Source organism: Epinephelus lanceolatus, chromosome 14 (genome assembly GCF_041903045.1).
Source record: "Epinephelus lanceolatus isolate andai-2023 chromosome 14, ASM4190304v1, whole genome shotgun sequence".
Lineage (NCBI taxonomy): Eukaryota > Metazoa > Chordata > Actinopteri > Perciformes > Serranidae > Epinephelus > Epinephelus lanceolatus.
Genome location: NC_135747.1, coordinates 23,171,731 through 23,312,228, shown reverse-complemented (window position 1 = coordinate 23,312,228; position 140,498 = coordinate 23,171,731). Strand labels below are relative to the sequence as shown.

General features: G+C 40.1%; 3 protein-coding genes across 5 annotated transcripts; all 3 read right to left on the bottom strand.

Annotated features, from left to right (window-relative positions):
- Positions 1 to 9,308: 9,308 nt before the first annotated feature.
- Positions 9,309 to 28,877, bottom strand: LOC117251457 (glutamate decarboxylase 1). 3 transcript variants are annotated; one of them, XM_078174500.1, is made up of 17 exons: positions 28,334 to 28,877; positions 27,310 to 27,398; positions 25,380 to 25,442; positions 24,169 to 24,324; positions 23,224 to 23,466; positions 22,960 to 23,050; positions 19,075 to 19,187; positions 17,135 to 17,250; positions 16,960 to 17,039; positions 16,815 to 16,869; positions 16,279 to 16,395; positions 16,109 to 16,173; positions 13,752 to 13,830; positions 13,478 to 13,627; positions 13,260 to 13,367; positions 12,809 to 12,898; positions 9,309 to 11,052 (listed from the first exon to the last, which is right to left on the bottom strand). In XM_078174500.1, the coding sequence occupies exons 2-17, from the start codon at positions 27,383 to 27,385 to the stop codon at positions 10,879 to 10,881; spliced, it is 1,776 nt and encodes a 591-aa protein (XP_078030626.1). In that variant the 5' UTR covers positions 27,386 to 27,398; positions 28,334 to 28,877; the 3' UTR covers positions 9,309 to 10,878. The 3 variants fall into 3 exon arrangements, with proteins under 3 accessions (XP_078030626.1, XP_033473642.1, XP_033473643.1); XM_033617751.2 differs by having other exon boundaries at positions 27,310 to 27,504; positions 28,334 to 28,875; XM_033617752.2 differs by lacking the exon at positions 27,310 to 27,398 and having other exon boundaries at positions 28,334 to 28,873.
- Positions 28,878 to 48,962: 20,085 nt separating this feature from the next.
- sp5a (Sp5 transcription factor a) lies at positions 48,963 to 51,216 on the bottom strand. Its single transcript, XM_033617078.2, has 2 exons — positions 50,834 to 51,216; positions 48,963 to 50,513 (listed from the first exon to the last, which is right to left on the bottom strand). Exons 1-2 carry the CDS (start codon positions 50,882 to 50,884, stop codon positions 49,437 to 49,439), a joined length of 1,128 nt encoding a protein of 375 aa, XP_033472969.1. The 5' UTR covers positions 50,885 to 51,216; the 3' UTR covers positions 48,963 to 49,436.
- Positions 51,217 to 63,892: 12,676 nt separating this feature from the next.
- Positions 63,893 to 136,261, bottom strand: myo3b (myosin IIIB). Its single transcript, XM_033617997.2, is given in 36 exon segments — positions 63,893 to 63,937; positions 63,939 to 64,026; positions 64,413 to 64,459; positions 64,837 to 64,937; positions 78,601 to 78,724; positions 79,628 to 79,682; positions 81,062 to 81,158; positions 83,579 to 83,659; positions 84,062 to 84,224; positions 84,346 to 84,457; positions 87,964 to 88,169; positions 90,348 to 90,425; positions 91,593 to 91,613; positions 93,133 to 93,212; positions 102,981 to 103,110; positions 103,684 to 103,772; positions 104,518 to 104,671; positions 107,856 to 108,003; positions 108,809 to 109,019; positions 109,594 to 109,720; positions 110,977 to 111,091; positions 111,172 to 111,270; positions 111,347 to 111,549; positions 111,674 to 111,757; positions 111,982 to 112,086; positions 113,636 to 113,752; positions 113,846 to 113,930; positions 117,621 to 117,776; positions 121,029 to 121,094; positions 127,477 to 127,622; positions 128,860 to 128,936; positions 129,585 to 129,684; positions 129,958 to 130,062; positions 132,258 to 132,392; positions 135,486 to 135,669; positions 136,140 to 136,261. Coding segments are annotated over 36 exon segments (3,963 nt in total). The 5' UTR covers positions 136,169 to 136,261.
- Positions 136,262 to 140,498: the final 4,237 nt, after the last annotated feature.

The following is a 140,498-nucleotide window of genomic DNA, read 5'->3' as shown; positions in this document are numbered from 1 at the left end:
CAAGCCCTTCAGGTCTCTGAATGCTGTAACGTTCGTTCTGTTTTGTTTTTTGCTTTCTGTCTTGGTATTTCTCGAGGTCAGAAGCTGAGATCTAAATGTTTTTGCTTTTGATCAGGTCAAGCCAACTCTTGGAGGAGTTTTGTACATTTTTATGAAGGAAATCTGACTCAAGTTTAGGTCTGAAGCCCAAAGCTCTACTGGAAGGTTGAGTGCACTTAATTGTGTATAGTTCTTCTTTACAATTACAAGTTAACACCTGAGTATCTCCACTTAGGCTACCACTGATAAAACTTACCCCACAGTATTTCAGTAGAATATATCGTACTTTTTGCCAAAATCTGATTGCTGCTGCTAGTTAACACTATGTTCCAAATAAAGTTTTATTCAGAATATAATATGTAATGAAATACAATGATGTATATCACCAGTGCCTAGCCTGGTAAGACCATCCTGATGATGTGAACATTCTCTCAACTGGCTCTGTTGGTGATGAAGGTGATGAACCTACCTTAGATTTTCTGAAAGATGAGTAATGAGCCTTTTAGCCAGTAACTTCCTGTCACCATCTATAACCATTAACATAACTGACCAATATCAGTGAAACCTCAGCTTTATTTATTTATTTATTTATTTTTCTTTAGATCCCAGCTGCTTCTGACTTGATTGTATAATCATGTCAGAGCAGACACAAGAGACGGAGAAGATGTAAGAGAATAAAATTGTCTCTTTGATCAAACAGTGATAATAATGGGTATCATCAGTGCTATAAAGAACATGAGCTGGAGGAGTAGATTAATGCATATGTAGTTGAATATCTCTGTAGTGCAGCAGCTCTTATCAAATAATTTGAAATAAACTTGCACAGCGTTGTGATTCTCCGCATCAATCACCAGTTATCCTGTCAGTCTCTGCGTCCGCTGGAGCTCACCTTGATTTCGTCTCTCTGCAGGCTGCGCTGGAAGATATGTTAAGCTGAAAGTGCATCCTCATTCAAGAGAGGAGATCAAGCAGCGGCGTGATACATTCTGACAAGAAGGTTTTACTCGTGACACTGTGCTTTGAACCAACATTATGGGTCATATAATCACTTTAGAATCACAGTTTGTCTCCTTAATAAGATGTGCAAATACCAACAAAGAAAAAGAAAGGCATTTCTTATTATTTGCTGGCAATTATATATATAAAAAAATATCTTAAAACCAAATCAACAAATTATCAAAATGACAAAATTACCAAAACAAACACAAAGTGAGTACTTTAACGGCAAGACTATCTCTGTTACAACAAAGGGCTCAGTCTAAAAACATGACATATGCAGAACATGAACATCTCAGTAAACAGGTTGGTTCAGTTGGTCACTGCATTAACACTACAGCCTCAAAATTCACCACCAGCATCTTTAGGGACACTGGTACAACACATTTATATTTAAGCCTCACAAGACAATAAAAGGAAATTGTAAGGTGCTCAGTGCCAGGGATATTTTACCCTTTCCCTATGTTACAACAGGTTTAACCTTGGAAGAAAACCAAATGTTGTTCCCTCGTCCTCTCAGCTCTAGTGGAGCATAGATAATCAACAATGGCACAAATCTGGTTAGGTTACCTGCTCTGCTCCCTCATAGGTGTTTCCATATTCATGGGTAATTCAAGCATGGTTTTATAACCAGTCAGGAAGTCAAAATTTGCATGGTACTAGATCGTCATCATTTCACATTTATGGCAAGATATGAGGTGTAGAACTGAAGTCAGTTTCTCAACATATACCTGAGAACATACAAGTATTAGAATTGATAAATTGCTTAGTGCTTCAAAATCAAAAATTTGGTATGGACAATGTGGTAAAACATTTTCACTCTTACCTGTAGTGCTATTTATCAGTCTAGATTGTTTTGGTTAGTGTTGCAGACTGTTGGAGATATTGGCCGTAGAGATGTCTGCCAAATGCTCAAATATAATGGTACTAGATGGCACTCAGCTTGTGGTTGTAAAAGCGTCCAAAACAATACATTTAAAAAATTTCAACAGTAATGTTTCCTTCTAGAAATCATAACCTGGTTACTCAAGATAATCCACAGACCTTGTTCTGAGCAGTTTCATGTAGGAGCTATTTTCTTTCTACCAAACTACATCTACCAACTGTATCATCGTGCAGAAGGAAGCATGCATCTACTCATGGACAAGAGTGTGAACATCAATAGCGTCCTCCTTGGCAGAGCTGCAACATTAGCTAACTCAGTGGTGCCAGGTGAGCTAACAGTAGATGCTACTTCTCTTACTCTTCTTACTAAAGCTAAGAGGAAAATATGGATTTTTATTTGGGGGTGAATTGTCCTTTTAAGGCTGAGTACATCTGTATGTATTTCTATCATTTTCAATTACTGAATCTCTTCCATTTTTGTGCCTAAGTAAATGTAAGATATAGGATTTTCTAGCCTGCTTCAGCTTTAATTTTTCTTTATGATAGTTGGAAATTGTCAAGTATTTTGATGATAAATTAATCATTTGAGCTAGTTTTTTTTTAAGCGAAGCTAAACATCTGGTGGTTCCAGCATCTCATATGTGAGGATTTGCTGCTTTTCTTTTGTCATTCATTATGGTAAATTAAATATCTTCAGACAAAAGGACAATTTGAAGACATCGTTTTAGGCTCTGGGAAGTTACAAAGGACCTTTCTCACTGTTTTCTGATGTTTTATAGATCAAATGACTAATAAAATACTAGTGAAAAATAATGAGCAGACTAATAATTTAGTCATTTGTTATAGTCCCATTATCAGTACCACACTAATCTGAAACTTACATCTTTCATTGTCCCTTAACAGATCTATCTATTATCTACTACCGGTGAGAAATAAACTTCACATGGTGACACTTGCTCCTTCAAGAAGCAGATAAATAAACTCTGTATTTCAGCAGAAGCTTGCTGACGCCTTAAAACTCTGCGATCACTGCTCTGGATAGCTCTCTCAGATTTATACTTCTTCAGTCCTCCAAGGAATTTACAGCTAAAGCTGCAGAGCACTTTACTTTTGTTCAGGCATTTATACCACAAGCCCGAGGAGGACAGGAAGGCATTAACAAAGAAGTGGCCAGAAATTAAAATGTCTGTAATGTGGTAAATATCTATAGGTCCCCTTGCTCACTGTGCCCCACCCTCACACAGTGCATTTCTACACAGTAAGCACTACAAACATTATCAGCTGTTATTGTCAGGGTTGGTTACTTAATGTCTGCGAGAGGTCATTTTTTGCAGGATGAAAGGGTCGTCTAATAAACACAGACATAATGTACTCTGCTGTGCAGGGAGGCAGAGATAAAATGCAAAGTGAATTAGAAAAGCCTGTGTTGAGATGGCCGAGCAGCGGAGCCAAACACCAGTACAAGTAGTTATCACGTCATTATTGTTGTTGTTTATCATTTTAATTTCAGCAGCATCACACACATGTTTCCTGTCCTGGGCTGCCCCGTGGTCCCCATTCGGGAGAGAAAAAAATGACAGCAGACCTCACTTGAAAGAGGACGAGATTACTGTCATGTGCTTAGAGGTTGTTTTGCTCATTTAGCATGCATGATAGCAATCACCACACATAGACTTGGTTAGCTGCAGTGTAATTGCTCCTGGGCTCATGCTTATTCCTTTAGAAAAAAATGTCCAACGGAGACATTTACTAGCAGCCTATCAACTTTAACAAGCGCCACATTAGGTTTACACTCCCCAGCCATGGAGACAGGCAAGTTAAAGTCTCTGGACTATTAATCTCCTGCTTAAAATGTACTTTCTGCCAGGATTAATCAAGCCGTGGACACACAGTCAATAAGAGGAGGCTATTTAGATAAGTGTAACCCATTATAATTACTTTACAAGTCAGAGGCCTTAAGGTGTTACAATTGATGCCGTTCTTTAATGTCAAGCAGGATTTGAATTTAATACCAAAATAAGCAGATTGCAGTGGCACATGAGCACCTTTTAGGAGCACACTGACCTTTAAATTGAAGTTTAAGGACAAAATGGTGGCCATGCTGAGCTGTGAACTTAAGTAAATAAGGTTGGAAAGGTTAAAAAAAGAAATTGTTTTCAGGCTAAATTGTGGCCATAGCTGCATGTGTGTATTAATGGTGTGTGGAGAGGGGGAGGGGGGAAGGGCTGGCAAGCAGCCTGCAGTCAATATCATCATCATCATCATTTCATTAGACTTGCCTTACACAATGGGAACGTCAGTATCTATCAGGAAGCTAATGTGGCAGTGATTCCCAGGGGCGGGAGATATATTTGGCACTTCAGGAAACCACTGACGAGATTCATGGATATATAAGAGAGAGGAGTAACACAGCTGAAAAAGGATAGATGGGTGAGCGACCTATTGTGTGTGAGTGAGAGAGAGAGAAAGGAAACTTTGCTCCAACCTCAGAATATTCACAAAATGTGTCCGTAGTGGAAAGACAATTAACACACAAGGAGAAAAGGCAATGCAGCGAGCCCAGTGAATGTGATGGTCTTTGTTTCATTTGCAGTATTTGAACAAGTGTGTGTGTGTGTGTGTGTGTGTGTGTGTGTGTGTGTGCCAGGTGTGAAATGGAGGGTGAACAGACTTGTGCAGAGACAGACATTAAGTGTTTCACAGTCTGGTGTTCAGAGCCAGCCCACCCACCCTCCAGAGACAGATGCCACTGCAAAAACAGAACTGCTCCAGCTCGGTATTATTTTACTGGCCTGATCTCTTCTCGATCAAAGTTTAATTATGCTTATAATTAGAATTGATGGAGATACTGATTGCTGATTAAAGTGATGAACCCCTTAAAATACCACTATATATCAATTTGATGGTCTAAATCAGCAACAAACCTTTTCTTTTCATACTTTATTTATAATCATACGTCAATATAAATGATTTTCTGAAACATTTTGTATTCTACAGACTGATATTTGTTACTTACTTTGAGAGGCCATTCATCATTCATTCACGTCTCGTGAGTTACCAGACTGTGACAAACTATACACTCTTAGAAATAAAGCTTCTACAATGGTGCTTCCTGAGGAGCTGAGGTTCTACCCACAACCATTTGCCTCTGAAGAACACTTTTTGAAGCAGAGAGGGTTCTTCAAGATTTATTTGTAAGACTAAGGCCTCATTTATGCTCAGTTTTAGATACATATACGAACACAGATGGAGCCTTTTGTCTGTACTCTGCGCTCATTTTGTTCTTATTTGTGCATGTTTTCTTGACACTTTTGGATATTGGCGAAAAGGAGCAGTACCACCGGATATCATGAAGGCAGTGTAGTTCAATCAGGTTACAAACGTAGGACACAGTGAAGACCTTTAAAAATATGGTGAAATGAAGTGAATCAGTAAAACAGTAAAAAAGAATTATCCATCTACATGTTGCTAAGTATTTAATGGCCTCACAGACCACTGGCATCAACAATGCTGCCTCCGTGAAAAGGTACATTATTAGGAGCTCCTCAACCATCACCTTGTTTGTCATGTGTGAAACCCTTGACTCTCCTCTCTAGTGCCATCTATTGGCTGTATTTATGCCATCATAAAGGACGTATGAGTGTGAGGGCAGTGACATTAAAATGGCTGTTATCTGTTTAAGTATATGTATGTATGTGTACATGAGCCATAAGAGTTCTATTAAAACCCCCTTTGGAAGAAAGAGTTGTTCAAGGATTATTGAAAGCATAGATGTTGGAAGATCCTCACTGGCAAATCAAATGTTTACCCATGATTCAAATGATATTTTTAAATGTAAATGTATCTGGATTTCCCGTAATCAGTTCATTTTACTTGTGTTTTGCCATAGTTACCATCATGCCATCCAGTGCCACATGGTCTGGTCATGGTCTGGTTTGTTACTCGACATTTTGTATTCAGTTCTAATTTCGAATTTTTCTTATCTATAATTTTCCAATTTCGGTTCCCAAACCTACTGCACAATTGAAATAGTAAAGGCTGTAGTAGCAGTGATTTCACAAAATATCCACCCCCTAAAAACATGATTGTGATCCATGAGTATTGTGAGTTGTGCTGGACCACATCAGCCCCGTCCCTTTAGGAACCATGATGTCCAAGGCTGTGGAATGTGGTTCTCTTGGCCCCAAGCTAACCTATTATACTTACACCATTATTAGCGGGAGAGAGATCTATGTAGCCAATTCCTATTACTAGAACCCCACGTTTGGGTTGTAGATGAAACCACTGGAATATAAATTGTTTCTCCACTAGGGATGGGCATGAGTAGTCAGGTACGTTGAACTGACCTACTGAAGTGTTATGTCTAACCTAGGTAATACTGAAGTTAACAGCAGCAACAAAATGTCTGCTGATTTTTCTCATGTTAATGTTAAATTGATGTCATAATAGGCTAATTGAAGCCTAATTGTTTAATTAATTAATTTCAAATTGCACTTGTTTCCACTGTTAGCCAAGTTACATTCCTATTCTAACGTTAGACTTCTTTTTGCAAGTAGATGAATACCTTATGGTAATGTACTGTGTGTATTCAAATATGGAAGTTAGCCTACTGAAAATGCCCATCCTTATTCTCTATCACATTGGTGGGATTCTGTTAGCATCCTCAGAAGGTGAAAAGGTTCTGGACTGAACCCCCAGAGCAGGTTCTGGAAATAAACATTACACCACAAAGGAATTATGGTGACAGATAGTTCTAGGTATACCCCTTTATGATGTGTTCTAGGAAAACGTTCCACCAGGAACCAAAAATGGTTCTTCTGTGGGGACAGCACGCCGAACCCTATATAGTTCTAGTTAGCACCTTTATTACTTAGAGTGTAGTAGCTGAAAGCCTGGTTTCATTTGCATTCAATCATTACAAGGTTCTCTAACACCTGCTTCCAAATTAGCCATGTCATTACGCTTTGGCACGTGTAACCTTCAATGATACTGCAGAGGAACAAACAAAAAAAGAATCACTCTCTCTTTAGATGTGGCAAGAATCAGGGGTTATTATTTCTATTACCCCATTATATGAGTAGTTATCCCTTTAATCCTCTGTTCCCTGTAACTTTACACAGCAGTCAGCCGGTGACACCGGGTCCGTAATGATCGCTGCACTGAAGCATGAAACAAAGAAGCAGCGTCTGCCCTGGTGGAGGATGGGAGGAGAGCCAGTGAAACAGTCAGTCCCTCTACGGCTGTGTCGAAATAAAAGGCAGCCAGGCACAGCCTTGAAATAGGAGCCTGAGAAGAAAAAATGTTAAGAGAGCACAGTCTAATGCATTTTATGATAAATATCTTAAAAGTGTGAGTAATGAGAGGAGTGAGGGAATTGGCAGGGGGGTGCTCATGAAATCTCAGCTGTGAGATGATCAGCCAATAAAAAGTCCCTCCAGGGTGATTAATCTGACCAGTGGCTGGTGACAGCCAGGTGGATTGAAAAGATGTACGAGAGAAAAGAAACAAAAAATGTAAAATATGCACATTTACCCAAACTTGTCTTCTACTGTAGTAGAGTAGAGAATATCAAGCCGAGATTGATTTATCACTCTACCACATTGTGCATTTTTCTCCATATATTCAACTTATTTTGCATATGTTTGTCTGGAGGTTGAATACCAGAACAAAGACAGTTAGCTTGCACTCAACATGTCTTTGACAATGACTGATGAACAGCCAGGACCAGAGACTGAGTGTCTTTTACCTCTAACAATGTGTTTGGAGTCCTGGAGACCTCGGGCCCTCAGCTCAAAAACATATATAGCAATGTTTTATCACCTTGGTGCTTCATAACTTATCCTAATGAGGATTGCTTATGATTGTAGTGTATTGTCATTTACTCTGAAGTTTTTGAACAGATGACCAGTAAGGGGCCCAGGGTCAGAAGCATATATGGTCAGGGTCAAGAAGATATTTATGGCCCAGGGTCAAGGTTTGGTGAAGTCCAACTAGGGTGACTCTCTGTTGTCTGTTTGACTTTGTCTCACATTTCACAGAAACAGCGAGTCTATATAATGGGGGTAATTTGGGGCTGTTTTTCAGAGCAGTTCACATTGGCTTCGAACCTCTCCAAGCATTCTAGATGCTTGATACATGCTGTACTTCTTGTAATAAACCTTTTCTTTATGCAAGCAAGATGGTGTCATCGGAGTCTCCTTCATCACCTTCACATCATTGCTATTTAAGAAACGACATGATAATGATTTTGAACTAACAAAAATTACACATTACTTGTGTTTGAAAGACAAAAAATGTTGAAGACCCTGATGAAGACTAATCAAAACGCATTGGTTTATTTATTTATTAATAAAGGATTTTTAACTACAGTCAGAGTGCCTTGAATGCATTTTGGACTGCCTGCCTGTACTATAGTATGGACTTTTATACTGAGTGAGCTGGCCAGGCTTTTTGCTCCATCCTTGAGGAGCACCTTTTTATTTCTACACCTCTAGCAGCGTAAGTAAGTCAAGGGACAATTTACCCCAAATAAAAATATATGAATAAATAAAAAAAAAAAATTTTCCTCTTGCCTGTAGTGCTCTTTATCAGTCTAGATACTGAGTTGCTGAGTGTTGGAGATATCAGCCGTAGACATGTCTGCCTTCTCTCCAATATAATGAAACTAGAAGGTGCTAAGCTTGTGGTGCTCAAAGCACCAAAAATACATTTGAAAAACTCAACAGTAATGTCTCTTTCCAGAAACCATGACCCGGTTACTCAAGATAAGCCACAGACCTTGTTGTGAGCAGTTTCATGTAGGAATTATTTTCTTTCTACCAAACTACACCAGCCAACCACATCTCTGTGCAGAAGGAGGTGTGCATCTACTCATGGACGAGAGGTTTGTTGCCATGATGTAAACATTTAGCTGAGCTGTAACGTTAGCTAGTGGTGCTAGGTGAGCTAGCAGTAGATGCACTAAAACAATCTAGATTGCTAAATAGCACTACAGGTAGGAGGGAAATATGTGTTTGATGAACTGTCCCTTTAACATAATGAGTCCTTTAGTGAATTTACAGTAGAAACATTGATAATTGATCACAAAATAGAAGCATCAAGCAATAGAGTGTGTCATAAACAATCAGGGCAGAAAAGCTTCACAAGTTCTTGCATGTTCTCGTGTATATGTTGAAAGACTGACATTAGTTCTACACTTCATATCTTCCCATTAATGTTAATGATGATGATGCATGCAAAGTTTGACTTCCTGATTGGTTATGAAAACACACTTGAATTACCCATGAATATAGAAACATCTGTAAGTCTTCTCCACTGTTGTTTGCCATTCATAGGCAGTGCATTGTCCTTTAAAAAACTACATAAATTTAAAAAATAGTCAGAGATGTTCTACAGCTCATGTCTTTATTAGTGCTGTGGATACAACAATAATACTCTGCAAATGATGGTGTTAAGTTAAAGTGCCCACATTGAATTTAACAAGGGATATTCCACCCCACTAATTCAGGAATGTACAATTGTTCAATAAATCTTATTACAGTAGCAAACACTGTGCATTTCATTGTTCAAGCAAAATTCTTCATGATAAATAATCCCAGTTTCTCACTTTGTTTTTCTCAACATAAAAGTGTGCCTATAGTGAGATACAGTGTTAAGACAAACAAAATTTTGCATATTATAGTTTTACTCCACTCAACACATTATAATACAGACAGTCACGTGTCTGCAGGATAAAAGCTGCCCCATGATCATGGTTTAGCATTGTGCTTTTTATCATGAACAAAGCACCGGCAGTCGCAGCCACACTGCCAGTCATGCCTCCCACATAGAGCCAACATTCAGTCAGTGAATCACAATGACATTGCACAGTTACACAACATAGATTGCACTAAAGTTAAGAGCGGTACGTTAAGTATTCTTATATAAACATCTGAATCCATCCATAAGGGAGAATAAGGGCATGTTCATAAATGTAACGTAACCCTTCTTTGGTTCACAAATACACTAAAAGAATTCAATGTTATCCAAAACATTGTGATATTGTACAGCAGAGTTTCCAAATAGGAAGGAGGATACATTACAAATGGAACAGAACAGCGTATTCACAATTAGAATCTCTGGATATAAATAAAGTGATTCATCTATTACATACTATACTGTGTGGTCCATTTACATATAGGATTTTTTTTTGTTCACTGTAAAACTAGGACACATTTTACACAAAGGCAATGTAACAATACTATACACAATCTACACAAAAATCTCTAAAAACACAGCGATCAAGTACAACGACTGTGTTATATATTTCCACCTATGTAATATCAAAGGGAAATAACAGCTAGGGTACAATGTGGCGGTGCATCTGGCTCGATAAATACACAGACGACATGGAGCACCAACAGTCAGTACATCGTATACATTAATTTTGTCTATGCTATAAGGTTCCCTACATTGTGCTCTGTTACTTGTGAAAAAATATTTTGATTTCAGTCTGTTTTTAATACTGACCTTCGTATTGTACAACAGTAAAATGTCGTTTTTTTTATAGCTGCTATAGAAAGAATCATTTGTGTGCTCAGATATTCTTGCTAATTCATATTTACATGAACGCTAAACTTTTAATCTCATTTAATCAACATTATTATGGGATAAATTCCACTAAACATATGGTTTAGCAAGAATACGAGTGTGCTTCTATGATTCTCCCACCGTTTTGACTTAAGTCCTTTTTTCTCTGATAACCTGGTGTGCAAATGTTTTGAATACATGTCATCGCTGCTAAAGACAGAGACAGAGAGGAGACACACAGGGCGTATTATTTCTTGTGCATTGCCAGAGAAGATCTGTAAGCAAAAAATTTCAACGTCTTTATGAGACAAAAGAGACAAGAAGCCAAGCTCGAGGCTCTCCAGAGTCGCAACTGTTTTTGGGGAAAAAAGGGGGGTTTAGGTGAGGCTCTTACAAGTCGCTCCCAAGTCGCTCGATCTCCTCGATCAGGAAGTCGATGTCTGACCTGGTGGCGGCTGGGTTGGAAATGACCATGCGGAAGAAGTTGACCTTGTCTCCCTGTGGCTGGTAACCCACCATCGTAGTGCCGGACTCCATCATCATTGCCTTGATCTTTGGGGCCACCTGTTGTGGGAAAACATACAGTTACCATCCAAATTCTGTAAAACACAAGCACGCACAATGTGCTCATGACTTTACTGTGGGAATCTCTGAATCTACAACCCTGATTCCCAAAAAGTTAGGATGCCATGTAAACCATAAATCAAAACAGAATGCAATGATTTGCAAATGTTTCTCAACTTATATTCAGGTAAATACTTTTTTTTCCCCATGACCTCTTATCCTGTTGGGGGTCACGGTGGGCTGGAGCCTATCCTAGCTGACATTGGGTGATAGGCAGGATACACCCTGGACAGGTCACCAGACTATCACAGGGCTGACACATAGAGACAGACAACAGTTCACTCACATTCACACCTACAGTAAAGGCAATTTGCCGTGCCGCCCAGAATACAGTACAAAGACAAGATATTTAATGTTTAAACTGATACATTTTATCATTTTTGTATAAATATACTGTCATTTTGAATTTGATGCCTGCAACAAGTTTGGTTGGGGCATGTTGACCACTGTGTTACATCACCATTTCATTTACACTCAGTAGGCATTTTGAAAGTTTTGAAAGCCTCAAGTCAATTCAGCCGTCGCCATCTTGGTTTTTGGAGCCATATTTACCATATTTACAATGAGAGGCTGGAGCTGTGGAGGAGTGAGGGGTGAATCTGAGGGAAAGCCCTAAGGACACCGCAATGGTAGCGACTTGTCCATCACTGGTCGCTATGCCCTAAAGCATACCCTGCTCTATTGTCTATTGGCATCAGCAGACAGCCTGTCACTCAAAGATGCTTTCCCTTAATTATTTGTAACTTTAAGCCTTACTAAAATGTAATGTGTGTCGTGAATGTTAAAATTAGCTATAGAGACCAAAACTGTTTTTTTCTATCAAGCTATAAATTTGGACATTTTAACATGGGTCTCTACGGGAATTACTCACTTCTGGAGCCGGCCTCATGTGGTCATTCCAAGAACTGCAGTATTTGGCATTTCTGTGTTGCTTCATTTAAAGACTGTCTGTGTGGAAGAATGGGCTAAAATCCCATGTGAACACTGTGAGAGATTAGTTTCTTCATACAGGAAGCATCTTCAAGTTGACCTTAGCATGTACTTTTTTTCCATGTCATTCCACTTTATTGCACTTTTTTTTAATAGACCGAAACACTGCAATTTCTTCATCTGTGTAGTTTTATTGAGTTAATACCAATGTTAGGTCTAAATTCCATGTGAATAATTGCACTGAAAATAAGGTGATGTTTTTTGGATCCATCAAATGTTTGCTTTATAGTATCCTGGTCTCAATGAGTATATAGACTTTACATGTTTTTTTGTGATTTGTCATTATTCTCTACATGCTTCACCATCTTTCTCACAGCCTATGTGTTAAGATAGGTGTGCATACATTTATGTTTATTATTTCTTGGTATCTTATCTCATGTCACTCTGTGTTTTTTATTAACTTGTCATTTTTAAAAAAAAATATTTTAGCCACTACAATAAAGGCTTTTTAATATTTCCTTCCTTGTTTTTCTACGTTTTCTGAGTGCCTAGATTGCCTTCCTGTTGATGAAAATGTGTTTAATGGAAAAAAAGACCCTGACATTGAATACTTGTTTCCCCCATTGTAAGAATTGTTTTCTGTATGTTTTACAAAGCATCCCAACTTTTTTGGAATCTGGGTTTGTAAGTATAGATTATATAAACCAGTCTAAGACGGCAGGTGAGCTAGAAATGTGGCTTTAAAAGCAGATTGATGAGTCATTACCTTGTGCAACCTCTCCCGCTTCTCGTCACCATCAGGCAAGCTGCGCAGGCTCGGTGGAATGTACCAGAAACACACATTAGTGTGCTGCGGCTGATAAGAGAAAATGGGAACAACAGTTGTAATGAGCGCAGATAAAAACAACCTTCTGTAATTTCAGCTTTTCTTGTCAACGTGTCAGCAATGCAAAATGATCCAATCAATCCTGAAACCAAGTTAAGATATGAAATATATTGTTGCAGTTGTTTATGCTATTACCTGGGCTTCTCTGCTTTACACAACACCTGCTTTTCTCTTGTGATAAACAGAATAGTACAGACAGTTTTCCTTTGTTGCTGCAGCTGATCATCTTGAGTATCCAATGAATTCTGATCTATCTTCATCTGATAACTCCGTGCAGTGAATACTTTGGTGTTCCTTAAAAAAAAAAAAAGAAGCTGTCTAATGTTCTCACCTCTCCGTCGAACACCATCTCGAAGCCTTCTCTGTTTTTTATTTTATTGTAGAGGTATGCTGACAGATCCAGGCACTTGTCGATATGCTGTTCAAATCCCACTGTTCCCTTTTGGGTAAATTGAAAAAGAAAGAATAAGGAGTCGTTACCATCACAATCTAAATATGGCAGCAGGCTTCATAGAAGCTTTAGAAGAAAACATCTGATTAAATGCACACCTTTGCCTTCCACATGAGCCAGAACTTGAAGATATCGACATGTCGCCCACACTGAATGGCCTTGTCGCCTGTGTCATATGTAACATCATACTGTTTATCAGGCTGGAAGAGGTAACCAGCACACATGGAGTTGCAGCCTTGTAATAATCCCTGCAACGGACACAGTGGTGATGAAAAAGATATTTAGGTTACCAAACACCAGTGGTAAACAGTTATCTTATCCTGCTAGTGCAGGAGGGGTATTGTGTGCAGCAGTGGAAAAACACAGTCTCACCCTCTCTCTGACCAGAACGGCAGAGCACTGCAGCGGCACTCCCATCATTTTATGGGGGTTCCAGGTGACTGAGTTGGCCCTGCACAGATATTGAAACAGAATACAGAGCTCTGTGAATGTGTGTGTGTCAAGTCTAGGAACAGGAGCTGTAATGTAAGAACACACTGATCCTTTCAATTTTATTGAAATAACTCTGCACATGAGTCTTTTCAAAGATAGTATGAGACATCTGTGGTTTTGTTCAAGCTGACTACAGATCTGAGATGGACACCAGATTCTTTGGCTCAGATCTTAAAGGGGCGCTCAAGCTATTTAGTATTGTACTTCCATGAGGGAGAGGAAATTGGGGTGCCCTTGTGGCTCAGGGGTTAGGGTGCTAACCACTCAAACTGCATAAAGGAAGTGGACGTAGCCATCGTGATGTCACCCACTGGTTTATAGACTACCTTTAAAACCCTTGAGTTTGGCATTTTGGCTGTCGACACCCCTTTTTTAAGGAGCCAGACGTGACCATCCTTCCATTCTGAATCACATTCTGAATCACATACTTTTTCACTTAACTGTCTGTACGTACAGCAGCTGCCCTTAAAAAGTATGTACTGTTGCATAGAGTATGTGCATGCTTTGAACTCTGACTCTCTTGCTCATATATCCATTGTAGTCCGCAATGTAAAATTTGAAGTTAAAAGAAAAGACATGCAACTTGGAGAGCAGCAGATCTTAACATCCTCATTTCTCATTACCTCAAAGATATGGCATGACACTAGCAGCAGAGCTCACTGAGGTCAACTTAGCAAGCTGCTGTTGTTATTTTACAATGTATTGTGACAACTTTTGCTTGTCTGTGGACAGGGAGTGACTTTGAACAGTGTCAATGTCTTACTGACATGTGACAAATGAGAACCAACCTCAAGAACTCTGTGGGGAAATACAGCTGGGGTCATGAAATGTAATAGCAAACTCACTAAATGACAATAACTAGCATAAATCACCATGCTCTGAACATACACGCTATAGACAGTAACAATAAAAGTTACATTTGCGTTATAGAACTTAACACTGCAAACTCAACTGCAAACTACAAACTACTCCATCCAGCAAGATGGGAAATGTGGGCGTCACTACAGTATGTAATTTTAACTTTAAAGTTATAACTGCATACATCGCACATTGTTTGTGATTGATTGATTATAGTCATTGCGGCTTCTGTCAGCTGTCAATGGGCTGCCATCTGTCTATGTGCCAAATATTTGGCTGAGCAGAGGATTGTTGGTCAGAATAGCCAGAAAAGCATGCTGGCTTGCAGACTGCGAAATGTGACTGGAAGCAATATTTTTAGCATATTGCATTTGACATACGATGTCTTGTGACACAATAAATCTTTTTCTAGCATACTAAATAGTATGATGGAGTGAGTACTGGAACCCATATTTGGACAAGAAGGTGGAGTTGTGGAGGAGTGAGAGGTAGATCAGACTGAGAACTAGAGGACAGCGCCTAGTAGCAACTTTGTCAATCATAAGGTGGCTGTGCCCAAAGCATACCCTGCTTTGTTTCCTTAAATGAGACCATAATTTACAAAATCAATATCATAATGTGTTGAAGAAGACTTGAAATTAGGGACTGAGATCATGAAGTCATTAGGAAAATCTTTACAGAGGTAATAAATCAAGCAAGAAATAGGGTCATTTTCTCATAAGCTTCTAATCAATCAAACTTCTTTTTACAACCAGTGGAGTCGCCCCCTGCTGGCCATTAGTAAACCTGGAGGCCAAATCCACCTCTCCAGTAAGGTCTATGTCCCATCCCATACTGTCTACTATCTAAAAAAAATGCTAGAATATAAAACAAAAAATAGGAAATTAAAAAAAGATTTAGCCCAAAATGTCCTAAATTTCTTTCTCAAAGTGTCACCAACACCAGATCCTACATTTCCCATAATGCAACTCATTATTGTCTGTGGTAAACCTTCTCCGTCATGTCTGCTCATGTCTTTCAAACTCAGCGCCCCCTGTTTAACACATTTTCTTCCCTAACTTTCCGGAGGTGTTTTCACATATCAAGCAGGGGGTCTATGCACTAATATGTGCCTCTTCTACATCTATTTATGATGGAAATGTCATGGTTCTTCATGCTTCAACAGTGCATAGTTCTTCTTCTTTCTGTTTAATGGTAGACTGCAACCACTTAGTTTATCATTGTTGTTGTCTAGGAGTCACGTTCCAGCAGTTTGTCCATAAAAGTCCTCGGCTACTTTCGTGTTTTCATTGCACGTGTTCTAAATAATGTGTCCCCTGCATCCCCCACAAAATCTGTACCTATGCTGTGATGAGTAAACATGTACTACACTCTTTTACCTTTCCACTCCATTGAGCTTGTGTCTGTGTTTTCTGGACATCAGCAAACCTCCACCCCATGCACCCTGCAAAGGTCACAACACAGTATATTATAGCAGTCTACTACAGTGGCTGATATATGCATCTGATGTTTTTGTTTAAGGTATTGAACATTATTGATATTCTCTTACGTCCACATGAAGCCACATGTTGTACTTTTCACAGATGTCTGCGATTTCATTGATGGGATCAAAGGCTCCATAGACGGTGGTGCCAGCAGTGGCATTCACAAACATCGGAACATACCCCTGCAAACCGAAAACATTGGAGGAAAAAAAAGACTGGTTACAATTCTGGGCTGAATTCAAGCTGTTATGCTCATTCTCTTCCTGTGATTGCCAACATCAAAGAGATGGACTAAAACACATTTCTCAAATAATGCACTCTGCCCGTCTGCACCTACTGCCTTCCCATTTCCTCTAGTCTGCACATTACTTTGCTTTTGAAGGATTACTTCCAGGAGAGGTACTTTAGACCAGGGCAGCATCACATGTGAGCAGACAGAAGCATTAACCTTACTGAAATAACCTCGCTGTTCTGGCACACATAAGTGTTTCCTTGCTACAAGTAAACTCCACGGCTCAGGGGAGTGTTTCTCATTGTACTGATAGAAGCAAATAAATAAGTTAGAGAGGCCGATGTCTGAGTCACTGCTGCTGGCATTCACCTTTTGCTTGGCCTCTATTACTTTGGCTTCCAAATCAGCGGGGATGACTCTCCCCCTGGAAAAGAAGAAGACATACGGTAGGAAGTCATCCAGATATTTGATCTTTTACCAGACTGTCTGCATGTGCGTTCAGTATAAAGCAAACCTCTTATCTGTGTTCAAAAGGATCAGGTTCTCCGTCCCGAAGCCCAGTGCTGCACTGGCTTTCTTGATGGAATAGTGGCTCTGCAAGAAACAGATGTTTGATCAGTCATGTTTCAGGCTGGATTTATGAGATATTAATTGTTAAACTTTCTGATGAATGTAATGCAGAGACTAACATGCTCTGAGGTGAAGAGGACCAGTCTGGGTGCAGCTGCCATGCCTTTGGTCTTGACTTCAGGGAAGAACTTGTATCTGGCAATCATCACACTGTACATGTTGGAGATTGCTCCTCCTGTAGAAACCAACATTGGTAGAAAGTAATACAGTTATAGTGTACACATCTGTGGTACCTGTACTGGAGTAATTAAATTTTAAAGGTATTTTACAGTACACATATTTGGAGGCAACATATTTACTTTTTACCAACTACAATTATTTGACAGCCTTAGTTACTAGTTACTTTGCAGAATCAGATTATCAAAATGAAACATAATCAGCAAATAAATTATTATGCATAATTAAGTTGGTTAAAATTAGCCTCACCTGTACAGCCTACAACATTAAAGTAATGTTATAATGTTGCAGGTTGCATCAATAATTAAGTCTGTTTAGTTAGAAGGTGTTAACTTGGATGTACTGTAAGTCCTCAAGGGGATACCACATGGCTCAGTTACAGGCCCTCTATTATTAACTATACATGTAAATTGCCTTAGGCAGAATCTATTAAACGCAGCCTTTTATTTCTATGCTGATGACACTGTCATTTACTGCTTTGCACCAACCCCTACTAAGGCTCTTGAGTATCTTTTTGCAATGGACAAAAGACTCTGTAACACCTGTTAACATCTGACTTTTTTATTTAATGAGAAAAGTTACATTGTGCATCCTTTCCTGGGACAGATGACTTTGCAGTGTTTACGTGTGTTTATCAGCTCCAGCTCCAATCATCTTCACTCAGCAATTAAAACCCTGTGTGGGCACATCAATCTTAGCCCCTTTGCCAGTGCAACGATAAAAGGCTGCCATAAAACCTTTGCACAGAATTTGAAAGAGAGACTGAATACATACAGATTTAAGACATATAGATATAAAAAATAAGTAACCACCGTAGCATTTTAGCTGGCCTGCACGCTGCTTTCTACTCTTTATTTAGATGTTGTTTGGCCTGTCCGTGTGTCAAACTTGCTGCACCAGAAAAATTAAACAAAAAGGCACACTCTTCTACTGGCAATGGGAAACTTTTATTTGGATTTTTCTTTTAAAGAAAGTCTTACTTTGCTTTTTTGTGAAAAGAGGTCATTTGTGGAATCTACTTCTTTCCTATTTTACCTGCTCTGAGATTCATTACAAACTTATTCACCATTGTGTTTTACACTCAAAGTAAGCTGACCTGCTCTGTGTACACGCTACCTCAGACCCTGTTACAAAGCTATTTTTGGTAAAATTTGACCCTGAACCTAATTATTGTTTCCTTTAAATTTGAATTATTGAAATTACAATCTTCATCCCAGGACTTCTTGTGTTTTGTTGTTCCTGAAGTCAGAACTTTCAAGCTTTTAAATTCTTTGCACCTACTGCACGAAGCAATCACAGACTGATGTTGAGCTTCATAGTAACCATAGTAACCCCAAATATGTTTAAACTATGGTGAAATCTGTTGAGTCTAGGCTGTCTGTTTGTAAATGGTTTATGTGATCATTTCAATCTTATCAAATCTATGTGCTTTTATGTTAATTGTTAAAACTCTGTGTTGCTGCTATTCTAGGCCAGGCCTATTGTAAAAGATATCTTTGATCTCAAAAGGACAAACCTGGTTAAATAACGGCTAAATAAAAATAATTATGATTCAAAATTATTATATATATTATTCTGAAATGTGCCACTCTTTTGACGCCAACACTTGCAAAATACTCTTTTACCTGTAAAAGAGTATTTCTACACTTTTAAGTAGTCTCAAAACAGCATTTTTTTCACCACTGGAAACCAGACGATATCTTTTAGGAGTGAAGACTACATCGAACATCATGTGGTATCAGATAAAGTATGACATTATTACAAGAGTCTGACATGTTTGCATGAGGGCTCAGAGTTACTGAGCTATTAGTTTGTCTCTCACCTGGAGAAAATATGCCATCACCCTCTCCATCAGGCCAGCCGACTATCTCTCTCATCTTTTTCAGTGTCAGCTGCTCCATGAGCACAAAGACAGGGGCAATCTCATAGGTAAACCTGGAACAAACCAAAAAAACCCATTTGAATGTGTGATGAAAGTGTCATTGAACATAATCTCAGTGTTACATTTGTGAGATTTGTGTTTTGTTGTGTGTTAATTGAGCAACAGTATATTCAAGTAAAACGCCATTTCACCTACAGGCTGCAGGAGAGACTGATGGGATCGATATGAAATACACTGATATTTAACAACATGCATTTGTATAGTCTAATTGTACAGCATGGTTACTGAGCATGCTGCTCTCTCAACAGAAATGGAACAGATACAGTGCTGTGTACACAGTCACACTTCAGTGACAACACCATCTTGTTGTTTTAGAAATGGCCTCTTGCTGCAGTGAAATGTCACACAGTCTTGCGCTCACTGATGCAGCATGAGGAGCCTGGTTTTGCAGAAAATTAGCAACAAATGTGACGTTGGTCCGGTGAGGATAGTCAAGATATGAACACCTTTAATGGGACAGCATGGTTAAAAACACTTGGAAATTAATATGAATGGTCTGCTGTTGCAATCACAAAACAAAGATGTTTCAGGTGCCTTTAATTCTCTCATTGCAGGAACGTTTCCCATGTTTTATCCTCTCAAGTATATAATTTTTTCCCCGTCTTATCAAAGTACATTAAAAACCCCTCGGCTTCAGAGAAGAGCACAGTCGATTTGGAATTACAGTGCAGGCAGGCTCATCCATCTTCTCCTGACCAATATTCTTCTAATTACATAAGTATCTATCTGTTCATGCAAAGAAAGTAAATGAATCAGAGGAACATTGCAGAATGTCGCATTGTGCCCCACAGCATCTTTAACACACACACACACACACACACACACACACAGCAATATGGAGAGAGGGGAAAAAAATAAACAAGTCAGATGCCACTCCGCAGATGTCGCACATTAATTTCACCGCATTCATTCATGCAGACGACGCTCACTCATTCTGATTATGTAAGACCTGGATGTGATTGTCAGTCTATTAGTGTCAGTCAATATCTGCCAGGGGTAATTAGGGTTGATGGGGTAATTAATAAAGGTAAATTACAAGTATGTAAGCAACCTCCACCCTCTGGTTCGAGTCATCCTCGGTGATGTCGCCAATAACACACAAGCTGACTACAGCGCTTCTTTGAGGTAGGCTGTGGGAGACAGACTTGTTGCTGAACCAGCGAGGACAAACAAGGCTATTAAAACATGCCTGATGACTGTTTATATAAGATTTTTAACCAAGTTTTGAAATAAAGGTTTAAGATCCACCTCTGTTACACTCTCAAGATCCTAATTTGATCTTCAGAGGCATCACCACAAATCATAAATTATGGTACCACTTTCTAACTAGGCTCGTTTTATAAAAGACAGCTTTATACATAAATGATACACCTTTAATAAGAAAGAAATATGTCTGGTGTTTGATGTTTTTATTTGGAAAATTGCAGTTATAAATGCTAGTAATCCGGCTGTTAATAAATGTCTTTTTCAGATGGTAAGTGGCCATACAGTCTGATTGGTGAAATGGACTTTTCACAGCCTGGTAATTGATATTTTGTTCTCACTGATGGCTTATAACTGATCTATAAAGCATTAGTAAATGATTTGTTAACCAAGAAAACCCTTTATATGTAAAGTATTTTAAGAGAGTGCTACTAAAATAGTTTGACAACGTTTTCTATCAATTTACAGCTAGATTTTTTAATTTATTTTAGTGTTATTTTAGTCTGAATAGTCATCTACACCAAGTGATTTAATTATGATACTGCTATTGTTTTTACAAAAAGTTGTAGAGCTGTAATAATAACAAAAAAATCTCTGAGGCTGCAGGTTACCCCAGCTTACAACAGTAATAGGAATGGGAAATAGGGGGGCGTCGGTAGCGTAGTGGATAGTGCCGGCGCCCCATGCATAGAGGCGATGCCTCGCTGCAGCGGTTGCGAGTTCGACTCCAGCTTGCAGCCCTTTGCTGCATGTCATCTCCCCACTCTCTCTCTCTCCCCCATTTCTCACATTGTCCTGTCCATTAAAGGCAAAACGGCCAAAAAATAATCTTTAAAAAAAAAAAAAAGGAATGGGAAATAGGGACCCTGAATTCAAATCTCAGTCCTTAAAGAAGCTCTTTATGATATTCAGATCGTATCTATGATTCAGAGGTTGTCTGCACACAGTTCTCAACATGGAGGTGGCTGAGCAGGTGGCTAGCAGTCCCCTAGGAAATGCTCTAGGCTTTGAAGCCAACTTTTGTAGTGGCCAAACATTAGAATTACGTCCATCACCTGATGCCACTGAGCCCAAAAATACTTTTTTTCCATTGTTTTTCCATTGACTTACATGGCAAAAAAGACATTTATAGATCGCTGGATACATTTTTGGAGCGTCACAGCCCCCATAAAATGACTTGTTTCACTATCAGAATTTGATCCATTCAGTCCGATAACATTTGGAAAGTCTAGAAGAGAGTACAATTGACTCATTTTATCCCCATTTAAGTTAGCAGAGTGCTAAACTGTATGTAGCTGGCTCAGTCCACGGAAGTCTCTAGTGTCGGTGTGCCTGTTCTATTGGCCACACAGTGCCAAAGCAGTGCCGATCTGGACAATTCTATACACCACAGTTTGCACATAGTAACTTATTTTGGCTTCATGCGCTACTGAGCAACTTTCATAGAAATGAGCGGGGCCCTGCCTCCAATGTTGTATCCAGTTCTCTGTATAGATCCATGGCAGCTAGCAGCTAACAGCGCTAACAACAAGAACAGTGCTAACAACAGAGGGTGTGCGTTAAGCCTCCACAAAGACCCCGTCCAGATGTCAGCGGGTACTGCTGTATGAGCGCAATGCAAGCGATTAGCTACCCAGGGGATACACAAACCGGGACTCACATTTGCTAACAAGCACACGCAGTCAGACCATCTACTTCAACAAAGAACAGAGAAGCTCTGACTGCAGCCCACACAGAGAGGTAGCATGACTTTATTTTCTGCTCAGGACACCATTGCTTTACTATATGTTTATATAGCAAGCAGTGGTTTGCTGCTGTATTAATGCTCTGAATATCATACGCAGCTCCTCTAAGTTGATCATCATACACTAAGATACCAGTTTATAAAGCACACTAATACCTTAAATAAATTATAGTACAAGACAGAGAATAATGAATAATGAATCAACACCCCGCTGACACAGTCATGAAAAACTAAACATAAGTTTCTTATAGTTGAGGCCAAACTCATGGCTTAGTCCCTCTGATGGCTGTCCATATTGTGTACAGATGGTCTGAGGCCAAGATGCTCTTTTCCCCTCCTGGCATTGTTATGTCACAGGAACTAGCACTAAATGAAACAAAGACACCATGTAAACTGTGAATGCGAATCAATATGCAATTTAGTTTGCCTGCAGGGCTAAATTATGTGACCACAGCCTGAGCACAGGCCAACATTGACAATATTGTGGGGGAGTAGCAGTACAAATGTCTTCTTTTGTGCTTTTTATTTTCCTGCTTGATTGACAATCTATTAGAGCATGCAGGGTGCTCTTCAGCCAGCGACAGTAATTACTGTATGTCACTAAAAGTATTCCTCTAACAGAAAGCCTCTCTTCTGCACGGGCCATTTAGAAAACAATGAGTACAAAAAAGCTTTAAAAAGAAAAGTAAAATAAAATGAACCTAATGACTTTCAGACTCAGTTTTATTCTTAATGCTTATATCTCAAATATTATCTGCATGACTGTGTTTAAAGAGTGCAAATATTACTTAACAACTGATAAATGACACTGTACTCACATGTTAGTGTTGGCTGTGGAGGTGAGCCACTCTCCTGCCAACCCGACGATGTCTAATCCAGTGGAGAGCTGGTTAAAGAACCTGGGGTGACCTGTGATTGAAAGAGAGACAACAAAGCAACATAATCCCCAGAAAACAATTCATCATTCGAGACTGTAAGGGAGAAAATGGCTTATCTGTAATCATTACGCTGGCATGTAAGTTAATGAGAGTTATTGATTGCAGCAGGCCACGCTGAATGCCTTCGGGCCTCTTTGTTCTCACCTGTCCTCACTCCATACTTCAGGGTGTCCCTGCAGTCCACCAGGATCTGCTCCAGAGACTCGGGCTGGTCAGAGAGCTCCAGGTTGAAGCCCTCCATGCCCTCCAGCAGCTGGTGCGGGTGGTGGAAGTCCAGGACCTTGGTGGATCTATCAAAGGTCTTCCGGACGTAGTTAGTGAGGATTTCCACAACCTCGAGCAAGAACTGCATGGTCGGCTCCTCTCCATTTTTGGCAGGCAACAGATCTACAAAATAAAATATTAAACTGACAATTGTTGGTGTCTCTTCTGGTTAATCTTAATCTAAAGATCGCTCTCATACTGAGACTTCTCCATTTACTTTTGAGTTTACTGCATAGGTGTAGATTTCAAGGGGTTGAGGGGGAAATAATATCAATATTTAGAACATATGTACCCCCCAAAATACAGAAATAAAAGTAGCAGAGGGCTTTTATTTTGGCAAAATTAAAGTAGACATTAGCACAATAAAATTATGCAAACAAATGCACAAATAGGTGCATAAAAATAAAAATAAAAAATGCAGGAAATTAAGTATTTGACACTTAAATTCCTGGCCGAGGACCCTCGTACCCTCTGATTCATATTTTGCTTCAAGTGTTGAAACAAAACCTTCACACTTGGTTTCCTGTAACCTCTGGTTTTATCAGCAAGTTAGAAAATGACTTTTAACATATTTATTTTGTGCAGATCCTCCAACAGTTGGTTTAAAAATACAGCACTTGATTCCACCAACACATGCAATATATGGGTAGTTCCATTATGACTGTCTAGATAATCATTTATCTAGATTATCTATATGATTTACTTGTATTTATTTCCAAGCATTTTCAGTATATTTGGTTATTAAAATCCAGATAAAAAATCCATGCAACGTCTCTCAAAGTATATTTTACATTAAGTGCATGATGATAAATTTCATTAACCTACCTCTGGCGAACAGGTTGGAGAAGTCGGTCTCGGTGCGTCTGAAATGCGCATCTCCACCGGTGTTATCGCAGGACAGCAGGTTCTTGGCTGCGCGCTCCTTGAAGGAACTCACAATCCTGCTCCTCTCCTCCAGACTGTTGTTCTTCTGCAAAAACCCTAAACGATTACAAGAAGCAGAGGAGCCCGCGGGGTGGTTACACTCCCCATACATGTTGAGAGCTGCAGCTGTTTGGGCCCACTAATAAATCTCCTCTTCCATTTCTGACTTTTTATCTCATCTGTCTATCTCCGGGGATCTCCACTCTTCTTTCCCTGTCTCTCTTTCTTTTAACGTGGAAAAAGTCCCATCCTGCCCAGGGTGTCCTATTTATGGGCGCGAGGCTCTGTGGGAGGTTGGAGCCCGGTGACATCAGCATCAAACTCCAGCCAAGCAAAAACAAATGGCTGTTATGTAGCGGCTGTAAATTGTTGTTGAAGCTCCTGCGACATGTGAGGAGCAGATAGAACAATAGACAACAACAATACAGGCCAAAGGCACATTTGATTTGATTTTTTTAAGAAAGCCTGCTGGTTCACAGGTAAAATTTGACAAAATCTCATGTAAAAATTGCGCAAAACGCCACTTTTGCGACATCAAACCTGTTTCCCTGCAATATTAATCCAACCAGACTACACCTTTGTTGTATTTTTGTGTCCCCTTTGTATTTGTAGCTTTATAGGTTCTGGGTAATTAAATGGCCTTAATGAAACCAGCAGAACGTGTCGGTCAAAAATGCCAGAAAATAGTGCGCACTGGTGCATGACATTCACCATTATGGTAGATGTCACTCCGCCCTTGTTTAGTGTAGTGTGAGAGTGAAAAGGGAAAATCTCTCCTGCATAATTCCCCCTTTTCAATTTCATTATCTTCAACTCAGAGATAAATGTGTGATATTTGGCTCCTCGAATTTAAAAAAAAATAATTTTGTTAAAATTACCCAGATCACGTAAAGTGGTTATTTGATAAGATAAAAAAATGTTGGTCAATCTAATCATTGTTTGGATGATATTTCAAAATCCTGCTGGTTCAGTAATCCAATGAGCCGCGAGTAAAATGATGCAGGCCACAAATAGCCTACAGTCATGCTTATGGACACATTAAAAAAAATATTTTTATCTCTCCCTGACAATTCAATTTTTTTCATAATTCTATTAAAAATAGAGCAACTTACCACATATCTTCATTCCCAATTTTCTAGTACATCCATGAGCAACTCCACACCAAGCATCATAGCCTAAAAATGATTTTTAAAAAAAAAACAATTAGAGGGCCTCCACACTAGCCTGCAAAAAAAGTGCAATTTTTTTCTTGGACAATTTGGTGCTGAAAATAAATGGAGGAACGTATGAGGTCGAGAGCTGGAACAAAAATAGCAAGCATGGATGTCTTGGGATTATTTAAACATTAAACCGGCGCTCCCCGGGCCCCTGGATCTGGATTAGCCTATTTCCACTATATGTCACTGTTCATGACCTCAGCAAGGACTTCAAATTAATTAGCTCTTTGGATCCACGCCAGGCTAAAGATCTAATTGAGTGAATGGATGCTGGTTAGAATGCGAGCATCAGTAGACATGAGCCGGCTGGCCAGTGACAGATAGAGAATTACAGCGTTATCAAGGGCTTCCAGCCAGAGAGGGGATGGGGCACCTTGGATGGGGAGCATAGACGAAATCCTCAAAAGCAGCAATTTAGGAGGAGGAGGAGGAGGAGGGGTGGGAGGGGAGGTGGAGAAGGGTTGGAGGGGTGGGGGGGGCAGTCCCATTCCCACATCCCAATTTAACCCCTTGCTTTGGATCATTAGATAAATCATTGCCCTGCTCAGCTCATTGGACGCACTTTAACACGGTCCCCACAATGATTTTCTCCAAGCCAGAGGAAATGAGATGGGCAACAAAGGAGACAAGTGACACACAAAAAGAAGGAAGAAAAGGAACAAGAGCAGATGTGCTGACAAACAGCATTCAGAGCAGCCTATATCACATTTGCAGACACAGGTGTAGATTTCATGGAGGGATGCAGAGGACACCAAAACATGTGCCAAAAAAGCATGAAAGTAGAAGGGGACTTTTTTTTGACAAATTAAAGACATTTGCACCATTAATTAGTGCAGAAAATCCCCAAAAAATGTGCATAAAAATCTCAGGAAATTCATGTGTCCCCTATTTCATATGTGTCCCCCTCAATGTTGAATCAATCTACACCCTTGTTTGCAGAGGTGCAGCTTGAAGGCTTTAGCTACAGGCAATTTCTGCATGGGCCTAACATGATGCAATCTCTGCTTTTCATCAGACACTCATCACTTGACAATGCAAAGCTAAGCAGATATTAAAATCAAACACTGGTGAAAATAAAAAGCTCATATTTGCATTGCACAGAGAATAGTGCATGGTGTTTTTAAAAGGTAAATATCTGTATATTTCTTACGTTAGGGGCACATATACACCTGTACGTGATTTCAGACCTCTATTCACAGGGAGGATGAGGCTTATTTTTTCTACCAGCTGACAATGAAAGGACTGTCGTGGCTGTATGGTTTCTACAGTGCCCTTTCTTGAAGGCTACAATGCTTAAGTGTGCCATTAGGGGCAATTTAATATGGCTGAATTAACAGCCACTTCAGGGGCAATTTTCATTTTTCCATGCAGGCACTTTATTCAGCCAGGGCACATTTAGCCAAAACAATGAAGAAAAAAAACACGAATGCATTAACACACACCATCCCTAATAATAATAATAATAATAATAATAATAATTCTTTTATTTATTTTTTTGCTGATAAATATTCATTTCCAGCCTCTGTGATAGGATGTTCCGGTGGTGCAGCCTCGGGCTTGTTTTCCAGGCTAATTGCCTCCAGTGTAATGTTAGTGGAGGACATCAGGTTTTGACAGCAGCATTCGTCTGTCACGCAGATGCCGGGAGGTCGGTATGGTGAATGAAATGCAGCGGTGATTTGTGGCGAAGGAAGCCTTCTCAAATGGCAGCGGATTCTTTTTCTCCCCTCCCCTCGCTCTCTCCCCCTCGATGGAAATGATTAATGGCATTGCCCACAAAGTAAATAGCACACGTGAAATAGCATTTTATCTGTGATGGACCTACTTGAGCCCGGTGGTCGTAAATTTGTCGAGTTGGGATCCGGTTCGCCGCCAGAGGAGGAGGGTGCAGACGCCGCCATCACTCCCGAGACCCTGTGCCAAAGTCCTCACCTCAAAAAGCCTGGTCACTTTTTTTTTCCTTTCCTTAAATGCCCCCAAAATCTCTCTTTATATCATCCAAGATGAAAAGTAAGGCTCACTGGCAGGGAAAGAGAAAAACCTCATACAATATACAGCATTTTAAATATGCGCATCTTGTTTTTTTTATTACTAATATTTATTTCTCATATTGAAGGAGATGCTCAAATTGGCGACAAGGGCGCAGTCTGTCTTACAAGTTCAGACTCCAATATTTGGCACAAGACTCAGACAGAAAAAAAGGTAAATCTAAGATGACAAGTTCAGATATAAGCTGCTCCCTGCCAAAAGAAAAATCCTCACTTGAACCAGCTGATAGCCAGTGACAGGGGCAGGTTATTTCAGCATCATATCTTGATCCTGCTCAGGATGGATGATGGTTAACAGCCGCCAGACAGCTCCATGTTTGTCATCCTCATAGCACTAATTGTCCTACAGCTATGAGCTTTAAAATACACACATATTGATATGTGGAGGTGAGGCTGTGTGCAAAAAAATGCAATTTTTATTTCACTTAAATCCACAATATTCATGGCCTGTAGCAGCAGCCTGGCTTTGGGTGCACAAACTTGCATGACACGCATCAGCTCAAGGTGATTATTTGCATTGTTGATGATGCAGATTAAAGTCACCCACACAGAAAAATCCACATGCATCCCTCTTCTGCAAACCACCAACCTTTTACTAAAGGCTACAGGATATTTTTTCTGCGTATAATCTAATAAACGCGTGCATTTTACACACAAACAGGCCGATTCTGTCACTTAAAGCTTAATTTTTGCAGGGAGTAAACCTTATAAAACACCTGTTAGAGCATCTCCAATGACAATTAGGAAATAGTTCGTTTAGTTTTCACGTGTTAGACGCCATAAATGAATAAAACTACTCACCGTGGTGATGTGGGTCCAGGTGAACAGGTGCAGTCCAAAAAAAAAAAGTGAATTTACCACCAAATTAAGTCCTGAAGGAGAGACTGCTGCGCTCTTTGGTACACTCCAAGAAAAGAGAAGAAAGCCAGAGGCGAGCTTCAGTTCAGTGCTAAATCCCAAGGTGACCTTGCTTTTGTTGGGGTTTAATTTGCTGACATTTAAAGCAAGCCTTGTCTGTTTATTGTCAGTGCGCACGACTGAGTCACTGCAAGTATACTACCTCCACCGGTGCTGCATATCTGTGGAGCGGACCCGTCTGCAGGCAAGTCTGCAGGTTGGACACTGAATGGCGCCGCTTTCGGCCCCTGAAGAGTGACTTTTTTTCTTTTTTTTTGGAAGTGTTGATTGTCTTCGGATCTATACAGCTCTGGTTTGAATCCTGGTCACGGACGCGGACTTGAAGTTTGATGATATGAGCAACACATTACGTGAGGAGGGATCAGGATCGAGGAGGGGAGGGGGGAGAGGGTCGCTGGTTTTGTTCTTTGTGGCAAAAAACAAGAGGGCAGACGTAAAGACACAATCACGAGCCTAAATACTCCTTTAATTGCCTCAATTTATTTATTTAATTCTCCCCTCTGCGATCATGTGAATGAGTTTGATCCCGACATTATCAACTGAGTCCATTAAAGAAAAACATCTGCACATAATCTTAACGCTGTTTGTTATTAAATCCACAATAAGCACCTGTCACATGTTATTTTAGTACTTTCTGTGTGCAGACAGGACGGCGTTTGAATGGTGAAGATGTAACCTACGACATCATGACACACTGAAAGGACGACAACCCCCAAATCCACAAGGTGGCAGTGAGAAACCAAGAATGACTCCTGCAGGAGCACAGACACAAATGGGCCACTCCAGAAATACTTGATGAAGCTAATTATAAACCGACCCATTAATCTGGAACACGTCACCATCATACATGAACGCAGGGACAGGAGTGGACACACACACACGTGACGAGCCAATCACAAGCAATCACCCAGAAGTCTCCTGCAGGGTGGTTATCTCTGCATCGTGAATCTGATGAAAGGTCATTTTGTCATGTTGGGACACTGCTGATTTAAAACACATATAAAACTGTATATTTCATATAAGGCCAGTTTTAAGTGTTTTCAGCACCGGACAGCTCCTCAGTCTGCTCATGCTTTATAGGCTGCTGTCCAGACCTGACTCCTCCAAAGGTCCTCTGGGGCCAAATTTAGCTTTGGGCCCCCTTAACTTGAGTTTGAGTTTATTAGCATTCATGCTCACAGTTAAACAACTGAACAGATGTAGAATACATTAAACAGCAGAACTTCATCTGTACATGGCTATGCATTTTTTTTTTTTACATATTCAATCAATCAGTCAATTTATTTATTAAATGAAATCATAAATATGATTTCAGTAAAATTAATAGTTGCCAGGTCCTTCATTATTTAGTGGTGGTGGTAGTAATAAATAAATGTCATATATGATATATATGATATCATATATAACATTTATGATTATATATTCAGGATTCAGGATATCTTTATTATCCCCAAAGAGCAATATGTTGAGCAGTCGGCATGCATATAAGCAAATAAAAAAATATACAATAAATACAAAAAACAAAACAAAACAAAGCAAAAAAAAAAAAAAAAAAATCACACCAAGATAGTTAAACTAAACTAAAATAAACTAAAATAAAATTAAATTAAATTAAATTAAATTAAATTAAATTAAATTAAATTAAATTATTAATAAATTTAATGGTATATTTGTCCTGCAAGCTGGCATTTAACTGCAGCCACATGGAAGCAACCTGAACTCATTAAATAAGGGGTGACTGGGATCAGCCAGGACCTACTGGGCCTTCTTCAACGATCTTATCAGGTACACATCATGTCTATGTACAGTCAAAAGCATTCACCTTCAACAGACCTAAATAAGATAGTCAAATTTGGTGAAGTGAAATGAAAAAAACAAAAACAAAAATCATTTATTCATTCATTATCAGCTTATCCTGTTAGGGGTCGCAGGGGGGCTGGAGCCTATCCCAGTTGACACTGGGCAAGAGGTGGAGTCACCAGACTATCACAGGGCTGACTGAAAGAAAGAAAAAAAAGCTAAAAACAAACCAAAATTATGTTTTAAAAAATTCCAAAAAATAAAAAACTGAAAGGTGGTGCGTGCATATATATTCATCCCCTGTCCTATGACACCCCTAAATAAGACCTGGTGCTACTATTTACACTTAGAAGTCATATAATTAGTTATAATAAGTCAATCTGTGTGAAATCTAAGTGTCCCATGTTCTCAGTGTACATACACCTGTTGTTAAAGGCCCCAGAGCAGGGATACTCAACTTGCTTTGTCCAGGGGCCATTTTTGCAAAATGACAGAAAGCCAGGGCCCAGTCACAGTAGCTCAGCACTGGTCAGGTGTACACAGGGGCACTTCTAGGATTTGGAGACATTTGGCCCAGCCCTCTGCTTTTTTTGATAAACAAACTCTATTTTGGTGCCTTTTATGCACTCTGGCATCTTATTTATGGTAAATGCCAGTGTGAAACAATTTATTTTTATTCTGAATTAGAAAATGGTTAGGGGGCCACCCAGCAACCTGTCATGAGCCAGTGGTACTCAACTCTAAGTTGCATGTGAGAATTGTGGACGAGTTGAAGCATTACTACAATGGCTTCTGCTTACTCAGCATCAACATAAAGTGGCACTCTACACTGAGTACCACTGTTCCAGAGTATGCAACACCACTAAGCAAGAGGCACCATGAAGAGCAAGGAGCTCTCCATCCAGGTCAGGTACAAAGTTCTGGAGAAGTCGATCAGAGTTAGGTTCTAAAAAACTTTGAACATCCCAGTGAGCACCATTAAATCCATTACAACAAAATGAAAAAAATGTGGCACCACAACAAACCTGCTAAGAGACAGCCGCCCACCAAACCTCACCGACCAGGCAAGGAGGACATTAATCAGAGAGACAACAAGACCAAAGATAACTCTGAAGGAGCTGGGAAGCTTTACAGCTGAGATTGGAGTATCTATCTGAACGACTTTAAGGCATACACCCCACAGAGCTGGGCAGTATGGAAGAGTGGTTAAAAGTTCGATTTTAGTCTTATATGGCCAAGTCTCTCATGAGGCTTTTGGCAATCTTCAAACATGCTTCTGTTTATTTCATTGAGCAATGGCTTTTTTCTAGCCACTCTTCCATAAGGCTGAGCTCTGTGGGGTGTATGGCTTAAACTGGTCCTATAGATAGATACCAGTCTCTGCTGTGGAGCTCTCCAGCTCCTACAGGTTTATCTCTGGTCTCTTTGTTGTCTCTCTGATTAACGTCCTTCTTGCCTGGTCAGTCAGTGTTGATGTGGTGCCACATTTTTTCCATTTTGTAATGATGAATTTAATGGTGCTCACTGGGATGTTCAGAGTTTCAGATATTTTTTTTATACGCTAACCCTGATCTGTACTTTTTCAGAGCTTTATCTCTGACCTGTCTGGAGAGAGTCACTTGCTGGTGGTACCACAGTCTATGGGTGGTACCTGTTGCTTCGTGATGCTGCAGACTCTGGGGCCTTTCAGAACAGATGTATGTTTACTGACATCACGTGACACCTAGACTGAACCCAGGTTGACTTTATTTTACTAACTGTGTGAATTTTTTCCTTATTAAACTTCACCAAATATGATTATACTGTGTATGTCCATTACAAAAAATCCAAATAAAAATATTTTTAAATTACAGGTTGTAACGCAACATAATAGGGAAAACACCAAGGGGGTGAACGCTTTTGCAAGACACATGCACCAATACACTCACATACTTACAAACAACTATGCAAACGTTTTAAATGCCATACAAACAAAAAAATATACAACACTAGAATAACAAACAAAAAAAGAAGTTAATTATCTTCTAACTAACTTCCTGGGACCAGTTGCACAAAACACCTTAGCACCTTTCTCCTTAAGTATGACACTTTAGGCTTAATTTCTCCCAGTTGCACAGAATCCCTTAAAAGGTTTCCTTAGTTTAGGAAAAATGTTAACTCATTTACTGTGTTGAAAGAGATTTTACAGTTTCCATGGAGATTGCTTGTTTGCTTACACTCACGCTTGTGATGCCTTATTGTCTCACAAAGTTGGCTTCTAGTTAGACGTGAAAAAATGCCAGAGGAAAAGACGACAAAAAAAAAAAAAAAAAAAAATTGGACAGAGGAGGAAAACATTACACCTCTGGAGGAATATAATCATAGAAAGCACATTCTACAAAGTAAATTTGATTCCCAAATACCAGAAAACAGAGAACAATTGTAGGAGGAAACTGCAATGAAAATTAATTCAGTCAAATCTATAGTGTAAAATCATTTGGTTCTCCTGGTCGCAGAACACTCCTCTTGAGGTGTGTGTTAGTTTTTTCCATTTATTACCATACTCTCTGTCATGTTGCCGTTAAAACAGAGTCAGATGTACCTTAAATGTTATTTTTTTAACCTTGTTTTGGTTGCTAAGGTCTCTTGTGCATTGGTCTAAGGATTCCTTAAGTATAAGACCAAGACAAGGAGAAAACCATAAATACTACAGTGAACAGTTGAAGGAAACCTTAAGGAGAAGACTTAAGGGTGTTTTGTGCAACCAATTTCATTTTGAGGAAACCTTAACTACAGTAGGACTTTAAGGAAAATCTTAACTTAAGGTGTTGTAGAGTCTTGTGCAAACAGCCCAGTTGTTCCCTTAGGAAAGCATTTATGAACATTTTATATGTCGCTAGGCTTTATCATCTCTCCTTTGCCATATTATTCTACTTTTTTAACCTTCACTTTGTCCCCCAGTATTTATGCATTTTATGACAGCTGTGTTGTTTGCATTTTATTTTATTTTATTGTTGTTTCATTGCTGTTTTGTTTTAATCTGCTGTCTTTTATGAGAAGCACTTTGTATCCTTGCTAAGTGTTATATAAATTAAGGTTATTATCATTATGTAAAAGCCCCGAATCTTTCAGGTTTTAAAAACACCCTCAACTTTATATGCTCATGTTGTTAATCCCACTATTACCCCCAAAGATATCAAACATAACTGAGTTTATGTTCTTCTGCTGACCTATCATTCAAGTCAGAGAGTTAAAGACCACAACTAAGCACTAAATCAGTGGTTCCCAACTCGTGAGTCCAAAAGTGGGTCACGGGTCCATTCTGAATGGATGGCAAGTGACTCACAAAAATGTCAAGTTTGTAAAAAACACATTTTATTTTCAAGTACAGTGAATTTCCAGCACAGAAACAGTTTATATTTTGAATTGCTGTTTTTTGCTACAGATTGAGTGAGTAACAGACAGCTACTTGACAGATACGCAAACTGGCTTGATGACATGGCCAAATGCAAATATGACGCTGAATGTATTGAACTGTGTGGACCTTGAAATAATGACTAAGGAGAAGTCTGGATCCTGTGGCTGGACCTGTTGGGAACCACTGCACTAAATAACTTGACCCTATGTGCAGAGCTCCTGGCAAGTTACCCTCCTCCTGTGGCTCCATATTTATTATTACTTTAAAAATGGCAACACCAGACAATATTTTGCCAATTTTAGATGGCAGAAGTGAAAGTTAGTCATCTTTAACATTTTGTGGCGTTATAGTTTCAGAATGATGAAGACAGTTGGACAACAATTAGATACAAAATATAGGATTCTTCTCCTTTTCAACCATCATATTTTTCCCAAATGATGTACCAATGTTGAGGCATTCTAGTATAATGAATGGCTTGCAAAATAGCGCATATAGCTGCACTAAATGGGAAAAAAAATCTCCCAAGGGAGCATGTCCCCAGACCCCTTAGGTTTGGGCTGAGCCCTGAATGTTTATGTCTGGCTCCGCCCCTGCCCTCTACAAGACTGACATTGCAAGACATTCTTCAAAAGATAGGTTCATGTTTCTTAAAGGTATCTTAAAGCAATACTCACGTGTCCATATGTACTTTAAAAGAGTTTTCAGCTGCTGTCCCTCCTGTCCACACTGACCTTGAAGGGATCATTCCTTTCTTTTTTGTTACCATCCCCACACTGCAGCTCAGCACAGAGATATTGTCTGTGGAAACACAAAGAGGGAATTTCATATTAAAAATACCCACTTAAATTAAAGTCAGACTGCTTAGCCTCAGTTGAACTTCGGATTCAGCTCTGGATTTAATCTTTTCACAGGAGACAGGAGAAACAATTACAGTGCATGTGAGTTTTGTATCCAAGTAGACTTGAAAATCCTTTAAGGCCCTTATCACTGCAGTGTTAGAAAATTTGCAATTAATCAAATTATTGAAGGCTAATTGTCCCACAGTGAACCAGGGGTTTTGGGGGGCTCTGTGGGTCCAGGATCCAAGGGCAGTTACCTGCTTGTTTGTCTGATAGTCCAGCTTGGTGTACAATCAATACTGCATTTCTCCTCATCACTCATCTCATGTGTGCCCGTCCTCTGCCAATATCTGTCATGATGTCTTTGTTAAATGCGTCACCCTGCAGCGGCGATGACACACAGGCAGGTTTATCTGTTTTTTGTTTCTCAGCTGCAAGGAAGTGGTGTAAAATGCAATAAAACAAAATATGTAAAAACCATAGGGAAAAAGGGGTGGGGTTGTTTTTCACCAGTAGCTGTATGAAAGTGTCCACAAGATGGGGCATCATCCAAATGTAGAGAGTGAGAAGAGAGGAGGAGTGTCAGGGAGACAGATGATGCCTGTGTTTGTGTTTGTGATTATATTTACTGCAATCTGTGAAAGATATCTGACTTAAACAAGTCTACTTGTCTGAATTGTTGCTGGAAATGAGTCAGTGAAAAGAAATAAGAAATCTCCTTGATTGGTCCTGTTCTTGTTTCTGACTCTGCAGCTGTCAGTGAATTTCCCTCGACCGTCACACGGTGTCTCACTGGTGTCACCGGTCTCTCCCTCATCTCGTCTTCAACTCGAGAAGCACCTGTGCACCCACCTGGCTTTATGGCTCTGCCTTGAATGAGCAGTCTTAATAAACAGATCACTAAAACTGTGTAAGTTTGATAAAAAGTTCAATTTAAAAAATCAGACAACTGTTCTAAAACTCAGCCTCGAGCCAACAAACCCCTGCTGAGAGAAGACGCATGCCAGTGACGTTCGATGCTTAACCCAGAGCTCAGCACTGAGGATCAAGGATAAAACGGGCTAACGCTGCACTGCGTGAAAAGCCATGTTTGATCTTGTTAAAGCAGGTGAAGCTGTGATAACATCAGCAGCCATCATCTGGGACCGTTTCAGGGCTGTTGCCAGAATTTTAGAAGAGCAGGGCCAAGTCCATTACATTTAAGTGAGTACATATACTATACTAAAGTACTGTTTTGAGGTACTTGTACTTATGTAGTTCCTGTTTTATTGTTCTTTTGCTTCAGATATATACAAGCAAATGCCATAAAACATCAACAGTACAACACAAAACAAGACAAAAAGCAAAACCCTAATAGCGACCCACCCCACCCCATCTCATACTCAAGGATCTCCACAGAATACAGGAGACATGGATTTAAAATTTGGCAATAAATAGAAATGGTGATCAGGGCTAGTACTAGTACCAGCACCATGAATTCTCACCACTGATAACTTAATATTAATTACATCAATATATGTGTGAATCCATTGAGCTATGAGTATCTTTATTTTATGCCACTTTACTCTTACTCCACTACATTTCAGGGACACATATGATGTCTATGTCTATGTCTAGGATTAACAAACAGCAGTGTCTATTTGAGGCTTCTTGTCATGTTTCAGATGTTTTAATCATTTAATCATTTTAATTTAAGTTTTAAAGGAAACATGTCCCCCCTAAATGTCTCTAAAGGCCTCCAATATTTCACCAAGTGGCAAAGGTGTGAAAAGTCTCAACTGAAAAGTCACGACCACTCAGATTTATCTTCTATCTATCTAGTGCAGTGCCTGTTAAAGGTGCCTGTTTGGAGCGAGCCAACTGCTTGGCCTCCAGTGTTGCTGCTCACAAAGAACTGCCAATCCAAACAACTTCATGCTCAACACTGCACTTCCTTGGGTCCTGAGCAACAAACTTGCCATAGTTGCATCCCCAGCTATGCCAGAGTATACATGTCCTTTGCAAACAGCTAAATATGTTGGACCAGGCTATTTCCAGAACCAAAGCGTTCACTCTGAAAATCACATCGCTGATGCTTGAAGTGTTTGACTTTGCTACAGTGTAACATCTCTGGTCTTTCTTTCTTGAGTATACTGTTGCGAGCGACAGAAAGCTAGCTTTACCCAGCATGCATTTGGTGATGTAAAAGTTAATAGGGTTCCCCAATACTATATACAGTGGACACTTCTTGTGGTGGTAGCGCACAACTAATAACAAATACATCCTGTAGATCTCACGAGCTTGCACTGGATGCTGCACTTCCTTGGGTCCTCAGCAAACATGTAGCAAGTGTGAAGTCGATTGGATGAATGGTTGTCAAAAAAAAACTGAAGGACAGATAGAGACTTCTGTTTTAGTTAGCTGATCCCTTAGAGGGGGGCCTGACCCCGAGGTTAGGAATCCAGGGCACTGAACACCCACCTGCATATAAAGTAGTTAAAACTAGCTCCACATGGACCAGCTACATCAATACATTCTGCTTTCACACTGATGCATCTGTATTAATAATATTCATTCATTCATTTTCCGTAACCGCTTATCCTGTTAGAAGTCGCGTGGGGGCTGGATCCTATCCCAGCTGACATTGGGTATGAGGCTTAGTTCACCCTGGACAGGTTGCCAGACTATCACAGGGCTGACACATAATAATAATAATAATAATAATAATAATAATAATAATATAATTTATCATATCAGTCACAGGGGCCAATTTTCTGCAAAACAAGTACTTTTACTTTTAATACCTGAAGCACATTTATCTGATAGTACATCTATACTTAAACATAAGTGGGATTTTAAATGCGAGACTTACACTTGTAGGGGGAATTTTCACAGTGTGGTACTGGTACTTTTACTGGGTTAAGTATCTGAGTACAAAGTCATCCCTGATTTCCTCAGAATCACCTGATGAGCAGCAGAAATATGACAACTTGTTAATTTCTAATTACTGGTACTTAAATATTACTGTTTTGTGCCCCCCTCAGGTAAAGTGATAGTAATCTCTCACTACTCATGTGCTCCAAATGAACATGTGGTTTGAAAGTGTTTCACTAACCCCACAGACAGATGTTCTTTCATCCACATATTTATCAGTTATGGAAGGCTGAAACTGGAAACAGAAATACAAACAAAGAGCATTCCAATGAGTTTAAACTGACATAAGATGTAAGGTAACATTAAACAGATGAGCTAATTTCAATAAAAAAATTTAAAAACTCAAAAAAACTAACATTTTTTACTAAATACACTTAAGATAAAACAGATATGATGAAAATGAACCAATACATACAGACAATACAACAGCAGGACACATGATGACAGATGGATTGTTGTCAGATGGGTGTAGCTGAAAAGCACTTTGTAAACAACTGCTTCCTGTAGATGTCACATGACAGGGTCACATGACAATAGTGAGCACAAATATAACAGTTTGCCACTACAAAGTGCAGAAAATAAGCTCAGTGTGAACAACAACAAACTGGAACAGGACAACTGTATTATGATTATTATGACTCCCCTGTAAAAAACAATGTAAAGTAAGTAATGTGAAGTTAATCACAGCGATGAGTATGATAAGTGCAGTTACTTAGATGCTGTACGGAAGCATGCATTTGCTCTTCGTGTACTTTTTGTCACTTTATACCATTACTGTAAAATAATAATGAACGTAGCCATTGTGACGTCACTCATTGGTTTGTGGACTCCCATTTTGAAGCCTCAAGTTCGGCATTTCGGCTGTCGCCATCTTGGAATTTTGGAGCCAGAAGTGGACATATCTGGACGAGAGGCCGTGGCAATGGAGGAGCGAGTGTTGGATCTGACTGAGAACCCGAGGACAGTATCCACAGACAGCCTGTCACTCAAAGTGGCCCCACCCTTAAATATATGTAACTCTAAGCCTTAATGAAATTAGTTATTGAGACGTTTTTCATACCAGGCTGTAAACATGTAGATTTCTGTTATAAAGTTGGGGGTCAGTGGGGATTGACTGGCTTCTGGAGCCAGCCTCATGTGGCCATTAGAGGAGCTGCAGTTTTTGGCACATCCGAATTGGCTCCATTTTTCCAGCCTTGGAGGCTGCTGCTTGGTTTATACTCTACCACATTACAGTTAAGAGCAAAAGTGTAGATACTGAAGAGGATGCAGGAGACATGCCCCCCTTAATATTTAGAACATGTGCATTTGTGTGCTCCAGAGGACTTTTATTTTGACAAACTGCAGGAATGCAACTGAACTCCTAGACACAACAATGCCTCCACTAAAGTAGTTGATTGCAATCTGCTTTAACAGAAGGAAGATTGAAAAATAACACTGCATGGTGGTTGAAGCAGGAAGTACTATGACATTTGTCTCATCTGTGCATGTTTCACCAGAATGCAAGAAACATAGTGTGTGACGCCTCAACACCTTAATATGTGTCCCACCAAATGCCAAAACAAAATGTACGCCCTTGATTCAGAGGCAAATATTGTGCTTTTTATTCATTCATTATTAATTACCCGTATCATATTCAGGGTTGTGGTGGGGCTGGAGCTTATCCCTGCAGACTGTGAGAGGTGGGGTACATCCTGGACAGGTTGTCTTACTATCACAGGGCCGAGTCATAGAGACAGACAACCATTCATGCTGACATTCACACCTATGGGCAATTTAGAGTCACCAAGTTAACCTTACCTGTGTGGACTGTGGGAGGAAGCTGGAGAACCCTCTTGCTGTGAGGCAACAGTGCTAACCACTGCACCACTGTGATGCCCACCTCACTGTATTTATCTGACAGCAGCTTTAGAGCTGCTTCAGACACGGCCAGACTGAAGAGAAGGACATAGATACATAGGAGGCTATCATCATACATGAATAAATGAACCTTTTTAAAGACATTTGAGGCTTACAAAAGAAAAAGTTTTAACAAAGATTTAAACATAAAGAGGGTCAAGGACAGACTGTAAACAAGATCAGTTCCTCAGAGGATAGAAACACATCCACAGGGAGAAGCTGGTTCAAGTACTTGCACTGCGTTGTATGATTAGGAGTACACAGTGCAGCTATGTAAATGCTTATTTGCATCTAAACATATTTATGTATTCAATAAAGAGATGGAAATAAGTTATGAAGAAAAATAACATGTTTTAATTACATTTTAATCACTATGCACTGATGTATAAAATATGCAGCCCCACGTGAGACTGACTCTTCATGACCTCTTACGCACAAACCTCCATTCACCATTTTTAATCTGAACGGGCATGAAATTTCCTCTTTATCAAACACTTTTATATTTCTAGATATAACAAGTCAAAGTTAGAATCTAATTTAACAATTTTTCATGGTTTAAATACCCACTACCCCCTTTTCCCTTAAAAGCCAATTAAAATATGCAAACGTACAATCCTTTAATTTTCTCATAAAAATGTAAATGACTCAAAATGGCTACTTACAATCAGAGGAATTATTTAACAATGGAAAATAAAGCTTCATGTCTCCATGAAATTATAAAGCAATGACATCTCTAAAGTATCATATGTACATTAAATAAACTAAAGAGCAGCTGGGATTTTTTTTCTGTTTCATTCTCCTGCTGTTGTGCTTTGCAGATGGGATGCAAAATGAGGTCATCTTGATTACGCCACAAAACGAGGTTTATTGTCTTTGACTGAATGAGTCGGCTGTGTTGTCCCAACCACTGGGTGCAGTTTAAACTGGTCTCCTGTGAGACATGAAAACCTCCCATCACCTTCTCACAGCTAGAGGCTGTTAAAGATCCTGTGTGAACACACACAGAGGAGCTGATCTTGAATCTCCACTTTCACCGTCTTAAGTTTGGTAATAACAAGTCATTTGAATGACAAAATATGTTGTTTGTCCGTGCCCTCGAGGATACCACAGAAGCAACACATTCTCAGTCCGACCTTGTCAGATATCGACGTTTGGTCACGGACTTTCCACAACCAGATACAACGTGAAAGGTACCCTGTGTGCATTGGTTGTTGACACTCTGAGATGCAGTGTCAAGTTCAGCCTGTTTCATGCATCGTCTTCTTTCGAAATACACAGGAAATTTACGTTTACATAGAGTCTCTCTCAAAATAAACAAACTACGTCAGTACAACAATGCAAATTGCTGTTTTTTCCCCTACAAAAACTAACACATGTGGTTAGGTTTAGGAATAAAGAACAGGGTTTGGCTTTAGAATCTTTCAGGACACAAACACCGCTCTCCAGGGTGAAAGTCGGAGTCGGTGGACCATCCACCTCCCCTCCCATCTGCCCTACTTGGAATTTTGGCACCTTAAATTTCACCTTTGTCTTGCCACCTATCCCCCTGACACCGCTGAGCACCATTAAACTGTAACGGTGACCGGCCGCGTATCATGCCGATGTTAAAGGCCGGCTTATTTCGTCAGCATCTGACGTCGCAAGTCACTGCCCAAGTGCCGGATTTGAACTTTGGAGTGAGACCGGGTTCACATGTGACACTCTCTTCTGACATCATTTGTCCGTTTCTTTTTCAAAACTGTGACAAATCACTGATGAAAAATTGCTAAGTCTTATGATGTGATATGCTATGGTTAAAATAGAAACAGACTACATCTCAACTTTTTCCATTCCTCACATTTTCAAGGGGTTTTTATGGCTGCCCTTTCCATTTTCCTCGGAGCCTTGATACTACCACAGTTTCCACAGGTGCTTTGATGTTCCACTGTCTGCCATTTCCACTACTGGGGATAGTAACTGCAAAGAACTTATGTTGATAGTCTTTGGTAACCAGGGATAGCTACCAATAGCTACCTGGGAAAACAAAAGCGCTATTCTCTTCCTGCTTTGGCAGAACAATGGTTGACACACTTCCACTGTGCCACACAATTTTCCCGGGAGATCGAATCAGGTGGCAGACAGAATTGCACACTGAAAGCGAGGCTTATAGGGAACTAATCTAAACGCTGATGGTGTCATTATTTATTGCCTTTACATTGTGTAATCAACATTCACTTCTTAATGAGTCTATACATCTTAAGGTTTGGTTAGGTTTAGGCACAAAACAGTTTTTTGTTTAATGCATGTATTTTGTGTTTTTGTGTTTGTGCTTGCCTCACTGTTGTGGGTGGGGCTACGTTTGGAAAAAGGTGATGTCACTTATTTTCAGTTCAATCGGTTCAACCTGATCAAACCCACACAGTCCAGATGAAGTTGAGCTGATTAGCTTTTGGACTGTTAACTTGTTTTTTTTGCCCTTTTCTGAACCTTAACCTTGATGGTTGCACATTTAGAGATAAATATTCAAACACTTGTTCTCAGTGGCTTTAAACTGAGTGGCTCTTGACAAAAATACAGACCCTCTCCAGACTGTCCAGCTTCAGCTCACAGATTTCATAATTATTTATCTAAACGTCAGACAGACAAGCTTTTTTCACTTGCTGCACTAAATGTAATACCAGCTGCAAAATTCCAGGCAGTATAGAACTATCCTTCATAGAGTGCAGCAGAGCTGTTGACATCAGGGATTTGATTCATGCCACTGCTTGTCAGTCATTTTATTTTGAACAGCCTCTGCAGAGCCAACACCACAGTGAAGCAGGATCATATCTGATTAAAAGAGTTTGTCCCTTTGCTGACTGAATCTGATCCCCAAAGCTCCATGACTGCAGTGAATTATTGGTTTTTAATTTTACATTTGAGGGTGAAAATCATCAATATAATTCCTAAACATGGCAGTTAACATTTGAAGATAATAAATCATTTCTTTTCCAAACTAGGAGTGAAATTATAAACTTCTAAAAGCTTTTTTTCAGCACTCCCTGAGAGTTGAAAAATGTGACAAAAGCTAACTCAAAGTCCACTTTTAGACAGCATCTGGAGCTTTCATTTGCATTCATCAGTGGATGGTGTGCAGAGAGAAAAAGTATTTATAAATAAATAATTAATGTCAATCTTTCATTATCTCTTTACAAAATAAAAATCATGAGGATAGAAAGATATTAAAGGGGGTGTTTTTTCCATGCTGCTTCTTTCCAAAGTCCTCTGTCATCTCCTTACTTTTGCAGATGTTCAGGAGTAGGCTGTTATCCTGACACCAGCAGGTCATATCCTCTACTTCTTTCAGGTAGGTGTTTCCATCGTTATCTATGATCAGTCCCACCACAGTTGTGTCACTAGATGTAACTCAATGATAGTATTGGAGTCTGAAGTGGCTACACAGTTGTGTGTACAGGTTGTACAGCAGGGGTTTCAAAACGCAGCCCTGGGGTGCTCTGGAGTTAATGATAAAGGTGGAAGAGGTGTGTCCATCCACAGTCACTGTGTTAAGGTGTCTTCTGTAGATCAGTTGGGACGGTAGGCCAACTGTAGTGGATCCAGTGTGCAGGTTAGTGAGGAGGAGATGAAATCCTTAACTAGCCACTCAAAGTACTTCATCACTACAGAGGTGAGAGAATTCAGCTAGCATGAAACCCAGGAGTAACAGCACCCTGGTGTCAGTTATTAACATTAGCCTTCATAGAGTGTTCCTTGAGTGAAGAAAACGCTGTACTTATTCAAACAACTAGGTTTTTATTTAGAAGTCAGTAGAAGGGGCGCCAGTGCTTAGTGGTAGAGCAGGCGCCCCATGTACATGGCTGTTGCTGCAGCAGCCCGGGTTCGACTCCAGCCCGTGGCCCTTTGCTGCATGTCACTCCCTCTCTCTCCCCCCTTCACGCTTGTCTGTCCTATACATTAAAGGCTAAAAAGCCCCCAAAAATATCTTTAAAAAAAAAAAGAAGTCAGTAGAAAATCGCCGGGTGGCATGGTGGTGTGGTGGTTAGCACTGACACCTCACAGCAAGAGGGTTCCCGGTTCGATCCCGGGTGTGGGAGCCCTTCTGCGTGGAGTTTGCATGTTCTCCCCGCGTCAGCGTGGGTTCTCTCCGGGCACTCCGGCTTCCTCCCACAGTCCAAAGACATGCAGATTGGGGACTAGGTTAATTGATAACTCTAAATTGTGCGTAGGTGTGAATGTGAGTGTGAATGGTTGTTTGTCTCTATGTGTCAGCCCTGCGATAGTCTGCCGACCTTTCCACGGTGTACCCTGCCTCTCGCCCGATGTCAGCTGGGATAGGCTCCAGCCCCCCCGCGACCCTCAAGAGGATAAAGCGGTTAGAAGATGGATGGATGGATAGAAAATCGCCTTGTCACCATTTACCTTCAGCTCTATTGGGTGTTGGACTAAAGATTAGGGTTGAGCCGAATAATCGCATAAGATACTTTTTACGAGTATCATTCGAAAATGTGTCAATATCCATATGTATAATGAAGAAAAATCCTCATTTGAGTGGGTGTCTTCAATCTCTTAGTTTTGTGATCAAAAATGGTGTGAAGCTCAATTCTGACACTGTTCTGTAAATAATTGTCTAATAAATATCAATTATAGCAACTTTTGATCAACTTGTATCAATTTCAGGCTACGTCTATAGCCTATTTGCAGTTTAGTTAGGTCCCACCTATTTGCGGTTTAAGTCTCACTCACTTGGGCATAAACTCTGCCAATTCTGAGTAAAGATACAGATAATTTCGTTGGTTAGCAGATACAAATACGGATACAGATAATAGTGTACTTGCTCATCCCCACTAGTTTGACGACATGCTGTGGAAGTAAAATAGTCCCAAATACCAAAATGGACCAGTGCATGAGAACAGCTATGTCTTTACCTGGTGTGCCTCAAGGCCCCCAGGAAGGACGCTTAGCATTGCCTCCAATTTTCCCCAGTGCCTACTCCCGGTGGCTAAAAAGCAACTAGCCATAGGTGACTACTGTAAAAGAGATGCCTGTAAAACTGTTGACAGGACACCTCAAACTGCAAACAAGGTCAATTATTACTCTTTCGATTATAACCTTATGATCCATGGAGGTTTTATATTAGTAAAACTTTCCTTGAGCTGAGAAAAATTATTCAAATATCTGTGAGCTGGTGGGCGAGGCCAGCAGAAGAAACACTACAGTGCATATTCAGTGGGCCGCGTACTGTGGAAGTAAATTAGGAAACATTTTTTGACATAAGTCAGGGAAACTGGGAATGCTAGGATATCGAAGGAATGGCATGCCTTACTCTGTCTCTGATTGGCTTACCCTGACATTCTTACCCTAACCAATACTCCTCTTGCCTGAACCTAAACAATCTGACCAACGAGTGCTAGCCAATCATAGGAAGAGTAGCACAGGTCATTCCTTTGCTATCCCAGGATGACAAGCCAGTATCTAGCTATTATTGTACATCTGTGGGTGACTCCCCTTAAAATTGACTCAATTTGGATCAATTTAGCACCGATTCAACACTGTGTTAACTTTAATGTACCAAAGTGGTGAGATCATTATGTTATATGAACATTATTCCTTAGTCTCTGTGACATATTAGGAGGATTTTACGACTATTTGCTTTAGATTTCTTACATATAGCTCCTTTAAGTCCATCATAAGTCGTACAAAGCTAGGTGCTTGTGACATTCAAAACTGCAAAGGATACACATATTATTAACATTATGCCACAAATAGTGACATAGTAGATCATAACAGTTTGCAACCAGACCATATTTTACTTTGGGTAAATAATCCAAAAGGTAAAACAAGCTAACAAACAGGCAAACAAAAACATTAAAATTGGGTCAAAACAGCACTGTCAATGTGAATACACCTGTTTTAGATGCTTCACATGAGTTTAAGTTGGTGAGGTTATTAAACATTAAACATTTAGAAATGCATCTGCTTACAAGACTATAGTATGTTTCAAAACAAATAACTGTATATATTCTGCGTATTCTTCATATAAGGTGGGGTTTTAAAAATGTAAGTGACATACTTAATGAGATAATTAGGAATGAGCATTTAATCTACAATAATGCTGGGCTAACAATATTAATGATGCTATTTCTTTAACCAGACATTACATTTTAAATCATGCACAGACAGGCATTCATAATGTGAATATCTGAAATTCTTAAATCTTTCATTTGTAGAGTATAAACTTAAGCCATATGACATCCCTCCTGTCATTAATTAAGCATTATGGCCTCCTACAGCGTTAAAGAATAGTGACTATCTCGGACAGTGAAGCCAAATCAGAGCTGAACAATGCCTTTGTGCAGAGCCACTCTGCTGCATTCAACACATCCATTCACAGGCATCATTTTATAATAGGATCAGAAAAATTTGTGGATAAAGACTTTACAGTTCAAATGGCCACATCTCATCATATTACTGTAGGTTTGTCCTCTTTTGTGATTAATGTATGGGGATATTCATGCAGATGGTTCATTCTTGGCATCTGGTAAAACTGGATACAACTCTTACTTGTACATCTATGACCGAGTGCAGCACTTGTACAATAAGGCTGTATATACACAGTAGTATAGTACTATGCAGCAGATAGTTATAAAGATTTTTAAAGGTCCAATCAGCAAATTTTTGACCATATAAATTACAGGTACATTCGCCATATACTGTATATCACTGGTTCCCAACCTGGAGGTCCTGAACCTCATTAGGGGTCGCCAAAGCTTCACAGGGGGTCACGATGTCTTCTTGATTCTAAGGGGTGCAAGAATTTTTTTTTTTTAAACATACAGCATTTCATTCATTTCTGTGAAGAAATCTGAATAAAAAAAATATTTTTAGGGTTTAGATTATTATTTAATATATAAACTTTAAAGTGCTCTCACAGGATAAGGGCACGGTAAAGACCTGAACACAGGTTATAGTCACAGAGCCTTTACTGTCTGCTAAACAGCCTCGTCCTGAATTAGAAAAGTATGCAGTTAAAACAGCAAACAGACCAATGACCGAGTGTCAGAGAGAAGAAAACATACAGACAAGCAATCGTATAAAAAGCTTCTAAAAATATCTGGAAAACTCATTTCTGCTCAAAATTCATACTAATCGCTCATTTTTCACAGACTTCCTGCAGTTATTGCGTTCCCTATTTGGGTTAATTGTACAGTTCAACAGTTCTTCTGCATTGTTGTCATTATGCACTGAATATAATATGAAATATCCATAAAATATGTAACTTAGTCAGGGGTCGTCCGTGTATTCAAGGACAGCAAAGGGCTTACTTATGGAAAAAGGTTGGGAACCATCGCTGTATGAAACTAACTATAGATGAAAACTCTGTATTTTGTGTTTTTCATTTGGTGATCTTTGAAAACTAGTAGTAACAAATAACAAATATTACTGATGTAAACAAACATTTAACAACATATGCAAACAAAATAACTTGTATTTAATTGCTGGTCCTTGTATTTATCATGTATTTGTTAACAGGGACAACATTGTTTCATATTGTAAAGAGAAGCACTGCAAACTATTACATTATAAGGGCATCTAGCTGAGGCTAATTTGCTGCCCCCATCCGGAGACCTTTAAATTCAGTTTGAATTCAGTTCGGGGGTGTGCAAGTTGAAATCCTCCTTTTTGTTTTGGTGTGGATGCAGCCCGTGTTTACATTTGGATGTTAAACTGCATCTTAATGTGACTTTGTTGCACCCTCAAGTTAACAGATAAATCAAGTTATATCAGATGAATGAAGTTAACTATGCTGGATTTCAAATAGGCAGAACTTTCTAGCTGTTGCAGTGAACGCTACCACCAAACGAGTTAACCAAAACAACTGTTAAATAAGGGTTGAGCAATGAGAGTAATTATAGAATTGAGTTATACAAATGGACTCTAACAGGTTGAACCTGCCAGGATATAATGTACAACACATGTCATACGTAAAAGAATGGAAAAGGGTGTTTTTATGACTACAGCTGGACCCTCTACAGTCAGTCACATATATCAGAATAATATTTGTCTGCTCTGATGAACCACAGAGGCAAAATACAAAAGGGGGCGCTGTTGAGGCAGAAAACTGACAGCTCAAAATGCCAATGAATGGCAGTGGTTGTTCTCTTCATACTGACATTTTCACTGATCCTTTATAAGACAGACAGGACAACAGACACTGTCCCTGCTGACAGGCAGTAAGGATACTCTCTGAATAGTTAAGGTACTGAATGGTGGATGTTTGGATGTTTGTGTCAGTGTTCACATGTATTAGACACTGAAGAGGTCATCACTTCTCTGTGGTGATTAGTTATGTGGAAGTAGTTGTCTCAAGGTTAGAAAATACAGGTTTTTTTCTCCTAAAGGTCACTTTAAACCTCAGGTCACAGTGGGAACATGTGGGGGAAATCAATATAAAATACTGATCAGCAGGTGGTAGTTAGTTTACTGCACTTTTAGTAAGGGTAAGTCAGTGTTACATGACACTTAATGTAGGTGTTAGAGTGTAATAAGTGTCCAATATGTCCTATAAATGCAATTATTTCCCCACCCTGTTAGACAAAATAAGACTGAGCTCTTCGCCAGTAAGTTTGGTGAAATAACTGGACTGTCATTAACTGTCCATTAAGACTCTGAGCGACTCAGTCAGACAGGTGAGACATTAAACCTGCTGCACATCCTGTGTGTAACATGAATCCGGTGATATTCCAGCTAAAAGCTAAAAGCGTTTCTCGGCTAATGGGTCTCATCTCAGCCCACGGTGTCACTGCAAAGCCGTCAAAGGTAAAATGTAAAACGCAAACACTGTGGCACAATATAAAAAAGACCACGTCTATTAGAGTGCATTAACAAATTAGAGCATTTCCCACAGTTGAGTCTAATGGTGGAAAAATTAACATCAGCTGTGAAGACAATGTGGTGTGTTCTCTGCAAATTAATGTAAAATTTTATTTATTTTGAGGGTTGTTTGAGAGGTTTTTTAACCTCTGAAAAGAGGCATATTTGTAGTGAAACCTCTCACTTCATAATTAACACCTCTACACTGAAAAGGTAGTTTAATTAAATTATGTATCAGAGTATAAGCACCTGTATGCATCCTTGAAGCGATCTACATATGTTGCAGAGGGATCTCTTACATGCTTTATGACAGTTGTTACTCAGTTGATGGGCTCGCATTGCTATATTTCACTTTTTAATATTGTACTGTAAATGTTTAGACAGTGTATGCACATTTCTAAATATTTCTGTGAAGATTTTCAAACCAACTCTACTTCTGTCACTACTTAAATATCGCTTTACCTATGTTAAAGGTTGAACAACAGCAGCAGGAGAATGGCAGGGCAAAAGATTGAATTTTTGGGGAAAAAATGTATCATCTTTTTTTAATTTTCAGAATAGCTCAAGTAATATTAAACATTGTTTAATTTGGGTTGAAATACTTCTTTTTAACCACCACCAACAGCTGGAATTTAAATAGTAGCACACTTTTTCCTGCATGTCTCCAAATTAAATTTTATATTTTACTAAACAAAATAGTTGGCAATGAATATCTGGGTTTCGCAAATTCAAAAGGCACACTCATCACAAACCTGACTGTCTCATCACCCACATAACTGAGGGATATCAAATGAATTATCCGAGTTTAGAGTTGAGGAAAATGTTATAATCTTTATTCTCACACAGTATTTGGGTCATATCAACAATAGCAGATCTTTTCAAGAGCATGCTTAATAAAAACACCCCATATGGAGCAAAAAACGGACACTTTCATTCAACAAAAGCTATTAAATATAATTTACAGGGGAGTGAAATCTTCCACCGAAGACAATGATCAAAACACAAGTTGAAAACTTGTCTTCCTTGATATGATATAGACAGTGAATCCAAACTCATGAGCTATAACTTCTCCATGGTCCCAAATTAACTTATGAAACTTTATATATACAAAAATGTGCTACACAGACCAACAATGTTAGAGACTATTGTCAGGGTGTAAGAAATCAACCAACAAAAATAAAGAAAATACCCTATAAAAATGCAGCTCACTGTGTACTTAAACTAATGTAGGACTGACTGTATTGCACTAGTGATTTTTTTCTACTGTTTAAAATGACTACAAGGTGTGTTACAACATATTCCTCGTGTCCTCCCTTTTGACATGGTCAAGTGTCTTGTCGTGGCACTTGCTCTTTTTGTTCTGGTGAGTTTTGACATGTTTTGCCAAGTGGTCACTCCTCATGAACCTCTTGCAGCAGTCCGGGCAAACAAAGCGCTTCTCCCCCGTGTGAGTCCTCAGGTGTCTCTGCAGCTCATCCGACCTGGTGAAACTCTTGCCACAGAACAGCCAGTTGCACACAAACGGCCGCTCCCCAGAGTGCCACCTCAGGTGCGCTTTGAGGTGAGAAGTTTTCCCGTAAACTTTCCCGCAACCCGGTATGTGACAAATGTGCTGCTTCTTCTTGCCAGGCTCGTCGCTGGACGTGGAGGACTGGCAATTGGGACACCTGCACCTCCTGCACCGCCGCGCAGTCGCGAGGGGGGACTTCGTGTGCAGCAGAGCCGCGATTTGAGTCTGATATTGCGCAAAGTCCGTATGTCCCAGAACCAAGCCCCTCTGCAGCTGGAAGCGATGGGGACCCAGGGAAGACGAGTGACTGACGTGGTTCCCCTGCTGCAGGCTCCACCACGGAATATCCTCCCCAGGGTTTGGGGACAACTGTCTCTGCTGCTGGTGCACAAGGCCGGAGGGTCCCGTGACAAAACTTGGCATTGCGGGCGGAATGGGAGTTGGGGCTGCGTAACTGACGGCGGGGACGTAGGTGGGAGGGCAGGTGGACTGCAGAGACTGCATGGAGCAAGGTAACATCTTCACAGGGGAGAAGTCATAGGGGTACGAGGGGTCCGCCGGAGGGGTGAGGGGCAGTTCGTGGTGCGAGCTGAAGGAGCTCTGGATGTGCGCAGACAGCTGGGGCTTGGAGGATAGTCCGAAAGTAGAGTTGCTGGCCAGGCTGCTCTGAGGGGTTCCCTCGTTAGTCCACGGGTGAAATAAACGCGAAGGGGAGCCCAGTGTTGGGTCGTAGGGGACCTGGAGGAAATCTGTGGGGTTTGATCCGTGGTGATGCCCGATCCGGTTACAAGTGGCAGCCAGGAGAGCCAGCGGGGAGTGCTTACAGTTCTCTGGAGAAGAGTTTGGAGTGCGATCCTGGAGAACCGAGACACACATTTTCTATATTACAATCATTATTTAACACACTTTACGAGGTTGAGGAAAAAAAGTGCTACGTTAATATCTGCTCTAAATAGTTTCATCTGCCTGAACCGTGATGATGTGACATAAAAGTTGGCGTTATGTTGCAGCACAAGTCATTAAAGACGCAAGCAATTAGCGTTAGTAATAAAATTATATGACACCGGACTATTAAAGTGGCACGACTTTTTTTATTATCTGTGTTAAATATAAAAAGACTCGGAGGAGTAAGTTTAAAAGTTATTAAAGTCGTCAACATAAAGTTGCGCACAAACCTGAAGAAAAGCCTGGAGTGTTTCATTCCGCAGTACAGCCACTGCTGCCATGGTAAACGTCCTCCTCCCTCTCGATGGAAACAAATAAAAATAAAAAAAAAAGCGCTAATTTAGATAAATATGTGCATTCGCAGTTTAAAAATATCGCGTCGAGCAGGTCTCCACTCCTCAGTGCTTCCTCTCTCCGAGATATCCTTGGTCTATCTGAAGAGTGAGGGATCACTTCTTAGAATTTGATAAGGACTTTGGTGGGCCGCCAGCCAGTCAGAAATAAGATTTATTACTTTGAAGTTTGCCGCTGCCCAATCATCAAAGAATAGCGGCTCTTTGAGAGGGGAAAGCAAATCCTTTGAATCCACAAAGCTCCTATGGTGTGTTTGTTGGTCTGGATAAAGGAGCTGATTATTAGGGGGGATGGGAAGGGAGGAGATAAAGGCGGGACAATTAATGAAGTAATCACTATGTGGGAAATGTATATACACAAATAATTGGATTTTCTTGATCAAAGACCCCCACGCCGCCTGGAGACCCCGGTATTGGATGCTGTAGTCATCTGATCCTCTTTTTGTAATTAAGGATTTGTAGCAGAACCCTATGTGACAATGTGACATTGTTATCTCTGGAGATCTCCAAGAGCGTTTGCTCTGGCTGTTTGATGGAGGGAAAAGAGACCAAAATCAAGTGACTCAACACAAAGTTCTCATCTCTCAAGAATCTGCCTCTCTTTTACATTTCTAATTTGAATTAAATTTGTCTTTGTTGTTCCTTTTGAGCTGCAACACGGCATTAAACACTTAATTATGCCCTCTCTGAATTATTTAAATACTTAATTCTCCCTCAGTCATTTCAATCATTTGTTTTTATCACAACCTTATTCCTAATTTAGTTTTTTTTTTCTCTCTCTTTTTCTCTTTGTTGAGCATCAAACCATAAGCTCGGAGCCTTAGGGTGAATTCCCAGCAGCTAAATCAAATTGTAACATGTTACTTAACATGACACAAAAGGGGGAACCTCTGTTTTAAATCAGGTGACAAAAGCAGCTCTTGAAATGGTGATGTCTCAATTATGTTTCTTTATAAACTTGTCATGTCAGTGTGTGTGGGGAGGAAGTTCCTGTGCACTGAGGCGTCCACATTAAACAGAGGTATCTATATATTGTAAGGGAACTGAACTGGTATTATTTCCTGCCCTGTTTTTGTTCCAGAACATTTAGTCAAGTCAAAAGTATGCAGTTTTCTTAAGATAATATCCAAACTTTTTGTGGCAGAGAAGTGGAAATGGAAGTTGTAGTTTTCTGTATCAACTCTCTGATCTTTATCTGGCTTCCCTGAAGAAACAATCACTGTCCTCTCAACTAGTTTGGAGCGGCAGATTTTGAATTAGATCTGTTCCTTTGAAGGGATTAATGTTCCCAGTCCTCTCCCACGGCTTTACACACAGTCATGAGGGAAAGGGGGAGTCCTGCTGGGCTGAACTGGAGCCATGTTGAACTACAAAACTGGCTACAGGAGTGGTGTAGTCACACTGTTGACTGATCAAAAAAAAACAGTAGTGGAGATTAACCTTGTTTACATCAAGTTATGGCAGCAGTGGGCGATGAGGTTTATTATGTAGAGCGTATAAAAAGATGCAGGAAACAGGAAGGTCACTATTTTTTGAGTGCTGAGCCACGTTGTATTAAATCTTCCGTTTACAAGAGAGTGTGAGCGTACACTTTTACAAGTTACACCTGGAAACTCATCTGACAGAGGTCACATCATAAATGGCTGCAACCTCTGAATATGTGGATGGGAATTTTTTCATGATCAAGAAATATTCACACCACTTTTTAATAAGGCAGCCTTTATACAGTTTATGACTAATGGATTTACTAATGGTTAATAAATAATTTACTCATGCTTCATAAAACAGTCAGAAGCAACCAAGAAGAGCAACTTTCGGAGTTTATCCTCCTTCAAGATAACAAGGCAGCCTGTGTTGTTATGTTTGTATCTCATCACTAAGATGGAGTTTTATTAAAACACTTTATTAATAATTCGACACACTGCAGACTTGATGCTTTATTAGAAGCCGACAAAACCTATGAGTCCTTATTATTGTAATATTAACTACATTATGTCAACAACAGCCAATAGGACATTGTTCATAACCTGGCAACCAACATCTGCTTACATTAAGGGACTAAGAATGATCTATGAAGCATTCATAAATGAGTTATAAACCATTAATAAAGCCATTGGTTGTTACTACGGCACTGGTGCACATGTATTCACTTTGTGCATTTCAGTATTACGGATTTTGACATGAAGGGAACAGGAAAATTATACAGAGATTTATAAAATGACCAAATGGTTCATAGATTAGGGAGAACAAGTTTTGGGTTGCCAGGTTGGGGGTGTTTATCCCTTCTATTTGAATGATAAGTTACCTATACGTGCTATAAATATCAGGATTTCTCAGTTTCTCAGTATGTTAGGAAGTCGCTAATAAAGGGTTTGTACATGAATCCATCTGACACTGATGAGTGTTGTTCTTACTGATGGCTTGTAAACTGATTATAAACAGTGTTGGGGGGTAACTAGTTACATGTAAGGGAGTACAGTTATTGAATTACAAAGCAAAATGTAATTGTAATCAGCTACTGAGAAAAAATGTAATTATATTACAGTTACTAAATTTCACAATGTTGGGGATTACAAACTGGCTACATCTAAATATAGTCTTTTCAGTAAAAAGTTTATATGTAGACTGCAAAACCTTTGAGACTAATCTGAGTGTAACAATTATCCGCTTACGTTTTTAGGACTTTTTAGCTTGATTGCTAAAAAGAGTATTTAAGTGTTATAAGTTACATTACTTTGCTGAAATAATTAAAATAGTCACATTACTCATGACATATTTAACAGGTTAACTAGTATTAAATGATTTATTAACCATTTATAAAGCTATTAGTTACTACTTATAAACAAACTTATGAACAAGATGATGACGCTGATCTTGTAATTGATGTCCTGATATTCAGCTTGTTGTTCTTGAATGCAACTCTGCATGCAATTTTGAAAGAATGAAGAAGCAAAGAAAAGGATACTTTATAAGAAAGTGGTACCAAAACAGAATTGTACTGTGCATTCGTCCTTATTGGTGAACATATATTCACTTGATGCATTTAGAAATTGAGGATTTTGTCATTACGGGGCTCAAAACAGGTGAAAAGAGGATTATAAAATGGCCAAATGTTAGACACTCAGTTAACCAGCTGTTACTAACTAAACTGCTGACCAGCTCAGACGTCATTTTTACAGTCTACTCCAAAAGTTTGTGTTTGTGCAGAAAAATGCTATCACTTCTCTTCTGCTTCCAGGTTTAAATGTCAGATAAATGTCAAATGTTGTAATCTGCTCTTTTATGTCAAACCAGACAAGTGTTAAAGTAAAGGAGAAATCCACCCAAAAACAGAATTAAGATTTTTCCATGATCCTGAGCAGCAGCGCTGATTTGAGGACTTTAAAACAGCAGATTTTAATTCTGATTCAGGGTGGATTTCCACTTAAATCAGCTTTACATGTGAGCTGTCATGCTATGCAAAGGCAAATTTCAGACATATGTGACAACTGCATGAATTTCGCGAACCACCAGCGTTTGCCAAATTATTGATATCTTCCTTTGAGATACTCGGTTCAGCCTTAAATGCAAGTTCTTACATTTTAATGCATCTCAATGGGACTCCAGCTGAGGGATGGATTTGGTTGAGCAGGACTTTGATATAGTTTGTGAGAAATTCATGACTGTGTGCCTGACACAATGTCCAGTCCCCGAGGTAATTTACTTGCTCCAAACCTTTGCCGTCTTATGGCCATGCCTCGAGTTTTACAGGGTCACCTCAGCAGTGGTTTGGCTAAAAGAATTTTTACCTGCGGCATTTGATGGGAAAATTAACTTGGAGGAACCCCCACTGCAATAGTTTTCTGCCTGTAGACTCAAAGGTTTGAACATGGAATCAGCCTGTACCATCCGTGTATTTCATACTGTACTTTAAAAGCATAAAGTGAAGAGTCGATCGACAGACAAACTGTTAAGAGGTGGAGATGTGTATGGTGCTGCATTGAGGGATTAACAGAACATCTAAAGAGAAGATACAGTCTTGCAGGAAACTAAACTCAGAAAGTGGTTGTATTTATAGGTGCAGATTTCGGGGGAATGCAGGGAAAAGTCCCTCTCAATATTCAAAACTCCTCAAATAAAAACACTTAAGTGCAGAGGACTTTTATTTTGACATAATTAGACATTTACGCCATACTCTGATGCATAAAAGCACAAAATGGTTCATAAAAATTCACCAGAATGCAACAAATCAAGTGTTTGATGTTCAAAATTTTCTGTCGGAGAGCCACCAAACCTCCATTTTCATATGTGTCCCCCCCAAATGTTGAAATGAAACCTACGCCCTTGGTTGTGTCTAAAGAGCAGGAAAATGGAGCTGGTGTTTTTTAAAGTCAAAGAAAACCACAAGTCAGTCTGTGGTGTTCTGCACTTTTGTCTCATATTCCTGTTTGGATCGACAATCTGAAATTTCTGAAAACAAAATTAAACATTTTCCAATCGTTCAACAGGTGAAGAATAAAAATACACCAACAGTCAAAAGTCAGTGGTTGAAACACATTTATTTGACTCATATAAAATGTCAGTTTACTAGAAATAAATATAAATTTACAATAGATATGAAGCGCGTTGCTGAGTTTGGTTCAGGTCCAGTCCAAAGATGAAGAAGGCAATCTGCAGGAGAGAAAGAAAAACACACTCTAAATACTTCTCACTATAATTCAGCTTTAAATTAATACAACTTCTTTTTAATGATATTTTGTATTGACCCCAGATGGATCTGAGAAAGTGGAGCTGCATGTGATCTTGACATTTTGAGCGTTCTGAGGGAGCTGACAGTGAGAGCTGAGGGTTTGACAGAGTCAGGGGGCAATGCCACAACACGAACCCTTTTTAACTTTTCATATTCTCCGGACAGCTGGAGAGAAAACAGGTTCCACATCTGTCTCATACGAGAGATATCAGAGAGGATGGGGGTGGTGGGGGAGGTGGTGAGGGTGCATGTGTGAGAGTGAGAGTGAGTTTGAGTGTGTGGGAGAGAGAGAGAGAGAGACAGAGGGGGGGTAGAGGGAGAAATGCTCGAGGCTACTGGGTACTTGAGCCGCTATAATGGTGTCTCGTATGAGAAAACATCTGTGAATTTCCTCAGTGATCTACAACAATGTATAACTCAGAGCAGTCACTCAGCAGAGCTTTGAAGTTGCTGTCTGACAGAAAGCTGCCATTGTTCGCAGCCCCCAACACACTGAAACTCCAACTTTGGTCTCACTAATTTTCCCCTGCAATGCGATACAACTCTTTTTCTCTCCCTCGTCGGAGCCTATGAAGCTGGGGATCTCTGCATATTCAAGAGCAAAGAGCAAAGCCTTGGCAATGTGCAGGATTGGCCCGGGGTCACGTAAGGCGGGACAGGTCATTTTACCTTCTCTCAGCCCACCCTGGATGTGATAATCCAGCCCTAAAGAGGGAAACTCTCCCCCTCTATGATGATGTACAAGGTTACAGCCTGCAGTGCTCTCCCAGGAATTATTACGATTAAAAGCTCTCCAATCACCAGATATACTGTGATGCCACGAACAAAACCATCCTCAAATATTCAGATATTAACAGCTAATTAATCATACTTATATTTTAAAATATTCTTTCACTTTAGTGACTATTTTCCAGGTGTTGTTGCTCCAGAGCACTTGAGCAAGACTCCAAACATTGCTAAATGCTCTTGCAACTGTTATGTTGATGATGTAACAATCGGAAACTTGATATATTGGCATCTACAAACACTCCAACCACACTGTTAGTTCTAATCTCCTTAAAAACATGGAAACAGGAGGAAAAAACACCAACACTAGCAGAACTTAGGACTGGGCGATGCAGAGAATATGAAATATCGCAATATTTTTGACCAAATACTCAGATATTGAGATTGTGTGACTTGACTATTGGTGCTTTTGCAACATATTTCAACAATGAGATTTTTGATAAACAATCAGTAATGTGGATATAATGATTTAGTGAGTAAAGGCAGATATTAGAAGCTAGAACAGTCTGGTAAGTTCAGAAAGTTACATGGCTTTGTTTTGATGCAGCCTTTAAAACCAGGATAAGACAACACTTATGATATTATGATATCCAAATCTAAGACGATATCTGGTCTCATATCATGTTATCAATATAATATCGATGTATTGCCCAGCCCTAGCAGGACTGCACATATTTGTGAAATGCTATGATTTATAACTTTAATTTAATATATATAATATAATATAATATAATATAAGAAGACTCCGTGTTTTTGTGGGCTAAATAATCTATTTTAATATTTTGATTTTAGTAAATATTTAGTTCAAAATGTTTAGAAGAGAGAAGTTACTATTATAGAAGCAATGAAAACACAAGCGTGAAATAAACTGTATTGACCTTTATCGTAACATTACGATACAATCAGTGTTGGGGAGTAACTAGTTACATGTAGCGGCGTTAAGTAATTCAATTACAAAATAAATGCAATTGGAATCTTGGTAGAAAAACAGTTATGGGTTAAGGGTTACATCCGAATATATTCTTGTCTGTAAAAAGTTTATGTGTAGAATATATTTATGTATCAATTCTGTTACCTTTTATGTATTCGTCAAGCAGGAATGCCTTCTTTTGACACTGCCCATTTGTGGACATTTTATAGCTTATTTATTTGTTAAAAGTAATCAACAAGTAATCAAATGTAATCAGCTACATTACTTTGATGAAGTAATTAAAATAGTTACATTACTTATTACATTTTAACAGGGTAACTAGTAATTTATTACCTATTATATATCAAAAGTAGCCCTCCGAACACTGGATATGATATATAAATTGATGGAGATGTGACCCATTACATCTGTCAGTGAAAGACCAGGTTCTTGTACAAGTACTGTGTTGCACATGTCATCCCACTATATATATGTATATATATATATATATATATATATATATATATATATATATTAAGAAAGAAGAAAGAGATTTATAGATAAAAAAAGGTGATCTTAGGGAAAATGTAAAGAAAATACTGGAATATGACAGTGGGGGGACACCTACACAAATAAGGTATATGATATCTATTTTTTACAGTTATACTGGACACTTCTTTATTCTGACCTCTATCAAAAAGCCGTTTGGTTGAACACCAGGTGATACGTCCCTGCTCCTCCTGGCAGTGGCAAAAAGACAAGCTTTCTGTAATGCATCCCAAACTGAAACAAGGCCGTGGTAATTCTCACACTGTTACCCGTCCAGCGTTTATTCAATGGCAGCTGGTCCCACCATCTGGGGAAGCAGCACCGGGGCAAAACAAAACAGGTTACACCTTTGGCCATGCCAAGTCTGCTAGTGCCCCACTCCGTCTACAAACTGAGAGAGGCTAATCACAATTTCACGCTCTGATTTGTCAAATCCCATTCCAGCACCGGAGGCACCGAGAAAACTTTTAAGTCAATGAATTCCATGGTGTACAGGATAACAGCTTCTCCTTACTGTTTTTATTGTTCTAGCTTTCACACACTGAATGGTTGCATTTCTCTTTTTTTGCACATGAAAATGAAGCTGTAGCTCTGACCAAAACATTTGGTCACCACTAAGATTAGCAGCCAGGAACAAACATCTTATCTCCTCATGCATGCATTTTATATTCATGCAAATGTTAACAACAAAACAGTGCATAAAGCGCCCTCAACAAACTGCAGGTGTGAGGAAGCTGAAACAAAAGCCACTGTAACCCTAATGGCATCCCTTGTCATTAAGAGACCTTTGATGTATGTACTCAACAGACTCTTTTATCTTCTTCTTCCTCTATGCCTCTTACTCTCTTTGCCTCCACCCGGCTCAACCAGTTTCTTTATTAATGCCGTCTTTAGGGAATGTTCTCTTGCTCAGAGCCCTCAACACACATCTGACATCTGGTTGACGCACATGTATGTCGCTTTTTCTTTGGCACCAATCATTAGCCAGCAAAGAGCGTCACAATGCTAAGTTTGTAGCTGCCTGTTCGTCCCCTGTCCTTGAAGTTGGTGGGAAGAAAAACTATCACGAAACAAAACCTGCATAAAACTGTGGTATGCAATCTTAATATAGTGTGAGATATTCTGCTGTGGTGAAAATCTGACACATCTGGATATCAAAAGCACGTAAACTGCATTAAAACAGTATTTGAAAAGGCTGCACATGAAAAACTGGTATTCAAACTCTCCCTTTGAACTCAAAGGATATAGAAACAGGACAATGTTGGCCTAATCGTGTTCTCTCTTTGAAGTGAGACATCACTATTAGGTGAAAAGGTAAGTATGCTTCTTTAGAAAATAAAAAGCTTTTCATCATTTGTTAAGGCTGCAGCTCGAGTGATTTTCATAAAGGTGGTTTAAAACTTTGGATAACAGTGTTTGGGGCTGCCTTGGATGTAGCTTTAATGAAAGTGCGGCGCATGAAGCAAATAGCTAAAATGGCAAGAATAACACCAGCAGTAACGTTGGCCACATTAAAGGAGTCCTCTCTCGTACACCAGATGTTGTCAGAATTAATGAGGAAAAACAAGAGGGAGCTGGATTTACGCAGACGTATTAAAGAAAACACAGGTGTCAGGCCTCAGACACAGACTTCGCCCTGCGTCTGTCCCTCATCTGCAGACCCGCAAGACGATCAGGACTCCAAGCAAAAACACAGAAGCTCCAGTTCATTAGGTCAGAGCATCCTTCACGAGAGTGACGACAGTATTTCATAACATTTGCCTTTTGCAACACATAATCAGCTAACCAAGGTAATTACGTACACACCTCCGCTCACCTCCTCTCATATGCTAAAGCAGGCAATCAGCCAGGGAGTTAATTTGGCAGAGAAAAACAGGGGAAGAAACACCCACTCTGGAACCATTTGTCACCACAGTCCAACCTTGTTATTCAAACTAGTCAGCCTATTTGAAATTCCTCTCCGTGGTAAAACAGGGCCAAAATAATCAAGGGAGCATGATCACACTTAATTGATTCAGTGTACTTTTAAGATGCACTACAGGGTGCTGGGGTGACCTATTTCAGACTGCTCTTCAGAGGAACCAACTATCCCAGCAAGGGAGTAATGCACAACGAGGATTTTAATTATTGCAGGATCTGTGGCTACGACCGGAGGTGAAACGCTTCTGAACTAACTGTGACACCACATTATAACACTGCCAATGGTCTGGTGTATTACGCTTTGATTTTTTTTGAAGAGCTTTACATATATATGTATGACAATAGAGTAAATGTAAGACTTTATTTTTGATGCAGCTTAATTATGTGATCATGAAAATTTCTACTTTATCTTTTTTGAGAAATGGCTGTCCACAGATAATTGAAATCTCAAACAACCACAGGATTTAATGACATGAAAAAAGAACATAAACACAATGTTAGATAATTATTATTTTCAATTTCATTGAATAAGGGAAGATTTTGTGTAATTGATCTCATCATTGTCTTGTTGATGCAGTGATAGAAAGTAACTACACACATCTGCACAAGTACTGTATTTTAGGGTAAGTTACTTTAATATTTCTATTTTGTGCTACTTAATTCTTCAGCTTCACGACAGTTCAGAGTGAATATTGTGCTATTCACTCGCTAGTTCTTTTGCAGATGAAGTCATTATTGTAAAATTCACTGTTATAGATTTAAGTGCTCAACCGTATATTGGTTCAAATTAGCCCCATCTCAACTACGTGCTACATAAAATGCTGGCGACATGTTATAATTAGGAGAGGGTGATTTATCGATTATACTCACGGCTTAATCCATGTGGGATATATAAAATGACTATATCCTGAACAATGAGTATAAATTATCATGTCATTTTTTTTTAAAACCTGAGACTTGCTTTGGCATTTCGGTTATCTTGACTTTCCGCTCTCAAACAAACAAACAAAAGACTCACAAACATGATATGTCACTTCCCCGTCCATCCACATCTCTGTCTCCTGGGCAATAGTGCGTGAACAGGCAAGGTATGTTTTGTATCTTTAAGATCGCGACCATTAAGTCACAATTTGCGACCAGTGCGAGTTGTTATTAATATATGAACTGAGGAGATGTTAATTTGTTTGCAAGTGAAAGTGAATAACTTTCTGCTACCTGCTAACAGCTAACTGTTGACATAAGGCTTCAAAGTTTACTGCCAAAACATCAAAACTTGCAGCCCGAGACGAGCTGGGTGCTTCAGAGTAAAAAGCATCGGTGGTTCCACTTTTGATTTATTTCATTCTAACAATACTTTATTCAACTTTATTATAACAGTACTTTATTTAAATTTATTTAAACAGTACTTTATTTAGTAGTTTAGTATTTTAGTAGTCTACAGTAGTTTAAAGATTTTAAAATATCGAGATATATATCGTGTATCGTGATATAGCCTAAAAATATCGCAATATTTTTTATAGGCTATATTGCAATACCCTAAATATTATCAATTATAACATTAATACAATAATAAGGAGATAGTAATATAACAAGAGAAGCCATTTTCTGCATTAAAAAATGTACATTCTTTCATCTAGTGCTCTTGTATAACATCACTGCAACACTTGTAATGGAGTATTTAACATTGCTGAATGGCTACTTTTAAAATATCTGAGTGTGTCTTCTACCACTGTGTAGAGTTTGCAGTAGTTTCAGGAGATGTGTAACATTTAAAACATTTGGATTAACCATACTACCACTACAAGCTCTGTGGCTGTACAACACAACAAACAGCACAGTTATGGTTGGAAAATGACAGGGTTAAAACCACAGTGGTGTCAAGTGACACAAGCGGTGAACTTGAAACCCTGTATCATCTTAAAGAGTCTTGTGAAGAACTGCCCTCTATTTCACATGCAACAAAAGGGAGGAAATAGCACACTGAAACAGTGGTGTTTGGGTGATGAGTTCGTCCTCAGTGTCTCAGCCCCGCTCTGACCCTCGCAGCTCTGAGCGGTGGGATTTGATGAACACTTTGGGTCTCTTCAAACACACCAGGATTCGCGTGAACCTGAACCTAAGTGAAGCCGCTATCTCTGTCTCGCTATCTAGGCAGAGCTCTAATGTTTTCCCCGCTGAGTGTAAGGAGGATGAGATCCTCAGTCATACCACCCTACTCTTCCTATTAAGATCAAAATCTCCTCTCAGGCCCTCGGGTGTCAACAAAGGGAGATGCAGTAAATGATATGCAAATTGAAAAGAAAAAAAAAAAAAGCTCTACAAATCAACTCGCCAGCCCTGTATTTCCGACACTTCACATCTTAAAAGAAAATTCCTGTATTTAGGGTGAAATTCAAAGTGAGGTCTAGCTCTGCCTCTGTGAGGCTATGTGTGGTGATTCCAGCACTCAGACAGCACAAAGCCCCTCTAACTACAGGCAGCTCGCTGTGGGAGAACTCGTAGGGAGAGTTTTGGGTTTCAGATGGATTTGTCTCTGGATCCATCTTAGACAATAGACATAATGCTCAGAAATAGGTAGATTTTAACCAAGTCAGGTTAACACCACTGAGTTTTAAGAGAGACACACTGCCTGCAAGATGAGGGGCTCCTTGGAGGGAATGAGGGCCAATGCTGACACAATGATAGGTAAGTCAACTGTCAGGAAATAACCAATGGCCATTTTAATTTTAAGAAACTAACTGTTTGTGTCATCATTTATTGAGATCAAACACCAAACTGGTTAAAGATTGAAGGATTTCTTAGCTTTTCATCAGTTTATGCTCATGTGAATGTAATATTAAGGTCAAATTTGAGGACATGTCAACGTTTTATACACTGAAGAATCAATCAATAAATAGTAGATACATGGATAACTAAAAGGGGACTCGTACAGTGCAGACATCCACCGAGGTCAAATGCTCCTTCTCGCAATGTTACGAAAGTGAAAAAATAGTCAGTGTATCCCATTCTGATCCACTTCAAAATTTAGTTGGTTCTTCCACGGCCCATGCTACACCCTTCCACCGGGTTTCATGAAAATTGGGCCAATAGTTTTTCCATAATCCTGCTGACAGACGGACAAACTGAACTGAAAATGTAACTCCTTGGTCATAGGCATGGAGGACTTTTATGTCGACAAAATTTAAGACATTCACACCAAAGTGATGCCGAAAAAGCCCAAATTGGTACATAAAAATTCCCCAGAATGCAAATTAAAAACATTGTGTGACCCCCCAAATGTTGAAACAAAACCTACGCCCTTGTCCTTGGCGGAGGTATTAACAGTAATTGTTTCTCACAGCCCTGACATGGAGCTCAAACATCTGACATTAAAACTACAAATGGATACTTGGCATTTAAGTGTTTCATTGTGACTTTGCAAAATGTTTGTCATTAGTGAAACCTCCCCTCCCCAGTGCGCCACATGATGATGTATTCTTTGTGTTACGTGCATTGTCATTAATCCATTTATTGATGCAACATCTGTACCATTTCACAACAGTTTGTACGCTGAATGATAATTTCTTATTGAATGCAGGCTTTTAAGACCCTGAAAAGCCCCTGGAAAAATGACAAACACCACGATAATTTCGCAAATTCCTGCCACATTTAGAGGCACTGTGGCAGCAAGTCAAGCACAAGACTGGGAAAAAGTTTGGTAACAGACGTCTGGAGGTCCTCTCCTTGCAAAATTTAACATCTCTGACAATAATCGAGTGTTATAGCTATAAAACCTGAGCTGAAATGGAGAAACAGTGGTGGCTTACTACACAGAAAATAGCACAATACTTGTAGGAAACTGTTTTAATAATGATCCTGATGAGTAAGTTGTTTCCAACCAGGTTGGATTAACAGCTGAGGGCACTGCCTGTACAGGTCGCTTATTCTGCACTGCTGCTACTTGCTCCACATACCACAGCACATCCAACACTGAGGATGTTCTTTGGAGTGTCTATCTACATGTCTGGTGCATCTGTCTTACCGGTTGACATGGTTGTAAGGCTCAGCTCTGACTGACGAGAGGCCCACTAGAAAGGGTGGGAGGGGGGGGCGGTGGCATACTCTTCCTCAGGGATTGACTCCACAGTTGACAGTAATTTGTAGTACTCATCTTCTCCATCCAGCACTTTGATTTGACTGTGATGGGGTAAGAAGAGAAAGTGGTGAGAAGTAACTGGGATACAGAGCAGTCTTGATGTGAAAGGCAAGACATTTAGGATAAAAACAATATTTGCAAATATGGCGATGAGGCGCATGCGTTTTCTTAAGTATACTGAGCTGAACCAGGATGTCATTTATAGTACAAATACAAGTCAGACCTTCAACAATTAAAATTAGCATGCTGACAAAGCCTTAATATGTAACCCCCCTCTCTAATGACGCAGAGCAACTGCTCATAAAAAGCCTGTTATTTTCGGCTCTCCATTTACATTATAAGAAAACAACTCCATTTCTGGATTCTCCTATTCCACAAAGGGCCTGCTCTGTTTAGAGTTGCTGTAAGTAGGAAAGCAGTTATTTACCCAAGTTTTCTCGGCTTCCTCTTGCTCCCCTGGTAATCCAGAGTTCTCTGAGGAAAGGGCCAAGAGCACACAGTCAAAAGATGAGCAGAGAGTCATTAATTTTTAATTCAAAGTGATTTTGTGTTGAATGCGAGCAGATGCTGATAATATCAGAAGTCACAGCATAATTTTTTCTGATCAAAGGGCTCAAGTGAGTCTGATGAAGCATGCATCTTGCTCAGCTTTGATAAACCACATCAATTATTCACCGTGAAGGCAGACATCCTGACATGAAAGCAACAGATAAAGAGCATAAGCACATGTTCAAGACAAGAGGCAGAGAAGCGTGGGGGTGGGGCTCCAGGGTCTGGCACAGGTAGGTTTAATTGTATTATCATGTGGAACCAAAGTCAGACAAAGGCCTTTATCGGCACTTTGAACTCACATTTAGCTGGTTGTAGTACAGGCTGTCTTCGGGGCTGTTGAGCAGCTTGGGCTGCTGGCCCCGCCGGCGAGGAGTTCTCTGCTGCAGCTTCATCACTGGACCTGCAACAGAGGAAAAATGAGGGCAGAGATCCAACCAAGCAAAACAACAACAAGCACCGACGCGATATACTGATGGTGACGACAGCAGCTGCAAACAGATTCTGCCCTCCACTTTTTAAATCTGCACCCTCGTGTGACAAAGTGGCAGAAACACATTTTAAATTTACGTCAGTTTAGGTTTACGATTATGTAATTTCATCGATGATCTGACTCAATAACAGATTAACGTTACATAAATCCACACATGTAAACCACATCTAATTATATCTCCTCTCACAGGTGCACAGCAGACTACAGTTCAATTTGCTAAATAGCTACAATGATGGAGGCAGAGGTGAGACCGTGGCGTGGTATTGGAAGAATTTTCACTTTCCTGTTACCAAAACCCACAAAAAGAGAGAAAAGTGATTTTTGAATGTGTTTACGTTGAGACTGAGGCTGACGTCAGATCTTCATTAACACCAGAAACAAATGAGAACTAATGTAAGTTACAATATAAACATTGCAGCTGTGACCATCTCAAAAGTTGCTGCAATCATTTGCCCAGAAAAAACAAGACTAAAAGACTAAAAACAAGCATCAACATTAAGAAGTGCTGATAATCTGATTTATTATATTTCAGTCAAGATGTACAGGTTATGGTAATATTGCGCAGATCTGTAATCCTGAAATGTGGTATATTTTTGAGACTGAGAGCAAAAAAGTACTACTAATAGGTGAGAGAATTTAATACATTTAGTTTCAACAGAGGATTTCATTTCAATGCATCAAACATTTGTCTCAGTGAGGAGTTAAATAAGTATTGCACTAATGGAAAGATGTTATTTCCATAAAACTAGGCTGTCTATGCAGTAGAAAGACACACATGCTGTTGAAATCAGTGCTATATGATCAGAGAAAACCGAGAAAATGGTTGTGGCATTTGCTTTTGCTCAAGAGGTAGAAAACCTACAACTACCAGAATGCACTGTGCCGCACTGGACCAATAAATGCTCCTGCTGGTGGGTGACAAAATCCAAGCTTTGCTGTTCTTCCACAGGAAACAATATGGCTGGCTGGTAACAAACAATCTCATGTTACAGCAAAATGGTAAGCAAAAATATGTTACTGTAAACATTTTTGTCAAGAAAGATTCAACACAGTAACAAAATCTTGGTTAATATTTATGCAAACAGTGCACAAAAATATGTTTCTGAAGACCTTTTTAGGCGAGAAAAAGGTTAAATCTTTCTTGATATTCTGCCTGGTTATAACATTTGGGGAGGTTCTGTCTTTATATCTGCTTCTGTACTCTGTGTCCGTGGTGGTGGGCACATGAAAATGCAGAAATAGAATCTGTAGTTTGAGCAACAGCCTTAAAAGCAGGCAAAATTTGAGCGGAGAGATGAGCAGGGAGATCTCACCGCTGGTTAGATGGAGGGAAGTTTACCACAGTTCATGTATACACACTACCCACCTTGTTGTGATACAAAGCTGGTTGAAAACTGGCAAAGTATCCTTTAAAACATTGATTACCTCTGACAGGTAGGTTATAGGTTTCGGTTCGGTTTTCAGCAGGACTACGAAAAAACTACCAGCCTGATTTTCATTAAAATTTAGTGGATGGGCGATACACAAATTATTTTTTACTTCTGCAAGCACTGCGAGATACTGCATTCGGCCTTGGCAGAGTAAATGCCAAACATCTTAAACAATAGTAGTAAAGTTCAAAAGTGACAAACAACCAGCTGTTATGACTCGATATTACAACCCACATTCATGAGTACCAGTATTGGCCCTTTCAGACACAATGCGACAATGGCACCACTGCGCTCTGAACCTATTATATCCAATGGTTTGTGTTGCACCAGGATGGCTTTTTGCTGCGTGAAGCGAAGCTGCGCCACTCAGCAAAGCACGTTGTGTCTGATGGCCCTTAATCCTCCGGGGTAGCCTACATGTAGTTGCTTCATAAAGAAAGCAGTTGTTATGGAGCGCTTGGGGACAATGGTTTAATGGGGGAACCAGTACAACAGTGATGTCGTCACACTTTTTTCCCCTCAAACTAAGGTGTGAAATAAAAAATCTAGAAATACATAATTAATGCACAGCTGGGATGATAAAGCTTCAACTAGGCACAGCCATATTTTGACATCACATATCATAGAGGACTGGACTATATTGGCCTTGGCAGAGGTCTGTGCTCTCTGAGTGCCCCTCTACTTTATCTTGTAATTGAAGATGTAATTAGTGCTGTGGTGGGAGGCTTCTCTCCTGATGCAGAGTTTAATGAGGAAGGTTGTAGAGAGTTGTTTAGAGTGGCTGTTTTAGTTTTTTACAAGGTGCAGTTTTTCTGCTGAAGACAGTTTTCTGGAATACACGAGCAAAAGTAGAGCCTACAATTAGCCACATAGAATATTGTGGGTTGAAACTAATTATCTGCCAATAAACAAGATCAGGGTCAAGAAGCAAGTTTTAACTCATTGCAACTGAAATTAGCCAAGATGTCAGAGTAACTAATGAGAGAAGTAGAACCACTGCATGGCGGTAAAATACAGAGAGGGCTGCATAGACTGTATAAAAGAAGTGGACATAGCCACCTTGATGTGACATTGCTTTATGGACCACCATTTAAAGTCTCAAGTTGGTCATTTTGGCCGTCACCATCTTGTTTTTTAGGGGCCAGAAGTTACCATATTTGGAAGAAAGGGTGGGGCTGTAGAGTATACGCACTGTTATGCCTCAAACCTGACTGACAGGTTATTGTGGTGCAGACTTGTCAATCAAAAGGTAGCCACACCCCAAAGCATACCTCACTTCATCGTCTGTTTTATTCTAAATGGTACCATAATTTCCAAAAGGTACAAAGGTAGAAATTGGGACCAAAACTCATCAGGAAAATGTTTACTAAGGCAATAAATCAAGTGAAAAGCCGGGTCATTTCTCTTAGACTTCTATACAATCAATGGATGTATAAAGAGAACTGGATACAGTGTTGGATGCGGGGCACCACTTATTCCTATAAAAGTTGCCCAATGTTGCATGAAGCCAAAAAGGTTTGACTTCCTAGGTAAAAAATTATCCAGATCTTCTGCATCACTGGGCCCACACTGAAGGCTTCCACTGGCTGAGCAGCTAACTTCTAGTTTAGCCCTCTGCAACTTTACTAGACTCAGACTTTACTATCAGACCAAACAGACCGATCCCAATAGTGAAATGAATCATTTTGCAGGGGTTGTGACATAAAAAAATGTATATCCACTGATTTACAGACATCTCTTTCACAAAGTCTTTGGGGAAAAGTATTTTTTGGGACCAATGGCATCATGTGAAGGACCCAGAAGTTGTAATTCCACAGTTTGTCCACTATAGAGGGCTCCAGGAATGTGTTAAAGCCCTGGAAATGTGTTCCCATTTCCCAGACTTTCGCGCTTTGTTAAATATCCCACTCCTGAATTTTGAAGCTTCTATGTGTCCCAAAAAGGCAGTTGCTAACAAGTGGCTAAATGAGAATACAGAACGTCATCACACTGAACATGGTTTTACAGTCTCTTGGTGGTGGTGACGTGAAGTCATGCGACCATGGTCTAGTTTGTTTTTAGCCTGACGTTAGCTTTTAAGTCCTGGTGGCTGCATTTACACTTTAAAATTCATAAAAGTGCTGTTCATTTGTGCAGATACCTTGCTGAACAAAACCTGTATTATAAACCTTTGATTAATGTAGCTTATTTTCTACATTAATCCAATGGAAAATCCCACAGGCTTTTTGATGAAGGGAGCAGGTTGAGGATGAGGCTGGCTGTTTCCCCATTTCCAGTCTGAATGCTAAGCTAAGCTAGCCTGCTGCTAGCTGCAGTTAGTATATAGAATGAGAGTGGCGCAAATGTTCTCATCAAACTCTCATCAAGAAACCGAATGAGTGTATTTCCAAAATGTCAAACTATTGCTTTAAAAGGACTTCAAGATAGATTTCACCTAAATCAAAACAATGTTCTTTTTGTTTGCCGCTTGTGGTGTCCAGCAACACAAGTAGTTTGGGTTCTAATTGTTGATGTTATAAGATATCTGCATCTGAGATGTTTGCTGCCACCCAAATTAAAGTGCATAGAATTTGACTACACTCATTTTGATAAATTGACCTTTTAAAGTGAAGTGACAACCTCAAACGGGCCTTTAAAATGTACATTTCCACCATGCACACCAGAGCACAGATCTGATAAAAATCCTGCACTGACTCAGCAGATCGACAGGACTGTAGATGTAATTGTTCACCCTCCTACTTCCTCCTGAATCTAATGATACAAATGTGAGCTGTGGCTAATCTGTTAAACAGAGTAAGAAGTAATTTATTATTTCCACCCACTGAATGACTTCTTCTCTCCTTTCTCCTGCTGTCTCGCTTCCAGCAGATGACCGCATCTTTGGCAGCCTTACTTTGTTTTCCCTGACTGTTCAAAACAGCACACTGAAGAATTCACTATTTATTTCACCACAGAAATGTTATTGATGACTTACTAAAGATAACAAGCTACGTTATAACCTGACTATTCAAACATAAGACAGTTGCGAAGGCTTATTACATTCTTCTTCTGCAGCAAACCCCCGGGTTTCAAAATTTATAGGTTACAAAAGTGTGTTTTAAAGCCGAGGCACCTTTACAAGGAAGCATCTATATTTAATGTCAGATAACGTTTCATCTTCTTTGCCTACGTTTCGGGTGAGACAGGACATTTCTTCATCATCTCTTGCTACCTCGGCTTCTCTACCTTGACTAAAGCTGCATTTGCTTTTTCCATCTTAACACTACTTTGTACTCACTTTGAACAGACCTCATCACATCTCAATCCTATACATCAAAGAGCAAGCTCCCCTCCTCCACCCCCCCATATTTCCTCGGCTTTCTTGATGTTATTCAAACCAGCGCAGGTTTACTAAAGTCACACTTTGTAAATGCCCAGAAAGTTCCTGTCAGTTCGGAGATATTAGCTAACTTTTACCGTGAATCTTATCTATCTGTGCCTCAGAGGTGCGAACCGTCCACTGTGTGAATCCTTGTCACCCCTGAGTATTTGAGGATATTTGGAAAGATCTCATGCACTGAGGGAAACAGCTGTGTGTATTTCTTCTAAACAGCTCAGTTTGGCTGCATCAGAAGTACTAAGGTTTAAATATTACATTGAGGTAAATTGTACAACGTTGCTGCTTAGCTTTGTGAGACCTAAAGGAGCTACAGTATCTACATGACATGTTGGGATGAAAAGAAAATAAACCAGCACAAATGAAATGTTTGCACCTTACATTTGAGTTAAACAAAGTCAGTATGTAGGACATTGTTCTGCTAATGATGCAGAAATGGATCTGATGAGCAAATGTTTTATTCCCCTGAAATTGCATCAAAGCACTCAATCACAAATAATGAATCCTAACATCCTTGAACCAAGTTTTGAAATTCAATTTTATTGTAGAACAGACTCCATTTATCTTAAGAATTAGCAACTCCACAAATATAAAAAAAAGTGATGAACTGACTTGTAGCTGCATTCAGTGCAAAGTCACACATGCAAGTCACAGGCAAGTCTTAGGTCTTGACCTTCAAGCAAGTTCCAAGTTACTGTGGTGAGAGTCAAGTTCCTGCTATAACTCAGGCTCCAGTCAAGCATTTAACAGGTCAACTTGAAATTCTGATTATCTGGTCAAACGATAGCTTTCTAGCTAATGAGTGATCAAAGCAGCAACGTCCGAGGCTGAAAAATGAAGCCAACACTAAAGTGCTAAAAACTGCAGTTCCTTGAATGGCCACTTGAGGCTGGCTCCAAAAGCCAGTCAAATCCCATAGATTAGTCCCATGTTAAAATGACCAACTTTACAGCAGCAATAAATATGTTTACAGCCTGGTATAAAAATGGTTTGGTCTCTACAGCTAATTTTAACATTCATGACAACTGTACTGGGAGTGAATGTTTATATAACTCCCCCATTTACATTTTATTTTGCTTTAAAGTTACCCATATTTAAACGCAGGCTGTCTCAAGTGACAGACTGTCTGTGAAGCATCACTACAGTCCATGAATCAGATCCAACCCTTGCTCTTTCACAGCTCCACCCTCTCACTAAAATATCGTCACTTGTGGTTCCAAAAAACCAAGATGACGACAGCCAAAAGGCCAAAGTTATTAACATTAACTCCGTGAGTTGGCCAAACAGACAAGTAGAAGCTATGGCTGTTTCCAGATTGATATAATCTCTGCAAGTTGGTGTCTCTACACTTAGTTAAAGGTGGTTTTGTGAAGGAAACAACACCACTCTATGTCATTTTTAGCTTCACTCTATGCATGGCAATGCCTGTTGGTCGGTCCACAACTTCCATCCAGACTGTTCAACTCCTGGATGGATTGTCATGAAATTAAGTACAGATAACAATGATCTCTGGAGGATGAATATTACTGACTTCTCCTCCACACCACCATGAGGTTGACATTTGTGGTTTTGAGTGTATTATCTCAACAATTATCAAATTGATTGTCATGAAATTTCGCACATACATTCATGGTCCCCTCCAGATGATTTATCTCTTTGGTGATCCCCTGACATTTCATCTGACATCATTATCAGGTCAAAAATGATATTTGGTCAATCTTGAAAAATTGACTTCTTTGTGTTCAGTGCTAATTAGCAAATGTTAGCATGCTAACATGATAAACTAAGACGGAGTGCATGAATTTGTTAGCATGCTAATGTTAACATTTAGCTCAAAGTCATTGAGCTGCATTATTTGATCTGTTTCTATTAAAGGCTTAATAGGTAAGTGTTTTGCTTTAGTGTGTCATTATGGAGTAAATGTTGACTGCACAACATAACGGCTACAGAATCACGACAAGCTCACTTTCACTCTGCAATTCTGTCTGCCACCAGGTATGGTCTCCCACGAAAATGAAGGCTCGATTTATGGCAAAAAGGAAGTGTGTCAACCATTATGCAACCGAAACAGGAAGTAGATAGCAGCGGGGGGTTTTCTCCCCCATAGCTATCAGGGCAGAACAACCAAAAGTACAACCATGGTAACTGTGGTTGTTGCTAGGCTCTGAGAAAAACGGAAAGTACTACAGTTGTCTTTACGACAACGGTTCCCACAATAATGCCACTTAGAAACACTGGTTCAACTTTAATGTAGATACTTGATGAATTTGTTATTAATCATATCTTGTTTAATAATACAAGTACAGGGCTGTAGTTATGTTTATCACTTTTCTGATACTGGTTGAGAAAATCGCAATTAGATGTTTCCTTAACTGGCTCAGTTGCTGTATCTACTGCTGCAGATCTATAACCCAAAACACGACACACGGGGGCTGAGCATCACCATTTATCCATTCTGACCCGCAGCGATTAGAGTGTGTAGCAGATCAGAGGATGGGTCAGAACTCCCATCTCTGTGCCTCTGTTTGGGAAATCACTGCCATTTGATCCAGGCCAGCCCCAGAGGAATGCTGCTCCTGCAGATATATTACAAGCAAGCAGGCTGCCAAACTGGCCCCTGGCAGGGGAGCGCGGCTTGGACATGGGCAGGCAGAGCTGGGAAGGGGTCAGTCAGTGGCTCACACCGGGGGTTTGCTAAATGATCGTGGGTAATGTCTGCTGTTTGGGGTGGGGAGGAATAATGGTCGACTGGGAATACAGAGGCAGCGCGGTTCATACAATATTGATTTCTCCGTATCAAAAGAAAGCCAAGCAGAGTTTGCTCCTCTTGGTGAGAAACTTACATATTGTACATGTTTGCTTCTCAAGATAAAAAGGGCTGAAAATTCTTTTTGAGATAGGTATTTCTTTCTTTTTCAAAGAGCAGCAGATGACTCGTATTACATCTCTAAATACCACTTTGAAATCCCTTGAAAATCAGAATGCTCCTCAGAAACAACATAAAAGAGCTGCTAAAAGGGATTTTTAGTGGAATAAATTAGAGATGTATCGATTTACTCCCCAAATCACGTGCTGCAATCACCTGACTTCTCCCAGACCACAGAGAACCACTTGGGCTTTGTTTATTCAGATGGAGGGAGCAGAGGCACCAAAAGGCATGGATTATAAGGAAAAATCATCAGCAGGGGCCTTTGATGTCTAAATGAGGCATGTGCAACCCAGACCCCTCTCTTTACCTCACAACCGCCTCTTCGCGCACACACACACGCGCACACACACATGCATGCGTGCAGACTAACACAGACATTATTCTTCAGTCGCAAACAAAGACTCCAAACAGATATCTGAAGTTGAAGAGGATTTCCAGAACTTTTTCAGGGCTCATGAGATTTATTACCGCCCTTGTCATTTTGGACATCATACTTAAATAGCAACTCATGTGCTTTGAATTATAAGACAAACTGGTCAAGTCCTGCAGATAATGCCTTTAAAAAAGAGTAGTTCCTGCATCTGTTTTCACTAATGCAGGCAGAGGATGTTGTTACTTACAACCAATTTTTCACACTGAAATCAATCATTTCCCCTGACAGCAGATTTGGAACTTTGACTCCTAAAGAAATGTTTGCGTGGAGGAAAAATCTCTGAACTTTGTGGAAGTCAATCATTTGTCACAGACATAATACATGTATTTATAACTGTGACCTGGCAGGATGAGTAAAAAGTAAGCAGTGAGGAGGGAGACGTGAATGACAAGGAAACCAGGCCAAAAATAGATTAAATATGCAAATGAGTGGCGTTAAGCTTTTTCTCTCCTGATCGGTTTGATCCCTCGTAATTTTATTAGATAAAAATTTAACTATATAAAACTGTATTTTGTCGACAACAAAAACAAACTTATAAGGTTTTGTGTTTGGAAAAACTTTGTTTAACTACATGAAATGAGTCAATCCACATGTGCAAAATTACAGAGAACTTGGGAGTATCATTTTCCACCTAGATTTTACGTCTGAGGAGATTATTCTGTTGGAATTGTGATGATGAGTAGTTTGGAAGTACATCCTGTTAACTACTCCCACTGACATTAAGAGGATTACGTAGGTAGCGTCAGACAGAGGCAACTCCTTCCGTTAAGTTGAGTCTTTCCTATCCCTTCCAAATCTCTGCTGCCGCTACGTCGAGCCTGTAATTTGCCTAAAACTGAAGGCATCCGGTTGAGACGCTGCGATATGTGGAGACAGACAGATCAATCAAAAGGCTGAGAGACAGCAAGAGGGTGGGAGCGTATTTGTCTAGAGAACACGGAGAGGGTGGATCATTTGTCTGGCAGATGCATGTTGATATGGTGATGTTGCTGCTGCTTTGAAGGTGGTGGTGGGTTGCGGAGCAGCACCTGGTGGCTGCAAACCTTGTGGGAGGACATGTGGGAAGACGTTTAAGAGCCGAGGGAGGGAGTGAGAAGAGAGGAAAGTGAGATGTACTGGTGAGTGTGGGTTTGACCTCAGTGTGGGTGAAAAAAGCATCCGCATTTCCAATGAGCTCTCCCAGCTGCAGCTATAAAGCTCAGAGAGAGCTCAGGGCTACAAACAAAATCAATTCTTATTGACTATTCCATGTTATGCACTGAGGCGACATAACCATAACCAATAAGTCAACATGAACTTTTCTTCGCACCCTTTTTTCATTTCTCTCTCCTCTCATCCCTTCAAATGAACAGGTTAACTATCTTCCAAGGCGCAGAGGTAATTGGTCTCTGTGTTGTGGCTCCACTTTATCGCTGTCTCTCTCTTGACATGTATGTTTACCACAACTATAATCTTCAAAAAGCCTGTTAACATAAGTAGCTCAGCTTTCATAAACCATAAAGTCAGCTCTGACTGATCCTCAGCACCATCCTGTTTACCACGCTGAGGAGCATAAGCAGCACTCTGATCATATCTGCTGCTTGCTAGCAAAGGCTTTCTTTCTGCGCACGCCTCTGTGACTCATTTCCAAACATGCTGTATTAATATTCAGGTTCCGGAGACAGGTGACGAGAGGTGACATCGTCTTGAGTGCGCGGCTTACATGACTTCACTGTGGATGTGTAACTTTTTCACTGACAAAACACGAGAAATCAAAGGTTGGCGCTGCAGACATCTGAGAGCGCCTGGAGTACAAAGTGCTTTAATGCTCGCTTCCCACCATAAAATGCAACACTGCGGGTATTTTTGCTAAAGAGTGAGAACAGTTGCCTAGCCTGGTGTCAGATATACACTGTAACAGACACATATCCAAATATTCTCCCTCCTTAATCTGCTTTGTTTCACACATGAAAGAAAAAACTGGGCTGAACACAACTCTAGGCTTTGTTAAATCACTTAGAAAAGACCCAACGTCCGTCAAACACATTGAGAGGTTCCAGGTCACGCCCCGGTGTTTTGGCATTAATGGGAGCAGAGTGTGTGAGAGTGTGCGTGTGTCTGGAGGGGTGGGGTAATTTGATTTCCATGGCTAATTTTCTGTTTTTCTCCACTGGTGTCCTGAAACACTCCAGGTCGAGCTCCAGCCCGAGAGAACCGACGCGATCACCAGAGGCGACAGCAGGATGAGACACAGGAAGGAGCCTGGTCTCCAAACATCTGGCAGGGCAAGGCTTCCATGACTCGCTCAATCTCGGGATGAAAAAAAAAAAAAAGACCCTCAGATCTGCAGGGATCAAAGTGTGCCCTGGGTGCCTGAGCCACCGTGGCCTCCCTCAACATATTCAAATGGGGTTTCCTGAAAGAAGTCAGAGCCACAAGCAGACGTTGGAACATAAACGAGGCAGGAAAAGGGGCGATGATGAATACCTGAAAATCTGTGTGCTCTCCACACAAAATAAGCCCATGGCGGCAGAGGATTTTCTTTTTGTCAGGACATTTAAATAGAATATAACTGAACTGTCAGATATGAAATGTCACTCATGTGCCCAAGGCTAATTTACTCAGTGCAGAGTCCCTGCAATTTACCTAATAACAAAAAGAAGTCTAGTGTTTGACTTACTGCATTTAACACTGCCAATGAGACTGAACTAAAAAAGTCTTAGGTTGCATCAAGTAAGTCTTTCCCAACCTGGAGGTTAGGACCCCCAGTGGGTCTCCAAAGACCCTTTTATACTGGACAAAAAACCTAAAAACACCCGCTGACATCTGGCTTCTGTATTTAACGGTTAAAATCGGCATTCACTTCCTTAACAAATGAATCTGCAGTGGTCACAGGTATTTATCAGCTTCAGCTCAGATCAGAAGTGACTGAATATGACACCCGGGTGGACGCACTTATTTCAGCCCCTTTGCCGGCACAATGCAATAACAGGCCACCACCAAATACCGTCTGTCTCCGTCCAAGCAGCGATCAAACATCGTTCCAAATGTAGTTAGCACTGAATTTAAGAGAGACTGAATAAATACAGATATAAAACAAGAAGTAACCACTGTAATATTTTTACTAGCCTCCATGCAGCTGTTTACTAAACTGTTTTCCAGTGATGTATCAAAATGTATTCCCGTCCAGTAATGTCCCCCCTGTTAATGTGTAGCATCCCCCTTGGTGGTTAGGATTAGAGCTAAGGGTTTGAGTAAGATTTAGTTAGGGAGAAACTCATATCAATGCAGAAACAGACTTCATTACAACAACGGCCTGTTTGTGGCGTTGAACATGACACACCAGATAAAAACAAACCAAAGAAAGGCATACACATGTACTGCAGAGCTGTGTACATCGCTCTGGTCCGACATGCGCTAATTTTGGTGGAAAAAGGGAACAAGATAACTATCACTGCAAAAATGACTCTCTCACCAACTTCAGGCATTACAGTCTTATCTTAAAACAAGGGAAAATATTTGCTTGTTAATTGTTAGAAGTATCTTTTAAAAATGAAATTTCATTTTTGTTCATTCTGGAGCAGCTACCTGATTTCTTCTTTCTTTTTTCAAGACAAACACACTAACTTATACGAAATTCTTGTAAAAACAAGGTGATTTTTCTTGGAAACAATTTGAAATTCTTTTTAATTCTAGACTGACATTACTAGTGATATGTACCATATAATATAGGGGATTTTTTTCATTTTTCTTTTTTCCCTGGATAGTTTCACCTCCCTATTGCTCTAAAAATCCTTTAAATTGAACAATCTGAGCAGCTCGAAAGTCATTTCCTCACTGAGGCCACAGCCTGTAAAGACAGGTCGCAAGTGGACACTGCTTCATCTTAACCCTTTAACCACCTTTAACTCTGAATCTCCACCAGCTGAGGTGTCTTTTTACAGTAGAAGTACACTTTCAACAATCTGTATACAACAGTTGACATATAACAAAAACACATTTTTAAACCATGGTTCACTTTAGGCTTTAGGGTAAGTGGTCAAAGCGGTTAAATTAGCCTTTTTTTGGCTCATTATTTCCAGTACTATCAGCATCATCTTAAAGTTCCTTCTTTAGTGACTATATTTCCACTTGGGGATTGTTTTGGCTCAAACATACTTCTGCTAGAGATGATTAATCAGGTTGGGTTAAGTACAACTAATTTTTAACACAATATCCCAACTCAAAATGTGTTTTACCAAACAGCTGAGAAAACCATTAAAGGGTTAAGGGGCTGCAAGTAGCCTTAAAGGTTGGGGATCAGTGCATTAGGTGATACAAAGTAGAGCATTGTCCTTCGTGTCATGGATAAGAAGCTCATGACATCATCTAAATACTTCATATTTGAGCTAATTTTAGGCTGAGCAGGAACCTCAGTGCAAATGAATGGGACTCTTACACATTAAATGAAACCAATCTTAGGTTGTTGTGTGTCAAACTACAAAGAAATAATAAAAACAGTGAAGGAATTCTGCTTTTATTTCAAAACTCTGTGTTCAAAATGCCTGGAGGCTCTGGTGACACAGGACAAAACATACAAAATGCCCTCATACTGGCATTTGCTGCAACGTTTCCCTCCATAATCACTCTGACATTATAAATTCATCAAACACTGCCTCCCTTCAGCGGCAGTGATGCCTGGGAGCGGGGGTCACCTGTATGCAGCATTACCGAATTAGCCGCTATCTAACCCAGACCTGCTGTGGCGTGCTGACACTAATCCTGGGCCCGCTGGAGAGCCCTGTCTGTGTTACATTATCATGTCTAATCCCCGTAATCTCTCAGCCGCGCCGCTAAACGCTATTTCACCTCCGTCTCTTACCTCATACCGCTCTAATAACATTAATGAAGGGCTGGGCCCCCATTACCCAGGTTTCCCCGGCGGTGGGCTGGGTGACGGCCGTAATCGGAGGCCCCCTGCACAGCCACCCACTCAGCCTTCCAGGCAGCAGGAATTAATGTAATTCATCGCCTGGGGCAAAAAGCAAACCAAACATATGTTCAACAAATCAGGGTTTGTGTATTTTCTTGTCACCGTTACTGTGCAGGTCTATTAGAGTCATTGATGAGATCCTTAGTGAAGGGCTCGCCGTGCGGGAGAATGAAAGCTTTGAAGTGCTCATGCCACTTCCAAAGACCCCCCCCCCCCTCCACTTGCCATGAGACGTTTATGATGAGCTGACCTGGGTTATTAAAATACCGCAGAAATGATCACCCATAATGCTTCTCTCTTTTTGCTGTCAACAAAGAATGGCAGCAGAGGATTGGCTGGGATGAAAGGTTGAAAGGGGCCCCGTATTAAAAATGGCACTTTATCCATTAAGGCGGGATTTCTGCTGTCTCTTTGTGTAATTACCTGCACCCGCCAGCTCTGTGCTCGGGCTTACCTTGTTTACACTGCATGTCTCGCAGTCTAGCTGTCTCCCTGCAAGGCTTCGTTACACTGTCTTCTGCTCTGCCTTTGTCTCTCTTGATGTCTTTCACTTGTCTGTCTTGGCTGTCGAGGCCAACCTTGAAAGAGGAGGCGTAAACACACCCAGAAGAGCAATGTCAATGAAAGCAGCGGAAAAATAGACACAAGTTAAAGCAAGCTCTCTGTAATGTGTTTTTTTTCTCTTTTCAATTCACTCATGTAGACGCTGTATTCATTTATTTACAATTTACAATTTGGCACTCATATAACTCAAACCCATTAATGTGCTTTGCAATGTTAATCAAATGCTAATGCAATTGCATATCCCCCTTTACTAGCCCTACCTCCTAGCAAACAGCACCACACTGACTTAATTGTGAGGGTAAAAAACAGCTCATACAGACTTCCTCTCATATTTAATTTTATCTTTGAATAAAAGAGCTATAGGAAAGTATTAATCTGCTTAACATTTCTAAGTACATCCTCCAAAGGATTTTGCTTTTTTAATCTTACATATGCTCAGCAGAGTTACTGGCAAAAACTGTACATTTTCCTCATTTCATCCTTTCAACATCAAATGGTGAGCAGCAAAAATTGGATCAGACTTCAAAGACTGTGATGTGCTCCAAGTCACGGAGTGGCTCTTCTATTTCACATATTGAATCCGAGCAGGATATCAAAGTGCTACCAAAGAACCTCAGGTCTTTACTAAAAAAGGGGTCTAACATCTGTAGAAAGAGGAGCGCAAAGACAAATCACCTCAGGGAAGAGCGAGCATTTATTCTCAGCCGTGAATTTCCAGCCTTTTGATTCTCTCATTCCCGTACCACCCTGTCTTCTCCGCTGAGATGAAGGTTGGAGCAAGAGAACTCTTTTGTCTCAAGGACTCAAAAATTCCCAAAGAATAATCTGGGTTAAAGCTGCTTTGTAGAGGAGCAGCATTTTACATACACGGCTAAAGTCGGGCGGAAGAAAATGCTCATTGATATTCTGTTACTTACATTTCCTCTATGTATGTGATCCGTGTGTGCCTCTTTGCTCTTTGGGCCGTTAGACCTGTGAAAGTAAGACACATTCATAATTGAAATGAACACAGACTGTAACACATATTGTAAGCATCTGTTTATGACGCAGTAATGCAGAGCTGAATTGTTTTTGTCTCCCTGTTTAATGGCAAAAGCAGCTCTGCCTTATGATCATGCAATTTGCAGAGACAAAGACGTGTTTCTGTGTGTGATCACTCAGTGTTGCATTATTTAAAAAAACAAACACCGAATGAGACAACATTTGCAAACACAATGCCGCACACCAGTCGCAGTCATGCTTCCAGTCAAGAAAAACAAAATCTCATCCAGTTTGGACTTGGTGATGCAACTGGAGGCTCTGTTATTTGGATGCAAACACCGAATTTATGCGTGGCAGAGAGGAGGGATATCAAAAGGGAAAAGAACAGCATGTAGGTGAGAACATAGATCTTACAGGAGGAAAATGGGCCAGATCATGTCAAAATAAATCTATATGGAGAGATTCCAACACTGATTAAACAGAATTGTTAAGTGGAGGTTTGAAGTTTTTCTCACCAAGGAATATGATTGTAAACACGGAGAGAAAAATCCCAGATGAGGCTCTGCTCGGTTCGAGTATACAACAAGCATAACATTTTCAGATGTGTAAATCTTGTATTTTGGAGTTTGAGTCTGGAGAGAGATGCACAGCGCTGACCAAAAGTCACCCAAGATTTGAACGAGATCCCTTCTTCGCATGACTTGGTTTAAGATCAGCGCTGATAGGCAATGCAACACAATATTTGTCCTTACCGTCATTTTCTTGCGTTCTTTTTTGGAGCTCCTATTTATTTTAGTATGTAACCTCAAAACTAACATTAGAGAATTTGTAACAACTGACGTGAGATGTGGTGCAGAGGAAAGCTAAACATGGAGCTAAAAGCCGCCATTGACACCACGTGTGCTGCTGTTCAGTCGGTGGCTGCTCTCCTGCTTAGCACATACTTTCTTAATGACTGGCCTGCCCATATGCTGAATAAACGCAAAGTCTTCAGCTCGTACATCTGGAGACCAGTGCAGCGCCCAACCCCATTTGTGGTCAGACAAGTGTGCTATCTTGGTGGAAAGATATTTATTACGTTTATAAAACTGAAAGAGGTGGTGCTCAGGGAGGAGCGTTCTCTCCTGCTTGAAACAACAGTACATTACAGTGTGAGAGGAGCCTGTCCATTGGGGCTAAATATGAGTGACAGGTATGAGACCTCTTGCTCAATGGACCGTCTCTAATGGTGGTCTCATTTGAGGTCATGTGTGGAGCCTATTCACTGCGCTGTATGGAGAAACAGTAAAGGCGTAACAAAAATCAAAACTGCAGGATAACACTCTTTCAGTGAGAACAAACCCTGAAGGACAAGAGATGTCAAGGCTCACCCCGTTTGCTCCTCCTTGGTGGTCTTTCCTCCAGCCTCAGGGTGACTTATGTGCCCCAGGGGTCCATGGTCCCGGCGCACCCGATGGCCCCTGTAAGCTGCACAGGATATGAATGTTAGACATGCTCTCACATGGTCAGAAAAACATATTCTTCCCTCTGCCATCCATCTAAACAACACACATAGAGTCCCAGGGTTCCTACAGCCTAAGGCAAGTTAGATTTAAGACCTTTTTTGACACCAAAAATAAAATATAACGACAGCAAACAAACCAACAAACCAACAAAAAAAATCATGAACTGACAGCAACAATTTGGGCAAATGTATAAATCATGATATTTTCATTCCAGTGAAAAAGTGAGATAATCTACTTCGAATTTAAAGGTCTAGTGTTTCGGATTTAGTGGCATCTAGTGGTGAGGTTGCAGAACTGAAACTGTGTAGGAGAACTACAGTGGCTGGTGTGAAAACACAAATGAGAGAGAGCCAGTAGAGCCGGTGTTAGATTTGTCCGTTCTGGGCTACTGTAAAAACAAGATGGCGGACTACACGAAAGAGGACCCACTCAGCATGCAGATATAACTGGCTCCTTCTAAGGTAACGTAAACAAAATGATTCTTGTTTTCAGGTGATTATACACTAATGAAACATAGTTATAAATATTATATACAGTTTCTGCCAATAGATGTCCCGAAATCTACACACTGCACCTTTAATATACAGATTTTTCTTAACACCTTCTATGCATGGCGGAGGTGAGGGTAGAGAAGACCTAGGGGAGCGTTGTGATTTTGTGCATGTGAGATTTCAAAAAAGGTATTACATTAACCAAACTAACCTTCGTACATTGCCTTGCACTGGTTCAAGCTATGCAGTGAAATCTTGGTTAAATAGCTTATTTTGGTTCAATCAGTGCTTCCCCATGTTGTCCAGGATACAGAGCAAGCTAGCTAGCCGTGTGTAGCGAGTGTTGTTGCTTCTGCTATCCTGATCTGTGTGAAATTGTGGCATTCAGTAAACTATTTTTAAAAAGTAGATGTTACCAACTACTTTATGATTTTATATCGCAACATCAGAAAAAAAAAAACAAATCACAAAATCCTACCTTCCACGTTTTGGCAAATCCTTTAAGAGATTTTAAGAGATTTTAATACCAATTAGGGCCTTTTTTAAGATAAAGGAATTCACTACATTTTTTAAGACTTTTCCACTGAGGCAGTTATCGGATGTAATTGTTGCAATTGACACAATCCACAACAACTTAACGAAGCACTAAAACAGCCTGTGAAATGTGTTTATCATCCATATGCAGAGTGCAGTGAAGCAGTGGGAAAACATTGTGTGATTATTGAGACACACTGGGCTCAGATGGATGGTAAACGGAGCCTGCTGACTTAGTCCATCAACGGGCTTTGTGTTTTTCTTGTAAAATTATATGCGCAGGAAAATAAAGCTCAAGTACATTGTTGAGCCATGGTTCTATTTTGCATGGTCTAATCTGATCGATGGTGAGCATGTCCCCCAGGCCCCGCTGAGATCTGAGAAGCCACCAGGCTCATACATTTGAAAGGCATCTGTTTATTTTCAGAATGCAAATGCAGCCCACCTCAAAGGCTATAAGCTGCAGAGAACACACAATGTGAATGTGCTGGAGTGCTCCGCCGGGGGGCTGAGGCCCCACTTATGTCAGGTTCAGGTTCTCCCCCCCTGAACCCCAGCGGCCACACACAAACACACTTCTCTAAAGAGAAAGACAGCAGCGACAGAGAGGCTTTTCTCACACCAAAACCATGTTTACCCATTCTGCAGCGTTATTTACAAGGGTTTTAATGGAGGACATTTACACAAGGTGTGCAGGCGACTGAGATGCTCCATGTGCCAGATGAGGGCAGCCCTTAGGAGAGCTGGGGAAACAATGCCAAATCTCCTCCCCCTGCCCTCCTCTCTCCTGCCCCTTTTGGCACCCTCCCTTGTCCTCCAGTGAGAGGCTCCAAGGAGGGGGGGTGGGACCCGGGAAGGTTAATGTGCCCACTTTGATCTTCGTCAAGGCACACTGAGTAAGAATTAATTTACATTTCAGATGAAAAGGTTGACAGTATAAAAAGGCATCTTGTTTCTGGTATGTGAGAGCTGTGTAATAGGCCAGGAATTTGAGAGAGGAAGTCGTGAGGAAACAGAAGGGATAAGCCCCTCTCTTGCCTTTACTGGGAAAGAGATGAAAGGAAAAAAAGGATCTCAGTATGCACTGTTCTTCTGAAACATGGGGACCAAATGCTGCCCAAACTTTCAAAAGCTTTTCTTTATGCATTATTAATTAATTATTACTGTTTCGTAGGCCACTCATTGAGATCAAAAAGGTGTTTCACAAAGACGTACGGTTTTCAGGCCTTTATCCCTTTTTCCTTTTGAAAATGTATGAAAAAGTGGCATTTATTTCCACCGAACACATGAGAAATTCCAGAGGTCCGCACTTGAATATATGAAGAACTTCAGAGGAAAAATGTAAACATTTCTTTACCTGACTGAATGCGGATAGCAGCCTCTTCCCGCTCCTTTTTTATTTGCTTGTGGTTCTGCCGAGCAACATAGCCCCTCCAGGCTAAGAGGAGAAAGAGACACTGTGTGTGTGTGTGTGTGTGTGCAGGAGATTGCTGACCTGCCTCTGTGAAACAAAATAGACTGCACATACTACACAAGATCCCACTTCAAAACACTGCTAAACCAGGTGGCAGAGGGATGGATCCCTTTGAACTCTCTGAGGTCTTATTGTCTGCTCTGAAGCATTGCTCTTAACCCTTGTAGGTCAAGCTGTGGTTATCAAACTCATCTCTTTTATGAAGACTTGCCGGCACATAATAGACTGGAGGTCACTGAGAAACCAGCGGTCAGATTCACATCAGATTTGCACCTGTTTCATCATTACGTGGTAGCAGAATACATTTTCACGTTCATTTGCAATGATTCTTTTCATCTGTTTACTGTTTAATTAATACTGGTGTACCTGACTGGATGATGATGGCGCCACGGTTTCTTTTTTGCCTCTCTTTTCGGTAACGTTGGGCGCCCAGCCAGCCTTTAGTGTAAGCTTGCATCACAACCACCCGTGCTATCACCTCCCTCAGCAGCAGGTTGAGCTGCTCCACATGGTAGTACCTCAGAAAAACCTGACAGGATGTTCAGCCCAGGTTAGAATATTCCACGTTGTATTGATTATAGCTAAAATGAATCACACAAACACAGATTTCTTACATTTCTTTTCTTTTTTTGGTGTATTTATCGCATTACCTTTGTCTTCCCCAGCACCCAGGCTTCCAGTTTGGCCCGCTCCAGTATGGCGACAACGTTCTCTTTGCTGGTCTCAGGCATCTGGTGAGCCCGAAACGCGAGGTAATAATATCTATGAGGGCAGGCACAGGGTAAAAGAAAGGAAACATTTGATCTTATGTGGTTACAGCAGTTCAAGAGCAGAGTCAACTTGTAGCTGATATGGTGTAATCAAGATTTTGTGATCAGATGATAAAATTAAAGCTTAAAATCATCGATCAAGATTATATCTGAAAAAAATGAATATAACAGTTATGTGATCACCACTTAAGGCACAGTGTGTGGGATTTATGGGGATATACTGGCAGAAATTAAGTATAATATTCATAACTATGTTTTCATTGGTGTATAATCACCTGAAAAAAAGAATTGTTGTGTTTTTGTTACATTAGAATGAGACATTTATATCTACATACAGCAGGTCCTCTTCCACGGAGTCCACCATGTTGTTTCTACAGTGGCCCAGAATAGACCAATCAAACACAGGCTCCATTTGCATTTTTCGTGATGGCCACCATATTTGTCCTACACACTTGATGCACGGGAGAAGTTACAGTTGGTTGTAATTTGTAGCATCACCAGTAGATGTCACTAAATCCTACACACCAGACCTTTAAGGATTACTTTTTAAGTGTTGATGTTGCTATCTTTATTTTGTCATCTTTATTTTTTTTTTTTTGGAGTTTTCAAGAGGGAATCCGTAAAACACAAAAGACACAGTGTCATGTTTTGGGAATTTTTTTTAGAAATTCTAGTATTTGACATTTTGGGTAACATGTGTATTCGCTTTCTTGCCTGGAGTTAGACGTAAAGATTGATACCACTCTCATGTCTGTCTAGCTTAGCTTAGCATAAAGACTGCAGGCAGGATAAGACAGCTAGCCTGGATCTGTCAAAAGCAGACACAATTCATCTGTATCACCTGCATAGACTGTATGTAAAGGCGGACGACATGAAAGCGCCCCAAAAGTGAAGCCAAAACATCTCAATCGCCCCCTGGTGGCTGGCTGCAGTATAGGTCATAAACCCAGGTCCCTACATGTTAGCAGACTGGACATGGGCCACACTTAAAATTTGATAAACACCTCAAATAAATTTTTCCTAAACATGGTTTTTGTCATTTTAGGTCATTCTTACCACACTGATGTATGGTCAAGTGTTAATTTTTCTAACAGGTTTGTTTTTAATTAACTATATGATGCAATAAAAAGGGGGTTGACGTCATGATTGGCAGCTATGTGCCTCAATCAGTGCGCTCAAGATCAATGGCGCTGCTTGCAGTTGGTCGGACGGGTGTATGGATGGGAGCTTGATACCATGGAGATCGCTACTGCACAGATTCTTGCTCCAAATGACATCACAAGCGCTAGATGGCAGCGTTTTATTTATTTTTGTATAGTGGGATAAAGTGACATGCTGTCCATCTATGGTTCTGACCCACTGGGAATACTCTTGCTTAGATGAGTGGCAAAGGAGGCAGGACATGAAGCCAAAAGTATGCTGTGGTTCTGGTTTTTACCAGGAATAAAACAGCTTTTATTTTATGAGGAATCACACTGTCCTCTCTCTCATTAGTGGTGGCTTCACAGGAAAACATTCAGACCTAGTCAGAACAGTGCAACTTAGCTTGCTTATCCAGCACTAGTCACATGTGTAAAATATAGCGGCTGTGGATGAGAAGCCAGTTGACTACAAGTTAAAGACATAGGTCATGTTCTGCTTGTTCAGCAGTTGTTTGATAAATTGCAGTTTAAGACATGCAGGGAGGATTTGAATATCTATTTTTAAATTTCCATTCTTATCATTTTGGTGATGGTGATTTTTCTTTGGCACTTCCTAAGACCTTTGGGGGACACCAAAAATTCCTCTGTGCAGGACAAACCCATGACTGATTACAAACACGGAGCTCTTCTTCAGTAACTGACAAGACTTTAAAGTAATTTAACCCAACACTGGTCAAAAGAAGAGACTAGATATCTTCGCATCTTTTTCCACACTAGATGCATCATCATAGCTGGAAAATCGCCTGCTCAGTCACAGCAGAAAAATGAGCCTGACTGAGACATGAGTCTTCCACAGAGGCTCTTTGTTGGAGCTCTTTTGAATGGATCATCGTCTCTTATTTCAGTGGCCACAGAAGATGTCCATCAGCCGGGGCCTATCAGTGTTCATCAGCTCCACTCCATGTTTATCACTCACATTGTCTGGATCCGTCCACTGATCCTCTTGTTGTAGTTTACAAAATACCAGCATAGGACAATGTGGCTCTAACTGTTTGCTCAGGGACATCAAGGCTCCAAAACGACTGGTTCATCTCTTGTGTTCTGGCGTTGGTCAAAAAGAAGAACAACAAGAAGAAAAACTTCTTTGAACTCCCCTCCCCGCCTCGGTCTACAGCCTTTCATTCTAATTCCTGTTGATACCTGTTATTTCTTTGATGGTAAATACAAAGCACTGCTTGGCAACATCAGACGAGCCTTTGATATGAGAGCACAAATTTAAATCAGTTTTCACTAAAGGTGCAGTTTAGCCGTTCGGTTCTGCCTGTATGACTTCTGCCTGGCTCAGGTAGGATCATATGGATTCAATAGCGAGGTTAAAATGTAGTCTGAAGTGGTAATCCTACCTCTCATTCACACACACTTCATGCACAGGTGTTGTTGGGAAAACAGTAACATCATCCGTTCGTTTTTTTTTTAAGGTTTTCCAATAATCAAACACTTTTTAATATTGGGACCAAAATGCGAACATGCAGGAAAAAAACATGGTCATTCAAAGTTTTAGGTCACCAAAATTAAGCACAGTTTTTAAAGCTTCCCTAAAGCAGTGAGACTAACCAGCCATCTCAAAGTTTTTTCCCTACAGGCCACAAGCCCGAGTTAATTAAATTTTATATCAACTTAAAGTCTCCACATTAGAGGTGGCTAGAATATTTTTCAAAGGAAAACTGATCAAACAGTTTCCTTGCATTTTCCCACAGACTCGTATTAAGTATGTGTATTTCTTCCTTAACGGGGCTCGGAGGTGTACACTTTATAAATTTGGGGTTGGACATTTGAACAGGAGTGTGTATCACTTATTAACAGTTATCGTATCCTGTCCCACATTTTTAAAAACAAAAACAACACCCTTACGTAAAGCCCACCCTAATGATGGAATCTTGTTTTAATTGTGTTCTAATGTAATACCAATGGGACACGGAGACTACATTTGAGCTTTTCCAGGTCAGCGAGCTAAAGAACAAACTCTTTATGAATAGTAAAAGGAAATCCATTAAAATGCATCACCCCTTATAATCACAGTTCCTCCCTGTTTGAATTTTATCCATATTTTCCAGACTGGTGTATCCACCCAGTTAAAAGAGCTGTTGGATTTTGTCTTGCACTATCACTAATGACTGCCAATTAGTCAGCCTCTTGCTCTGCTCAACTTGTACCCCCATCTAATTAAAGAACCCGTGTTTTTGTGTGATGCAGAGCACGGCTCGCTTGTTCTGCACTATCTCTGGGGTTGTGTCGGCGCTTCACATGTGTGCGTGCAGCAGAGTGGAGGTGTTGCCTGTCTTTAAATCGCTGTTACCTGTTGACAAACTCTTCAAACAGGATGCGGTGGGAGTAGCCTTGCCGACGGATGTTCACTGTCTCCAGGATCCCGGTGTAGCGCAGCTGCACCATCACCCTCTCCTTGCAGAAGCACAGCGCCTGCCTGTCGTCATTGGGTTTGATGCAGCGCACAAAGTGTGGCTGACCCACCACCATCTTAGACAGCAGGTCCATCAGGGAGTACTGCAGACATACAATGAGCCAACAATAAACAACAGGCAGAAACAAGGCAAGGAATGAGGAGCTATTATATAAACAGTCTGGTGGTGCAAGGACAGTTATAAAGATCTGCACTTAATTTCAAGAATCCGACTTTTTCCAGCCATAGATGTGTTTAATAACAGAATACAAGCTATTAACTGCATTAATCAGCCCCAACTGTATCTTGCAGATGTCTTTCATTTTCATATAACAAACAAATAACTGAATTAGCTGAAGATTAAAAAAATACAATTGTTATTTACAGTAGCTTTACCGATTGTGGTTGTGTTTAAAAAATGTTAGGCAAGTGAAACAATATGATTGTTGAAGCTGCATAAGCTTTGTTTTTTGCCCTGGGGGCAGCGAAGCATAATATCATATCTACATGTCATGGCTATATAGAGCTCCAACACATTCTCACTCCCACCTCGTCACATGTTGACGTTTGGTCATGGGTCTTCCACATCTACATACGACGTGAAAGGTACACTGGGTATGTTGGTTGTTGATGTTCTGGGACACCATTTCAAGGTCTGCCTGTTACATGCATTGTCTTCTTTCAAAATACACTTCTGTTTTCACAGGAAATTTAACATGAACGTACAGTCTCTTTCAAAATAAACGCACTACGTCAGTACAACACTGCGAATTGAGTTTTTGTCCTTCAACAACAAACACACATTGTTGGGTTTAGGCAACAAAAGTACGTGGTTCGGTTTAGGAAAAAAAGAACAGGGTTTGGCTTTAGAATCTTACGGGATGCAAACGCCACTCTCTCTGGTGAAAGTTGATGTTTGTTGGATACATCTACCACCCCTCCCGCCAGCCCCAGTTGGACTTTCAGCGCCTTAACTGTCATCCTTGTCCCACCACGTTTCCCCTGGCACTGCCAGGTGCCATTAAACTATAATGGCAACCGGCCGCGTATCATGCCGATGTTAAAGGACGCCTTTTTTGTTGGTTTCTGACGTCGCAAGTCAATGCCCAGTCCCCGGATTTTGACAACTTCTTCTGATGAATGTGTAAATAATTGCTTATTTACAGATCCAGCAGACACAGATCAACATTATCAGTCATTTGGAGAAGAGTTACTGGCCACCTGACAAATGTAAGCCCAATATTCACTCTCCTTTTAGCTCTGGTTTGGTCTTTACCGACTCTTAAGGGAATTATCTGTCTTTTTAGCTGCTAAAAGCTCCACTGCTTTATTTCTACCAAACCTACACTCGCCACAACTGTGTCATATGGAAGTGCGCATCTACTCACAAACGAGACATTTGTGATCTTGAAAGCACGAGATGTACAACTCTTCATCTTAATCTAACGCAAACAGTTCAGGTTTTGTATTTTGGTGCATTCTTAAAAAAGTGCACGCATGGTATTATAAAATATGAACTCTGGGTCATGAAGCTTCCTGAAGTGTGCACTGCTATGTCCTGCAAATCCACACCCCCCCCAAAAATCTGTCTTTTTAACCGCTAAATTCTCCACTATTTTTTTCTACCAAACTACACTTGCGAACTGTATCACCGCGCAGATAAAATGTTAGCTGTAATGTTAGCTAGCTCAGTGGTGCTAGATGAGCTAGCAGCAGATGCATGCTTCCTTCTGTGCGGTGATACGGTTGTCATGTGTAGTTCTGATATCAATAGATGCTCAGCACAAACAGGCTTACAAGGCAGACTATCAGTTCCCATGTATACAGGTGTGACACCAAATATACAAATTATAGAAAAACATGAATAATACATTCTGTATGCATTTGTACGTGACATGCATCAAATAAACATGATTGCATGCATTACTATTTAGCGTAGTTTGCCTAATTTTCCAAATTTAAGAAATAAAATAGTCCAACTTCTTATTTTCATCTCATGAAATAATTCAGGGTGTTTACTGTGCATTCTTACAAAGGTGCACACATTTTAAAATAAAGTATGAACGTGCACTCAGAGTACTGACTGAGAGGTCATGGAGCTTGCTGAACCCTGCGTTGCTTTGTCCTGAAAAACCACGCCCATCTGGGTGAAACGCAACATTTTTAGGGAGTCCCATCATTTTGTTGAAATTGGCAGAGTTAAACTGTTATTTCTAAAAAAAATTGTGGAACATCCTGTACGTGTCAACAAAGTTAAACAGCATAAAAGAGAAAACACATACACGGAAATAGGAGGCCACAGTCTGCCTCCTCATGTTGGTGGTTTCCTCTGGGTGACGCATCATCTCCATGGTGTCCACCTGAACACAAACATTCACAGTGAATACCCCCACATTGATAAACAGGCCAGACTCAGGCCAAGAGCATCACTGCAAAAGCAGCAGATTCAAATGAGATTCAGTTTGTTTGCAACCTGGCGTCCTCGGTGGGCTCAGTAGAGATAAAGGTATTATTACAGCAGGTCTCCTTCCTCTAAATGGGCCAGTTGGGAATACACAGCTGTACTAACTGTGCCGTCTGTATAACATAGCCCCATAAACACTTAAAGCTAACAATCTAGAGAATAATTCTGCACTGCTGTGGGGCATGGGAAAATTGCAGAGCATTCTGAGTAATGAGACCAGCCGTCACCAAGCAGACAGTCATCCCGACGACGACGGATTAACGAGGACACAATATAAGCTTTCTAATGGCCTTTGCAGTTCATGGCTTCATCAAAATTAATGATGCAATTGATGTCTACGTAGCAAAGTGCATATCTTAATTCTTTATTCCATCCCAGTACAGAGAAAGAAAGGTATGTCAAACGTTCTCTGAGTTACATGAAGAGAGGAATCGGATGCTTTGACACTTTGCTATTTTGAAAGCAGATCACACAGAAGTAGGAAGGGTTATCTAGGACTCACTTCCACTATTCTAACAACCGTCACTTTAATCTGGTCCTACTGGTAACTTTTTGTACGTGTCAGTTTCTGTCAACTTTTCCCCGACTCTGATTGAGAACATGACGGCATACATATTACATCAATCACACTGAGTTGTTACTAAGAAGCCCTTTCTTGTTCAGGAATAACTGAGTAGGTGCTTAGGGGAAGTTCAACAAAGTTCCTCTACAGTTATTTTGGCCTGTGTTTGTGTCCCACATTAAGTATTTCTATAATCTGAAAGGATACATCACAGACCATTTGTTTACATTAATGATGCAGAATTGTGGCGGCGTGACAAAAAAATGTACTTCAAAAGAAATGATTTACATTTTCCAAAGCCAAAGACTGTGATTGATGTTAGGAAAGTGAAACTGAACACAATTTAAAGTTAGTGAAACAAAGTTAAAGTTTCAATTTGGATTACAATGATGATCAGTTCATTTTTGGGAACTATGTATTTTCAAAGACTGTTTGGATTTGGAACTGGGCTACAATTTAGAAACGATTTAGACCTATTTACTATTTCAACAGAAGCCTTACCTTCAATAGGTATTTGGGAGACTTGTCGGCGAATAACATGGAGATAAAGGAAGAGAGAATTGGAAAGACAAACAGCTGAAATTTAAGGGGCTTTCCACTGTAAATCATAATGTGAATTCTTCTTCTTTTTTCTTTCTAAACAAAGACCAACTTTAAATAATTCCACAATGGACAGAGATCATTTCAGTTTCTAATCTTTCAGACATTATGATTTGACCAAATGTTTCCCCTTAAATAAAGTCAAAGAGACACATTGAAATGAAACTGTTAGAGGGTGAGTTCAAGAGTGGGAAAGTTTGAAGTCCCTGCTATCAAGAAACTTTCTGTCTAACTGTTTTGTGCTATAACAAGACGTGTGTGATACTATAACACCATAAAAAGGTGCTCTGCAGGAAGAACCTCAGTATGAACATGATAAATAAACAGCGCTGAATGCAAACATTTCCAGTCCACTTCTCAGACCCTGTGTATACATGTACAGATATTTCAGAAAACTGATATTTTCCACTACGCTTTGGGCTCTCATCAACATGCAATTGAAGTTTAGGTCACTAACGCAGTTTGGAAAACAATGATGTCGTCTCCTCAATTTGTGCATGCCCATTGTGTAATGAGCAAAAGCCAGGAACAACAACAATGGCGACTACCTGTTTGCTAAAGTTTTGTTTGCACTGTTTAGTCTAATAACAACTATATACTAAAACTTAGTATTGCTGCACCACTTCACTGAAGAATGGAGCCGTCTGCTGCACCCAGTATTACTTGCTCCACCTCACCGTCCGTGCCAGAAATGACACTTTTGGGTCAGACCTGGTTGAACCAGCAGATGGTGGGAAACTTTCCAGAGTGGGATTGTTGTCAGTCAGGAATGGAAGGAAAACTTAAGCATGTCCAGAACATCACTTGTATGTTTGAGTGAACTCATTCATCCTTAAATTTAACGGGTGACGAGATCTCCAGTAGGTGTTTAAGAAAAGGTAATGTCAGCAGTTAACCGACAGTTAACACTAGCATTTGTTTGGGTTTGTTTTTGCGTCCTAGTGTGGACAGAGATATTTTGTGAATTAAAGGTCATGTGGACAGAATTATTTTTAAAATGGAGGGGAAAAATGTCTGTTTTAAAAATATCTGTATACATGACAGGGCCGTGGTATGTCCTCTGAGTGTCGCTACATTAAGAAATACAGTGGAATATTAGACTTATGAACTTATCCTAGCCTCTTATTGAAGTATGTTGATGCAGTTATCTGAGCTGATTTTAGAAGACCTACACTTCTCCCCCAAATACTTTAGTGCCCATTAACAACAAAACAACAGTTAGTAAGTCTGAAAACTACTTTTATGCCGTAGACACCAAATGCCAGATGGCGATGCTGCATCACCACAAGCAAGACAGCAAACATAACAGGGTAGTCAATTAATGTGGCTACGCCTCGCAGCACAAGTTTTTACTGGGATTCTTATGGTGCTATGCCTGTGAGCAACAAATAAAAAAACATTATGTTCTCAGATGTGATGATTTGTGCTACAGGAGCCTCACCTTGGTGCGTCCTGATCCAAGCTGCGGTGGCAGAGATCTGGAGGCAGCAGTGACCCGGGCTCTGGACGTTGCCAGATTTCCTGTTTAAAACCAGACCACGAAAACAGTCATGAGTAGTCGCATCAGGTCTTATGTAGAGAGGTATTTAACTGCTGGAAAGATGGCCCATTCATAAAACTGGGCTGTCTGTATAGTAGAAAGATGCAAATAACTGGTCAGACCAGAGGACAGAGAAAAAGAGCTGTGGCATTCATTTATGCTGAAATGTGGGGATGTCGGTTTCAATTAATTTTGCTTTTGATATCCTGACACCCATTTACTGGTAACCTTCCTGTTTTCACTGGTTATCTAAGTTGGTTTTTTGGCTTTATGTGTCAGTTAAAGTGTGTAATGGGGAGAGAAAGAGGGGAGATAACATGTAGCAAAGAGCCATGGGCTGGAATCGAGCTCGAAGCTGCTGTGGCAATGACATGGCCTTTGTACAAGGGCTGCCCACTGTACCTGCTGACCTACTGGGCACGCTGATAGTTAGCTAAGTTAAAGTTAGCCTTGTCTAATGTTAGCTTGCACTGCTTTATGCATCAGCAGGGTCAGGTGGGAGCTAGCTAGCAGTGCTGCTCATTCAGTGATTACTGCTGTTTACGCCATCCACGTCGTGGGATGACGTTGCTGCAGAAACATCATAGCCACCCTTGGTCTCCCCCAGGAAGCCCTTCTGAGCAAGCAGTTACATTTTGAGCTGAAGTAGCCCTTGGTAACCTGGAGGGAGACCGAATGTGGGCACAATGTGTCCACAGCAATGCTGTTGGGTTGGGGCAGCATTTCTAGCGATAATCTTATAATGAGCAGCTAGCCAGTCTATGGCTTCCACCCACTGTCTGGTGCATGGTGCAAAAAATATTCTCAGCAGTTAATCAATTAACGGTAAACTGTTGACATCACTATTTCAAAGGTATAAAACCTACAACAACCAGAGTGGACTGCCCCGCACAGAACCAATGAACACTCCACTGGTGGGTGACGTGATGCAAGCTTGTCAGTTTTGACACAGAAAACAATTTGGCGGCTGGCTGGTCACAAAATCACAGTTACACAATGCACTAAAATATGTTTCTGAAAACATTTTAAGTCCAGTTCAGACTCTAGATTGACGACGAGACCAGAACCTGCAATGCGCCGTTCTGCAACGCTCTAAAAACCTTCCGGTTCCCACCAATGCAACTCGATGAGACGATGTATCATCTCCATGCAACAACTCTCTGTACTTCTGTTCTGATTTTCAGCTTTTCAGGCTTATTTTGTGGCTGAATGAATAATTTGTAGCTTCTTGAAATAGTAGATAGTGATAGATAGTGATAGTGAGATACTGGCTACAGAAGATTTGAATACATAATAAATACGCCACAATAATAACAACCAGCGGTGGTTAATCAGTCATTGAGAATATGTGTGTGTGGGGGGGGGGCATAAGCACATAGGCTACAGCAAACAGCAGCAGCGACCCACCGTCTGACACCGGCACATTGTGAGGACAGAAACACAGGGATCGGCAGGGACAGATCACCTACTACAACGGGCAAACACACAGTCATTTGACTTGGCCGGTGGACTTCACCACAGGCCAATTGGCTGTAGAAACATGTGACCAGCCTTAAGTTCTAAAACCAGCTGCCGGCAATTCAACCAGCTGAGTCGCAGGTAACACCATTAGCCGGCTTGAGTCGACTTCAGACGGCCAGTTCACTCACTGCAACTTTTTTTTGCGACGTTCTAAAATGGTTTCATCTCTTCGCAAATCTTTGATCTGAACTGGGCTTTAGATGAGACATAGGCAACACGGTAGTAGAATCTTAGTTTATATTTGATCAGCACTGCGTAATTTTACAGTTTGATCTGAGTTTGAGAGAAAGAGTGGAAGCTGTCTCTCTCTCTATCCACTTTTTGACTTTGTGTCCATGGTGGCAGGCATATGAAATTGCAGAGGTACAAACTGTAGTTTGAGGAACAACCTTAGAGCCAGCAAAAATCCACTGGATGACATGAAACGTGTCACCCAACTGATTTAAGCTGAGATATGAGCAGAGAGATCTGGACGGTGGTAAAATGGAGGGAAGTCTACCACAGTTCATTTATACAGACTACCCACACTGTTACAAAGCTGATTCAAAATCTGCAAAGTATCCCTTTAGAGCTTAAAATAGTTTGAACAGCTGTTTCAAATAAAGGGAGGAAATGATTATTGAAAGTACACTATTAAACATGGAGACTCAGTAAACACTTTGGGGAGATATTACAACATATAAGGAACACCAATTGGTGTTCCTTATATGTTGTATATGTTGTATGCTGAAGAATAATGTGAACGGCTTCACTGCTATGTTACCAGTAGTGTTCATACTGCAGCACAGTATAAGAGACAGTTCAGAGGGAGCCTAAATCTGAGCTGAATCCCATGGACTCAGGAGTGCAGCTGCGTGCACAGCAGTCCAACAGCCCCACACACAGCGGAAAGGATATGAACATAGCATATGCAAGACAGTCTGAACATTTCAAAGTTTCTGCACAAGATGTCCAAATGTTTTCTCTGGCTATATCTTCAGAGGCTAAACTGTGATTAATAGCAGTGAAAGAAGCCTTTGAAGCAGGATTGGTGACATCAAAGTCCTAATCCATGGGTGGCAGGATTTTTATAATGAGTGGGAAGTATCTTAACACATTTCAAAGGGTTTACTCCATGAATAAACAATAGCTGCACAGATGTGCCACACACACCTTTAGAAAAATACGTCTGCAGACACAGGAGGCAGCATTACCCAAGCAGCCGTGTATGGCAAGGAGGAAAACCTTTGTACGTTTTTTAAGATAAAGCCGAAGTGACAGGCCAACAATTGTTCTAGATTTTCTACCGCACACAGACGAACTTTGAAAATGCAAATATGTAGTCAGCTTCTGCTATATAATTTCGAGACTCACGTCAGTTGTTGAGGACGTGGTCTGACACCAAGCCAAAAACTTAAACGCTGGATCAGTGCCTGCGTTTCTCAGAGGACTCTGCGCTATCAAGTGTGTATTAGAAGCATCAATCAAACACTAGAGAGATCAAATCAATTTATGATGGATTAATTAACAGCCAGACCACTTCTAACTTTAGACAAAGAACGTCCTACTTGTGCCAAAGGTTTTAAAGTGAGCCAAAGCAATGTGGCGTCTCATGGGGCAAAAACACACACACACACACACACACACACACACACACTGCTGTAGTCAAAACAAGCCAAAACATATGATGTGAGGGAACTTCAAAAGGACTCAAACAGTCTTTTAAGCTAGTGATGATATTGCTTTTTGCATTTGACAGTTATCTGTTAATTTTTATTTATTTATCTACTTATTTATTCTTCCATTAATACATTTTGCATTTTGGTAAACAAGCTAAATTTGAGATATTCTGTCAAACTAAAATATGCACTTCTATATTTGTTAATAATGTGCTTGAGAGAATATCCACAGGTTTTGGATCTCCACCTAAAAATAGAAGAAAGGAAAGTGTAAAATATGATAACATGGAAATATGAGCAGTTAATTGCTCATTATGAACACATGTTTGTGAGAGGGCCTTGTGTTTAGGATCACAGGGACAGATTTTACATCCTCAAACGCCCCTTCGGCACAATCAACACAAAAAAAAACATACACACACGCACAAAAAAAGTATGATCTTTGAGAACAGGAGCCGTTAAACTGTGTCGGGTATATTACCAGCACACAGGCAGGGAGGGCCCCGCTCCAATTAGCCCAGAGTAAAGCTGGATGGATTAATTGGAGTGGGTCTTGTGCAAATGAAGTGCGCTCTCTCCTCTCCCCATTAGTGCTGCTGGGCCAGATCATCTGAGCACATTTGTCATGATGAATTAGCGGCTGCGAGTGGAACGGGCTCATGGAGTGTCACTGTGCTTTCACGCCTCTCACTTCCATGACACCATCAAGAGGAGATGAAGGGGCTGCGCCGCGATGAGAGAAACTATGACAGTTGTACCTAAGCCTCGCAAATGGACACTCGCTGCTTTCTTCGTGTATTCCTTGGCGGCGGGTCGTATTAATTCATTCTTCTGGCGGGTTTCATACCCCCTCCTGACTAGATGATTAGAGCACGGGTTAATAGTCAGTATCCTCAAAGATTTCCGTCTCCTGAGACATGAAACCAGGGGAACACCTGTGATGTCCAGCCTGAAAGAAGGCCTTCCAATTTAGATACAGTGAGGAACTTGTCTAATGATGTAGATAATAATTATTCAAATACTCAGACGAGCAAGAAAAATGTGTTCTTTGACAGTGGATTCAGTTACAGAAGAAGGCCACATATGTTTTTGGTTACAGCTTGAGGCAGTTTTTTACTTTTGTCAGTGCTTTTAAATATAATAAAATAAAATAATAAAAGCTTAACAATTAAAAGAGGAGCAGGTGAGAGGAATATTTCCCATCAGGTCACTCAGTCTTGAGAAACAGGCGGCGGAGGAGCGTCCCACTGATTGTTTCTGCTTCACGCATGTTGCTCTTGGCATGGACTTCCAGGACAAACAGAGTGAGGCAGAGCAGTGTGTGGGGAGGGGGGGTAGAAAGAGAAAAAGCCTTCCTTGGCATCTGTGCGTTCACTTTGAAAATTAAGCCCAGCAAGAATCCTGTAGGAAAAAAAAAAGCTCAAGCTGGCAGTTGTATTGGGGTTCTATTGACAAGAATAGTCAATGTGCTTGGGATTAAAAAGCAATCCCGCATTCAATATGACACCTCCCTACATGCTTTTATGAGTGCCAGTGTGTGCCTTGTACTTCAGAAGCTGTGGATCGAGCTGTCGACACGGGGGACAATCAAAGTTGTAAGAGAGAGCAGCCTTCCTGAGCTGAGTGAGCAGAGGCTTGCTGGATATCTCCGCCGCTCTCCCGCTCTCTTTTTGAAAACATGTGATCTAGAAACTCAACTCAGCAACCAAGCAAATGAGATTAAAGCACCCATAACCCCCCGCCACCCTCCCCACCCTCCATAACCACCACCGTTTACGCCTAGAGATGGCTCCGGGGGCTGTTGATTTAAATGCCATCCACTACTGTCAGAGCAGATCAATCATAAAAAGCATGGTGTAATTGGCTTTTAGTGACACAACACAGTGTTGCATTTATCAAAGGATGTTGTACCATGTGACTTAGGAGAGCTGGCTCCTCGCTATTGATGTGCGGGGCCGTCAAAAATCCCACTGCTGACTCAAAACATTCTCCAATACCACGATTAGGGGAGAAATTGAACAAAAGTATTACTTGGTGAGTGTCTCTTTTGGTAGCGAGAGTGTGTGGAAGTCTAGTGAAAGACTGTGGCGTCTGCCCACTGGGATGAAAAAGGCTTCTACTGGGAGAGAACAAAGAGCCAAATGTGTCATATCGCTGGGAGAAGCCTGTCATTTCTACACAGGAGAATCTCCTAACATGAAGGGAGACGGCGGGAGCTGCAGAGGACGGCAGAACTGCTGCTGTGGCTTCATGTGAAGATGTAAAAGCAATGTAAATTGTTCAATATGCACGATGGACTTGAACTTATAACCCCTGATATCTCACAGGAGAATATTGTGGCGTGAGCCTGTTCTGTTAACTCAACATTGTCTTACAATTGTAAAATATGAACAAGAAATCTTGTCACTCACAAAAATGTGACACCTGAGGTTGTGGACACTTTACAGGTCAGTATTAGAAGTCAAGACAGTTTAATTTTATTAATAAAGTGCCTAATCATAACAATGAACAATATCTAAATTCACTTTTTATATAGAGCATGTCCAGACCATGCTCTGTAATTTACAGAGACTCAACAATTCCCCCATTAGCAAGCACTTTTATAAGCCTTACAGTAAAATCAAAACCTGCTTTGTATAAAAAAAGTAAACGCAGATTCTTTCTTTTTACTTGGCAGAGGTAAAAGTAGCAATACCACCATATAAAAACATGCTGTTACAAGTAAAAGTCTTGCATCTAAAATCTTAAGTATTAGCAGCCAGATGTTAGTGTTATATCATTATGTCGATTAATTCTTATAATGTAAATTACTAGTGTAGCAGATTAGTTAATTACTTTATACACTGTTGGGTGGTGCATCATATCTTAAACTACTCACGTTTTGAATGCAAAATCTTAAAGATATAATATGAAGGACTTTCCTAAAAAACTATACATAGACTCATACACTAGTAGTCCCTCTAAATCATCAATTACGACTCCAATATATGTGTGTGTTGTTGTATTTATCTGCAGAGACTCTGCCTTCTGTCTGTATTTTCGTATTTTCTTTTTAGCTGCCGTGTTCGGGATGTTTTTTGGCACAGCATGAAGGTAAGACCGGGACTTTATAAAAAGGTAGCAACCAGGTAGTAATAGCGTGCATCCCAGAAAAAGCTGTAAAAATTGCGCCCAAAAAAAAATGCAAAAACTTGTTCCAAAATGAGGGTTAACCCATGGGTTGGGTTTCACATTCACTGGCGAGTGTTTTTACAAACCCACAATTCCTTTAATCTGCAGAGTAACACTAGTAAAAAAAACAAGCACCTCACAAAAGTGCAGGACGTGAGTAAATGTACCACTGCAACCAAATATACAGTGAATCCATCCACCAATATACAACATCCAGTTTTCCGACTTAATGAGACAGATTATGTCATGTTAGTCTTATTTTTGTTGCTTTCTGAGGTTTCCCTAAAACACTGATTAACTATCACAAGAACAGCACAAATACATAAAATCATAAAAGTCTTTTTTAAGACCGATAACATTTTTTTTCTCAGCAGATGGAAAGTCACCACAGAAAGTCATCTTCTTTCTCAAATTATAACACATACTATGTTCTAGGAGCATGCATACATGCAACAGTAAATCAGATTTGTAATCAAAATATATCTGCCACTACAGCCCTTGTACATTTTGCTAGTGCTCAAGTATAATCACACACTTGTTTCAAATGCTCAGCTAGCCTGCAAACAATTCAAAATGACAACAAACTGAGCTAGTGCCCTGCAGGTCTTGCTCACACCAGTGACTTACTACATACAGCACACATTATAAAGTGTTAAAACCCTGACAAAGATAAAATATGTCTTTATGCTCTGCTGTCTGTGAACTCTAACTCCTCACAGGTCACACATCACTCTGCACAGCCTCCATTTTCATTGTGCTCTGACAAAGGACTGGCAGTCTCGAGGTGCTGTGTGCAGTGTGTGTGCACATGTGCTGTGCTACAAGCAGCGAGGCCAGGCAGCCCTGAGGCTACACACATACACACACACACACACACACGCACACACACACGCACACACACCAACCCACCCACTCACCCACAGAGACCCACACTGTGACCGCAGGCTGCCCAGGCCCTGGTAGGCCCTACTGAGCCCAGCCAATTCAAACACTGTGATCCCCCTGATCTGGGAAAGGCCCTGGCTCTGATGAATTTGTCCATGCAAATACATCCCATTTCCTCTGACAAAACACCACCACATGTCCAAGCCTCAAGGACCCACATTCTGCAGGGCTCAAGTGGCCTCGCTATTCACCGCCTGGGAGCTTTTTACTTTCTGGGGCCCTCCTAGTTTCCTACTGTTCTCAAAACATGAACTGCATCAATACTCAGACTGTCACATTCTCAATCTGCTGTGTGAAATGAATGGGCAGTCTGCTACATTCACGTGGACTGTGTGTGTGTGTGTGTGTGTGTGTGTTTGAAACAAAATATAAAAACGCAGAGGAACATTATCTGCTTTAGAGAATTGCTCCTGTATCACTGCACTGTTTGATGTGTATAGAAACATTACAAATTCACTGCATGTAAGTGTGTAGTTTGACATCCCAGATCCATTATTTTACTTCCATCCCAGTGTCAGGCTGCAGGTCTACAAGGGTGTCCCCTAGTGGTGACACTGTGAGGAGGAGACCCAGAGTGTGTGAAACCACCCTGGTGTAAAACAGATTTCCATCAGATCCCCACAGATAATGGTAATTTCACAGATAACAGTGAATCTATAATGTGAAGTAAAATGCAAATTAAATCCCCCTACAAATTTTACCCCGAAGAATAGATTTATAATTTTCTTATGCTATACTGTATCTCACTTTAAACGGCGCTCCATCTTTTCCAGAACGATAAGCCGGGGCAGAGCGTTTCATAGCTTTTATCTAACGAGATGATCTGCAGTTTCACAAACTGCAATGAGAAAATTGGACCTCCAACTCCAAAGAAATAACAGAGAGTTGACTGCAAGCATATTGCAGTCATACTGCTTTTACTTTACAAGAACGTGCAACAGAATCTATAAAATTTCTGTGAGCTTTGGTGGAGCTTTTCAGGATAAAAAAGCTCAAGCTGCACAGCACAGTAAGTTTATTTTAGCAGCAAATCATCATTGTTGCAGGAATAACATTAAAAAAATCTGCCCTGTCTCTGGCAGGTAATATTACGTCTGATCCCTTCTCACATTTTATTTGACGAATATAAGCTTTTGCAATCAAACAAAAGATTCAGAGTCCCACAGGCTCAAGAGGACCTCTTTTGTTCCTCAGCCTGTCAACATATTAAATCAGGTTTCTAAGTAGCCTCAGTGTACCAGGGTCGAACACTGAATGTGATAGAATGATTAATTTGTTGCACTACTTTTACTTCCTGTAAGGTCTGATGTGATTTGTAGCGTCTGGTTTTTGTATTCATGTGTATTTATGTGAAACAGCTGACAACCTGGAGCGCAAAACAAATTTCAATTTTTTCTGATAATAAAGTGAAACCACATCAAATCAATTGACATTAACTTGATCCACTGGTCTGAACAAAAGGGAAGTGGAACAAAAAGGAAATAAAGAAGCTCTTAGATCTCTCTGACACTGTGTCAGCAGCAGTAAACATTACAGCACATCTCAGTATCTATTCAGTGCCTTTGTGCACTGAAATGAAGTGTTCGCTGAATTTGTTTTTATAGAGTGTACTCCTCTGAAGCCGTTAATTGCTGAAAGGAAGTGGCTGAAGGCTCCCTTGTGCACAACCTGCAATTGAAGTTTACAGACACATCACACAGATTTCTACTGGAGTCTCAGCTAAGGTGCCTTTTGTGAATTGAAGCTCCCTTTAATGCCACTGGGACTGAAAGCAGGCATTTACAGGCCCCTAAAAAGGAAGTGAATCACATAATGTGGCTTAGCTGAAATAAAGGAGGAAGTGGGAATCTGATAATTTAACACATCTATTAGCATTTCAGCTAAGTCAAGTGACCAGGAGGCCTCAGCCGCGGCTAATGACGAGCACATTACTCTACCTTCATTTAACCAACAGAAAAGAGGTGGGAAGAGTTGCTTTTGTGTTCTCTAAATACTGTTTCTTCATCCCCTGGGTATTTAGAAACCTTATCATAAAAATATCCCACTGCACCCACAATCTGTAGATAGCATTCAGCAGTGGGAAACCAAGAGGGACAGCTTAGTGAAAATAAAAACAGAGCGCCGTGCAGAGAGCTGAGCCTCTCAAGAGATAATGGAGACTGCAGATTTATCCGAGCACGGCACACAGAGGCTTGAAATGAAGGGGGACCAGGAGATGCCTGGGAGCCGCGTCTTTAAGAAACCCACTTACCTGAACATTTATGGAAGCAGTAGACACCAGCACAATTCACAGAGTAATACAGTCGGAACCCGGCATTGTTAACAATAGTTTGTCTCAAAGAAAAGTTTCCATTACCATTTCCATTGTGGTTGGCGGGAGAATAATGTTCCTGTTAGTGGCTGAGATGTTCTACATTGCTGTATTTTTCACTAAAGGCCTATATCGCGGCATACCTGTTTTAGTTAAGGGGCTGGAGAACAGCTGCTGCAAAAGTTTGTTCTCTGATGTTCTCAGGACGACGACAATGTCCGCAGGAAGAGTGTCTCTATTTCTCTCCAAAAATCCATTCACGTTGTACATTACCTGTGGAGACACAAGCATGAACTCAGATTTGGAATTAACTCTCGTAAAGGGCCTGGCAATATGGCTGAAATTAATATTAATATAATTTTCTGATTTAAATGGAACCAGTGGCATTTGTGATGGGCATTTAAAAAACTTAACCTATTGTTAATACACTGCTTAATATCCTATCACTCCGAGGAACAAGTCAGTGTGTTATCTGTTACACAGTAGGGCTGCAACTAATGCTTATTTCCATTGTCGATTAATCTGTCTATGATTTACTCAATTAATCCATCAGTTTTTCCGTCAATAAAATGCCAGGAAATGGTGAAAAATGTTGATCAATGTTTCCCAAAGCTCAAGATAACATCCTCAAGTGTCTTGTTTTTTCCACAACCCAAAAGCATTCAGTTTACTGTCACAGAGGCAGAAAGAAACTGGAAAATATTCACATTTAAGAAGCTGGAAACTGATTTTGTCTTCTTAAAAAATGACTTAAACCAAGAAACTGATTATAAAATTTGTTGGCAATTAATTTAATAGCTGACAACAAATTAATGAAAAGCTGCAGCTCTGTAGATAGCAAGATACCTTTCCTGCATAATGCTGAATCCCAAAACAAAGCTCCACACGTTTTGGTATCCAGAAGTACTTGCAGCGCAAATTGTCTTCAAATTTATCTGTTGGTAAGAAATGAGAAAGGCAAACAAAGTCAATGATACAAAAAGATGCTTTGAACAGCACATAGGTCGACACAGTTCAAATATCTAAGCCAGGGCCACTGGATGATTTCACACACCAAATATTGATGCACTTGTAAAGACTAGGAGGTATCAGATTTTAGGAGTAAGTTAAACAGTGAGTATTCTACTTCATGTAAAATGCTGCATCAGAGGCTTCACCAATCTGACCACAATATGGCTCTCTGACACGACAATGAACACTTACTGTGGTCATATTTAAAGATATTGAACACTGTGTATAATATCGTCAATCAGCAGCTTCAGTACAAAAGAATCTGTATCAGACTTACATCTTAAAACAATGTTGCTGGAACCCTATTCATAAGGCACTGCCAAAACCTTTGATTTGTAAATAGTTTAGGGCAATAACTTAACCTGCTTCATCAATAGCTTCCACCTTTGTTTGGTGAGATGATGCCAGCATTAATGCACAGGAGTGGAAACATATGGAAAAATGTACGTGTAATGACAATAAGTAGTCGTCTGACTGAATGTGGAAAAACTGAGACATATCGTTCTTAATTTTCTTAAGACATCTCAGGCTGTTTGTCATCTGTTTTGTAAATTGATGTTTTCAGAATGTGCATCTTTACACTTAAAAAAGGAAACAATTTGCAGTGACCTCTGACCTCTTATATTCACGTATAATGATTTTTTTTTTTATGTTTAGTTCCAGTCTTACCCACTAAAGTCTGGTCAGTTGCCTGAGGGAAGCGACTCTCCTCGTCCATCAGAGACAGCAGACCCATGGGCTTCTGCAGGAACATGTCCAGGATGGGCCTGTTGTCCTCGTACTCCACCAGGCTGGCATCCACACCCTCGCTCTGGTATTCCATCTAATTAGGACCAGTGAATGTAGAACAATCCAGTTAATGATTTCTCTAAATGACCCAATTAAACAATCTGGGCTAAATATGATTTCTGTGTGTGTGTGTGTGTGTGTGTGTGTGTGTGTGTGTGTGGGGGGGGGGGGGGGGGGGGGGGGAGTTTCTAATCAACAAAGCCAAACAGCTGCAGCAGACTGTGTGTGTCTATTGCTGAAGTTTACAGCATAATAGCGTCTTTTACTGAATGCATAAAACAGAACAGCTCTGAACTAACAAATAGAGCCGCTTACTTATTCATAATTTATTTCACTTTGCAAATAACCCAGAGTCATATCATATTATTGCATCTATTTAATTTCAGATCAAAAAGTTGTTTTAAATATATATTTTACTAATAAAGTGGAACCAATGGATCTAAACCGTCCTCATGTTTAAGTCATTAACTCAGAATAATCAGTTTCTGTGTACAGCAGTGAGACTGAAGACACCAAATAAAAATCCCTTTTCCACAGAGCACCAGCCCTTCATCGGGGGCAGCGCGCACTTGTTTGTAGAAGAGAAACTTTTCCACATGCTTAAAGGCCTTATTTTCAATGATCACTGCTGTAATTAATGTGTAAATGGTAAACGTCGCTTCCAGTTCTGGTCCCGGAGAGTGCCGGAAAATATAAATGAGCGAAGCATTATCAGATGTTATGTGTTAAATCCTGCCTAATAAATTATTTTATTTGTATTTAATTTAGTCTATTCTTCGGAACATGTGTTTGTGTATGCATTTGAATGTACAGCAGGACGAGTTTACTTGTAATATTGTTCTATATGATTAAAAGTGCCCTGCATTACTGAGCTTTTCATTTAAGAAGGACTGTTGCAAAGTTAACACAGACTAAAAGGCATTATGGCAAAATGGTTCTTGATTAATGTCTATTCATTTCCATCAAGGAAAATAAAGACTTCTCACACTTCAGGGTAAACAACTTCATTAAATCAATTAAGGGCGTAATTTGGTGGTGCGTAACGGTATAAACAATCCTTTACACATCACAGCCTGGCTAAAAGCAAAATGTTCATGTTGAGAGCGTGTCTGCTCTGATGGATGTGAAAACACACAAATAATATTAAAATGACTGATTTCCATAAGTGTTTTAAAGGGAATTTGTACATGCAGTATTGTTGCTGAGGAGTGTTGTGTGGGTGCATTTACTCAGAGCACATTACATGCAGCTGTTGTCATGCGCTGTTTGTACATATAAATGTAATGCACCAAAATTCATTTGAACAAACGTGATCAGGTAAGCTATGATTGCGTGACCTATGTGCTGCTGAATGTAAAGACAGAAGCAGTAAAAAGAGTGAAACTCTGTGTACAGAGGCAGGTTGGAGTGGTGGTTAAGTCAAACAAACACAGGACTTTCCCCAAGGAGACGATGGTATCTTATGTGCTGTAAATCCAAATGAACTCTTTATTCTAAGTTATTCTAAGGCCCGTCGTCCCCATGTTTGTATTCCTAAATCTAACCTATGTAACTTTACTTGCCTGATCCTACCCTACATAACGTTGTTTAGTATCTAACTTTGTGGTAAGTATGTACCGTGAAACACCCCAACTACATTTCTTCTCCTAAATCTAACCTACATAAATATAAATATATTACATAAATTTATGTTATATATGTAACATGACAACCCATTACAATGTTTCTTTTTCCAAACCTAACCTACGTAACTAAATATTTAGTATGTAACATTACATTAAGTACATAACGTTACAACCCTCAACAATGTTTGTCCTTCCAAACCTAACCTACATTACTAAATATTTAGTATGTAACTTCACGTTAAGTACATTACTTCACGTTAAGTGCGTTACGTGACGACCCTCAACACTGTTTCTTCTTCCAAACCTAACCTACATAACTTTATTTTTAGCACCTAACTTTACATTAAGTACACGACATGACCACCCTCAACAATGTTTCTTTTCCTACACCTAACCTATGTGACTTTACTTGCCTATACCCAACCTACGAAATTTTGCATTTAGTACATAACTTTATCTTAAATACGTTATGTCACAACCCCCAACCACATTTCTTTTCCTAAACCTAACCTACATAACTTAAAGTTTAGTACGTACCTTTACGTTAAGTATGTAACATGGCAACCCTCAACAATGTTTCTTCTTCTAAACCTAACCTATGTAACTTTACTTGCCTAAACTCAGCCTACGTAACTTTGCATTAAATATGTATCTTTATGTTAAGTACGTAATGTGACAACCCCAGACCACATTTCTTTTTTACTAAATCTAACCAATGTAATTTTGCGTTAAGCACATAACTTCACATTAAAGCTTTTTTATGAAAATAACTTTGTCATATTTGTTGAATCTATCCCTACTGGGGTTGACCCAAATACTCAGATGCTGTGTTTAATCTATTACTCTTGTGATGTTCAAAAATGTATTAAAACTTTTTTTTTTGTTTTTGCTCTCCTTTTGCTTACACACAGGATTATATGAGAAAGAGTCTATAAAAAAATCATATTCCTCCTCCTCTTATTGGCTCTAATGGCAGTTGCCAGAAAATACCACACGTGACCAAAAACAACGTTATTTCTCACCTCAAATGTTTTCAGAAACATATTTTAATGTACTGTTTAGCTGTAACATGAGAGTTTGTGACCCAGGTGTTATGTTGGAGACAGTCAAGTGAAGCACCAAGTACCGCCAATAGGCCGGACATATTTTCTCATTTTACAGCTAAACAGTACACTGAAATACATTTCTTAAACCATCTGAGGTCAGAAATAGGCAATGCAGTAACAGAACGTGCACTGCCTAGTTTGACTGTTTGACCGCAGCTCACGAGCAGTGATTGACAACTGTGTTAGAGACTCCTCAGCTCTGATTGGTTGTTTTTGTTCATATGTGGTGATGTCATTGACAGCAATGCTAGAGGGCAAAGGAATATCATTATTTTCACATACTATCTGTCTCATGTACTTCTGTGTGGAGGAACAGTTTCAGCAAATAAGACAAAAATTTAGTTATATAATTACAGTTGTAAGTACGCAACATGAGGGCCCTATCTCATATGAACCATTGTATGAGGGTATGTTGTTACATGATATGAATAGGTATGATGTATTTGCACAGACATACTTGATAACCTCTCTCTGCATGTCAACTCACCTGTTCGAGGGCAAATATGTGCTGGTTGAAGTAAAACTGAATCTGCTCGTTTGCAATGTTGATGCACAATTGTTCAAACGAGTTCTTCTTGAAGTTTTCAAATCCAAAGATGTCCAGGATTCCCACATTCATGCCACTCTCTGTGGCACTTCAAAGGAGGAAAAGGGGACAAACAAACTTATTCTTCTATGTTACGGAACGAGCAAATCCCCAGCAGGCATATTAATTGATAAAACTTTAATGATAATCCAAGTTCAACCCAAATACAGAGTCTGGTCTGAACGGCCTAGCAGTCTGATGAGAAATCATCAACATCAGCTTTCAAAAAGTCAGAGCTTCTTAAATGGTTTTATTTCAGCCTCTATTGATTTAACCTCGAGTCATTTTCAATATCTGCACAAACAATACTCACTCCTACAACACAGCATGAAGACTCAACACCCTGCATTTCATATTCAGTGCTTGGAGCTGCTACTTTTCATGATCAGTCATTACCCGCTGTATGCAGAGGTCACCTTTAGCCCGTGCTACAGGGTTGTTAATGGCAATAAGGAAACGGCAAAGATGACTGGGATGCAGACAGGAACTCTGGCTTTTGTACATCTCTGAGAGACGACTCCTTGACAGTCGACGCTCATATTTATGAAGGAATTCTTTTGGATCAATGAACAGCCTCTTTGCAGTCTCTCTGAAGTCTTTTTAATCAGCCGAACATTATTTTCTCTGCACGCAACTCTGTATCAAAAATTTATTAAAACTTTTTTTTTGCTCTCCTTTTGCTTGTCTTGTGCTTGCCCATTGATATTCTCCTCTGCATGTTTGCATCTACCTCTGCAGACTTCCATAAAGGTCATAAGAGCTGTGCAGAAACTCTGCGTGATCGCTCGAGATAATCGAAGAGGAGAGTAACTGTGAACGTCCACACAGATGTTCATCACCAGCTAGACACTCACCAGATATTCATGTCAGGCTGCAGCAGAGTGTTGATGCGGTTAACTATCCAGCTGAAGAGGCGCCCGTACAACGCCTTGGACATGGCATCTCGGACATCGACGGCTTTGTCCACGGTGTTGGTGCGGATGATGGTCTCGCCTCTGGTGACCACACACTGGGAGGTCAGTGCCTCCTGGAGCTCCTCAGGGCCGATGCTGAGGAGAGACGCAGCTGAGAGAAAAGAGGAGAGAGTTAATCAGTTTGATAATCAAGAGCTCGTCTGCTTTTATCATTAGCATAAAAATAAGCCCCGGCAATCTCTTACTGTGGATGTCTTAGCTTCTTTACATTTTTTATGTAAATGATCTGCGCTTTTGTATATATTATGGCTACAACTGCTTACAGAAACATTTCCTCTGTTTGCTGGGTAACAAAATATGATTGATTTATTGTTTAGTTTGTGTAATGCACATAAAAGTGGCCACAAAAGCTTTTATGATATCCAATATACTGTTGCCATAGTGGAACAGAAAAATAAACTATTACACAAAACATAAATCATTGCACAAAATAACAACACAATTCTCACAATGGTTCCCGTCTCAAAACACAACTGAGATCTCCTCTTCTGAGTGCAGTCCTGAAGTCATCACACAAGGACAAATAAAACACAAAAGCTTCCTTTTTTTAATCTCACCAAAATCACATTTCCTCTTCAGGGAGACCATTAAACCTGTTCTCTTTGGCTAAAAGAATACTCTCGTCTGGCATTATAATACAGATTGCCTAATGTACCGTATCTCACCGTTCTCTAAGGCCTCTGAGTTAGGCACTTCACTCTTATCAGTTTGGTGCTGGGATGTGATGGAAGCAAATTCAATATTGCCAGTGTTCAAAATGGCCGAGAGGATTTTGTAAACAGAGTTGACCTCCTGAAAAAAGAAAAGAAAAAATACAAATATGTTAGCACTTAATTGATTTGTGTCAAGTACTCTATATTAGATCAAGTTTTAAAGGAATACTTCACCCACAAAATGACCATTTGTATATTAATTACTCACCCTGTATTATGTATGATAAAAAGGATCCAAAATCAGTGAACATTCTTGATGAATGTAAGTAAAGAGGGACCACATTTTACAACAGCAAACTCTATCAAACATCTGTTTACATACTCTCACACAACCTCTGCAGTGTAATGCAGGTCTCATTTATCCAGTCATATGCTCAGTGCTTCCCAAACACATGTATTTTCACCAAAACATTATGATTTAAAACACTTTTGCATACAAGATAAGGCAAGCATTTGCGTTTGAACTCATGCGTTGCAATGAGCAGAGTGTAAATGCACATGCTTGCCCAGGCGCGCCACTTGTCTGTGCCTGAGACTGTTTATGCAGAAGTGTTTTGAACTGTATAATTTTAGTAATAAAGCTTATAGTTAGGGCTGGCTCAGGCTTGCCTTGGACCAGCCCCTAGTTAGGCTGACATAGGCTTAGTCTGCCAGGGGACCTCTTATAATACACCGATCCCATTCTCTCTCTCTCTCTCTCTCTCTAATTTCTGAAAAGTTGGTTCTTCTTCATTTGCTAACATTCACGTCCTTTTACTGCATCTCACTAACTCAGCTTTACTGCACGTCACCAACTTGGCTTCTTCTTTGAAACCATTGTGTTCCACTGTCTCATACATATCGCAGCTGTGCCTGGATCGTACGCTGTGGTTGTGCTGCTACTGTGGTCCTGCCTGATGCCTCTTACTGCTGCTGTTATCATTAATCATACTTCTACTGTTATTACACACATATGATCATTATTGTCACATACATATACTATCATATATCAATATATACTTACTACATATGCTACCACAATTACTGTTCTTATTATTATAATATCATTACTAACATTAATGTTATTGTCGCTATTGTCATTACTGTCTGCCCTGTATGTCTCTTTGCCTTGAGATTTGAATTATACTGCACAAGTTGTGTGAGAGTTTGTACTGCTGCATGCTTTGTTGTTAAACATGTCCCCCTTTACTTGAATTCATGAAGAATGTTCGCTGTTTTTAGATTCTTTGTTCAACATTGAGGCATGTGAGAAAAGCAAAGTCTTCTTCACAAATTCACCGTAGTACGGGTTGAACAATCGGTCATTTTGCGGGTAGAGTATTACTTCTTAAGTACCTCTTCAGTAAAGCCGATATTTCTGAAGCACTCCTGAATTGCGTCAAACTGCTCCGTGTACAGTTTGCTGGAGACAATGTCTTGCATCACTTTGCAGTTCTGGCTGTCAATATACCTGCAGAGGCACATTATGGCTATCAATATTCATGCTCCGACATCATGAGATGAACATGTCAAAGACAAACGGCTGCCAACCTGGGTGGTGTTCTGTCTGGTAGCCTGTAAGTCTTCAGCTTGTCTTGGTGGTAAAGCCCGGCATATATGTAATAAAATATGTGGAAGTTTTTCTCCCCACTGAAAGGAAACAAACAGAGCAGTCAGAAGTGTGACGAAGGGAACTCCAGTCAGACCAAGCCTGAGCAGCACGTACGTTGCCTGTTTGATGACCCTCGACTTCTCCAGCAGGTACTCGGATATCTTGGCCCCGATGACCGCTCCAGTGGGTGTGAACTTCATCTCCAGGTATTTGCCGAAGCGGCTGGAGTTGTCATTGATAGCTGTGCAGGCGTTTCCAAAGGCCTCTACCAAAGGGTTCACCTGCAAGATCTTCTCACGCAGCGTCCGATTGTTTGCCTGAAAGCAACAACATATTTCTTTGATAAAATATGCTTATCATCTATGAATTTAAGATTCTTGCAGTATGCAGCACAGTATTAATAAATTTAACAATGAAAGGATGGCTTAAATGCTACTATACCTTTCCCAAGAAGGTAAGATGTTGAACAATCAAATGAGCACTCTCTGTTTTCCCTGCACCACTCTCCCCGCTAATTATAATACACTGAAACAAAAGGAAGACAAAGTACTTAAATTGCTCCTTTATTTAACCAGGAAAAAGTCTTTAATTAAATAATTCTTTAAGACAGACCGCATCACTTAACAGATACTTTTGTCCCAAAGTGGGCACATATGCTACAACATCCCTTTCAACATTTTAAAACACTGATAAACATAATTTTCTTTGAGGATTTTCATCATTTCCAGTTTTTTTTTTTTGTGAGGTACCTGGTCTTTGCAGAACGTCACCATGCCTCTGTATGCTGCATCTGCAGTAGCAAAGATGTGTGGAGGGTTATCAGCCCGCTTCACACCGTGGTACAGCTTAGAAAACTAAGAGAAGGCACACACAGACACAAAGCACATTATTTTCAGTTTCAAAGGTTTTAACAAGAAAAAATAATTTATTAAAAGATCCCAGAATGTTGCACTGTTATAATTTTTTAAAATACTTTTTTCACCTGTTTTTAATATTTACAAGAAACACTGGCACATTTCCACACTTTCAAAAAAGGAGCATGGAGTCTACAGCCATGCTAGCAGCTTTGTGAGGTTGTACTTAGGCACACGTGTACTTGTGTTTATGGCTAAATGCTGATGTCGGCATGCTGCATGCTCACAATGACAATGCTAACATGCTGATGTTTAGCAAGTTTAATGTGTATAATATTAGCACCAAAAACAAGGTACAACTGAGGCTGATGGGAATGTCATTAGTTCCTCTTGTATCTGGTCATAAACCAAAGTATTGGACAAACTGAAATTGTGACCCGATGATGACGCTAGATGAGGGATAATCAGTTATTACAGTTCTTGAGGGTATCATGAATGTCTGCACTAAATGTCAAGACAATCCATCCTGGTGCTGGAGAGGAAGCCAGGGGATTTCATTCTCTGGGGACCACGAATATCTGCAGAAATTTTCATGATAATCTATCATATAGTTGTTGAGATATGTCAGCCTGGACAAAAGTGGTGGACCAGACAACTGATTGACCTTGCTATCCCTAGAGACATGCTGCTAGAATGGCTGATAATAATAAATGTTTAAACCAGAGGTAGGCAGCCCCTCTCCAGTGGCTCCCTGCGGCTTTGACAGAAAATTATGTGGAAAGGAACAACCATTATATATATATATATATATATATATATTTTTTTTAATTTTAATTTTCATCTATTGTTGTGTGCTTAAAGTGATTCTTACACTCTTTAGCTGTAAAAATGCGTAGCCTACACACTGATTTAAACAAATGTTTTAACATTTAGACATCTAAAATGTGCGTCATAGGTCTGGGCTGGCACCTCAGGGGAAAATAGAGAATTTAATAGTGTGTGGACAAATTTGTTTGTTTTCATCAGCAACGCTGCAAAGTTAAAGTACCAAATAATCAAAATCAGCCCACTGCAGAATAGCCACCTTGTGCTATATATTAATGGATGCTCATTGACATTTATTAGTAATGTTAAGTGGTACATTTAACCTAAAAGGCTGTGTTACCTTTATTATAAGGCTCCAGACAGATTGTTTTTTTTTTTTTTTTGAGGGGGGGCCAAAAATGGCTTTTCTGATCGTAAAGATTGCCGACCCCGGGGTCAACTATAGTGATTATGCTTGAAAATGGTATTTTTAACATCAGATTTTATGCCATATGTTTGTTGTTTTTCAGCTTGTATGCTGTTTTCAATATTTTGAATTAAATTGATAATTCATTAAAAAAATAATATTAAAATAAAAATAAAAACCAAGCCCCACACATACAGTACAGTATATCCACCAGGGCGGGACCAGCGATATGACTGATGATCAATCATTTATCACCACTCTGATTCGCTGTGATTGGGAAACCACTGACAACATTTGTGTGACTGGTCCATAACCAACCTGGGGAGAGTAGATACTGAGATTCTGGAAAGGATTGAGAGCGATGAGGATGTCACCGACATAAGTGTACACCTGCAGCTCATCATACCTCTTCTGAAGATGGCTGATTATTGTCTCCTGAATGAAATAAGATAAAAAACACACATATTATCAAGAACAATGCGCTCTGGAGGGATCAATACACGATGAGATAAACATATTAAATCTTACCTCATCTAAGAACTCCAGGTTTACCAGATCATCATCGGGACAGCTCTCTATTAAGAGGGTTTTACGAGTATTGATCCGCTCATGCCTGTATGAAGCCAAGGACATGATAATGCCTCAGAAAGCTGTAAAGTGACCACCAAATGAGAAACAGTAGTTTGACTGGCTGGATGTGAGACCCAGGCACTTCCAAGGTTTGTGTGAAGCCTTTAAAGCTCTCCCAGGGGACACATCTCCCATTATCACAGGCTGTGATTGCACTTCATCTGCGTTTTGACCTATCACTCTCCAATGAGCCCCAGTGGGCAGAGGTCAACGCACAGCCAGCTGCCTCAGAGGGACTGTGGAAAACCTCGGGGGACACCAGAGAGTGTGTGAAAGAGAGCTAAAGAGAGCTAAAGAGAGCTGCGTCTGTGAGTGCCGACTGCTTTATGTGTGCAAATGCACAGTAGACTCCGATGTGCAGTGGACTGAGACATTTCTATGACATTTAAATGGTAACTTAAGGCTGGTGATATTCTATATTTGTCATCAAATCCCATGAAAACCAACAGTGGCTGAGTAGCTAAAGTGTGATGTATTCCTCTGTTAAAAAACCTTATTATTGTCAAAAAAAAAAACACCAGTGAGTCACACAGTTGCACTCAGTATCATTACAATGAACATGGGCACTGTGGTTTATTACACGTCAGTCCCACATATGTCGTCCTGCTGCTGTCAATACCTATGGTCAATAACGTTACCCACCAGGACTGGGTTGCACCAGCTGTTTGTAAATCAAACGCTACATTTGCGGTTAAAGTCCTTCCTACATTATAACTATTAGCTAGTTTCAAATGATTTAGACTTAAATGATGTGCGCATTTGATGCTAGAAAACATTTGTCAGTTAGCTTATCTAAACAGGAAGTCACAAACTGAAGCACCACTGCCAAAAATAAAAGTTTAAGAAGATATTTCTTGTCATATAATGAAGTTCACTGAATCCTTTATAAATGTGTGTGTGATATTATTTTGTTCAAACATGTATAAATGCAGAATTATGTTTCTGGTTAACTCGTATTTAGTCGGTGTAGAATGAGTGGGAAACAGTAAATCATGCTAACGTAACCAAAGCGCTTAGTCATTCAAACTAACGTTAACTTATATAGCGTAACATATTTTAGTTTGAGTTATATTGTATTGTTTCAGTTTTATGTATTTATTAAACAGCATTTTGCAAGTGTTGGGCCAGATATGTTGACTATATTTCCTATTATCCATTTTACATAGCAAGCTAACGGTAGTTTTGACGGTTAATGTTAGCTCAGCTACATGATATGCAACAGTTACACTTAGCATTAGGTTTGAATATTTATTGACAACTAATCTCTAATTTCTCCTAACAACCAGTTTATTTTGTGTAGCCTCTTTTAGTTTAGTTTAGTTTAGTTAAGTTAATTCAATTTATGACATTAATCATTTATAGAAATGAAAAAATGACTGAACCAGATTTAGCGAAATGCTAATTTCCATCTGTAGTCCTACACACAACAAGTAGACATAATAAATAAGAATAAAATTCAAGGTGCAATGCAGACTACAGTAAATCCATATGCCTAACATAATAGAAGCAGTATGTACATACTGCACAATACAAAATACTACATAAAAATTACAGTAGCCACCGAGTAAAGTTACCAGGTTACCAGTGCAGGTGCCTTACATAATGAAAACAGAAAGTACACACTGAATGGTACAGAATACAATATGAAATGCACATTAACTACCTTATAAAATGCATGGAAAAAATGCAATATGAAGTACACTCACTATATTTTTCAGTGACCAAGTTAAGTTAAATTTGGTGATGTCTAAACCTCCACTTATGATCTAAGCTAACTTAAGTAGAGTGGGTACAACAAGTTCCTGAGCACCAGCTGTGTATCAGTCCTCTGCTGAAACAAATGCACTGTTTACTGCTTTATAGAGCTGAATATAATTATCATTTTCATTGTCGATAAATCTGTAGATCATTTCTGTGATTAATCGATTAGTTGTTTTGTCTATAAAATATCAGACAGTTGAGGAAAAATATTGATCAGTGTTTCCCAAAGCTCACAATGACGTCCTCAAATGTCTTGTTTTGGCTACAACCCAAAAGTATTGAGTTTACTGTCATAAAGGAGCAAAGAAAATATTTTAAACTTATTAATTGATCATCAAATTAGTTGGTGATTAATTTAATAGTTGACAACTATTCAATAAATGTTGCAGCTCTTCTCCTTTTTGAATAACGTTAGCTAAAAATGACAGTGCCCACCTGTTTAGTTGCTTTAAAAAATTAAGCTACATATTTGTTTGTTAGGATTTATGTCTTTGGTAGGTATGACAGTGCTTGAGGATGAATGTCACAGAGTCGGGAAGTCCGAAAGTAGTGAAAGACAGACTTGGCAAACTGTTTTTGTTTTCTTTAATCATGACATTTGTTGACAATTCAGACAAAACCTTGTCTTTTACATTGAAGCTTTTGAAAAGCACCCAAACTTCTCGAACCTCCAAACAGCAAAAACAACAAGAAATCTAATTTACAGGATGTATCTATATTCTATTATAATAAATAATCAATCATAGCATGAATAACAATATTCAAGCTGCAGGTTAGGAATTGTTTCCTCCTCTGCTCTGTATTCATTTTCTATTCTGAATATAGTGTAAATTCAACACTGCAGCAATAAAGTCAAAAGCTCGATATGTGGTCCCCCTAAAGTGAATACTCGTCATCATGTCCCTTTGGTGAAGGACTTGAGACCTCTAGCCTCTACCTCTCTCCTGCTTTGAAGTGAATCACACGATTCCACCTACGGCAGCTACTTTTAAGTTCTCTATGTCTTTATTCTTATCTGGAGTCATTGTGTGCTGATCTGTGGCATGAGAGACTAAACCAGGCGAGCCCAGTTCTCGCCCTACAAGCTCCTAATCCCATTATCCACTTTCACTGTGGACAGGAATTCAGGATCAGGCTCAGGCACCGACTCTGCACACTCTCGGGAGTAAACAGAGCTGGCACAACATCAAGACTCTCAGTCAAGGGCAGGTTCAGCGAACTCCTTTATAATGAAGATTAAGCATTGCCAAAGTCAGTATTTCTCCAGTAAATAACGGGGGACTCTCTGCTCTGTCATTCGCTGCCATGAGAGTGTCTGGGTGAACTATTCATCATCACACATTTTAGGATAAAAGCTCATCAAATCCCTCTCTCTGTCTTGAATATATTTATTTATCAAGGAACATGTACAGTAGCTGCAAGTATAATCTGTAAAGAAAATAACCAGAATTATACCATTCAAAATTGAGCAAAAGGAAGGCAGCACAATTGAAATGTCACTTATTTCACAAAGTAAATCAATCTTGAACAGAGTATTTACTCCATCATTGGTTTAATCACACGGGTGGGGAAGTGCTTTGTACTAAAGACTCCCCATCAGATGGTTGCTACATCCACTGGCCTAAATGGCATTTATTAATCTCAGGTTAGTCAGGACAATCACTCCCTCTGAATTAGTCACACTCCCCTAACTTCTCTTTAATCACATACTGTAATGTCCATTACTGGGGCTCATCATCATTGCTGAGTGTAAGAAGATGAGACCCTGCCCCCTACTGGACAGAAAGAGTATCACTACCACTCAGTTAGTGCCCATCTGCTGCAACAGACAGCACGATATGAAGAACCAGCTTTGCCATTGTAGTGTATTATTTCTTGTGCAGTTTTATAATGTCAAATCAAAGGGACTTACTTGGTTTTGGTTTTGCAGCCCAGTTCTTGCTGCTCCAGGATGAGAGCGGCTAACTGATGTCGGAGTGCCACATCTTTGCCGTGGGCCTGCTTGATGAAGGGATGCTCCAGGAGGTGGGTCACGGATGGACGTGCTTCAAAATCCTTTATCAGACACCTTATAAATCACAAAAACATAAGAAGCTCTGAGCACTGTCAGACACATAAAGGCTCTAATATTATCTATCCTCTTTCCACTTCAAAATCAGAGAGAATTAAGCAGCTGAGGAGGAACTGTGTGATCACCTGAACATTGTAGAAATCTGTTTTCGTCTGGACCAGCTCTGACAGACGTTCGCACCCAGCAGGGAGCTCTGTGTGTTTTTAACTCTGGGGTCACTAATCTGTCGTTGTCCGTCTGAGCACCACATGGTCACTATCACCATGGCCCCCGAGTCCAAACAAGCCCCGCTATGGCACAGCAATGAGTCCTATCTGCAATGTGCAGTGTTTGCCAATAGGTGAAGTCATTTTGTGAGACTGGCCCGTGGCTACAATTCAGCATCAGTTAACTGCTGATTCAAATGGTTGCAAAATATTGGCTGTTTGGCTCCAGACACCCAGGGGAACAAAACTGGCTTTAATTTCTGACAGTTTTGATAAATTAAAAAGCTTGAAATCCCCGACTGAACTCAATGATGCATCCATCAGCAATCCACAGTTGTACAGTTAAATCATTTGGTCAGCTAAAGACTTTAAATGTGAATCTATGTGTAAACACCAACAATTGCAGGCAGAGACGAGATAGGAGAAAAACACCAATCTAATTCCTTCTACCTAATCTACACTGGAATTCTGTTTCTTTTATCAGTTTGTTCAGCTCTGAAAGTTAATTCCATGAATTCATTAGCGTCAGGACATTAAGCAGAGGTTGCTGCTATTAGCAAGGCTGTGCTGCCGGGATGCTGAACGGCGGGCCACTTTGTCACAGAAGTCAGCTCTCTGGCTGCACAAGTGCAGACACTGGTGATGGATTTATTATCCCGAAAACATCCCCACATCCCCGCACACACACACACACACACACACACACACACACACACACACACAGGCGTGACAAGGCTGAAAAGGCTTCACAAACAGCCTGCAAAGCTTGATAACATTGTCCAGCCTCCCCACATTGAACTCTGCTGGGCTTTGTTCAGGGAGATTATTCCTGATATGATATCACACAATCCATTAACACAGATTACAGAGCTGCAGTCCAAAAAGTATCCAATGAAAAATTGCAATTACACTTGTAAAAAGTACAAAAACTAATATCATTACAGTGTGTGTTGGCTGTTTTAAGGGGTAATATGCCTTGACTCTGTCCTGACCAATCAATAACTCAAGTGACACACACACACACACACACACACACACACACACACAAAAGCCACCAGACCTTCAAGGCAGATGGTCTGTTTGTTTTTTCAATTACTCCTTTTCAGCTAATGCATTTCAGTGTAAGTCCACAACATAAATGTTAGCTGGAAACCATGTCCACCCACACAAATAATTCTCCACACAAATTGAATTTTATTTTCTCATTATGGCTCAGACTCACACACCTCTGCACCGTGGATATTAAGGTTGTATATTCTGAGCAACCATTACAAGCCACCCCTGACATTATTAGCTTTGCACAGTGGAGGAAATGATAAGTTATCTGGGCCTCAGATAGAACTGATAACTCAGGTGAATTAGTTTGTTCCTCTGTGGCAGATTTACACAAATGAAAGTCAATGAACAGAAAGACAAGAGGGTTGATAGAATCTGGCTATAAAATATCAATTTCAATTCCCTCCATGTTAACATGCACATTCCCGCCTGCTGACAATGTACTAAAGCTAATGTTCAGCTGTTCTGATTAAAAAAAATCTCCATGTATGTTTTATCATTTCATTCCGCACATACAGTTTTAATTGGCTTAAGAGGAGCTGGTCAGATACATCGCACCAAGAAAGTAATGTGAATTTTTATCATCTTAAGTTGTGTTCACAGCAGTAACAGCGGGTGTTCAACACACACATTTAACTGTCTTGCAATCAGATTTAATGAATGAAACTCTTCTCAAATAATAAAAATAATATTGCCAGTCAGGAGAACCAGGTTGTCACTAGTTTCATCACAATACGATATTATATCCATTATTTAGACATTATGATATTTGCCGATGTCATTAAGTGTGCCATAATGTGATTTAGATTTGATTCAATTCAGAGGCCTGTCATCAATATGAGACGGTATCAGTAAATATTCTCGTTGTCTTCTTCTTGGCTGCCGACCATTGCCTGCCTGGTGCTAGGTCGCTAGCACTGTTTGAATGTTTAGGAAGATGTGCCCTGGGAATTTCAAAATAAAGGCGTATCTTAAAGAAGACAATATGTAGTGGTTTTCACTTTGCATCGATGATACTGGATCGATCATGGAATCGATATATCAATCCAGATCAATGTATCGTTAAACCCCTGGTCAACACTATATCAAACACACCGTCATTTAACATATTTTGTGTTACCACATATCGCATATAATTGACCGTGGTGATACTGACATGTTTGTGTTATTAATAGCGACATGGTGTACATTAATGCTCAAATGTAGGTGGATACACCAAAATGAATTTCAGTGCAGCACATTGCAGCAATAAATGACTTACATGCTGCATTTTTATGTGCATTTGATGTTAACTTTCCTTTTCTTTCCTGTTAGTTACACTGTATGATCTCTGTGTTTTTAAATTACTAACCCAAGCCTGTTTTCATATTAACATTATAACTAGTCTATGTGTGAGTGTGTGCATTTATATATGTAATATTGTGTGTCTTCTTTTCTGCTATTGTGTTTTTTACTGACTTGCAAAGACGCTCAGTTGAAGTTGGAGTTTATTATACTTTTAATATCCTACCCCTGACACATATTTTTGGCGATTTCCATCACTGTAATTTTGTATTTACAGGCACATTCACAACAGCTAACTTAGATGTTCCCCATGAACACACAGCATGGTGAAAGATGGTATTACTGTACATTGTGCTGTATATACAAATGCAGACCTTTCCCCCTACCCAAGCCCAAAACCATCCCACTCTACCCCAACATTTGCACCAAACATATCTTATACATATCATATCATTATTTATTGACCAAACCATAGTCTTAATTAGCTAAATGTGAGGGACTTTTAACAAAAAAGTGTATTAATGATGAATAAATGAATAAATACATTTAAGTACTGTTATTCTGAAATATTAGACTCTGCCTGATCTCATACAGTATTGGTTGGGCTCTTTTTGGAACACTGAGTGTTGTTGTGGCTTTAACAACCAGTTTTGGAAAATAAATGAGGACAAAGGTTGACAGGTTGAAGTGAGAGAACACTTACTGGCCAATGAAATGGCAAAAACTTCTGCACCACTGCTCTGGATTTCGTAATGTTGGGGAGGGATTTCTGAAACAAAATCACACATACAAAAGTCATTATGGAAACAAACAAACAAAAAAAAACAATGAGTTCATTAAATGCGCTGAAAAGACATCATGATCATCGCTGAAAATTAAAGACTTTTTGAGCCCGTCTCCAGAGTTAGCTGACAAATGATTGCTGGCAGGCAGAGTGTGACCGTCAGACTCCTGTGAGAGTTTTTGGTCCGAGGACGAGCTGGTTGGGGTCCAGGTCTGTGGCAGCCACAGAAAAAGTGACAAATGATAACCGCTCCTCCACTGTCTGGCAGCAAGCATCTGCCATTGGGAGCCTAAAGTTATGGGAGCTAGTTATACCTCTGTCAGCAGCATTTACGGAGGCCATCTATAATGAGGCTAACACTTTTCAAGTGCGCATGATGACAGGAGGCAGGTCTGTATGAGGAGCCAAGGCTGGACGGGCCTGAGTACAGTCATCTTCACAGCGAGCTACGAGTCTGACAGCTGGAGGCTGAGCCTTTTGTCACTGTCAGGCAAACAGTGACAGACCTGCTCGAGACATTTATTAACCGTATTAATTAGTTTGCACGTGTTGTTTCACAAAGCTGACAGACAGGTAAATATGAAATCTCAAGCGTAAAATGAAAAACACTTGAATTTGGTTCATTTTGTTTATCGTAAACAAACCAGAGATAGATGCAACTACACATTAAACGACAACATACTTAACATCTTTTTTTCTCTTTTTTTTGGAAGGAAGGAGAGGATGTTGGGGTACAAAATCTGTCATTTTCCACAGCACTAAGTTAGTCGAGTCTTTGATAAGGATTCAGACAGGCAATCCTTTCCAAAGTGCAGATCAAAGCCAGTAACTGACTGCTTCAATGCAACCTCTAATATGAGCCTGAAGACACGTTCTCGCCTTGATGTTGTACCATACTGCTTATACATTAGAAAGTCAATATAGCAGCACACTGCTGATAACACTGTCAAGTGCTCTCATTGTGCTTAGCAAATTCAGGCAGTTTTTTCTTTCAGTATTTGTAAGAGTGCTGGCTCATATTGTAAACACAAGTGGCTTATTCAAATCTAGGTCCAGGCAGAGCGTGTACTGTCAGACGTTCCTCAAAGTGGATTGAGGCAAAATCACAGAGGTGTCAACAGCACTTGACGGCTGTAACTAAGCCACGAAGGGAGACAAAAATCAGGCCAATGCAATATTTGAATACTTCATACAGAATTTATAAATCCACCATTTCCCATATGTAGTAAAACATTGTTATTTTTCATTCAAGAAATCCCTTAGTGTGACACTTTGCCCTGTAAAGGTTTTGAATCATTATAATTACCATCATTGAGATATAAAAATCTGCTTCTTTGCCAGATCTCCACAGTTCAAGTCCACTACACCAGGCACATATAAATTACCTTATATAACCTTGTTGGTGCAGTTGGGAAGTTTTACTGATGACATTTGGATTCATGTATTCATGTATTCCCTTGGTTGTGGGCCTGTTTTTCAGCAAACAGAGAGAATTAGTGCCTTAAAGCAGAAACACAGTGGCCTCTACACAGGCTTAAAAGAGAATGACTACAAGGGTCTAGAGTAAAGACTTATTCAGCAAATGGACCACCCGCTTAAAATTTCAGCTCATCCATCACTGCAGACAGCGCACTGGCACTTCTTTGCGCATACATGCATGAACACGTAGAACTACGGCTACATTTATCATGTCTTTGGCGGCCACATCGGCAAATGCTGCAATCCTGGACACCACACAGAGCAGTAAAATAACATCATCACAGACGGAGATGTTGAAGCTTTTACTCACGATTGGAAAATCATCCAACCAGCCAATAATCTCTTGTCAGAGGTCAAGACTGCACCAGATTCTGATAAGGCGATATCTGTGACATTAAAGGGACACTGCACCCACAAAGTGATCATTTGTGTATCAATTATTCACCTTGTGTTACGCTGAATTCATGAAGAAAAGTCTGTTTTTCATGCATGCCTCCATAGTGAACAAAGAATCCAAAAACGAAGAAAATTCTTGATGAACTGAAGTAAATGGGGTCCACATTAAACAACGGCCTAACACAACTCCTACAATGTATTACCCAAGCCTCATTTATCCAGTCACATGCTCAGTGCTTTCCAAACATATGCATTTTGCAAAAACTTAATGCAAAAGCAGAGTTCAAATGCATGCACTTGCCCACACAACTTCAACGAACACAGGGTGAGTAACTGATATACAGATAATCAGTGTGGGTGAAGTATTCCTTTAAGGTGTATGATTACTTCAGACATTTCATACATAAAATTGAAATGAAGAAAATGAAAATCATGCCAATCTTTGCAAAAAGATGACAGGTTTTCACAATAAAATGTGCTGAGAAACACTGACAGACTTCACACAGTTTCCACATCAGCATTATTTCTGACATTCTTGTGTAACAGACTGAAATGCTGACAAGTTATTGATTAGAATCATCCAGTGGCACTGCCAAGAGGTAGCCAGGGGGGCCCTAGCCACTCTGATACAATCGCTGGCCCCACTCCGTTTATTTAATTGAAACTAATTGGAGGAGTCTGTGTGGCAGCCCTTAACTTTTATATTGAAATAGTTTTTAACTAGCCTATATACTGCAACAGCATAATAGCATTTCTGAAATTCTGTTGCGGCTCCTCGTTTTGGTGTGCCACCTCAAGATTTTCAGTGGCCCCATCTGGCCATCCCTTTGAAAAAATCCCAGGGGACGCCATTGTATCATCCAGATGTTGATGAATAAAGGACTTCTAAAGGATCCACAAATACATGTGAGGCAAATGCACACTAATCCTCAATTATTAGCCATGTTAGCATCATCGCTCTAGATCTGATCAGTCCACAGCAAAATATTTTAAAAAATATTGGACAGATTGCCAAGAAATGGTTGTAGACATTTATTGTCCCCAGTAGATGAATCCTATTGATTTTTATGATCCCCGGACTATCCCCTGTTGACAATTGTCGTCTTGAGTGAAATGATTTAAAAGGTATTGACTGGATTGTCATGAAATTCAGTACAGATCATGAACTGGTATAATTTTGGGCACTTTTTAACTTTTCATTTAGTACCATCATCAAAAAATCTAATTTGTGGGGCGTCGGTGGCTTAGTGGTAGAGCAGGCGCCCCATGTACAAGGCTGTTGCCACAGCGGCCCGGGTTCGACTCCAGCCTGTGGCCCTTTGCTGCATGTCGCTCCCTCTCTCTCTCTCTCTCTCTCTCTCTCTCTCTCTCTCTCTCTCCCTCCCCCTTTCACGCTTGTCTGTCCTATCAAATAAAGGCTTAAAAATGCCCAAAACAAAATCTTAAAAAAAAAATAAAAAAAAAATCTAATTTGTTCAATACTTTGGTTACTTTGGTAAAAATGATGCCAGCTAAACATCAGCATGTTAGCATTGTCATTGTAGGCAGGTTAGCATGCTGACATATTTACGTTAGCCTCAGGGCTGCTAGCATGGCTTTTGTTGATGAAAATAAAATAAAATAGTTTTGAACAGTTTTTGCTAGGAGAGGATGTAACTATACATGTCAAGCCAATGCAAAGACAATAAATCTGCAATATCATATATCGACATAGTTTAGTAATTAATGGATTTAATGACGTTAGCTCACTCTGAATTAGATTTTTTTTTACTTCTTAGAAAGATTCTGTGTCAGGAACACCAGAAAGTCATATCATATCGTTCACCCTTGGCTGTTCTGCTCCACAAATTTTAACTCAGGCTTTGTCCATGAAGAGCTGTCTCTTACCAGCACACTGGTCTGGATTTCTCTCCCTGAGCCTCATGATTTGATTAGCCCTCTGTTTTGCCTCTGACAAGCCATCATTTACTTCTGTCTTTTATCTCGTTCGTTCTGGCCTCTGCTCGGACAGATACACGTACTGTTAAATATGTGGCTAACATCGACGGGGATCTAGACGAATAAACACAACCTTGGACGTCTTTGCCAATCGCCTCTAACCTTTACAACAACATCTTACACACACTTTGGTGTGACTTTACATGGACACTCTTGCCCTCAACAGCACAGAGGGCACTGGTACAAGCAATTAACCTTCCCGCATATTAAATATCACAGACCATCTTCATCTTGAGTATCTATAATTAATTTTGCAGTTGATGATTTTACAACTTTACCCTCTGACATGCTCCGTTACCTTCATTTATGGTCACCATGGACATCACCTATCTGTCATACGCAGTGCAACACACTGAATTACTTTAACTTCTAACAAAAAGCAAATTCGCAAAATCCTTGGATTCAGCTTAGAATTCCAAAAAATAGCAGAATCATAGACCTGGGGTTTAAGCATCAGCAGTATGTCACAGCTCATCAAGTATTAGATATTTCTGAAGCACAAACAGACCATGCACCAAGGTGACCCTAATTCATGGAGCTCATCAGCGTCCCCTCTGACAGATATCACAGCTCTGCTTATCGTTTATAGCCTGCCGGAACGAGAGGCATTTCCACCTGTGCAGATTTCCCTTAGCACAACCAACAGTGTGACATAATGGCTGCTAGCCCCTGCAGTCAATGTGGGGATAGCACCATGTGTTTATCTGGTCCTCAGCCGGAGCCATTAAATCTTTAGCTTGGGAGCGACTGTCCAGTGAAACCTTACAGAGGTTTGCAGGAACAGAACGAAAGGAAAGAAGAAGAACAGCATCATAAAAAGGTCAAATAGTGCCATGACAGAGGGCTGACCACACGCTGCTTGAACATATAAGAAAATGTATAACATGAATCACAAGTGGGGTGAATTTGTCTTGTATATGTTTACTATCCAGATGTGTTTGAGAGAGGATGAATGATACAAACAAGATTAACTACATGACAGTGAACCCTTCAGAGCCTGAAAACACATTACTGTGTGCAACTGTAAAATACCAGAATGATGAAAATGCTTATTGCATGTTTTAGTGCTTGTATGGTTTCATAAAACATGTACTACCCAAGGACAATACTTCAGAAAAGGGGCTCCTGTGGTAATGGTTTTGTAAGGTATTAGGAAGCGGGGGGAAAAAAACGAGAACTTCGCAATGATCAAAACCTGTGCAGATGAATCTCTCTGATTTCATCATGAATCACTCTCGCCGCCACTAAAAGCCCAAAGGTGAAACACATTTCCCTATTTAAAAAGTAATTCATACGGGAGTCATAATTTACCCCACGTTTTCCTCGTCATTTTGTCTGCAGTGATGGGAAAATATATTTGAGATAAATGACATGTTAACAGAATCATTTCATGGCTCAACACATCTGCTGTGATTTATATCACAACCGCTGAGCCTTTAAAGCCCTGATTCATACCAAAAGGGCAAAATATCTATTTTGATTGGGAAAAGAGACAGAGGAGTGTCAGTTAAAAATATATGTCCAATTCTATCAACATCCTAGTTATCCCCAAAGTCAAAGACTCTTAGAGATCTGCGGTAATGAAATAGGATTGGACATAGACATGAGAAATGCATATGCCCCCTCTGATTATGGCTGCTGTTTGATAAGGAAACATGCTCGCTACTTGACAGGAACTACTCATCCAATTCCAGGTTGCTCTTTTAAAATTTTCCCTAACATACAACCCCTGAGCTACTCCACCAAAAAGATGACGTGTTTTATGAGGTGCACATCTGAGAAAAAACCTAATTCTGAATTAGCTGCATTCACTTCACCGAGCCGTCGCTGCTCTTGTAATTATTTTCAATTCTGGTTGAATTTGGTGCTGATGAAAATGCTGCGTTAGCTCCATAATTCCTGCCACGCAAGCCATCCGTGTTCCTCCTCTGGCTTGGCAGGGAGGAGATAACATTGTGACGGGGAGGAGGTGACAGCCTCATCTCAATGTGAATGGAGCTAATCACCAATGCAAATTGCAATCAGAAGGGCATATCTCTACCTAACTGAGAGATAATTGCGCGATTGTGCTGATAACAAAAGGTCAACCGCGTGTAGCCACTAAGCTCTCAAATGATCATCAGACACACACCGTCTCCAGCAGTGAATATTTTTACAGATTGAATCACTGCATTAATTTTAAGGCCAAACACTGCTACATTTTTGATGATGGTGATTTTAAACACTGATTATTCAGCAGATGCTGCCTTTCAGATAGCAAACATGAAAATGCAATGGCAACAAGAAACAAGGATCAAACCAAAAAATATCCAGTGTAGCTCTTCATTTCCCAAATTTCAATTGTCAAGACAGCCACTGTTATTTTTTTTTTCATCACCTCTGCTGTCACATTCAGTTTGCCATTGTCCTCCTGACATAATGGAGAGCTGTATTTGAGCGTCCTTGTGTGGGCAGCCTCCAGCAGTGTGGTAGGAGCGCCCTCTAGTGGACTCACCGCGGGATCTTGAAGAGGGCTTTAACTGGATGCATCTCAGCCAGTGGGGGATCTCCGTCTGCCAGCTCGATGGCCGTGATGCCGAGCGACCACACATCACAGCGGGCGTCGTAGGAGTAGTCGTACTGCTGTTCACAGGCGATGACCTGGCAACACGACACAACAGTGATCATCTGAACAACTCATTTAGATTGTCAATGACCCCTAAAATCCATCCTTTCCTCAAAACACATAAAGGAATCTGCCCAAGAGGTCACTTTTTACCAGAACATTGTGTCAAATTCTTAAAATAAAGCACTTTATTAATATCACCTTGGAGAAATTGGGTGATAATTTAAAGAAAATTATATTCAAAAGGATCATAAATTTTACCTCCTTATTATAGCACTCTCTTTCTTGCTGCCTAAAATCTGGCAAAGGTACAAAACATCTATATTTATGGACTATTCAAACACTGAAAGGTAGGTCACTTCAGTTACCGGTGGTACGGGCCTCTCTTTTCCACAGTCAATAATTATAACTGACACTACATTTTACAGCTGAGTTTATTCTAATTGCCCCTGAGGTCCCTCCCTACCAGCCCAATCACCACACCTCATTTCTGCCAAAGAGTAAGCCGAGGGGCCTCAGACTCCCAGCTATTAACCTTGAGGCAACCTCAAGAGCTGTGCCCATGGAGGGGAATACACAATGACACAGGGGAGAGTTGCACAGAAATAACTTAGCCTCCCTCCCTCTCTCTCTTTGAGGCATGTACAAGAGACTTTGCTCATTGAAAATTAGAGCTGTTCTAATACCATTATTCCCACTAATACTGATCCTAATATCTGAATTTGTACGGCAGCCAATACAAATAAACAAATAAATAAATTAACAGCTGTGTATTTCAGATCAAGTATGTGGAATGATTTCTATCATTGTTGTATGACATAGCACTATAAGACTGCCACCCCTCAAAATGCCTTTTACTGGTGGGACTTTCCAGTGTAAAATGTTGCTAAACTGCTGACGTGTTGCTAACATACACTATATACTGGAAATAAATTCTTTTTTGCCGCTCTGAAACAGTAGCTGCCAGTGGCTGCACAGCGCAACTTGCTGTGTAGGCTACTGTTTTAGTGCAGTGACAAAGAATTGATGTCTGGGACTACTGCTGTTTTATCCAGGTGTAAAACTACTGTAAAGTTTATTAATATATCATGTGGTATTGGATCGGTGCGTAGATTCAATTCAGCATTTTAGGTAGTAAAAGAGGTACTACTATCAGTATCCAAACAACGTTTTTTAAATGTTCAGTTAGGCACAAAACATGTGCTGTTTCACTGCTGCCTTATTACATATAAACATGTTTGTGTGCGTGTTTACTGAAGCGTTGACTCTGACCTCAGGAGCCATCCAAAATGGAGTCCCGACAGATGTGTTCCTCCGCAATCGTGCACTGGTCAGTTGAGCTGAAACACCTACAATGACAAAAATAACATTTAACCACTCCTTATAGTTATTAAAATGTAGATATTAGTATGTTTATCAGTGTGAATTTGCAAAGAATAAAAACACAATTTATGACAGAGACTGAATGTTTGAATTAATCAATAAGTCCTAGCATATAATTTAGTGTGGCAACCTGCCAAGCAGTAATAATAATGGCCTATAATCATTTCAAATTATGTAGGACAGATTTTTATCAGCATGAGTCCACTTCATCTCCATGACACAGAGGACATAAACATGCCTAGGGGTGACTCAAAGTCATTTGCCATAACAGCTTTCTTTTAATATGCAAAGGATCAAATAATGCAATTTAAATGAGCAATAATAGCCTTGGGTTAAGGCTACGGTCCATGAAATAAAAATATGTTATGGTGAGCAACGGACTAAAGTGTGGTGCACATAAAATGATTTATCCTGTGCTGTGCTCGGCTTCACAAACAACGCTGCATGGATGTGCTGCTGACACTTCCCATAGATCAGTCAAACACCAAAAAATGCCTCATTTATCTGACAACAGAGAAAAGATAAAGCTGAGAGACATTTCTCAGACCTTGATGCATTTGTCTCTTTCCAGCAGTCCCTGAATTGGCTAAATTGCCTCTTTCAAAGACCATTACCAAAGTCAACCAGTTTGACTCCTCCCTCAGTTGTCAGGAGGATGTTGTTGCCTTTGACGTCACGATGGATAATCCGGTTGTTGTGCAAATGCTGGAGACCCTTTTAAGTTAGAGGACAGAAAACACAAGGTGCTCAGCATGAATCACCATCACATTATTAGTCATTTGTCATTAGTATAAATTAGAATATAATGCATCAAAAGGTTATGCCGCACAAACTATATAAAAGAACTCCCACAGCTGTTCAGAAGGAGAGACATTCATTACCGCCTGCCACACTTCCCCGGCTGAAAATAAATCCTCAGCGCACTCTCTGCATGTTTGCATCCCACCTCCTCCCTAACATTAGCAGCATTGCAGTGGGCCATCTTACCAAGAGGGCACTGTATAAGATGTATGAGATAACGGGCTCCTGCAGACGCTGGCCTCGCATGAGCAGGCCTTTGATGAGTTCTGTGACAGAGCCGCCGTTGCACAGCTGGAAGGGAGACAGAGAAACTCCAGTGACTCGTCCATCACTCAACACTCTAGATTATGATTCATGTGGAGAGCTAGCCCACACACACAAGTCAGAGGAAGCAATGCAGCATCACATGGCCCCATGATAGCATCAACATTCATGTAGGTGGGTTGTTGTGACAAACCGAGGCACATTTTATAACGAAAAGGGTTTCAGACAGACATATTGGACTCACAGACACAAAAATGCAGCATTTTGTCAAGAAGGTACTCTGTAGAGTTGTCTTATAAACAAATACAGTTATGTTTACGTTCAGGTTTTTTTTTTTTTTTGATAGATTTTTAAAATATTTTGCATAAGCCAGCTAGGACATAGCTCGCTTTCTTGGTGAATGTCAAATAGCTCCACCCCTTTAGACATGACCAGTCTTAGAGATAAATGCCAGGCCTAGCTAGTAAATGATAAGATGAGGAAAAATATCCCAAATCATTTGCTTACTCTCCTGGGAATTTTCATTTTCACCTGTTTTGTCTTCTCCCATGTTTGTTACAACTTTCATGCACTACTTGCATTTGCACTACTGCCCTCTGCGGATGCTAAAATGTATTGCATTACTCACGTTCTCGTGCATGTACTAGCTGACCCCAAGACAAAAACAAAACAGGAACATGCTCATTAAAATATTTTGTTTCTCTTAGTGGTTAGTTAGCTGAGCAGAAAGACTGGAACAGCTCGCCTGGCTCCATACAAAAGTTCATCATCACCCTTTTTACATTTAAGTTTTTTTATGGCTTAGATAAACAAGATATAAAGTGTTTATTAGTGAGCTTTAGAGGTGAACAGAGCCCAGGCCCCCAGGATAGCCGGCGAAACTTGCGTCCAATTTTTCCTTGTGGCCACTTGCAGTATTGCAGGGGAAAATTCCCTTGAGGCTCAAGAACATTTTCCCCACAGACCACCATTAAAAGAGACGTCTGTAAAACTGCTGACAGGATATACAAGGTCAGTTATGACTCTTTCTATTATGAATTTTTGATTCACGGGGGTTTTATTTTTGTAAAACTTTCCTCAAGCCGAGATTTCAAAATCTGTGACGTCATCACAATTGGGGTTGCCCCCTGATAGTCGAACCAAACGTTAGTCGACCAGAAAGGTCATTAGTCTTCAGCAAGATTTCATTGGTCGCTTAGTCACAGAAACCTTGTCAAAATAAATCAAAACCTATATGACTGGACCATGTGGGAATTTTATTTGAAAGGACAGACACAGGAAGTGGCCACGCTCAGCAGACTACTATTGCTCAGCTCAGCAATAGTAGTCACAATAATTTCCAGGGCTGGTACCTGCAGTTATTCCACAGGCTAGTTAATAACATGTCGGGCAGGAAATCCAAAGTGTGGGATCATTTTCAGAAGGTGAAGGACGAACCCAAGGTGATATGTAAACTCATCTTCATTGGCCGACTACAAACATGACGTATCATCTGAAACATGGAAGTAGCTACATGCCCATTAGCCACTTAGCACAATCATTACTGCTTTGCCGACAGCGTCATTAACAGGCGGCTCGCTCAGTGTGTGACGTGCACTTGTAGATAAAATATTGGCCTATATTAATGAAGGTTCATTAGTACGCTTTTGTATTTCTCTGTAATGTAGCACAGTGTTAACAATGTTACTGATACTATTCTCTCTCAGACCTTGAACTCAAACCATTGTGTTGCCCCGCCCAAAATATATCATTTAATAATTAAATTAATATCGTAAACATGTGGGTGACTAGTCGACTAATGGCCCTAAATGACGACTACTGGTCGACTAGGAAAATTCACAGTCTGGGGCAGCCCTCATCACAATGTTAAGTCTATGAGCCCAGCAGGAACTGGTCAGAGGGAGAAACACTACTGCCCATACTCAGTGGGCCACATATTGTGGAAGCAAACCCAGAGGCTGGAATCTTTTTGATCTAGCTAGTTATTATTATGCATCTATGATAGTGCCGAGGCTTGCCCCTGTTTCCAGTCTCTGTGCTAAGCTAAACTACCCAACTGCTGGCTGCATCTTCATATTTAGTGTGAGGGGTATCAATCTTCTCATCCAACTCTCAGCAAGAAATCAAGGAGTATTTACCTTTTAAATTAAATATAAAGTTATAAGCACCGGCACACTGTTAACATTAAGCTGCTACACTGTCAGACACTAAGAGGAGCTCACCTCAAGGACCAGCCAAAGTTGTCCACCTGATAAGTTGTCTGACTTGTAGAACATGCCGTAAAACTTCACCACATTGGGGTGGTTGGACAGGGACCTCAAAATGTTGTACTCTGCTTCGATCTCCTCGTCCACATCCTTTGAACAGCAACAGAAAAAAGGCAAAGTTGGAACACAGAAAAGACATTTTAACGAGATTAAATACAATAAAAATAGCATTTATGTCTACAAGTGTGAGGTTGGGTTTCATTTTGAAACAGAACACCAAGTTATAGGTAACTATAATTAGACTGCTAAAGATAGGGTTATAAAGTCAGTAACAAAGAAAGGGATGGGCCCGGGTGCTAAACTATTTCTGGAAGTGCTTTTCTATCAAAGTAAATCTCAGAGGAAGAGAAGAGCGGCAGTCAGAGAGGCAGAATTTCTCTTCCTGGATGTCTGAGTGATAGTGTCAGCACAGTCTAATCAGGGAGAGGGATGAGAGAAGAGGCAGCTTCATCTTCATGGCCATCAGGGAGGCATCATGGTGGATAGCTCTGCCAGGATGGGGATTGTTCCATTGACACAATCACAGGCACGCCTCAGACCAAGTCTCACTAGCACAATACGGTGCCAATGCAGAGGCTACAGTGGTCTTATCACACAGACAAATGGACGGATATACAGAGAGGATAAAGCCAGTGCAGCCGCTACTCTTTCTGGTAAGGGTGTGTTAGACTTAACATGACAGGAAATAAATGAAAAGGGGAGACGTTGATATATATCACTGGAGCAAGTACATGTACAACTGCATCAAGATGGAGAGGAGGAAAAAGTACTGGCAACTTACTCTGTTTGAGTGGCTCGCATGCTGAGACAAGTCACATAGTTATAAAGAAAAACACAATAGTTTTAGTCTTTGCTTTTTTCCTTCTGTCACAATATTATGAGTTCTTGCAGTCATGAAAAAAACTGTCAAAATTAATGGTTATGGGGAACTCTACAGTGGGGAGGCACACGGAGTGATGTTAGATAAGTGTTATTTAATTTAGGCAGCAAATCAGTGCGCACTTAGTCTATCAGCTGTCCATCAAGTTTCAATTAAATGAACTACAAAGCAGTTAAGCAATTTTATCATTACATATTATTATAATATTTAATCATAAAGACTAAGTTGGCTGAGCGTATATGCTAAGTCATAAAGAGAAGAGAATATTAGACAATAAACAAGGTAAGGTCTAATTTAAAGCAGTTACAGTTGAGTAAATGAGACTAGTCTTTAAGTTAGAAAGAGGTGTTAAGTTTTTTGATTTTTTTTTTTTTTTTGGTCTCTCTTAAAATCTTGTGTTTCCTTGTCTTAGATGTAGTTAATTTTACATGTGCAGTCATGTCACATGCAGCTAGAATTCAGTTATGCAGCTAAATGAGGGAGACACAACATAGAGGCACGACAATAATACACTTTAAATGAAATCAGTGGTTCCCAACCTGGAGGTCAGGACCTAGTGAGGTAAGGAGTCACGAGTTAAACCCATTTTTAACATGACAATTAACAAGATAGGAAAGCAGGAAACCAGACTAGGAGTCTAGTGCCATGCAAGCAACCCTGTAAAGCCGTACTAATGCTTAGCAGTGCTTTAAAATAAATGCAAACGTCACCATGCTAACATGCTTTCCATGACAATGCCCATATGCTAATGTTTTAGCAACTGGGCTGGGCAATATTTTGATATTCTATCAATGTGTCATGATATGAGACAGGATATTATCTTAGATTTTGGATATTGTAATATTGTAACTGTTGTTATTTCCTGGTTTTAAAGGCTGCATTACTGTAAAGTCATGTATATTTTTTTTGTGATTTTACTCTGGCTTCATATGAACAGACGAAAACCGCTTGTTGCTAGGCTAATTTATACAATGTAAAATAGCATAGGCTTGTGCTAGTAACGTTAGCATGTTACATTTCTTTGGAAAATATGTTTAGTATAAGACAGTCAGTGAATCTTGTGAAGTGTAATAGAGTCGAATTTTGTAACGTTACCTTTGTTAAATGTTGCTGTTGTCCCTGGCTTCATATGAGAAGAGGAAAATTTCACCAGGTGCTAGGCTAATTATACAATGTAAAATGCCATAGGCTTGTGCTAATAACGTTAGCATGTTGTATTTGTGGGGAAAACGTGTCCAGATAAAGACAAGTGCTTTGTCTGTCAATGCTGCGAGTTATAGTGAAGCCGATTTGTGTAGTTGTAATTGAAATTGTCTCTAGTATGCCGTGTTTAATGTGTGTTTTGAATTAACTAAACTTTACAGGACTTCACAGAAACCTCTGTCGCTGACTAGTGTTTTGGAGGTGTAACTGCAGAGTGACACAGACAAACCACTGCACAAGTATAAATGCTCACAACGGCGTAGGCTACACATAGGGTCTGCCGCATAAGCATACATTTAGAAATTATTATTTATCAGTAATCTTATTGTGTTAATATTTTATAAAAGCAGCAGTAGTGAACCCTACAATATTGTCACAATATCAACATTGAGGGATTTGGGCATAACTATCACAATATTTATTTTTCTCCACATCGCCCAGCCCTATTTTGCAGGTATAATGTCTACCACCTCTTAGTTTAGCATGTTAGCATGTTACCATTTACTAACGAGCACTAAAGCACAGATGAGATGGTTGCTAGATGAAAAATCAGAGGGTCACCAAAGCCATAGGATTCATCCTCTGAACATTGTGGATATCTAAATCCATGGCAAAGATTTTAGGTCTGGGCCAAAGTGATGGACTGGCCTACCTATCATTACCATAGGGTCACACCACGAGCATGGCTACAAAATGTTTGCTAAACAAACTTCTATTCAGTTCACATTCCTCTCCTCTTTGCTTTAGCTGTTTGGGTCTTAACCCATACAACCCTTGATGATGGTCTGCAAGTACTTTTAATTAAAGGGGCAACAAGCCAGAAAGGTTGGAAACCACTGCATTAAATGACTGAGTGAATGTGTTACTGGACACTCTGACTGATTATATTACTACTTTTGGATTAATACTTTATATAATGAAGCCTGGCAGGTTCTGTAGCATCTATAGAGCCAGCGTGAGTTAGCTCAAACAGCTTGTGAGGTCTGAAACGTAATGGTTATTATGCAATGCAGCCTGATTATGCAACTGAAAACAGACAACATGCAGCAGCCACAGCGGTTCTGAATTCTGCAAAAGGTTCCACAGTAAACATGACTTACATTGATCGGGTCCAGCACTTTCACTGCTGCCTGACTCCCATCCTTCTTGTTGGTCACTCTGTAGACTTTGCCATATGTTCCTTTACCAATGGTCTCCACTATATCCCAGTTACCTGATGGATCGCCCAGGTTCTCCATGCCAATCATGCTGGACTTGTAAGGATACAGTCCATACAGTGACCTCCTAGAGGATGAGCACAATCGCAGGTGAAATATCTCTTCAAAATAAAGACAAAGACAAAATAGAAAAATAATTCCTGATTAAAATACCTTTGCAGTGGAGCAAAAACTTAATAGAAATTGAGAAAGATGGTTATCCTATTCTAATACCTCATACTTCCTCCTACAAAAATAAAGCTTCTTATGAATAACTCAACAGTTTAGCCTCAACAGACTTTTACACTGTCACAGCAGGACAGAAAAACACATTGTCTCCCAGTCAGCGTCACACAGAAGCAAGTAATTAAAATGAAAAAGTACAACTGTGTAAAGCTGTGTATGTATAGCACAGAGCAGTACATTTATTCCCAAGGGCCCTCTCATTCAGCTCAGTGAAACGACTACATTCGCCAAGGGAGCCACTTAACGGGTCTAAAGCAGGAGAAATCAGAGCAAAAACAAAGCTGTAGGTGGAGATGACGGTACTCTACTTACATGGCGAGTGTTATTTTCTTCTGACTCATCGGGGCTGAGAAAAATTACAACTAAAGAGTCTCTTGTGTTCATAATATAACAGCACCAGTAGCAACAGCAATTGCTTCCCCAAGAGGACGGGCAACAAGTGGCATCTCTCAGAGACACTGAATTAGCCCTCTCCACGGGGGCCTTGTCACTGCACACTAAGAAGTGCAATCTCCTCAAGATCAATTGGATTGGACAGAGATTAACTTGACCAGTGCCGTCCTGAATGAGCAGTGAACCAGCACCACTGTGTTTCACAAAATGATCATTGTGTAAAGTGTTTTATAAAGTGATTATTACAAGGTTAGAAGGACTAATGATCAACAGTGACGCAAAAAGCCTGATATAAATCATCCTTTAGGGCCACAAGTGATGTTTCTGTGATCAAATACAGCACGTAGAGACCAACGATGCAAAGCATTAAGTGTCAAAACAGCTGAGACAGAACAACATGATGGATTAGGAACTGATATTGCCATGTTGGGATACATGCATCCTATTTTTTTTTCAAAGTGACACATATTCCAGATTAGCATGATGGAGAGGAATGTCTGTGTACGATCTCACGAGCGCTCCACTTGTCATAAACGTGTTATGCATCACTGTGTGACCCTGAGGGAGGGAAGTCGAGATCAGCAGATTGATGTGGAAAAACGTGAATGATGTTTAACCCTCAGAAGCCGTGGCAACCCGCACGTGAGGACAGATTTATGAAATGTTGTGCATGCAGGTTGAGCAATGGCATCCGGGTAGATATTAGATGGATATGCAGTTAGTCTGTGGGGACGTTCAAATGTGCAGCACTGATATCCTTCACGGTGTCCTTCAAGGAGACATAGCTCAGTAGCAGAAGCCATAGTTAAAGATTAAAATAATTATTACACAAGACAACACTTTACTACAAGTATGGTTTCATCTTCCCTAAACTCATCACTGTATCTTGTATGCTCGGGTTGGCTGGCTCTATTTTAATTGGCATTCTCTTGTTTACAAAGCTATTCTTGGCCTACCTTCAGCATATTTATGTGTGTACATTAAGCAAAAAATCAAAAATGGCTGCTCTACGTTCACAGAACATGTTTTTATTGTCTGTACTAAGGGTATGTACAGAGTGTGGCAAGCAAGCATTTATGTATGCAGCTCCTTATATGTGTAATCTTCTGCAGAAGGACTTCAAGTTGCACTCTTTGGTTCCTCTCGGCCATTTCAAAGCACTGTTGCAGGATTTTTGTACACAGTCGTTTATACGCCAATGTCACAGTGTGTCTTAGTTGGTCTTTGTAATTGTGTAGTTGCCCTTTCTGTGTCTTTATGGTTCACTTCTAGTATATATTAACACACTTTTTGACTTCTGACTGTGTTTTTTTATTCTGTATTTTGTTCTGTGTTGTCTGTCTCAGCCAGGACACTCTTGAAAAACAGATTTTTAATCTCTAGAGGTTTTTCTGGTTAAATACATAAAAAATCTTTAGTCTCATAATCCATCATTGATTGTTTTGTAGCTAATCAGCTATCTTAAACGGTCAGTGCATAATGCATCACGCCTGCCTCATTAATCAGCAACATCCAGACCTGTTTACTTGCCGTCGTTCTGTTTTGTAACATGTGTCTGCATCCACAGCGTACTTCGAACGCATCCCCAGTCACCTTTTGCCAAGACACCTTCACTAACTTTTAAAGCAGACAGCTCATATTCCTCTACAGCGGCTTTTTGTCTCTAATGACTGGCTGCATCAGATACCTGCTTTAAAATATCTACTTTTCCTGTGACTCACAAACAGACGTTTAGACCTCAGATGTGCAGCTGCAGATCAGTGAGACTGTTTTATGTGAATTAGTGGCTAATGTCTATTACTGTGCAAGCATCTTTTTCTGCAACAGCTTTTAAAACAGTAGGAAGTACAAGCTGTTAAAGCAAAACACAACAACTAGACTTTTTTGTCTTGTCTCTGTCTTGATTGTGCATCAGTGACGCAGGATTTTAGGTCACACAGCACACATAATTTCACCAACTGCTCACACATCAGTCATAAAAAAGACATTTACTTCCTAGTGAGAGTCTGCAACCATCACACACAAAGACCCAAAGTGTTCATCTACTCTTCTCAGTCTATTCGTTATTCAAAATACTTCAAAGATCAACACAGCTAAGATCATAAAGCCAAGAGTCACACATACCTGTTTCTGTGAAAGTGTTTGTCTCTCCCTCACACCAAAACGCTCCAGTCTAATTCATGCTAATCTAAAGGGATTAATAATTCACCAGTAATCTGCAACCTGATCTGCAGCACTGTTAAATATTCAGGTGGCAGATGTATCCACTCATAAAGGCGGCTGTTATGAAGCATCTCAGGTTGCACACAGGTTACCAGGAAGTTCGTGATAGTTGCTACGTCACATGACTGCTGTGTGTCTCCCCCCTCTGTACATAATGTTCTGAACTGCCAACACCCAGCTGTTTCTACTTCATCTGACAGTCATATTAGTTCCTTGTAAACTAGTGACAACAATATAATAAGCATCATTGCAACCTATAGTGTGTTGTGGCAGAAGGATCCCCCTCAGCTGAAGACAATCTGTCCATAAAGTCCAATATAAGTCCAGAACCAAATGTTTAGACTCATTGTAAGAAATTATGATAGTCTGGTGTCCTTAACAATATATCTGTATCCACAAAACAGAGCCTCCATGCTGAGTGACAGTCACTAAAAATAAGATGTTATTCTACCTGAAAAACTGTGACACTGGATGTTGCTGTTGCTAAGTTTAAAGCCCCGGGGATTTTATGAAGTGGAGGATAGTCACACCAGCTGGAAAGAGCTTTAGTGTTGCAGAACTTGCTCCTGGAAAAGCTTAAACTTTTTGAACGTGTTCTACACTGGATGTTCCCAGACTGTTTCTATCATGCCCCCCTATGGAGGCCAAAAGGATTTCAAGCCGTCTCACCCCAACTGCCTCCTTGGCACATAAATATTTTATTAACTTTTGACAATGCTGGGGAAACTAGTAGCAAAATGAGTCAAGGTGAATTTAAAGGTACACTGTGCAGGATTTTGATATAAATTAATAGAAAAGTAATCTCTCTCAATTATCACTTATGACTCACAACATGTGTGTGGTGGTGTATTAATCTGCAGAGACTCTGACTGTTTCTTATTTTCTCCTTATTTTTGCCGTGGTCAGGATGTTCCAGTGCACAGCACACAGGTGAGGTCAGGACTTTATGAAAAGGTAGCAACTGGGTGCCAGACAGTATAAACAGACACAGCGCCACAAGAAATGCATTTATAGCAAGGCAAAATGCCAAGCAGCAAAGCTTGGTCTGAAACGAGAGTGAATCTGCGGTTGGTTTACACTTTCAGTTTTGCTGGCAATACTGTTCACAAACAGTGGCCAAAAATTCCTGCATTATATACCTTGAATTGAAATAGCATTACCAAGAACACGGACAGCATGTTTCTTGTTAAGCATCAGTGTTAGGGCTGCACTATATTTCTATTTTTTAATCATTATCATGATGTCTTTGAGTTAGCTGAAAGAGAACATCAGTAGAAAACTGCACTTTCAAATGTAAATATCATTCTCTTTTTTTATAGGTTCCTTTTGTGTTCAGTTCAATGTTCAATTTGTTGGGATAATTTGCTTATATTATTTAAAATGAACAAGCAATCTGTTGTATTTTAGCAGTATAGTGCAAGCTGCAGGCAGAACTGAGTACACTTTAATATCTGTCTGTGTCTTATAAGTAATGTGGTTATCATAACATTTAAGAGCATTACTGCATGCTGCATATTTTCCTCATGTAGCCCTAATTAGTGTCTGTTGTGCAAAATTATTTATTCAAACTTTTGTCGAATCTTTTTCCTCCTCTGGACATAAAAATCCACCTGTTTAACATCTGTAGACATATATAACCTGTGTGGAGGGGTAGCGAAGAAACATTGTTGTTTTAAGAGGTCTAAAAACTGAAAAGGAACCATTTAACCAGAGGGCAAGACAGGCTTCTTTATTTTTCTTGACTTCTGTTTGACCGATGTGTTTGTGACCCTGAGACAGCCATCATAGCACTTTTGTTTAGTGTTTCCACATTAGTCAGACTAACTTAACTTCAGTTCCCATCCACAAATATATTTTTTGTCTTATTGTCACAAAGCAAAGAGAGAACCCAAATGCTGTTCTTTTAAATGACGGGGAGTCACGTCGTTGCTGCTTTAGAACAGGACACCACAGGTCCTAGATGGCAGCGCTCAGGTTACTCTTTGTTTACCATACTGTGTGAGCATATCTGGAACAGGGACATTGTGTCTGGTGTACAGGAGCTTCTCTGTGACA

Bases quoted from the DNA above. Each gene is read 5' to 3' on its own strand.
- LOC117251457 (XM_078174500.1), bottom strand. From the start codon at position 27,385: ATGGCGGCGTCTGCACCCTCCTCCTCTGGCGGCGAACCGGATCCCAAC. The intron at 16,396-16,814 runs GTGAATGCCAGC...TTCGGTTTGCAG, and splicing joins TAATAGAGGCCAAGCAAAAG to GGGTATGTTCCGATGTTTGT. The intron at 13,368-13,477 runs GTGTGCATTTAA...TTTACCCAAAAG, and splicing joins GGCTCATGTGGAAGGCAAAG to GGAACAGTGGGATTTGAACA.
- sp5a (XM_033617078.2), bottom strand. From the start codon at position 50,884: ATGGCAGCAGTGGCTGTACTGCGGAATGAAACACTCCAGGCTTTTCTT. The intron at 50,514-50,833 runs GTTTGTGCGCAA...TCGGTTCTCCAG, and splicing joins CACTCCAGGCTTTTCTTCAG to GATCGCACTCCAAACTCTTC.